At 36.9% G+C, this 144,179-nt stretch overlaps 1 protein-coding gene across 1 annotated transcript; it reads left to right on the top strand.

Moving 5' to 3' along the window:
• The first annotated feature begins 26,987 nt into the window (after window positions 1-26,987).
• On the top strand, window positions 26,988-141,136 carry LOC131073311 (mannosyl-oligosaccharide 1,2-alpha-mannosidase MNS1). The gene is made up of 14 exons (XM_058009720.2): window positions 26,988-27,456; window positions 78,816-78,863; window positions 79,162-79,329; window positions 87,375-87,487; window positions 87,630-87,692; window positions 87,938-88,109; window positions 110,207-110,296; window positions 119,514-119,635; window positions 120,718-120,783; window positions 121,233-121,341; window positions 121,443-121,541; window positions 139,251-139,331; window positions 139,547-139,717; window positions 140,566-141,136. Exons 1-14 carry the CDS (start codon window positions 27,289-27,291, stop codon window positions 140,806-140,808), a joined length of 1,713 nt encoding a protein of 570 aa, XP_057865703.2. The 5' UTR covers window positions 26,988-27,288; the 3' UTR covers window positions 140,809-141,136.
• The last annotated feature ends 3,043 nt before the right edge of the window (window positions 141,137-144,179 follow it).

Here is a 144,179-nt window from a genome sequence, read left to right as displayed (position 1 = left end):
TCACTTGTGCACATAGATCATGAAATTGATCGACCCAGAAATCCAATGCTTGTACCTTTTGATCATCCCTTTCCACTCCATGAATTGATTCTTGGGAACCAGAAGAACCTATGGAGTTACTCCCTTCAACAACAAGTTTTGTGATTTTATGAACAATTGCCATAAGTTGTCGATTTTCCTCTTCTAGCTTGTCTTTCTTTGCTAGAAGTTCATCACACCATTGTACCGATGAAGCTACATAAAATTGAGCATCATGTTTAATCACCTCATGCATTTGCTTACCCAATTTTATCCTTGTAACTTTGTAATCAACAACTAACATTTTTTCAAGTGGCTTATCTGCAATGGGTTCAACAATTTCAAACACCTTCATCTTGTTGTTGTCAACAGTTACTCTGGAGATAGTCTTGGCCTTTTTAGCAACCTTGTATCTAGACTGTTTAAGTTGTTGATAATCAAAGGCATCGGGTAAGATTTCTTGCTTCTTCTTTTTTGGAGTAAAAGAACTGAGCCATGGAGGTAAAGCCATCAACTCTCCTTCAGTAGCAGTTGTAAGTAAAGGAGAAGCCGTTTTTGTTTGAATAATTGTGGTCATCCTGGGAGGAATATTTGTTTGGATGGCGACCACGGTTTTCTTAGTTACCAATGGGCATGAAGATTGCCTCATAAATTCTTCAAAAACAAAGATGGAGGTATATATCTCTGATAGCTGGATATAATCAGGAGTATCCTCAGGAACTTCCTACACACTCTCTTGTTGATGATCAGGAGGTGGTCGTATGCCAAAATAGGAATGGCATTCTGAAGAGATTCATCCACAAGCAAGTCAGGAGGAGAAAGGGGCATCTCAATGGTAACTGGGAGAATAATCTCATAAGGTGAGTCTGATGCTAGAGACTTGGGAGCATCATCAGATTGTTGCCCTTCTTCTGGATTGTCCAGATCGATCACTTGAACATGAAATCATGACTTTTCCTTCCCACGAATTGTCGCCTCCTCAAGAGGAAGCACTACTATCCAACTAACTCGCAATTTAATCATTGTGCCCAAAGATGATGCACCTTCCTTGTTGTCAACCTGAATCTCAGACTTACGTCCAAGAGGCCCCGTAGAATCATCTTCTTTTCGAATCTTGATTTTTATGAGTCTAACAACATTACTTTTCAGCCAAGCGTTGGTGTTAGCCAAGATAGGATGAAATCTCTCAAGAATGGATACGCACTCCTTGTGTGACCATTGGATTAAAGGAAGGGGAGCTTCCTCAACCCTTCATGAAATATATCTAGGATCAAGTATGTTCCCATTGTCAATCATCCCTTGTGGAATATCCACCAAGTTCAAATCAACAACTTGGTCAACAGTGAGCCTGCAGTAATCCATCTTCAAAACCTCGACCTCTTTACGAAGATCTATTTAGATATCCTCAATGTGATGTACGTGCACGAAGGATTTCTTGATCTTCTCCTTCATACCCCAGTAATCAAAATCAACTCTAGACTTAAACCTTTTGAGCTTAATTTCCTACATTTCAATCTCCATGGCCTTGGCTTTAACGGATGTGACAAGAGAATATCGACCAATTTTTAATGGGTTTGTTGTAGAGATCCCCATTCCAACCTTGTGTCTGACGGACTGATGAGTGTGGACAGCCATGATCTATCTTCCCAACTCCATAAGAATGATCTTATCAGTTGGGTATCTAGGGAGCATATATGGTTGCCCACTATAGCATCTGATTTTCATATAGGTGAAGGTCGAGAATTGTAGAAACAAGCATCCATACTCACTCAACCTTTCCCATGCCTCATCTGATACCCTTTTGTTCTTCAGAGTTCTATCAAACTGACACGTGAAGTAACTAAAGAATGCATCTTGGACTCTTCTGAAATGCAATCTATTGGGTCTCAAATGTAACTAATCATAATATTCCCAAACTAGTATAAGCGAGCGATCACCCGTGGTAGAAAAACCTGGAAAATGCCTAAGTGATGCTGCCAAGTACACCAAATATGAGTTCATGTAGAAAGTCATGGTGGAAGAGACTGTTGAAAGTTGTTCACACAAGGCATCGCTGATGACTTTTCCCCATGATATATGATGGGACTGCCTTATGAACATGATGAACTGGTACATCCGGGGCCCAAAAACATTAGAATGTTCAAGGCCCATTATCTTGCTGAGGAGGGTGACGATGTCTCCTATTTCCCATTTGAAGTCACAGCGGTACAACTTAGCCCACCTTGAGAAGGGGGCTCGTGGCTCATGGATCCACCTATTGATATGTCATTTACAGTCTTTTTCCCTTTTCACATAATACTCAGCTGCACTCTCTTTGGAGATTTCCATGTAAATAGGTGCGGGGGGTATTCTGAAGACTTTCTCAATTGTGTCTGCATCAAGGCGGATTATTGCTTCACCATCATCATTTTTAATGATTCTCGTCTCCTTGTCAAAGTGATGGGCGCAAGCGAAAACAGATTTAGGTTCTAGGGCAGCCACTAGGAAAGAAGATGCGTGATGGATATGGTTGTCCAACAACCGCTGCATATTGCTATCTTGTGGATCCTCAAACCTCTTGACAAACTCTGACATATCCACATGCCCTAAATTTGTATCTCTTATGCAATCCAAAGGAGAGGAAACTTGGGAAGGCGCAACTTTGTTTTGGTAGTTGTCATATTTGTACTTCATCTTTTTTGGAATAGGTGGTGACGACAAATCTGACATTGATGGACAACCTAGAATACTGTGATGAAGACTTAAAAGTGTTAAGGCAACATCATATTCAGCTGCAACTAACATTTTTCCTTCTTCAAATGGGAAAAACTTAAACTCTTGCACTTCACTATTTTTGTGAGAGAAAGAGGGGAAATAAATGGGAATGGGGAAATCTTGACTTTGACCAATTTCGGATCTTGGGGAAATTTTTACAAGTATACAAGTTGGAAAAAGCATACATGCAATCGGATTTTTAAAACTCGAATGCAAGTACACTTGTATACTTGCAAATGGAGAAATGGATGGAAAATGAGAATTAGACTTGCAGAAAATGACGAAAATGGAAAGTACAGACATGGGCGACATGAATGGATAAAAATGGGAAGATCCGGGAATGTCATTTTCATATTTTCAACTTGGAATTTTAACCAAAAATAGTTCAATTCTTTAACCGTAAGGGAAAAACAAAGATTTCTAGCCAACTTGTAATTAGGATTTAAAATTCCGAATACAAGTAAAGAGGGAAAATGGGAAAGAATAATGCAGTCCAAAAATTGCTTATGAAGGGGGAAAATCTCTCCCACAAAACCGATTTTAAGGGCAAGAACAACATATTTACAAATTTACAACTAGGAAGGAAAATAAGAAACAAGAAAATACGAAAATGAAACAAGAAAAGAAAAGAAATCATACCTTGCTTAAATTTGAAATGCCTCTTTAAAAAGATGAAACAATCTTTGAATGAAGAAGACAATCCATTAAATAAACACAATCCGCAATGCCAAACCCTTGCCACGTTTTTACAAAAATGTCATAAACTAAAAAATGTGGCAGCAAATCCAAATAAAATGGCCCAAGGAGGGGTCGAATCTTCATCCACCTTCAACGCCTAGGCAAGAGAGGCAGAAACGACTTTGAAGAGGAAGGATTCGTGGCATTTTGTGAGAGAAAAACGTGATTTTTGGTAAAAACATGTTTGCATTTTTGACACCAAGAAACCAGCAATAAATCAAACTCCCAAAACCCTAGAATGGCGTCAAAGATGGTTGCAAATGCACAAGAATGGGGAAGAATCCCAAACGCCTCTCCTTCCTAAAAAATCCCCACAACAAGTTGCTTGAAATCTTCAACAAAAATGTTTCTCCTTGCTGGTCGGGTTTTTTGAAGGAAATAGCAAGTTCGAATTTGCATGTATATTGAAAATCAGATTTTTTGGAGGAAATAACAAGTTTAAAATGCACTTTATCTCATTCCTAGGCAAAATCGAGTGTTTTGGGCAACATGACAAGTTTAAAATGTCACTTTTCCCTCAATAAGGCAAAATCGGGTTTTAGAGAGAGATGTGCAAGTTTAAAATTACTTGTAAAGGGAAAATAAAATCCCTATTACAAGTTTTAATTAACTTGCACACATGTAATAGGGGTTTAAAATCCCTATTACATGTAAAAACCATTAAAGTGGGGGTTTTAGAAAAGAATTACAAGTTTACTTGTAACTTAACCAAAAAATCCCTATTTTAACTGAAAAAAGTCAAAAAGCATCAAGGAGGAAATAAAAAGCAAATTACAAGTTTTTATTTTTGAATGAAGTGCACTTGTAATTAGCCAAAAATTTCCCTACAAAGACCAAAACAATGGAAATCATTAAAACTTGCAATTCAAGGAAAATTCTCCAGTTGCAGTCAAGGAGAAAAAACCCAAAATTGAAGGAAAGATATAGCAAACGAATCCAGAATGCGACGAAATTCAAAACGTAGTTCAAGGACGGATTGGGGATTAAGCTAGTCCAAGGATTAGTCAAAATTCTGCCTCAGGAAGCATTCCATAGAGTAAAATTTTCATTTTCATAAAGTTTTTATGTAATGGTCCTTCATTTTTTAAAACAAAAATGAGGACAACACCTTGAAGAATACTTGAAAGATAACCATTACACTCTTAGAGAAGAAAAAAAGAGACAAATCCAAATTATCCTTGATAATGTGAAACTGTATGAATCTTAATACATTTCTGGAGACAATTTCATGGAAAAACACACATGCCTTGCATATGTGTAAACCTGCAAACTGAAACAAAACCTACAACAAAGACAAAACTAGAAACCCAGAAGAACACACTGTCATTTGCAAAAAATGAACAATGCCATCACTGAAACCTCCAATTTTAGATTTCTCCCTTGGAGAAAATCTCCAAAAAACTGGAACCCTTACAAATGAGAAGAACTAAGAATAAAAAGAAGAGGGAAAAAGATTAGATTTGCATCAGAAATCGCCAAGTGTCCTCTTTCCCCAAATGAATATTTTCCTTTATCTTTCCCATGGAAACTACTCTCAAAATATCTGAGATCTATTGAAACTGATAGAAAAATTGAATTCCTCATTCTAAAAGCTTTCCAACGACATATAATACTTGCATATTTAGGTAAAAAATACCCCTCAGGTAAATTAATCTCTCAGATGGATCCATCATTTAATTTTTTTAATTTCTCACTATAGTCTGGACTATACATTTAACTTTAATTTTTGCCTGATTTTCACCTTCCGCTCTTCCCCATGTGGCACCCTACGATACACTCGTGAGTCCTGTAGGACGACACCTCACTTGCCACCTGTGCACGGTCGGACCGCCATGTGTCACAATTTGATTCATCTATGGGTACACTTGGGTGCCACCTAGCTTGCCACTAGACCGCCACCTCACCAGTCGCCATGTCACAGGGGTTAATTATCGCACATCTTTTTGTTGCGATATAGCAACAATCATTGATCTGCCTCGAACCTGCTCGATCTTTAACACATGAGTTGCTCACCTGTTGGGCCCACCATTTAGTCACCAAGTCGCAAGGGTTAACCGTCAAGCATTTTTGCGCTGCGGTATAGCGACGACCGTCTGATCTTCCTCAACTTGCTCACTGGTTAATTTGCCCTCTTACTGCAACACCTAGGTGCCTCGGGATACGTGCATGCACATGGGTCCACCGGGTCACTGAGATTCCACTTGCCAAAAGCCTTCAAGCTTTAGACATTATAAATACATGCACTTTTGTATTTAAATACAAAAATCTCTCTCTGCACTGTCAATGTGGGATAAACGTATTTGCCTGGAACTTGCATTTTCCTAAAAAATTTAATGGCTTTACCCATGCCCCACAGAGGAATGCTGGATTTTGAACATGGCAAAAGCATTTGTTTAAAAGTTTTAATGGCCTTTGTTTGTTTCACGTTTGGGAGGAGACTGGCTTTAAGCCTGCCATGTGCATTTGTTTGAAAGATTCATTGCCTCCTCCATTATTACGCCATCTGCAGGGGAGGATTTAGTAATATACATGCCAATTTCATTCGTTGAAAAAGCTTCTTGTTTCCCACACCACGCACCAAGGGAAGAAATCGCTCTACACCTGCTAAGTGCATTCTGTTTGGAAGTCTATGAACCCTTTTCCTACCACACCAAAGACCACGCAGAGGGAGGATGCAGGCAGGGGTTGCATTGGGGCTGCATTTACTCCTACCAATTTTCATTTTCTTGAAAGGTTTCTAATGCCTTTTAATGCCTTCTCCACGCAGGCTCAATGCAAAATAGGGGGAAAGACTGGCAAAGGGTAATGGGTTTGGGTCTTACACCTAACCATTTGTAGAAAGTTCCATGCTTTACCCTGCCATGCACCACAACAAGGAGGCCATACCACACTGAGGGAAGATGCTATTACACCTGGCAATGAATTGGCATTTGCTGAAACTTTAATTGCTCTCCAAACACCACACACAGCAGGGAGAATTTGGAGTTAAACCTACCAATTGCATTTGCATAAAAAATTCTTAAAACTTTTTCAATGCCTCCATCTCACGTGCTAGGGGAATGCTGGCAAATGTTGTGGAGATTTTGCTTACACATGCCAATCTGCAATGTGTTTAAAATTTCTAATGCCTTTATGTTTGTCGCTAAAGGAAGATTTGGCATTAAACTTGCCAATTTGAATTTGCTGAAAGTTAAATACCCATTCATAACCATGCCAAATGGTGATCCTCTTGGTGCCCTAGCAAACTCTAGAGGATTCCACTGTAGGGATTTCCATGTTGAATACATGTATTTGCCCATTTGTCTTTCTGATACCCTGACAATGGGAACAAACTCATTTTGTGCAGGGCCAGAACAACATACTGAAGGTCGCCACTCATATTCAAAATCATCATTATCTTCTTTAACTTTCCACTGTCCCATTGGTGAAGAAATCTTTCTCTGATTTGTCCAGCCATACCAACCAAAACATAAAGGATCATGATGTAGACCAAGTTGGCACTGATATGCATTAACATGCATGAAGAACACTTTGCCTTTAAAATTAACACTGCAAGGGCATGAGCCAGACCAGGCCCCAAGGTGGGTCCGGCTAAAAAAAAATCATTTTCATTCAACTAACCCTTGAAATGCCTTAGGCACGTTGAACATGCCTCTGGAATTGATCGGCACAATTTTCTGATCATTAAAACTCAACTTGCAACTTTCAGGCGCTTGTGTCCCATTTTCGCATTTAAACCCAAACATGCGATTTTAAAACTGGTCAGAACACCTTTCTAGACTTGACAAACTGATAGGCATGTACTCTGATATACTAAATTTCATCCTGCAAAACCATTCCTCATGATGAATCTCGGACGATGAGATATTAATGGTCAAAGATGACCATTTGGCTCTGTCAGCACTATGAACCTGATAAAATCAATGTGCAGGGACCTCAATGTGCCTTTACTAAAAATATTAAATGGTCTCCATAGATCCCCAAATTTGGGGCATAGATACCTTGAAGTGCAAGGAAGACCATGGAATTCTCAGTTTGACTGGGAAGCTGATAGGGTGCAAATGGTGAGCTCATGAAAATAGCCACTGAAAAAGATGTAGCAATGAAAATGCAGAAAACTGAATAAAGTGGCTCAAGAAACCATCTTGGAAAACTGATCAAACGGATTGGCTATGACTTGAAACTAGAAACATAGCTTGTCCTTCATACAAGCAATACCCTGGAATAAACGTTTTGATATAACACTCAACTGGGTATTTTTTACACATGTACAAAGTGGTGCTCTGACTAGCTGCTGAAACAGGGACTTATGCAGATAATACAAACTGCAAATGGATTGGGCTTACCAAACTGAGCAAATGGATTCATGGGGACTTTAAATTTGACATTTACACTCACCTATATGCATAAAATTAAATGCACTTTGAATTTTAACATGACGATCAATTGGTCAAAAGCTATAGGCACTGAAAGATGACCATTTAGTAAAATCTGAATTTGTACCTATGATGGACTTTCAGCTCACCCCTTAAAATGAGTACCTGATAAACTTATCCAAACTGAAATCTGAAAGTTTCAAAACACTTCATAGGCCAAATGAAAGGTATAGGACACATTTCAAAGCTTTACCTCTTGATGATTAACTGGTTCCATTTTACATGCCCCAAAATAGGCCTCTCGGGTTGACTCATTAGGTGGTCCTTTGAAAGTGCAATAGAAAAATTTCGAAATGGGACTCTCAAATTCACTAAAAAATTATGAGTCCCAACAGATAGCATGACTTTCATCACTGATAGGAGAGGCTAAGATGAACCCACCTGATTTGATAAGAGTTTATGTTCGAAACTCCTGAATGATAGCATAACTTTCGTCACTGATAGGAGAGACTAAGATGAATCCACTTGATTTTATAAGAGTTTATAATCGAAACTCCTAAATGATAGTGTGACTTTCGTCACTGATAGGGGTTCAATGAGATTGATTATGATCTCACGTTGAGCTGATAGAATACTTGTTTAATTTAAGTCATGATGATTAATCCATTTGATAGATAAAACTGATATGGTGTAGATATCTTGATTATAGGGGTCATTTGGCATGTTGATGTCTCGGGAGAGATACCTGAAGATGTTTTCCAGGAGGGGAGATCTTACAAATGATGATAGAGCAATTATTGTTGCATGTGGCTTATCCAACATACTGTTCATGTCATGTTATTGGAAGAGAAGGGCTCTACTGACTGCATTAGCAGAGAGGTGGCATAGTGATCATAACACCTTTCATATGCTTACTAGAGAGATCACAATGACACCGGAGGATGTATACCGGATCTTATGGATTCCTATCATAGGTGAGCTAGTCACCTATGATGTTGAGGAGCAGGAAGGCACCGAGGCACTACGACAAGTTTTTGGTGACCCGCAAATCAATGGACACTCGATCGCGTGGCATGACATGGTTGATCAGTATACGCCGTTGCCTTTGGTGTTAGCAGGTTTAATTAGTGGTTTCATCTATCTAGATAGGAGGTCACATGGGTTTTCTGTCAGATGGGGCCATGTAATGTAGTAGATGCTGGGGCACATGATACAGTATGCATGGGGGATATGTGTGTTGGCCCACCTATACCATGATTTGCACCAGGTAGTATACGATGAGGCACCCAGTTTGTCAGCAAGGGTGACACTTCTTCAGATGTGGGCATAGAAGCATATAGCAGTGACCCGACCAGTGGTAGAGAGATCACCACCAGTCAGGTTTCTGTATTTGTTCATGTATCGGTAGACAGCTTCCCAGCCTATGCTTGGGAAGTTGGAGTATTGGAGAAAAGTCTTGGATGATATTGATTCAGTGATATGGAGACCCTATATGGATTCTGAGGCTTGGGCCAAGGATGCCACAAAGATCCCTATGTTATTCCAGAGCAGGTACCTGATAGGGCGGACCCCCTATGTCGCAGAGCAATTTATTTTGACTCGTGTGTACCGACAGTTTGGTCATACCCAGGGGATGCCTCAAGGTACCACCATATATGCCCGAGTGCACAAGGAGAGGATAGATTAGGGTCCGATCCTAGATTTTGATACAACGCGGATAAATTTCTACTCCCTTCCATGGATATGGTGGGATATGCATTTGGGGTTGGTGGATGCAGGGATGACCGCGCAATATGCTTAGTATTTTGTGAAGCATCCCTTCCCTCGATTGACAGGGCTGGGGGAGCTAGTACCACCATTAGAGGAGGTAGATGATGATGAGGATGAGGGATGGCTAGGAGGAAAGAGGGGTGGCAGATGAGGACAGCAGAGAGGCAGAGGTAGGGGAGGTGGTGGGATTGGTAGAGCTAGAGGTTGGATCGGCAAAGGAGGAGATGGTGGAGGAGAAGATGAAGGTGGTGATGGAGGAGGAGATGGAGTTGAAGGATTCAGGGGAGGAGGTGATGGGTGGGATGGGGGATCCTATGGAGGAGGAGGAGGATGTACAACCATTGATTAGGCAGAGGATAGATATGCCACCACCTGCTTCCCCAGTACAGGCTACTCCTGCATAGGTTGCACATGATCCGCAACCATCACATCCGCCTGTGGTACAGATTACAGTGCCTCCTCATCAGCAACATGCACAAATAGTTGCCCTATAGTCGATGGTACAGGGGTTACAAGGTCATCTTACGCAGGCACAGGCACAGATAGCCTAGCTATAGAGATAAGTTACTTCTCTTACCCTAGAGAGGGATATAACATAACAGGGTTTACAGGTTGTACAGTCTCAAATTTCGCAGCTTACCACTGAGAGAGATACAAAGATAGAGTGGTTGGGCCATGTTGAGTAGCTCATGCAGACCATCCAGTAGACAGTTGCTCAGGGATTGACGAGAGATACCATGAGAGATCTCATGTGGCAGTTAGAGCGAGCAGAGCACTATCAGAGTCTCTATCATTAGGTTGTGCCTCCAGAGAGGCAAGCACCATCCTATGTACCTAGTTCTTAGTGTGGGGGATCTTAGAGACATGAGGGTAGCCGATGAGTTTTGGGACCTAGGAGAGATCCCGGTGGTGATGATATAGGTGCAGGTCCTGCAGGTACAAATGGTGGTTTGGATGCTAAGCCAGTAGATTCGGGTGGCAGCCACTCCTAGATTGCCCCTCATTTTGATGTATTTTGATCACTTTGATGTATTCCATGATGAGATGTATATATTGATTTATTTTTGTTGAGTATTTTGATATGATGTGATGTACACATTGATGTATAGTGATGATTCAGATCTCATTTTCTGTACATTTTATTTGTGAGATGATATCCAAGGACTTTGGACATTTATTCTTTCTGTTGATTCATTCTGACATGATTCGGGGACCTTCCTTTGGATCCACATGGGTTACTTTATGCATGATAATATGCTTATACGTGTTATGGATGCATTTACTTTGATGATCTAGATGTTTATGTGCATGGTTTTTTTTTTTATTATGCAGATGATATCTATGTGATGTGTGCAATGATATGATTCTATGATGATGTGATCTATATATTTTGAAGGTGATATATGCCTATACGATGATTTTGATGATGTTCATATGCATGCAAATGATGCTCATGATTGATGTATGCTATATGTTTTATGATGTGGATATTTACACATGATAAATGAATGTCTTATTATGCTCCTGTGATGTATGCATGTGCATGCAGATGTGATATGATGATATGATTCTCTTTAACATGATTTTGAATGTCTTGGATGATGATAAATGCTTTGATATTATGCTAAATGTACTAATGGTAATAATATGTAACTATACTAAAGGAAATGATACTAAATGAAATGTTTTTAAAATAAATGATATTAAATGCAATGATTTAAATGAAATGATATTTAAATGATATGGTACTAAAATGATATGATACTAAGTGAAATGGTACTAAATGATATAATACTAAAATGATATGATACTAAATGATATGAAATGTAATTAAATGCCAATGATACTAATGACATGATGCTAAATGATATGATATGATATGATATGAAATGAAATGCCATTATATGATATGAAATCTACAACCAAAATGCCCTTTATTTTTTTTGATCGGTAATTGGTACTTTATATTGATTTTTAACACTTTTGACGGGAGCTTTGGACCAGTGGGATCACATTGGGGGATCCCATCTCCGTGGTTACATTTATGAGGTATTAGCACTTCTTGGATTTTTTGACTCATGCAGAGATAACCATATTTCTTACTCTTTATCTCTTCGAGCTCATACACCACCCTTATCACTCCTGATGCATCATTGCTTCACCTTATCGCTCCGAGAAATCTCCCTCCTCTCCTATCACTGCCCCTTATCTCTCCACGCGGTCTTCCATCTCTCCTTACATTGCCCCTTATCTCTCCATGACTTCCACATCTCTCCATATATCTCCTCTCACCTTATCACTCCACAATAACAATCCTTATCACTCTGCAACCTTATGCCTCCCCTCCTTATCACTCCACAGTCGTCTATCGACTGCACATGATCGCCACTCCTCCTTATCTCTCCACATGAAACGACTCGTACAACATTTGCAATGCACCTTCCTTTACAACGACTAGTATAGCACCAGGAAAGAGTACTCCATAGAAACACCAACACTGCGTCGCATAGACCAAGGCAATGGGACCTGGAGGGGATCAAACACAGAACCTCCCTATCAACACGGATCACAACAAACCATTGCGTTGTGGGGCTTGCCCCCAACCAAAATGTACTTTAAATGATATGATAATGCAACTAAATGCATTTTAAATGATATGATAATGCAACTAAATGATATGATAATAAAACTAAATGTACTTTAAATAAATAAAAAAATGCAACTAAATGCACTTTAAATGATATGATAATACAACTAAATGCACTTTAAATGATATGATAATGCAACTAAATGTACTTTAAATGATATGATATGATAGGAAATGTACCCTCTGAGACAATCATCCTTTTGATCAAATTTGTAGTGCTTCCTTTTTATCATCATTGAGCTTTTTAATGTTGAAATTTAATACAAGCAGCATGGTATATTTGGACCATGATGACATTAGTATAACTTTCATGGATTTTGATATTGCAAGATGGCACAAGCGTCAAAGTATAATTGAACCAAGACGACCTGAGTGTTGCTTGTGTAAAATAGACAAGAGTTAACCTTCGTCCTATACAAATTCAAAATATCCTCAGTGATATGTTTCCTGATCACGTCTTAAGACAAATTTACACATTAATAAGGTTTCACTCACAAATAGCAGACCAAGAGATTATCAAACTCCTTCATTGCGTCTCTATTCTTAAGACATCCTTGAGTCACTTAGGAGATATGATCACAAAAATTAAAAAAACTACCACAGGTAAACATGCATGCCACCCCATGTAATTGTTAGATAAAACATCTTGCAAATATATCTTTGTTTAGTTTTGTTGTAGAAAGTAGTTTGTGTGACCAGTTCTTGTGTTTGATGTTTACCATTGATAGTCACGATCTGCATTTGTGTTGAGTAGATCTATGTTTATGTGTTTGATTGTCTATTTCCCTAGCCCAAAAGGTGATTTGTTCCCAGTGAAGTCAGGATTCTTTGCCCCCAGCCTTAGGCACTACTTTCGATAATGGATATGTACACTGATTACCAAGCCATGGTGAGATATGATGCGGATAGCTTTTTGGATAATCAAGGACAGTGACTATGCCAAGTGTGTCCAAGATAGTGTTGCGTGTTTAAAAGTTTAGTGAATCTTTGTAGATGGCTTAGATTAGATGGATGCAAAAGATATGATATATGTCCCAATAGATAGAAGAGTTGATCTATCACAAGTAGCACCTGCTTCCAGGTTTTCACTACTTGTTTTTATTGCACTTTTTTATTTTTATGATTTTTTTTTTTTCGTATTTCTCCCTTATATGTGCATTGGATAATTCATGTATAGAACCTTTTGAGATGAATGTTGTTGATAGGTTTGTCAAACAGGTCCCCTTCTGATGTAGATAGCTAATATGGTCCCGATCCATATGCTGATATGATGACAAAAGGACCTAGTCAATTTGGTTCAAACTTGCCCTTCTTTTCCCGATCATGTTGATTGTGGGGATTTTCTTTTAGTACCAAGTCACCAAATTGAAATTCCCTTGGCTTTATTTTGTGGTTTTAGCTCCTACACATGCATTGTTGATATGGTTTCAGGGGATCAAAATAATGTTGTCGGTGCTCATCTAGTAGCTCTAACTCTTGCAGTCTATTTACTTGATATTCCTCATCCGGAATGAGTCCCTTCAATGATACTCTGAGTGATGGAATCTCGACCTCAATAGGTAGAATAGCCTCTGATCCATACACCAGTGAGTATGGTGTAGCTCTTGTAGGTGTGTGAACGCTAGTTTTGTAGGCCCATAATGTCAGGTTGAGTTGGGCATGCCAATCACGACGAGCATCGTTCACTGTTTTCTTTAGGATTTTTAGGATGTTTTTGTTTGTGGCTTATGCTTGCCCATTCCCTTGTGGATAATAAGGTGTGGAGAAATGATGTTGGATATGGAATCATTCGCATAGTTCTTTCACATCTTGATTCTTGAATGGTCTTCCATTATCAGTGATAATGGAACTAGGAATGTCATACTGACAAATGAGATAATATAGGATAAAAGAGGATTTTTTTTGTCGGTAACCGTAGGACGACCTCAATCCACTTTGTAAAATACTTAGTGGCAGTGATGATGAACTTATGTCTGTTTGATGAGGAAGGATGAATCTTGCCTACTAGGTCGAGTCCCCATTGACAGAATAGCCATGATGTAGTGAACAATTGCAACTCTTGTGCCAGTGCATGTATAAGATTTCCATGATTTGACATTTTAGACATTTTATGGAAAACTAGTATGATTCATTTTCCATGGTTGGCCAATAATACCCCATCCTTGGACATTTCTTGGATAGAGTAGGACCACTTGAATGTGTACCATAAATACCTTCGTGAAGTTCTTGCAAGGTGGTTTCAGATTCGTTATGATCAAGACACTATAGAAGAGTACCATCGAGACCTCGTTTATATAGTGTATCAGTGGTTAGGGTGTAATGGGCTGCTTGACGAATAAAGTTATGTTTTTGGTTTTGAGATAGATCTAGTAGAAGGATATCGTATTTTAGATAGGTATAGATCTTTCCATAGAGGGAAGAGTCGAAACCGACCAGGTGACATATGACTTAGGATTCAGAATTATCGTAGGTAGGGGAAAACAATTGCTCCACCAGGAATTCATAACGATTCTATTTCTCTGGTATTTGCAGGAGTGAAGCAATGGTAGCCATGCCATCCACAACTTTATTATCCAACCTTGGAATCTGTTCAAATTTGAGGTCCATAAAATATTTCTTGAAGTCACCCACCATTCTTTTGTATGGCATCATCTTGTCATCTTTTGTTTGATAGTCATCATTAACCTGATTAATGACTAATCGAGAGTCTCCATGGACTTGTAACTCCGCGATCTTCCATTCTACAACCAACTTGATTCCTATGACTAGGGCTTCATACTCAACAATGTTATTTGTGTAAGGAAACATCAATTTATAAGAGCTTAGAATAGTGTGTCCTTCTGAAGTGACAAATAAAATACCCGCACCTGATCCATGTTGTGTGTATGATCCATCAAAGTACAAAACCCATGGTTGTGTTGTGACTATCAAGATATCTGTGTCTAGAAATTCAACATGCATCGTATGATTGTCTTTCAATAGAGCTTTTGATAGCTAATACGCGATAGCTTGACCTTTGATTTCTCTTTTGTCTATGTAGTGAATGTCAAATTCACTCAAAATCATCACCCATTTAGCTAGTCTTCTTGATAAAGAAGCTTTGCTGAGTATATATTTTAATGGGTTTGTTTTCGCTATTATCTTGATTGTGTGAGCCAACATATAGTGTCAAAATTTTTGAGAAGCGAAGACCATAGATAAACAAGCCTTTTCAATAAAGGTATAATTGAGCTCATATCCATTTAATGTTCCGTTGATGTTGTAGATCGCTCTTTCTTTTCTTGTTGAATCCTCTTGTGCTAATAATGCTCCTAGTGATACCTTTGCAGCTAATATGTAGAGAATGAGAGGTTTGCTTACTATTGGTGGCACCAATATAGGTGGATTCATCTATTTCTTTAATTGGTAGAATGATTTTGCACATCTGTCCTCCCATCTGAAAGGAACATTCTTGTGGAGTAGATGAGTGAATGGAAGGCACTTGTTAGCTAGTTGAGCAATGAATCTTCTTGTAGATTGTAGTCGTCCCTGTAGAGATCTTAACTGAGTGATATTTCTAGGAGGTGGCATCTCCATTATTGCTTGTACCTTTGCGGGGTCCACCTTGATTCCCTTTTCTGATACTATGTATCCTAATAGTTTGTCGGATGTTACACCGAAAACGCACTTTTTAGGATTTAATCTAACATTGAATTGCTCTAGCCGCTAAAATTTTTTGTCTAGAATTTCCAGATGTCCTTCTCGTGTAAATGATTTGTTTAGTAGGTTATCTACATAGTCTTCCATGAATGTGTGCATCATATCATGAAAATTTTTGGTCATTTCTCGTTGATAGGACACTCTCACATTCTTCAAGTCGAAAGGCATGACATTCCAGCAGTAAGTACCCCATGGACATGTAAATGTTGTTTTATCTTGGTCTTCTGGTGCTATTTTGATTTGATTGTAGCCCAAGTAACCGTCCATAAGTGATAATATAACATGTCCTGCTGTTAGATCTACAATTGCGTCGATGTTGGGTAAAGGAAAGTCATCCTTAGGGAAAGCTTTGTTAAGATCCTTGAAGTCGGTGCATATCTTGATACTTTTGTCTAGTTTGAAAATAGGTACTGTGTTGGAGATCCACTCTGCATAGTCAATTGGTCGGATGAAACCAACATCCAGTAGTTTCTTGAGTTTTGCTTTGACTAGCAGTGCCACATGTGGATTCAGTTTTTGCAACTTTTATTTTACAGGCTTAGCCCCTAGAGCTATAGATGGTGCATGATCAAATTTGGATCTATTCTTGGCATATATGCATATGACCAAGCAAAGTTGATTTGCTTTTCTTCAAAAAACCTTGTGAAATTGGGTTTCTCTTGATCTATTAAGGATGTAGCTAGGTGTAATGTCTTTGTTGTCTCTGTTGTGTCGATGTTTATTGATTGTGTTGTCTTAATCAATATTGGTAATCTCTCTTGGTATTGCTCAGGAAGAGTGTCAATTCTTTCATTTTTTAACGCCTCGGAGAGGTTTTCACCATTGGATACGTGCTTTCTTTTTACATTTTTGTGATCTAATACTGCGATTAGATGGTTTTCACCATTAGATCCATTTTGTGTTTTATTTGTTTTGCAACTGAAGGACTTGGCACTCCCCTAGTTGAAGATATTATTATGAGTTTACTGGTGGAGCATGTTTCAGGGTTTACTGAACAAAGGTAATGGACAATAGTGTCATCATTTGGGAAGATAGGTATATTGAGTTGTTCAGGTTGTTCCCAGCCTATGAGTTCGAGATGTATGAGGGGTAAGAAATCGTTAGGTGGATTAAGGTCTAATGTTGTAAGGGTCATAATAGAGACATTGTCAAAGTTATCAATAAGATCAATGCCTATGATGGTACTCTCATCAGAATGTCCGTCTCGTATTAGATTTGCTCGTTCTCACTATCATCATAGACATGTTGTGGTCCAAATTCAAATAATTGAGACCCTAAGCCTTCTCCTTCATAGAGTATGGAAGTATATGTATGAACTACATTTATATCAATGTCTTCAGTTACATAAAAACAAGTGTCCCATTCCAATTCATTTGAATCTGTGTCAGCCCTATCCTGTAGTATACGAAATTTCTCCAAGAATTTTTGAGTTGCTTATGCTTTCCTGATGGCAAATTATGTTTTTCGTTGTGTAAATCCTTCATCTTGTCACTTTTGGATTGCTTTTTCTACTTCTTGTTGTTGTGCTATTTCATGTTTCCGTTGTTGTCGTCATGCGGTTTCTTGTTTTTGACTATGTTGCCATACAGTTTCTTGTTGTCGATTCTGTTGATTAGGTTGATATTGATGTTGTCCATATCCTAGTCCATATTTGTCCTTGGCAAGTTGTGAGTGTGGTTGAATTGGTTCTATGATACCCTCTTGTCGTTTGCCAATAGGACCTTTTCCTGTGTATCCCATCCTTTGCATGATTCTAAATTCATTGCCATATTGCTCTGTTGGGATTGTGACACTTAACATTGTTGCTCGTGTGTCCTCGTCATCCTTGTATAAGCAGTTCAAGACATCCTTGTCTTCTGTTTCATCTGCTAGTGTTCCTACTTGAATAAGCATACCATCAAAGAGTTTGATGGGTTATAAAGATTTTTTTTGGATGTTGATGGTTGTCCATGAGACCTTGGTGAAAATGGCGATTTGGATAGACATAAGGATGGTTCAAAAGAGTATTCTCCCATGCATTTGTCCTTTAACTTCAGATTTTTCTCAAAATCTATGGATAGAGATTTGAGTTGGTCCTCACTGTTTGATGATGTGGAAGCAAGAGCTTCCCTATTGTGTGGTACAAGAACATTCTAAGTTGCTTTGAGATTACTGCAATACTGAAAAGGATTAGTGTCTATAGTGATGGAAATCTATTGTCCATCATATGGGAATTTCAGGCACTGGTGGTATGTAGATGGTACTGCTTGCATTTCATGGATCTAAGGATGCCCCAAAAGTATGTTGAAAGATAAGTCTATGTTCGAAGACTTGACATAGAGTATCTCTTCGAATTGGTCCTACTTGAATAGGTAATACCACAAGCCCTTTTGATGATCTTTCTTCATCATCATATGTTTTTATTGTTATCTTTTTCTTAGGATCAATGGTTATTTATGAGAATCCCAATGCATGGATATGTTTTAGAGTACATATATTTAGACCGGCTCCTCCTTCTATTAGTACACGTTTCACTCAATGTTTATAAACCAGGACTTCAATATGGAGTGGAGTATTATGCAGATGACTTAAAGATACGTCATCATGTTCAAAAAATGATAAATTATGAGGCACATTTAAATTCCCCACCATGGCTTGGAATCGATCAATATCTAGGTTATTTGGAACCGTAGTATCAACAAGGGCTTTCTCTAGAATATTCTTGTGTGCTGGTGAGATCTTGAGAAGCTCTAATATTGATATGTGGGCTGATGTTTTCTTTAATTGATTTAATAGGCTATATTGCTCTTCCAGAGGAGTGGACACATTAGAAGTCTTTCCTTTTAAAACATACTTGGATTGGGCCCATGTAGTCACATTTACCTGGACTTGCTCTTGTTTGTCCTTGATTTTAGTGACATTGATCTGATTGTCATATGCAGAGATGTGATTGATGACATTGTTGTATACATGATTTATACGAGCCCCCTTGTTGTTTGAGGATGATGATGCACCTTTGTCATAAATAAAAAGTGGATTCTTGAATGCTTCATGGTCATCATTTGTTTTATGTCCATCTACTGTTATATCACCTTTGTCTAGTAAACCTTGGACCAAATTCTTCAACCTTAGGCAATCATTTGTGCGATGTCCTTTGTTTCTATGATACTCACAATAGTGTGTGTCATTCCACCATGAGGGTTTGACTTGTGGTTCAAAATCCCTTTTGTTTGGCAATGTAATGAGTTTGTTTGTCAACAATTTTTGAAATGTTGATTCAAGAGTTTGTCCCAAAGGTGTGAACTTCCTTTGATTTGGTGCTGGTTTTATGTTATTGTTGTTCCCTTGATCGTTGTTTCCTTGATGGGTGTTTCCTTGATGGGTGTTTCCTTGATTATTGTTTCCTTGATGGGTGTTTGTTGGAGTAGTACCACCTGATAAGTTTAACATGGGTTGTTTTGTTTTAACTTTGTTAGCATCAACTACACCATCATTGACGATATTTTTGTTCCTTGTCCAAAATTTGGATTTGTTTGAGTTGTTTTTGTTGTAGTAGTTGTTGCCATAGTTGTTGTTTGATGAACTAACACCTTCCTTAGAAAATTTCAAAACTCCCTTTTTGATTAAGGCCTCTTCTATCTAGATGTCATTGTCGATCAACTTTTGAAAACTAGGTAGACATTGTAGCTTAAACTGACAACTCATCTCATCATTTAGATTGTCTACAAAGATTTCCATTTTCTCCTTTTTCAGGTACGGTTCAGGGATATTTAGAGACCAATTGTCTACATCTTTGTAAGAGCATCGTGAGTGGTTCATTATTATTTTGTTTCATATTGCAAATGTCAAGCATGGTGACCTCATGTTGAATATTATAAGAGTATTGTGTAACAAATTTGTTCACCAACTCTTCAAATGATCTAATGGGAGGTGTAAGTTTTGAAAGGCATTCCATCATTTGTCCTCCTAGGATTCTTGGGAATAACCTCATCATGTATGTGTCATAGTGAGAAAACTCCAAACTCATTGTGCAAAATTCCCTTACATGATTGAGGGGATCACTTTTACCATTGTATTTGTCATACTTTGGTATTTCGGAGTTTGGTGCGAATGACACCATATTTAAACTTCTATCAAATGGATAGGGACAAATATCCTCTAAAGAGTATCTTGTTGTGGTCCCTTGTTGCATGTCTCGCATTTGTTGCTGAAGCAATTGTAGTTGTTGTATAAGTGTAGTAAGGGGATTCTTTTGATTGTTGGTACCATCATTGTTGGTGTTATCTTGATCATTAGTGTTGTCTTGGTCATTGGTGTTATCATAATCGTTTGTATTGTCATGGTTGGTGTTGTAGGTGCATGTTCTTGATTTTGTCCTTTTTATGCGCTCAGTTTGTTTTGGTTGATCCATGTCAAAATCCTCAGGGATTTTCACACCTCTTCTAGATAGCAGGAGGAAGTATTTTTGTTTGTCTGTTTTGATGAGTTTCTCTAGGAGTTTTTGTAGGCCAAGGTCTTGTTGGGCCTCTTTGATAATGTCATTCGTTATATCATCCTCATCTATATTTAGGTACTTTTTCCAGGTGTTAGTTTGTCTATATCCCATGCTTGATTTAGGTTTTGCGTCCCAATCATTGTTTTTATGGGATCGTGTACAAACGGGCACACTATTGATTTGATTAATAAGTGATTGGATCTTCAGATAGATAGGCTAATTTGATCTTTCCACCTTTGTTAAGACGTTGAGAGAATGATGACATTTGTTTCAAGGCACGTGATTGCAAATATTCTTCATCAAAATCAGTTCCTTTACCGCGTAGATAGATACTAAAGCGGTGCAAGAAAGTGCGATGTTTTAGGAAGAGTTCATGGTTTATGTAGGGAAACCTCCTTCTCTTTATGAGTTCCTTTTGACTAAGTTGTCTCTTTTCCAGCTTGGTCTTTTGATGGAGATTCTTCCTTTTTAAATTTTGAGGAGTGGTCATACAAGTGATCAAAGTTGATGTTGTTGATAGGTTTATTGGATAAAAAATACCTTGTTTAGATATTCAAGCCTACTAAGTCGAATAGAGGTTCGATATGCCCCCTATTGATGTGACTAGGTGGGTCAAATGATATAATAAAGTTCCCTGATTCTAAGGCTTTGTAATAAGGGTTCCGTTTAGTGTGGTGAAAGATAAACTCCCTCAAGAGGCTCCCCAACCTTTAAAACAAAGGCTTTTCATATCTCAAGGATACTGGGGGAAGGCTAACAATGCACACTGCTATTGGATGTGATTTTCATCTCTATCCACATTTGATTATAGTGGGTTGGTAAACTTGGCTTTAAGTCGTTCCCCTCTCACCGACCTTATGGGCTTCTCGGGAGGGCAGGCCTGCTAAAGGTTTTATCTTATTGCAATAATTGAAATAAAGCATTCAAATAGTGAGTTTGTCTTTTTGATCACCCAAATAAGGGGAGATCATATGCCTATCACTTTCGAGACACAATTTACAAGTTGTTCTTTTTAATCCTTCATTGCAACGATTATCTAACTGCTATTTGGAGATGTTGCTCCAGCAAACATGGTGTTTATTTTTAGTCCCACGTAAGAATTGTTTATGACTTTGAAAGCAAACCAAGTCAACAAAATAAAATTGCTTTGCTAATGACAATGTGGTTTGTTCTTTTTAACTTGGACAAAGAGATGTTGATTGTTCCTTTTATCCCTCTCAAAAATGAAAGATTGTCTTTATTCTTTTTAGAGAGCACCAAAAGAAAGTGTGAACCTAACTTGCAAAATGGAAGTTTGATTTGTTGTTCTTTTTACCTCTTTGCAAGAAATAAAATGTGATTCTTTTTAAGCACCAAAAAGAGAAGTGTAATTCTTTTTAAGCACCAAAATGACTATGAAGTTCCTTTTACCTTTGCAAGAAAAATAGGTGAATTCTTTTTACCCTTTTGCAAAATTGAAAGTTTGTCTTGTTCCTGTTTAAGAGCCCAAATGAAATATGAACCATCCTTGCAAAAAAAAAATTTGATTTGTTGTTCCTTTTATCCTTGCAAGAAAGCAAAAAAAATGTAGTTCCTTTTAAGCACCAAAAGAGAGTTTTGATTCCTTTTAAGCACCAAAATGACTATAAGGTTCTTTTTACCTTTTTCTAAAAAATAAAAAATGAGTTCTTTATACTAACTTTGAAAGAAAGAAAGAAAGAAATAACTAATTTAACTCCTTTTGAACTTGCAAAACACTGTCTGAACCTGCACTAAACCAGTTAGCCAAAAATCCAGAATAATGGTGGGCTTCACAAGCCTAATTTTCCAACCGGTTACAAATTTTTCCCATTCTCTGTGTTAAATGCACTAAACAGAGACTACATGCACTAAAAGGAAATATGTATGTGCTAAAATAAATATTGTATGCATTAGAAGAAATACTATATGCGTCAGAAGAAATACTGTATGCTCTAAAACATATTTTATATGCACCAGAACAGAGTTTATACGCGCCAACAAAAATTTTGTATGCGCTAAAACAAGGTATGCATGCTCTAGAAGAAATATTATATTTGCTAAAACTTTCTTGGTGTGAACCTGCAGAAAAAAATGTTAGAATGAGTGGGTTGCCCCACGGTGGGCGCCAAAAATGTATACTTGAAATGAGGGTTAGCCAATTAAATAGAATAGACAAACAAGTATACCAATGAAACATAACAAAACAAAGATCTAAATGACAAAACAAGTTAGTCATCCATCTCATAAGATTGTTCCATTGTTCTCTATCTCTAAGGATCCTTCAAATCAAGGTGACTCTTAGCTTGGATGAGCACTTGATCTCTAGGATGACTACCTAAAGAATGGGGGATACAAATGATAAAAGATCTAAATGCAAGTGCAACTAAGATCTTAACATGATAAATATATGAAACTAGCTATGATATGGTGCAAGATGATGAGATTGAAATGAAGATTAAGCTATCATGAAGATGATATTAAGATGATATACTACTAACATGATATTCTTATGATATGCTAAATATGATTATTCTAAGACAATAATGCTATGATAATGCTATTGCTATCTAAAATGTTTTAAGCTTATGAGAGAGGCAAATGCAAATTCTTGATAACTTGGATGCATAAAAAAACTAGGATGCAATAACTTGGGGATCTTGATTATGAAGAAATGAGAGCTATTTATAGAAGAAATGGTCAATTGGATGGCCAAGATTGAATTGGCTTAAGAAGGGATAGGATTAAATGACCTTAAATCCATGTGAGAATTTCAACCCAACCCCATGTTGACAAGTGTCACCATGAGGAGGCTTGAGAGGAGAGAGAAGAGGCATTCAATGCTTGAGAAGATATAGTGGTTACCCTAGGGGGTAAGGTTAGAGTTGAGTTATTAAATAATGCTTTTACCCAAAGGATAAACTCTTATGCCAGGGTTAAATAGATAACCATGGTCAAAGCAATGAATGCTTGAAGAGACTCATGGGTTAGATAAGGGTTAAGTTAGAGAGAAAGTCTCTAACCAAGGGTTGAGGTTGAGTTAACCATTAATGGTTATTTTAAGACTTTGGAGGTTAACTTGTTGGAGACACAAAGCCTTTAATAGTTTATGAAGCCTTTGAGGGTTTGAGAAGTGACTTGGTTTTGCTTAGGAATGTGACAATGTTTAGGATAGGATTTGATTTAATTAAGTGGAATTTAGGAGGTTCTAGAAGAATGATTAGAGTGCAAGTGGCTCTTGTAGGAGAATGCAAGTGGGAGAAATTAGGATTTTTAATTAAAATAAAATGATTTATTTCAATTAATGGGTGCAACTTGCATTTGCAGGGAAACACAAGTGGGGGGTAATTTATAAATAAATATTGATTTATTTATATCAAAAGATTAATTTAATTAAATGTAAATTCAATTAAACGTGGAAAGGGGATTTAATCAATTAACAGAAGAAAGATTAATTAATCAAATTTGAAATTTGATTAATAGTTGAATAGAAGAAAGGAGACATTAATTTATGGATAAATGATAATTAAACAAATAAAATTCATTTAATTAAGTGGACAAAAATAGGTGTCTACAAACCCCAGTCTTGCCATTTACTCTAGGAACCATTTGGTTTGTGCCCTCGACAAAGCACGAGACCATATTCTGGTCACTCATGTGCTAGGGTTGTGTTGCTCGTAGTGAAACACTTAGGGTTTCCTGCTCAGAAAGTATCTTTCACAAACAAGAGTTCGAGTTTCTTAGGGTTTCCTCGCTCCATTTTCTCCAAGGCAATCCCACATTTCAAACTTTTAGTAGCAACATGGTCCAATTAGTAAATGCTATGCTTTAACATCAAATGGTTCAATAATATCAAAGAGATTATGCTAAGTAATCTAGGCCACAAGTGGAGATGGATGTCCACATTGATCTTAGCATGAAAATTACAAAATTGATACTATTCTTCACATGCTTGTTTGCATACCATTACATTCCAAGAATACATTCTATTTTTTGCAAACAATGCCATGCTGATATTCTCACACAAATGGATAATAGAGGGATTATAATTATTGACCAACCCTAATAGGTTAGAGGGAGAAACTATGGAGCTTGACTTTATGATCGCATGATTGTTTAAATATATACTTAACCAAAACTAAATTAAAATGAAAAAATGTAAAAATTTATTCAATGTATAAGAAAATTTTAAATTTTAAAGAATTATTTAACCTATTTTTCTGTAATATGGTTTGAATTTAATGATGATGAATAAAAAAATCAATTAGTGACAAATAATTTCTCATAGTGCTAGCTAGTCTTTTTAAAAATGATGTAGTTTTTTTGAACACCCAACATAACTGGGGGGGGGGGGGGATCAGTTTGGAACTTAAATTTTTAATCCACTTACTTAGCAATAACACATTAACTATCAACACATAAACATCAAGCATCAACACATGAACTCCAAATTTACATGGAAAACCCAAACATGGAAAAACCACCACGAGAATTTAACTCACAATATGAATAACAATGTTTACAATATATTAAGCATATAGCCAAGGAGCACCGACACCTGAAGGACTTGCAAAACTAAGGTGCACAACCTTAGGCAAGATACAAAGAGGACCTGCACAATTGAAGAACACTTCTTCAAGACAAGATACAAACTTTTGCCGCAGGACTCACTGTCAATCAACAACGAATGAAATAGTTGAATTGAAATTGAGAAGGTTTCTCTTGATCATGAAATTGTCCTTAAATCATGACAAACATCTATGATATTCTCCACTGTCACAATACACTGTCTTGCAGAATATATCACCTTCAAATCTCTTCTCAAACTAACTTTTGCATCATTGCAAACTCAAATTTGCCTGCAAATCATTCACATACACTTCTCACACAATTTACTTCTCATCCACGCACAATTCACTTCTCATCCACACACAATTCATTCATCCACACATCTTAAATATGAGATACAAAATTGAAAACCTAATTGAGGGTTGACCAAAACAGAATAAGCAATATTCCCCCCCAAAAGCCACCTAGACCTAAAATATTTAGATCTGTCCACTCTAGAAGAAAGAGGGAACCAAAACATATCATAATACATTCTTCCACGATTGATCCAACAATCCACACATGCTAGCACATACTCCGAAGGGCGTTACAAAGCATAACATGTAGACATAATCAACCAGTCAGCCACATAACCACTTTCAATGCAAAATACTCCATGTGGATCTCCACACGCCAAGGTGAGACCCAAATTAACATCTCAACACATCTTTCAACACATATTCGGACCAAAAGAATATGATCCATTAAACCATAATACAATTAGCAACATATCTAAAGGGCACCAAAAGCATTCCAGACCATGCTCAATGCAAGATGACACAACCAACACCAAAAGCATATTCAGACCAACATCCATCTAGATAACCAAGGTTTGACAAAGCATATCCTGACCAACATCTATCTGGAAAGCTAGGTTTGACATCAATGACAACCATACAAGCTCATGATATCAACATACTCCCACAATCTCCAACATGTTTTGATTAGATGTATAAGAAAAAAAGCCACCATGAAAACATTATGAGCTCTACCAAGAGTCTCGATCACATATAATGCTCAACTATCCTCTCATTTATAGTGCTCCAATTCTCACTCTTTTGTCACAAATCCAATACTCTTTTTTTGGATGGAAACACATTTGTGTTCAAGGATAGAATTATCACTTGAACTCTTGTAATTTATGGTGCACCTGATAAAAAAGAGTCAAGGTTTCTATTAATAATTTCATCCAGCTAATTTGCCAACTAAGTTTAAATCTCATTAAATTTCTCTAATTTTTTCTAACAACAATATCAAAGGCATATCGATAAAGAAACATCTCAAACCCCAAGTTAATAATTCATAGCTAATCATAGCAAAGATCATTGTTGCAGTTTCTTCAATCTTCATGAATTTAAAGAGGTGGAAGCAATGACTACATTAGAAATAAGGTTGTGAGATGTTGTTACAAGAGGTGAAACTTCCACTTTGAATATCTATGTACAAGTGATAATAACTTTTTTTTTTAAGTAATTCAAATTCCTTGTCATTGTCCAAGACAAAAAAGTACACACACTGAAGCTCTATGAAGTGCATATAAAACTTTCTCAATGAATATACATTTTACACGTTTGAAAATTTAAGATACCACAATTATTACATTTGAGATAATATTAGACCTTTGTGAATTGACATTAATAATTATTCATACAATACAAAAACTTATCAACTTTATAATGATCTATGAACTAATCATAATTAATTTTTTTGTTGATCTATATAATAAAAAATTCAAAATTTTCAGCTAATAATATTTGAACTAAATAATAATCAATCTATTTTCATTAAAAATTAGAGACAAATAAAAAGTAAGATTGTTTGATTGGTTGGACATTAAGGATAAAATTAACCAGATAAAAGGCACAATTTAGCTTTTCCCCCATATCACTGCCTTTTCTATGCCTTTCCTTTTCTGGGCAAAACCCAAAAAAAACCCAGTAAAGTGTCTCTTTGTTGATAGACATGGTAAAAGAAGAAAAGGCAGACGACAGACAGGTCAACATATATTTAATGGGAGTAAGAGGAACACGGTACAGTCAATCTTAATATCAAAGAAAATCAGATAGTCACGGCTTACGCCTCGCTACAGTGAACACGCAATTGTTTGTCAAGGTAGACCAGACTTTGAATTTTCTAAATCATGGTGGTCAGATCTCTCTTTAAATCACAATTTTAACAGGAGGAATTGACCAGTCGCATTGCAAACAATGGGTCGTGCGAGAGCATCTTCTTCTTCCTCTTCTTCCTCATCATGGCAATATTTGACAGTGTCATATTACATTAAGAGGCCCCAACGCCTGGCCTCTCTGTGCATTCTTCTCTTCTGCGGAACCTTCCTTTTATGGGACCGTCTCACTCTTACACGGGAGTATGAGGTAGGCTTTTAGATACCCATTATTTCAGTTTTTTTCCCTCTTTGTTTCTGCAGTTCAGCAGACATTAATTGGTAATATTCCAAATTGTATGGTGTTTAAATTCAATATATGATTTTTGTTTAAATTTGGGGTCGCCAAAATACTCCAGTTCTGGGTCCTATTCCTATCGTGATCAATATACAGTTAATCTTGACAGGCTGCAAAACGTATCAGCATGTTTTTCTTTCTCAACAAAAAGAACCATTGGGGTTTTCAAGCTAGAATATACCTTACACTGATCTTAAAACTAACTGCAGCGGCATCGAATCCGAAAACATGAACATGCATAAACTAATTACAGTTAGAATAAAACAAAATTGCTGATTCAAAGAATTTAGGTTCACACACGAAACATGAGGGTAGAAGATTAAGGAAATAACGTTTCCCTGGATCGAAATATAGTCCATAAGGGGCTCCAATATTGGCGATTCTCTCAGTTAACGCGTTCCAAAGCACACCTTTGTAGATGTTTATGGCTACCATTAATCTTACTTCTTTCCCAATATATTTCTGGGGACATGTAACTAGCATTCGTAGTGTTAGCGCCCAGATTTGCAGGCCTCAAATTTCATAAAAATTCTATACCCTTGGCTGTTTTGTTGCCATTGGCCTTGTTTTTGCCTATCGCTAGGGTTTCCCTTGGTCAAGGTTTGCATAAGTGTGATGCTTCATGCCCCCACCATGTACTTGTCATGTGTTGGAAGTTGCAAAATACGCAAAAAATCCTAAGTGTGGGTGTGTTTATGCCATTTCCTTAGGTTTTTGAAAGCTGTTAGAGTTTCGGACTTTTGGGGTTGTTCATCTTGGCATGCCTTTCCACTCAATCCTGACAGCTGCATCCTGTGCCTTTTTAAATTTTCTAAGTATGGATGTTGGACTATTGGCGTTTCCCTTACCTTCATGCCATCCATCCGAGCCTTGAAACCTTGACCCAAAGCTTTAGAAGCTTTTGTGTGTCAGAGTTTTGGACCTATGCTTCTCCTAATACCATTTCTTTGGCATCCTCGAAATTTAATCCTTGAAGCTTCGTAATGGGCACTTTTTTTTGCTCCTAGCCGGATTGTCAGAGTTCCCCTTCCCCACATATCCTTCACATATGGTCCCCAATTCTGAACTCTCGTCTTGTTGTTTTTCACTATGTACTCTATTGGAGTCAGAGTTGGGGCCATCCTTTCAGACCCCACCAATTCCTTCATAAACTTTCTTGGAGTGGAACTTTCGCCCATGCCCTATCTTCGTGCTCTTCCTTGTGCATCTTTGAACTCTGCTTCTTGATAATTTCCCTTACTTTTTGTCAGAGATAGAGATGTGGGCTTGCCTTCTAAATGGTACCTTGTACATATTTTAATGCTCAACTGAAAAGAGATACAAAGCAAATTGTCCCTTCCACTTTTTGATCACTGGGCAAGGTGAGAGGAGACGATGCATAAAGATTATGCAATTAACTAGAATGCTTGCAACATGAAAAGGAAAAGCACTAGGTGACAAGCTGGGCAATCCCACTTATACAGTGGGAGTGCTAAGCAATAACTAAAAACGTCTCTTCCACTTATTCAGTGGTGAGCAAGTACAGAACAATTAGCAAACATCTCTTTCACTTATTCAGTGGCGAGTGAGTATAGATCCTCTGCTTATTCAGTGGGAAACAAAGCAACTCTTCCACTTATACAGTGGTGAGTGAATATTACAATATTACCACTTGTTTCAGTGGAGTGAGTACATAAATCAATGAGCATATGTCAGATCCATTGGCGGTATTATCATCCAGTGTTTAAAATAATATATCAAATGCAATATCATGTTGCAACAATTAATAAAACATGGATAACCATTGAAAACATGTATTCAACAGGTAGAAAATCTCAGATGGATGAAAATAGAGAATGTTGCAGGTCTGATATCAACTTTAATATGCTGCAGCAGTTTGGAAAGCAAGGAAAATTGCCCAGAAAACACCTCCACTTGTGCTTTAACACAACACCAACCAATCATAAGCAGAAATAACAGCTCAGAGCATACCTAAACTCTACCACAACATGCAGGAAGAAGAATATAACAGTCTGGAAACTGACATAAGACTTGTGCAGGTCTGTTATAACACTGAAACAGCAGGTCCATCACATTCTTCTCAAAACTCACTAAACAACAGTTTGTTCACCATGCAATAACTTGAAGGCTGCAAACAAGGATTAGGGGGACCCCACACAAGGATTCTTGACCATAATACCCAAGCACTTCAAGCACTTCACTCTAGGATGCTCATGCGCCAGCAAGCAGAGGTATGGCCTGTACCTGATGTTAATGTTGTAGCCGCAGGAGTTATCATTCACCTGAGATCTTCTTGCTGTTCTTCTCAGCTATCTTGTGTTTATCTATTTCGTACTTTATATTCGTTTTGAGGAAGCTGGAAGTGTTTCGATTTGTATATTATCTGTCACCGCTCTTATTGCGTGTGTATGGTTGCTGTCATCTTCTCTATTCTCTTCGCATTCTTTCCGGTAATGACAACGACTTTCTGACTTTTGTCGGCGTGGGAGTATGTATCGGATTCCTTGGTTTCTGTCACCGTCTTGCTTGCTAGCTGGAAATTCATTTTATTTCCCCTTCGCATTTCATCCGTTGGAAGGATCAGTTTTCTATCGCCCTTGTGGCTCGGTTGTCATCCGTGTATGAATTGGCATGAAATGTAACTGCCGATAGTTCTTTTGTGCGCAACTTTCCTTCTTCTTCCGTCGGGAGATATATCATGTGGTGCTTCTTCTATTCAGGTGGTTTTTTCAGTAATGTGGGTGCTCACGTCAAGTTTAGAGAAGATATATTTTATATATGCTTTCTTCCATATGAAAGAAAGATTGATAGCCGTATTGTAGCAGTGTGTGTTCTGAGTGTGTGAAGATTTCTAGTGAGAATATAGTTTAAGATATGTGCGTATGATCACTCCGGTGGATCATTTTTGTCTCTGAACTTCCGTCAGCTACTCTGAATGTTTTTCAAAAGCTATCAGTTTTCAGAATTATTATCAGCTTCTACCATTGATTGTTATGTGTTAACAATCTTGCTTGATTCGAGCTTTAGAAGCATTGTATTGAGAGTTGTGCTTTTCAATAAAGTTTAATTTTGGTGTGGTTGGGTTTTTCTCCCTCAGGTAGAGGGTTTTCCCAGGTTAAATTATTGTGCTTCTTGTTATTGTGTTTCAGATTACCGAGTTTTAATCTTTCCGGTTGTAATTTTAACATGGTATCAGAGTGGGTCTAAAGAAAAGATGCAGAACCAGATTGCTTTACTTTGAAATATTCCTTGCTTTAGCTTAGCTTGTTTATTTCAAGTTTTCTACAATGGTGAATGGACTCAAAGTTGAAGACAGGTTGGATGGTGCAGCTAAGTATACCTCATGGAAATTCAGAATCCTTATTGTGCTTGAAGAGAATGATCTTCTCAACTACGTGAAGTCGGTTGTAGATGAACCTTCTGATGATTCCGAGAAAGCACAATGGAGAAAGAATAATTTCATGGCAAGAAAGATACTTATTGATTCTGTTAAGGATCATCTAGTACCTGTTATATCCAAGTTGGGTTCAGCCAAAGAGATGTTAGAGTGCCTCCAAAGCTTATATGAATTCAACAGCACTAGTAGAGCTCTAGCCTTGAGATGTCAACTCCTTCATCTTGAAATGGCTAGAGGTGAATCTTTTGTTTCTTTATTTATGAAGATTACATAATTGAAGGATCAACTCAATGTTGTTGGAGATTCTATTAAGGATAAAGACCTGGTTATGCTGGCCATGAATTGCCTTCCTCACTCTTGGGAATCTTTCATTCAAGGTATTAGTGGAAGAAATTAACTACCCAAGTTTGATCGATTAAGAGCTGATTGCATTCAAGAGGAATGCAGATTGGAGGCAAGAGGAATTGGGCGAAAATCTCACCATGAAGAAGATCATGTTCTTGCTGCCCATACTTCTAAAAGAAAAGGAAGGAAAGGAAACTTCAAGAGGAACAAAGATAGGAATTTTGATTCAACACCTGAATCTAAGAAGAGAAAGGATCTCTCTAGGGTTCAATGTTTCAGATGTGACAAGTTTGGTCAGTTTGCTAGAGAATGTCCTTCGAGACCCAAGCATCAAGCTGATGCCACAAATGTTGAAAATGCTTCTCCTCATAGAGAATCAAGTGAAAATTTAGAGGGTTTCTTATTTATTTCTGCTCTTTTGAGTAATGTTCCCTCTGATAGTAATACTTGGCTGATTGACAGTGGAGCTTCACGCCATATCACAAGATATCGTGAGCATCTCTCTAATCTGATAGAAAAGGATTCTCATTTGCATGTTATCATTGGTGATGATGCTTATTATTCTATGAAAGGAGCTGGAACCACTCCCTTTCATTTAGATTCAGGAATTCCTCTTCATCTGAGTGATGTGCTATTTGTTCCTGGAATCAAGAGAAATCTGATTTCTATCTCAGCATTGGAAGATAAAGGATATCAAGTTGCATTTGTTGAAGGCAAAGTTCTTGCATGGAAGAAGAATACTAGCTTCAAGTCAGTTCGTGAAATTGGTCTTCGTCATGAGAGCCTATATAGACTTTCAACTTGCCCTATTCAAGCTTTAGCACATGATTCTATGTCTTCTAGTGAGCTGTGGCATAAAAGATTTGCTCATCTAAATTTCATAACTCTCTCCTCCATGGAGAAGATGGTCATTGGTCTTCCTAAGCTTAATAAAGATCATGATGGTGTGTACAAAGGATGTGCTCTAGGTAAAAACATTAAAAGTCCTTTTCACTCTAGTGAAAGTAGAGAAAAAGAAATTCTAGAGCTAATTCATTCTGATTTGTGTGGTCCTATGTTTGTTGCTTCTTTAAGTGGTTTTTGGTACTATGTTACTTTTATTGATGACTTCTCTTGTAAGACATGGATTTACTTTTTGAAATCTAAAGAATCTGATGAAGTGCTGTTTAGATTAAAAGAGTTCAAAGCTCAAGTAGAGAATTTGTCTGATAAGAGGATCAAAGTTTTAAGATCTGAAAATGGGGGTGTTAAAATTTGAACAAGAATATAGAAAAGCTGAGAACAAAAATTAAAGAATGAAACACAAATACACAAGCCCTTATCCTGGGAAAACCCTCCACCTGAGGGTGAAAAACCCAACCCACTCAAAATTAATTTTATTATATCTTAGAAAAAGAATACAACTGATGATAGTCTCAGATTACTATCAATCACAATAATATGAGTTTGATTCTCTACAAATCAATCATAAGAATGAACTCAGATGATACATCTCACATACAATCTAAAAACCTTCATATGATTGAAAATTCTGAATGCAGAAGGAACACATAATATCTTTGATCTGATAGACACCATCACACTATTTTGATGAATGAGAGAAGCCGATCACAAATCTATTAAAATTGCCGAAGAAGAGAGAACGTGACAAGGAAGAATGATAAATATAACATATCGGGATTTCCAGTGACGAGGCACATGAAGGGAGAGGGAAATGCACGGACAGTTACATCTGCACTGACAACCTCATATACACAGACTACTACATGAACCGACAACCACATCACCTTCATCGACAGCCGTAGCAACATGAAGAGTCACCGACAACCACCAAAGCAAGCAAGGCAAGAAAAGAATGAAAGCTAATGAACCGATACCGGAAGAAATAAATAAGGAACATTGCATTGATGATCTCTATCGCAACTATATCTTCAACACTCCCTCTTAGCAAGAGAGAGATCTTCATTATGTCAACATATGACAAGTACACATAACTGCAACTCAGAAGATGTCAACAAAAAAACCATCACATATTTTATTCAATAAAGTTGTTATCTTAGTATAACAATATTCATTATAGCTACTCCTAGAGGATGAATAAAACCAAAAAATAAAAATCATAAAGTCATACACATGACTTCCACCATAGCTACTCCCAGAGGGTGGATCAAGGGATTTTACCTCGAACTTCTCTCGCAGAGAAGAACTCATTAACCAAGGGATTTCACCTCGAACTTCTCTCGCAGAGAAGAACTCATTAAACACAGGCAATGTATCACTGAAGCTGAGACTCTCTCTCAGCAAGAGCATCATTCTCCATCATACCAAGCTTTTTTCGGAAGTAACAAAACTTCACTCTCAAAAGTGGCTTGGTGAGGATGTCTGCAGTTTGCTCCTCTGTAGAAATGTACTTGAGTTCAATTGCTTTTCGCTGAACCATGTCTCTCAATTAATGATATTTAATTTCCACATGTTTGCTTCTATCATGAAATACTGGATTAATTGAAAGTTTCTCACAACTTTGATTATCACAGTAGGTTCCAAAGGCTGTCCAAACAAGCTTGCAAGTAATTTCCGAAGCCACACAACTTCTCTTGCAGCCACACAAGCTGCAACATATTCTGCTTCAACCGTACTTTGTGAACCACAAGATTGTTTCCTGCTGCACCAGGAAATCATAGTTGAACCTAGGCTAAAACAACAACCTGAAGTGCTTTTTCTGTCAGGCACACAGCCTGCCCAATCTGAATCAGAAAACCCCTGCAAGTTCAGCTCTATAGACGAAGAAAATTTTAAGCCAAGACCAATTGTACCACGTACATATCTCAATATATGTTTGGCCGCCACAAGGTGAATATGCCTTGGTTCACACATGAACTGACTCAAGGTATTAACTACATAGCATATATTAGGCCTTGTGTTAACCAAGTACATTAAAGAGCCAATTAATTGTCTATACATAATAGGCTCAACTAAATCTGAAGTAGTTGCATCATCATGTAATTTCTTCAGATTTACTTCCCTAGGAGTCACCATAGACTTACATTCTAACATGTCAAATCTTTTCAAAAATATCAACTGCATATTTACCTTGACTCAATATGATTTCATTTGGTCTTTTGCCATACCTCAAGTCCAAGGAAATAATGTAACAAACCAAGATCTTTCATTTCAAATTCTGAAGCTAAATCCTTCTTACATTTGTCAATGAGATCATCATTATCAGTGAGGAATAAATCATCAACATATAATACTAAAATCAACACCTTATCATCACATACCTTAAAGTATAATTTTGGATCAGTGTCATTCTTTAGAAAACTCAAGCTCAAAAGATAGTGGTCTATCCTTTCCTACCAAGCACGAGGGGCTTGTTTAAGACCATATAAGGCCTTTATTAGCTTGCATACATGAGAGTTTCTATTGTGAATAATAAAGCCCTCTGGCTGCTCAATGTAAACCTCCTCTTCAATTTTACCATTCAAGAAGGCTGTTTTCACATCCATTTGATGAAGTTTCCAACCCTTAACAACTGCAACAGCTATGATAGTCTTGATAGAAGTGTAACGTGCTACAGGTGGAAAGGTTTCTTCGAAATCTATGCCTTCCTTTTGGGAAAAACATCTGGCTACAAATCTGGCCCTGTACTTTTCTATACTCCCATCGGCTGCATGTTTGATTTTGAACAGCCACATAGAAAAAACCACTGATTTGGTTTTAGGCCTTGGAACAATGTCCCATACATCATTTTTCATAATAGATTGATAGTCCTCTATCATGGCATCCTTCCACACTTGCTGATTTAAAGCCTTTTCAACACCTGAAGGCTCGGATGCTAAGATATGATTCATCAAAGATACATAGCCAGCAAACTTGTGAGGTCTTTTACTTTCTTTGAAGGTACCACGAGGGGTAGCATATTTTTCAGCATCTTCCATAGTGTGTCTAGCCCACAAAGGTCTTTTCTTATTAGCTGAACTAATACTTGGACCTGCTGATGTAACTATAGAGTTAACTGGATCAATTGGATCAGTTGAATCAATAGGATTTTCTAAATCTGTAAACTCCCTCTGAATGTCTGAAGATGGATTCGGATCACCCTAATCTATATCTTGAGGATGCTCAAAAACTTCTTCATCGGATTCTATGTTAGATTCTTTGGATTTATGCAAGCTACATCTTCATCAAAAGAAACATCCTTGCTGATCTCAATCTGTTTTTGTCCTGGAATGTAGATTCTATATGCTTTTGAAGATTCACTATAACCAACAAAGTTGCCTTTCTTCCTTGAAGGTTCTAATTTAGATCTTTTCTCTTTAGGAACATGAATATAAACAGGGCATCCAAAGATCCTGAAATAACTTACATCTAGTTTGACACCTGAAAAAGCTTCTTCTGGAGTCAAGTTGTTTAGAATCTGATGAGGACTACGATTCTGAATGTGAACTGCTGTCCTGCAAGCCTCGGCCCAAAGAAATGTTTGAAGACTTTGGTCATGAATCATAGCCTTTGCTGCTTCAACAATTGTCCTATTCTTTCTTTCAGCCACACCGTTTTGTTCAAGATTATAAGGGACACAAAACTCCCTCTTAATCCCAGCTTCAACACAAAAGTTATGAAAAACACCAGAAACATATTCTCCTCTATTATCAGATCTAAGAATTTTTATTTTCTTGCTAGATAAATTTTCAACTAGAGCTTTGAACTTTTTAAATCTGGACAACACTTCATCAGACTCTTTAGACTTAAGAAAGTAAATCCAACACTTACGTGAAAAATCATCAATAAAGGTGACATAATACCAAAAACCACTAAGAGAAGCAATTGACATAGGTCCATATAAATCAGAATGAATTAATTCTAGAACATTCTTTGCCCTACTTTCACTACTATGAAAGGTGCTCTTAATGTTCTTACCTAGAGCACACCCCTTGCAAACACCTTCATGGTTTTGATTTAGCTTCGGAAGACCAATGACAACCTTCTCCATTGAAGACAAAGTTTTGAAATTTAAATGACCAAATCTTTTATGCCACAACTCACTTGAACTTGAAGAATCATGAGCTAAGACTTAAATAGGATGAGCTGAAAGCTTGTAAAGACTATCATGATGAACACCAATAACATGAGCTGATTGAATACTAGAGTTCTTCTTCCATGCAAGTACTTATCCATCAGCAAAAGCAACATGATAACCTTTGTCTTCTAATGCAGAAATAGAAATCAGATTCCTCTTAATACCAGGAACAAATAGGACATCATTTAAATGAAGAGGAATATCGGAGTCCAATTGAAAAGAAGTATAACCAACACCCTTCATAGAATAGCAAGCATCATCACCAATGATAACTTGAAGATGAGAGTCTTTTTCTTTCAAGTTTGAAAGGTGCTCACAAAAACCAGTGATATGACGAGATGTTCCACTATCTATCAACCATGAATCACTGTTAGTAGGAACATTACTAGAAAGTGCAGAAATAAATAAGAATCCTTCAACATTTTCACTTGACTCTCTTTGAGGAGAAGGATTCTCAATATTTGCAGCAGCTGCTTGAGGCTTAGACTTTGATACACAATCTCTGGCAAAGTGACCAAATTTGTCACACCTAAAACATTGAATTCTAGAAAGGTCCTTCCACTTTTTCTTGGCATCAGGGGCTGACTCAACATTCTTGTCTCTAAATCTTTTGAAGTTACCTTTCTTTCCTTTCCCCTTCGATGCATGGGCAGCAAGCACATGATCATCTTCATGATGAGATTTGCGACCATAACCTCTTGCTTCTTGTCTGCATTCTTCCTGAATGCAATCTGCCCTCAACCTATCAAATTTAGGAAGATCATCTCTTCCACTAATGCCTTGAATGAAGGATTCCCAGGAGATGGGAAGTCCATTCATAGCTAACATAATGATAGGGAGCTTGGTAGGTAAGCACTCACAAGGCTAGTTGCTCAAAATGAACAATTTATTGGCTAAGTACTTGTAGAGTCTATTGTGTTTGAATATCCAATCTGTCCTATTGTTGTCATGTCAAATTCTCAATGGTTGGCTTGCCCAACAAACTCCCTTCTAGGTGATGTCTCTTGCCCATGCACAAAACTACTCAAAATACTTAACCCTTCCAACTATACTTACTCAACCCCTGCTCTTGGCATCCAACTTGCTGTTTCCAAATGTATATTAGCAAATCCAACATGAACATGTGGGGGCAGCAAAGTTTTGTTCAAGGTTTGTTAGTCAAACTTGGTTTTAGACTCATAGTCATTTGCTTGTTCAAATACGCCACCAAAGGATCAAACCACCAATTTAGGCTATGCACTGTCCAAGGCTCCATCTGCCACTTATCACACTGTTTAGGATTGTTCTCCTAAGGTTTCACAAGCCCCCAACTCCTCCTTACAATTGGGTTTGAGCATTCTTTCAAAAACTGCCATTTGTGTGTTATGCAACATTGTCTAGTTTGCTTCTTCAAGTTACTCAAATCCACTATTCTAAGTCCAAACCCCCAAATGTCTAAACTGGCGTTCTGAGGGCTTCACAAGGTTTCCAAGGTTGATTTGGACTGATTTCAAAAGGTTTTACAAGGTCACCGAACCTTACTCCAATCGGATTCTTAGTTTTTCCCAAAACAGGGCTACAAGGAAAGAGCCCTTTTTAGCCCTCTTGAAACACTATTTTGCTCATTACTCACTCCCAATTTGGAATCTTTGAAAAAGGTGAATAGTTTTGAGTACCCTTTTGGCCAAAATCATGAATTAATGCCAAGAGAGGTCTTGGGAAGGTCAATTTATGACTGTCCTATTTTGTAGCCTCAAAACAAGGGTTTTCAAGAGGGTTTGGGTGCTTCCACCATGGATTCACTCCATCAAACTTGTTTCATCCTCCCATACTGCTTGGAGACCTCTGCCATAGAAATTTAGAGCTTCCCCTGCCCTTTCCATACAAGCATTTTAGCAAACACTTGGCAAGCAACTGAAAATGGAGAGAAATGTCATTAAGACTGCCAATTTGCTGCCCTTTACCAGTCAGACTGCTGCTGCACTCTTTGGACCTGTTACACAAGAAATATTAACTTCTACAGAGCCTCAATGAGGTCTTCAAACATTTAGCAAACCTCCTATTACAATGCCTTCATAATTCAAGGCTTGGATTATGCTCTTAAGGCATTCCATGAGCATTTAGTCAAATACAACTCATAAAAACAATGAACTCACTGTTTGCTTACAAAATGATAAAGTTTGATTGGATCAAGCTCAACCAATGAGGAAATTTGATCTTACACACCATTGGCCATATGTCCAAACCTCTGCCCCATGTATTTGCTCACCCCAAATTAGACTTTGGGTGCAAATCTTGAGTTTTAACAATCACCAACCCTTTCCAAGGCAAAGGGAGGCCTTTTATAGTTTTTCCAGTTGGTTATCAAGCCTTAGTACGGACATGAGGATTTCATAACTTCAATTTGCAAGAAAAACCCAAAAATGACAACTTTTGACAACTTTTCAAGCCAAATGACAACTTTTCTTGCTCCAAGATGCATTTTTCACAACCTAACCTTATCAACTTGTCTAAACCACTTAGACATGCCTAAAAACACCTAACAAACATGTTCCAATGCTTTGGAAAGCATTAGAAAACTTTTTTTGGCAATTTTGCACATTTTTGCCAAAAATTGTCAACTCAAGGCCTAAATGGCACAACTTGATCTCTAGAGCCCAAAATGAGATCAAAACCACCAAACCTGACCCAAAACAACCTAAAACAACATAATTAACCTAACACAAGACTTTACAAACATTAAAGCATTAAATACTAAAAAATGGGAGTTTTGCTCAACTAGGTGCTCTTGCACCACATAACCAAGTCTTTATCAGCAAAAGTATCTCCAATTGCACTGAGCTGATCTTTTAACTCATAAATCTTCATGAAATAAGAAGTAACAGATTCTCCTCTAGACATTTTCACATGCAGCAGTTGACGCCTCAGGGCTAAAGCTTTGCTGGTATTGTTGAATTCATAAAGATCTTTTAGAGTCTGAAACATTTCTTTAGCTGAATCCAACTTAGAGATGATAGGCACCAGATGATCCTTAACAAAATCAATCAGAATTTTCTTAGCCACTGTCTTATTCTTTCTCCATTGAACTTTCTCTGTATCTAGAGAAGGTTCTTTTACATCTTTCATGACATAGTCAAGGAGATCATTCTCTTCTAGAGTGATCAAAATTCTAAATTTCCAAGAAGAGAAATTTGACGAACCATCTAGTCTATCTTCTACTTTCAATCCATTCACCATAATGAATGACTTAGGCAAACAACTGAAAGAAATAAAGAACTTAAAAATTCTAGTTTTGGATCGATCTTCTAGACCCGCACTGAATGACTTAGGCAAACAACTGAAAGAAATAAAGAACTTCTTAATTCTTGTTTTGGATCGATCTTCTAGACCCGCTTTGAATGACTTAGGCAAACAACTAAAAGAAATAAAGAACTTCTTAATTCTGGTTTTGGATCGATCTTCTAGACCCGCTTTGATACCATGTTAAAATTTGAAACAGAATATAGAAAAACTGAGAACAAAAATTAAAGAATGAAACACAAATACACAAACCCTTATCTTGGGAAAATCTTCCACCCGAGGGTGAAAAACCCAGCCCACTCAAAATTAACTTTATTATATATCAGAAAAAGAATACAACTGATGATAGTCTCAGATTACTATCAATCACAATAATATGAGTTTGATTCTCTACAAATCAATCATAAGAATGAACTCAGATGATACATTTCACATACAATCTAAAAACCTTCATATGACTGAAAACTCTGAATGCAGAAGGAACACATAATATCTTTGATCCGACATACACAATCACACTATTTTGATGAAGGAGAGAAGCCGATCATGAATCTATCAAAACTGCCGAAGAAGAGAGAATGTGACAAGGAAGAATGATAAATATAACATATCGGGATTTCCAGTGAAGAGGCACACGAAGGGAGAGGGAAAGGCATAGACAGTTACATCTGCACTGACATCCTCATATACACCAACAACTGCATGAACTGACAACCACATCACGTTCATCGACAACCACAACAACATGAAGAGTCACCAATAGGCACCAAAGCAAACAAGGCAAGAAAAGAACGAAAGCTAATGAACCGATACCAGAAGAAATAAATAAGGAACATTGCATTGATGATCTCTATCGCAGCTATATCTTCAACAGGGGGTGAATATACTTCTGGTTTGTTTCAAAATTTCTGTATTAAAGCTGGGATTAAGAGGGAGTTTTGTGTCCCTTATAATCCTCGACAAAATGGAATTGCTGAAAGAAAGAACAGGTCTATTGTTGAGGCAGTGAAAGCCATGATTCATGATCAAGGCTTTCAAATATTTCTTTGGGCAGAAGCTTGTAGGACATCTGCTTATGTTTAGAATCGTAGTCCATATCAAATTCTAGACAATATGACTCCCGAGGAAGCATACTCAGGTATTAAACTAGAAGTTAGTCATCTCAGAATTTTTGGGTGTTCATTTTACATTCATGTACGTAAGGATAAAAGGTCTAAGTTAGAATCTTCAGGTAAGAAGGGAATTTTTGTTGGTTACAGTGAATCTTCTAAAGCTTATAGAGTCTACATTCCGAGTCAAAAGCAGATTGAAATCAGCATAGATGTTTCATTTGAAGATGTAGCTTGCAAAAGATCTAAAGGGACTTCTATGGAAATTGATAGAGAAGATCATGCGATTTCTCAAGATATGGATATTGCTGCCCCTGATTCCCCTTCTGAGATTCAAAGGGAGACCTTGAATTAGAAGATCCTATTGATCCTGTTGATCTTATAGATACCTCTGCTGAACCAAGTAATGTTTTATGTGACAAGAAGAGACCTTTGTGGGCCAGGCATACTATGCAAGAGGCTGAAAAGTATTCAGCCCCTCGTGGTACTTTTAGAGGAAGTAAGAGACCTCATAAATTTGCAGGATATGTTGCTTTAATGAATCATTTTATTGAATCCGAGCCTTCAAGTTTTTAAGTGGCTTCAAAACAACAAGTATGGAGAGATGCAATGTTGGAAGAATATCAATCTATTGTCAAGAATGGCGTTTGGGATATTGTTCCTAGACCTCAAGGTAAATCTGTTGTTTGTTCTAAATGGTTGTTTAAAATTAAACATGCAGTTGATGGGAGTGTTGAAAAATATAAAGCTAGATTCGTAGCTAGAGGTTTTTCTCAAAAGGAAGGTATAGACTATGAGGAGACCTTTGCTCATGTAGCTTGGTACACTTCAATCAGAACTATCATTGCCATTGCAGCTGTTAAAGGGTGGAAATTACATAAGATAGATGTAAAGAGAACATTCTTGAATGGTGTAATTGAAGAAGAAGTTTTTATTGAGCAGCCTGATGGTTTTGTGATTCATGAGAAAGAATCACATGTATGCAGATTGAAAAAGGCCTTGTATGGCCTTAAGCAAGCTCCGCGTGCATGGTATGAAAGAATTGATCATTATTTTCTAAGCTTGGGTTTTCTAAAAAATGATGCAGATCCAAATATCTACTTCAAGGTAACTGATGATAAAGCCTTAATTCTAGTTCTTTTTGTTGATGATTTATTTCTTACTGGACAGGATGATCTCATTGCTAGATGTAAGAAATAGTTAGCTTCTGAATTCGAGATGAAAGATCTCGGTTTTATGCATTATTTTCTTGGCTTAGAAGTGTGGCAAAGATCAAATGAAATCATACTGAATCAAGGGAAATATGCCATTGACATTTTGAAAAGATTTGGTATGTTAGATTGCAAGTCTATGTTAACTCTTATGGAAGCAAATTTGAAAAAGTTACATGAGGTTGTAGCCAGTTCAGATTTAGTTGATCCCACTATGTTAGGCAATTGATTGGATCTTTGATGTATTTAGTCAATACAAGACCTGATATATGTTATGTTGTTAACACTCTTAGTCAGTTCATGTGTGAGCCTAGACAGATTCATCTTGTTGCAGTGAAGCATATATTGAGATATGTGCATGGTACAGTAGGATATGGTCTGAAATATACTCCTTGTGAAGGTCTGAACTTGCAAGGTTTTTTTAATTCAGATTGGGTAGGGTGTGTGCTTGATAGGAAGAGCACTTCCGGTTATTGTTTCAGCTTAGGTTCAGCTATGATATCTTGGTGCAGCTGGAAGCAATCATGTGTGGCCCAAAGTACTGTAGAAGCTGAATATGTTGCAGTGTGTGTAGGAACACGTGAAGTAGTGTGGTTTCAAAAGCTTCTTGCAGGACTGTTTGGACAGCCTTTGGAACCAACTGTAATTTTTTGTGACAACCAAAGTTGTGTAAAGCTTTCAGTTAATCCAGTTTTTCATGATAGATACAAGCATGTGGAGATCAAGTTTCATTATTTAAGAGATATGGTTCAAATGAAAGCGGTTGAGCTCAAGTACATTTGCACAGATGAGCAGACAACAGACATTCTCACCAAGCCACTTCCCAGAGTGAAGTTTTCTTATTTTCGAGATAAGCTTGGTATTGTGGAGAATGATGCTCTTGCTGAGAGAGAGTTTCAGCTTTAGTGATTCTCATTTCATGTTGTAATGCATTTTTCTCTGTGACGGAGAAATTGGAGGTGAAAGCCCTTTTAATGCATTTTTCTCTGTGACGGAGAAATTTGAGGTGAAAGCCCTTGATGCTCTTTCCACATATGGGAGTAGCCATAGTGGATGTCATGTTGAGAGACTCCATGACAACATCACGTTGAGTGACTCCATGATGAGAGCTTGTGTTTATTTCACTCATGAGAGTAGTCATGGTGAACATCATGTTGAGAGAATCCATCATGCTATCACGTTGAGAGAATCCGTGATTAAATTTTGCTATTGTTTTTCATGTTGAGAGACTCCATGACTTGAAAGTCTATAAATGATATATCCTTTGCTAAGAGGGAGTGTTAATGTTGTAGCTGCAGGAGTTATCATTCACCTGAGATCTTCTTGCTGTTCTTCTCAGCTATTTTGTGTTCGTCTATTTCGTGCTCTATATTCATTTTGAGGAAGCTGGAAGTGTTTCGATTTTGTATATTATTTGTCACTGTTCTTATTGCGTGTGTATGCTTGTTATCATCGTCTCTATTCTCTTCACATTCTTTCCGGTGATGGCAACAACTTTCTGACATTTGTCGGTGCAGGAGTATGTTTCAGATTCCTTGGTTTCCGCCACCGACTTGCTTTCTAGCTGGAAATTCATTTTATTTCCCCTTCGCATTTCATCTGTTGGAAGGATCAGTTTTCTATCGCCCTTGTGGCTTGGTTGTCATTCGTGTATGAATTGGCATGAAATGTAACTGCCGATAGTTCATTTGTGTGCGACTTTCCTCCTTCTTCCGCCGGGAGATATATCATGTGGTGCTTCTTCTATTCGGGTGGTTTTTTCAGTAATGTGGGTGCTCGCGTCAAGTTTAGAGAAGATATATTTTATATATGCTTTCTTCCGTATGAAAGAAAGACTGATAGCCGTATTGTAGCAGTGTGTGTTCTGAGTGTGGAAGATTTCTAGTGAGAATATAGTTTAAGATATGTGCGTATGATCACTCCGGTGGATCATTTTTGTCTCTGAACTTCCTTCAGCTACTCTGAATGTTTTTCAAAAGCTATCAGTTTTCAGAATTATTATCAGCTTCTACCATTGATTGTTATGTGTTAACAATCTTGCTTGATTCAAGCTTCAAAAGCATTGTATCGAGAGTTGTGCTTTTCAATTAATTTTAATTTTGGTGTTGCTGGGTTTTTCTCCCTCAGGTGGAGGGTTTTCCCAGGATAAATTACTGTGCTTCTTGTTCTTGTGTTTCAGATTTCTCAGTTTTAATCTTTCTGGTTCTAATTTTAACACCTGAGTTGTACAGTCAGTTCTTTGTGATTCAAATTCCCTTAAAGTGTATGGCCTGTAAGTCAGGAGAATGGCGTCTGAAAACATCAAATAAATTAAATCAAACACTGCATAAATGTACTCCAACAAGAGGCGAATAGGATTGAAGGTGTACAGTCTGCAAGGGAATGGTATGACCAACGATTAAACGTCCAAATCACCTTCAAGAAGCACTCTAAAAAACTCTGAAACTTGATAACAATCACACCAAAATCCAGCAACTCACTATACTGCAAAGATCTTCATATTTGCAACCCAAAAACTGAGGCTTCAATTTGTAGCACAATGGTGATTCTTGGATGAAATCGCACCAACTAGCTAGGGGGGGGTTTCTGTAATGTCCCCACTTTGGAATATAATTTAATGGTAAATAATAGTAATAAAATTAAAATTCAAAAGAATAAAAAATAAATTATAAAAGAATATAATTAAATATAATTAAAATTTAGTTAAGTTAAAGAATGGTCAAAAGACATGGAAGGAAAAGTTGTGACTCCCTCAACAATGAGATATAAAAGGGAGAAGAGAACCTGATTTGAGAGGGGGATAATTTGGAAATCAGAAGTGCTTATCTGATTTAAATAAGAAGTGCATATCTGATCTAAATAATTAGTGCAGATCTGATTATGAAAGGTTATGTCCCTTTCAAAGGGCAGAAATAATGAAGAGTTGCACTCTTTCAAAAGGTGCTAATGGTGAAAGGGTGTGTCTCTTGCCAAAGGGCATGCATGATGAAGAGGTGTGACGTCTCCCTCACATTGAGAGATATAAAGGAAAAGAATCAAAAGCATCCAGGGACATCACCTTGGATCGGATCAGATCAGATCAGAACTATAATTAAGTTACAGGCAGCAACATCCTTGTTCTTGGTAGAAGGACATGGAGGGGAAAGATATGGCATTGTGTTTAGAATAATATCAATCAGCAAGAATAATAATAATACAAGCAAGCGAATTAATTAAGAGAATAATCGGTGGCTAATAGATGTGAAAGGGTGCAAGGAAAGTGGCGGTTATGAACAGCCAAGAGTCATGTCTTCTGCAACATGACTTTCATTGCCATTGAGTAGTATATAAGACAATCATTCCAACTACAAGAAAGGGCAGCGATAAGTTTGGCTCTCAAACATTCAGTGAAATTGATTTATAGTTGCAAACAACATACGACCAGGTATGTGGCATCACTTATACCAGCAACCTATCATCAACACCAATCATATCAGTCAAGTCTGCAGAAGAAGGGATTGGGGTACGTAGCAGCCTTATATGATAAGTTATATGGTACATATCTATAAGTAAATATTCGATACAATCGATTCCAAACTGGATATGTTTGTAAATACAGTAGCATTATTTATTTAGATTTATTCCATATGAGATGTATGCACTTGAAGAAGTGGTTCAATCTGTTTGCTGCATCTCGTGGGAAGAGGTTTGAGGTGTAATCCAGTGGTGACGAGGGGTTCACAAGTGGTCATAAGGACCCTTGGAGTCAAGGAACCAAATTGCACTCCCCATGCCGAACTCAAAAGATGTTGTGTGTATGGGTAGTGGGCTTGAAGGGCAAGCAACATGGGCTGCCAAGTCTAGCAAGAAGGTTAGAAGCAACCATTCCTTGGGCTTGGTAGACAACGGACCTGTGCAACCCCTCTCATGTCTCATATACCAATTTCTATCTATTTTTGAATTAGAATGAATTAAATCTAATTATAATTGAACATGTATGTAGGTGCTTGCCTTTTCTTTTAGGTGCAGGTTGTCCTTCCAAGACTACACTCATCCAAGATAAGATTAATTATTATTAAACAGACTTATATCTAGTAGGGGACATTACATTTTCGTCACTGAAACTGGTAATCTCAAGAGGGTTTTTGTCCTCAAAATATTTTGGAAGAACTTAAGTTCTCTCCACAACAAAAAAAATAAATATTTTCTAGTCTAACCTTACAAATGAGCTCTCATCCTCCTTTTATAACTTTTCAGGAGGAATATTCACAATTTTAAAATAATAGTTGCATAATTCTCCAAAATGACCTTTTTTGAAAAGTAAATAATATTTCAATGTGCAAAAAGGCCCTTAAGGCTAGGCATATAACTTTGGAATATGCTTATATCACCTTTTTAAAGAATTATTACACCTATCTGTCATTTTAATATTTTGACATCAGACAATTTATGCGAATAATTAAATTGATTTACCCCCGAGTTGTGGAAACACTGGAAAGTACCAGATTAACATAGAAATAAGATTGTGACCATACCAAAATGATATTGAAGACTTAGGACAATGATCAGAAGCAAATCGGAGATTTAGTAAAAGTGGCCTGCTTCTTTAAGAAGTCTTGAAAGCTCCCAAAAGGTCACAAATTAATGCTGAATGCATCAAAAGGATCCATATCACCAACTGAGTTCATTGCCATGAATAACAACTTTGCTAGACTGAACCTTTGCTCTTCAAAAACTTTGGAGTTAACCTTGCACACCCATTAGCCTATGGGAAAGATCAAAATATATGCCAATTTTCCACAATCAGATTATCCTTGAGAAGGGGACATTACATTTTATCTGATTGGGACTGTTTGTTTGGACTTGCCTCCATTTGCATGACCTTATTGTCACTCCTGATCCTTGATACATTGACTACTCGGCAAAGTCCTAAATTATGAGGTATTCCTGACCTCCAATTCTCAATGGTTTGAAACTCCTGCATTTTTTCTATACAATCCCACCTACCCACTTGCATGTTCCAGAAGGTCATTTATGACTGATTTGATGCAGTGATTGCCTAAAAAAGGCTTTTTCTTGCCCATAAAACACAATTCATTATTTGGGCATGGATTTGCAGGCAGTTTATGGCAATATAGAAAAAACCACAGAGGATACTATTAATGACTTGATAGTGCCCTGCGAACATTCTGTCTGATTTTATCACTTGGAAAGAACTGTTTATCAAAATGAGTGCAAATTTTCATGCATTTTTAGTGATGGATAAAAGATTGGCAACCCATGAAACCATTAATTTGGTGGTTGACATTTCAACACCTGATTGTCCTCATGTAACCTCCAAGTTGCCATTCTAGAAAATTTCGTGAGCTCTTTCTTAGCATGCACATCAAACCCAAAAGCGCCATTAATGTAAAAGATATATGTAGATCATAGAAGAACATTCCTCCTTCTAGGGGCTTCTTGGAATGTTTGGAACATGATTTTCAGGAACGATTCATGGAAGAATGATACCCAAGAGGGACAGGTGTTTGTTGTTGATTATTAATTGAAGGATTTTTTGCACAATTTGTGATGTTTTGGGCGTACTTGAGATACAACTTGCATAGGGATTCATATAGGGGTTCATTTTTGATTATGGGGGTTGGTCATTTGTGATACTTAACCGCCAAAGTTTAAGAGCGACCTAGGGTTTTTTTGATGTGTTTTTCATGCACATGCGAACACAGAATAAAATACTTTAAGTATCTTATCCTCTCTTGAACAAAGTTTCCCCGAATGCTAAAGATTTCGCCTAAGGATCAATCGAAGCAACTCCAAGGTTCTGGTATGTAGGGTCTCTATGTGTGGATAAGCTCTTGTGGTATGATGTGATTATGCTAGAATCACAAGGGGACTTACATTCGAATGCATGAATGCTTGATTAGCTGGAACTTTCCTAACCACTTACTGGGAAATAAAGAAATATCAAAAGCATAAGGTTTAGAGAATCTATTCTAGGACCTAGAATGTAAGAATATAGATGAATGACTAGGCGGAGTCCTACTGGGCTAGGTCTCACCATCAAACTGAACAATTCGACACCAGCTCAGTGCAATCTTCTAAGGGAATTTTGAAGATGTTCAAATCATCACCATCAAACACTAATCACCATTCAAGTTAATGCATAAACAATGGACACATAACAATTTGAAGTTAAGCTCATTCAATGCCAGTTGACCACGCAGGGCGCACTTACAATTAGTAGGAGGCTAGTGGTATGGACCAGGCGGATTCCACACGAGTGCATTCAACAATTTTCTCCATTCAATCTAATTATCTACCATCTAATATGAAGATTCAACAAGAAACCATGCACATTGCAAAGGGACAACATATTTCACCATATCTTCAATGAAAATGGAATCTTTTACAATTAAGGCAACAATTTCTTGCCTTCTCCTCCTACTCTACTCTAACTTCTATTCTATTGACTATTCGCTGTTCTAAGCATTATTAACTAACTATTAACCTTTACAAATGAAGAGCTAGAGCTTTATATAGAGAGCTCTTTACATTTCAATGGCTCTGATTGATTTACAATCAATGGCTAGGATTTCAAGATGAAAACCCTAATTAGGGTTTGTTACAACAAACTCCTCTAGCCAATGATAAAATTACATTCAATGCATGAGAACCAATAGGAAACAGGGGTAGGTACATCAGAGTTTGTGCCTTCGTGCATAAGCGTGATTCACTAAATCTGGACATGCTGATGTGGACCTTTCTCACTGGAGGAGTAGTGACTGGGATGCCACCTTGTTTGGTACTTGCTCTGTGATGACCTTGGTCAATCCTCCATCGTCATTGATGTACTTGATGAACGATGTACCCTTCCTTGACTCTCTTGTGTTTGCCTATGAGATCCTCTTGAAGAGGTCTTCCTTTGACCTTGATGTCGAAATATCCTTCTTGAGATCCTCGTTCTGATCTCCCTCCAACCTGGTCCTTCTGATTTCTTTCTTTTCCTTGATGAACTTCAGCTTGTGGAGATTGTTGTCTTGTAATTGACAAATTTGGAATTCACTCCTTTAACTGTTGGTGGATCTCGTTCTTTAAGTTCACTTTTTTGAATCAAGTCTAAGCTGGAGACATGTTGATCCTTTCTTGAGAATTCGCCTCTTGACTGCTGAAGTTCGCTCTTCAAATCTGATCTTGTTGGATTTAGCTCCTTCTAAATTCGCTCCACATCAGCTGATGAAAATCCGCTTCTTGATTTGCTTTTTAAATTCGATCTAAAGAAGAAAGATTGGATGAATGATGAAATGACTAATGTGTGATCTTCCTTTATAGGCGCCTACATAGGGGTTTGCACCTTCTTGATGACAACCGACTTGTCCTAATGAATAAAATTAATTGCATCCCTTCCAAAGCTGGTCGACTTTCTCATTAGGAATTCAAAATTGTTCTTGGCGCCAAAAAGGTGAAATCAGTTTTATCAATGCATCAAATGTTTTGTAGGCCGACTTGCTTGCTTAGTCTTTCCTCCATTCTTTCAGCTTATATCATGAAGCACTATACCCTCTTCATAACTTCGCTCTTGTACCTTCAAGAGGTACATGTCCTTGATAGCATTTCGCCTTGGTACCTTAGAGAGGGACACAAGCGATTTTTAAAAAATGTTGAAGTTTTGTTATCATTTGATTATTCAATGGAGGCATGCTTAGTTGTTGTGATCTTTAGGACGTTTGGCCACTTGAAATTACCTTGAAGAAATCCTTTAACATGCCTTTATTAGCAAATCATTCACCATTAATGCATTTCGCTTTGGTACCTTAGAGAGGGACACAAGCGAATTTTGTTCCCAGCTGAATTCACACTCAATTCTTCCTTTATCTTGCCTTAGACTTGATTTCTTAATTCCTTTCTCACCATGATCAAGTCAATTCGCCTCCATCTTAGCTTAAAACAAGATCTTCTTAGTGCATTAAGTGAGATAGGGGGTCCTTCTAAGAAGTTCACTCCTGTACCTTTGGAAGGGTCAGGAGCGAAATTCCTCCTTTTTTGATTCAATTCATCCCCCATTCAACTTTTGAATCCCTTTTTTACCATGATCAAGTCAATTTTCTCCCTAACTTTGCTCAGGATGATATCCATTCAATGCCTTAGGTGAGATGGGAGGTCCTCCAAGAGATTCACTCCTGTACCCTTGGAAAGGTTAGGAGCGAATTTCTTCTTTTGACTGAATTCGCCTTAGACTTTAGCTTTTAGATCCTTCTTCCACCACAATCAAGGCAATTTGCCCTCAACTTCGCTTAGGATAAGATTCGTCCAATTGCTTGAGTGAGCAATTAGGAGTTTTCAAGGATTTCGCTCCTGTACCCTCGGAAGGGTTAGGAGCGAATTAGAGGTATTAGGCTTGGATATCTATTAAATGTTCTCTTCTCACCTCCATTCACGTTGCCTTAGCCTGAGAACATGCTAGCAAATCACCTTACGGGGTCCCCTTGTTCAAAATGTTGGATCAAAGGCAAATCTTAACAATTTCGCTTAAGGCAAATCTTAACAATTTCGCTTATGTACCTTAGAGAGGTACGGGATCCACTAGGAAATTCACTCCTGTACCTTTGGAAGAGACAGGAGCAAATTGGGCAAACTTGCACAAATTCCTCACTTTGTGTCATTCAACTTGGTTTGAATTCATTTCCAAGGGCATGTATAAGTCAATTCCTTCTCTTTGTCCATTCTTTGTCCAATCCAGTCTTCTTGATCTTAGCAAGGTACATGAGCTTGAATAACTTCGCTCCTGTCCCTTTGGAAGGTACAGGAGCGAATTAGGAAATTCACTCAAGTGTTCAAATGAAGTTGAAATCCAAACTTGAAATTTAATACATCCTTTGCCCACTCCTTTCATTTCATCCATTCAAGTGCCTACATCGTTCCCAACTATGAGCAATGGAAGCAGATTTTACTCCAATCAGGGAGCACTTCCTTTCAACCTGCTTCTCAAAGTAAGTGTAATCAGATCTCTTGAATGGTGGAGGAAGTTATTTCTGAATAATTATCTTCCAGATTGATGTTGTCGTGACTTGTCCTTCAGGCTTCCTTAGGTGCTCATCTTTCTCTTTTCTTCTATCTTCATATCAAACATCAAATCAGAACCTTGGAAAGTGATCTGAAATTCCTTTGAAATCTGCCCCTTTGCCTTTGTATCAAACTCCAATTCTGTTTAAGGTGTTGAATATCCTGCATTCAGCTCTGTAAGTGCATAGTAATGGTCTGATCCATCTTCTTCATGTGATTGAATTTTGATATTGTCCCTTTTCAAATGTGGATATTGATGTGCGAGTCCTTGAATTCAATTTGCCTGAGTGTGGTCTGAAACCATCTCTTTATCAGCTTCCGATCCTCCTATCAAAACCTGAAAGACATATAATGAATCAAGAAACATGCAAACAAAACAATTTTTCACACCCTTAATGCATCATTAATTCAAATCTGGGAAATAACAATCAGAAATTTGGGAAATAACAATCAGTTCTGATCTGAATTTTGATCCTCAAATTTGTAGGTCTGCCTCTCTGTCTGCTGCAACTTGCCTTAAACTCAAATTTGTTCCAATTCTCCTTGTCAACGTATGTTTGATCAATGAAATGATCAATCATTTTATCCAGAGCAGATTGTATAAATTGCTTTGATCAATGCCTTAGAATGAGGATGAGTGTCTTCTTATATAGCCGGTGGATCTTAAAGGGTCTGTTTTCTTCTATCTTCACTAAGGTGACACATCTTCATTAAGGGCCAGCTCCTTATTTTGTGTTACCACACCTTGCAAAGACTGATGAGGTGGATACCTTTTTTTTTTTTAGGATTCTCTTAAAAAAATTTCTTTATGTGGGGCCCAGCAGGAGAGTCCTTGAAAGAATTTATTTAATTCTCCATTTTAGAGTGTGTGGGGCCCAAGATGTGATGGGGCAGGGATTGATGAAGAAATGTGAGGTGTTGTGGGGGAAGGGAAGAGTGGTAAGGGAAATGCCACGTGAGGAAGGGAAGGAGAAGATGCTGGGGAAAGGGAGACATAAGGGGTACTTGAAAGTGAATACGGGGTTATAAGAAGTGCTGCGGTGGGAGGTAGGAGTTAGGATATGGGGAGTAAAGTGGAACGGGAGGTATAAGGGGTAGTGAAAAGGGTAAGGGGTGTGAGATGTAAGGGGGTTGGGATAGGGATAGGATAGGGCTAGGCTAGGATGATGGGTAGATGGTAGGGTGGAAAGGGTAGGTTAATAGGTGTGTGGTAGAGGTAAGCTTAGGGAAATAAAGGAAGTAAGACTTATGGGATGTGGGTTAGAATAGGTGATTTTAGGGGAATAAAGGGGTAAAGGGGTAGGTAGTGTGGATGGTAGGTTAAAGGGAGTGTGAGATAGAAGGTATGAGGGGAAGGGAGATGTTAGGATAGAATAGGGGTAGGGGTAAGGTGGAAAGGAAGTTAGTGAAGGGAGGTGAGGGTCTAAGATGGAAGGGTAGGTTTAAGTTAAGTGAAGGGAGGTTTAGGATGGGATGGAGGTTAAGGGGTGTAGTGGTAGGAGTAAATGCGGGTGAAGGGTAGTAGATGAGTATGTTAGGTGAAGGTGATAAAAGATAAAGAGAGATAGAAGGTAAGGGATATGGAAGTAGAAAGGGTAGGGTGAAATGGTGATGGTAGAAAAGGGGAAGTGGAAAGCCGTCAAGATGGAGGGTTATGGAATGAAGAGAGATGAAAAGGATGGAAGGGTGGAGTGGTGATGGTGAAGGTGAGGAATGAAAATGAGAGTGATCGGGCCTAGGCACCCACGGGCAGTGTTGGGAGAAGTGGAAGTGATAAAATCTTGGCTGGGCAAAGGAAGTGTTGAACCTCGGTTCATCTTAAAGAGACAAACTTGATCAACCTTTGACCTCTTGACCCACTATACCTTTTCAATGCAAAGGTTCATAGCGAAAGACCCAACACTAACCTAGAACTGAGCTAAGAGGACTAATCCTAGAAAGCGAAAAGTAGGGGTCCCCATTTGCAATGGGGCGATGCGTGAAAACGTCACAACAGGTTTCAAACCTCACTAATTTGGCTTATCTTGGGATCAGCATACCATGAAACCAGAAAGAGGTTAAATTTGAAAACGTTATCTATGACAGAATGTGTCCATGATAGTTTGTATTAATCTAGAGGAAGTTTCTTGTTGCAGCTAGGAATTTTTTCTTTGCCACTTTTGCTAGCTGAGTGTAATGTTGGATTTGATGAATATGACACTATTCTAAAGTATTGTAAGTCTTGCTAACCATGGGTTTATGCAATATTGTGATAGATTGTTAAGCATGCTTTGTTATTGATATCACACATCTGATGTATGTAACTGCACAGATCATTTATCTTTATGGTTTCAATTTGGTTTCAAGTTGCTTGATTAAGATTTATTGAAGAGGTTGTACTGTAGAAAAATTGTTAATAAGCTATTTTGTGAATTTGTGCTAAGGAGGCTGTACAATAGGCATTCTGGAAGAGCCTATATAGTGAAAGTAATCTATACTTCATTGTATGGTGGGAAGGTTAACAATGCTTCACCTTATTTATTTTTCCTCATGTGGGGTTCGTTACAAGTGTCTTGCAAGTTTGAATTTCATGAAATTCCTTATAAAGTTATCTCCCACAATAAGAATTTTTTTCTCATTTCTTTTGGAAATGGTATAGTTGGTAAATAAAATGCATTGTTATTATCTATTTTTTAAAATTTTCTTTTTAATTTTTTCCCTTAATATATATATATTTTCTTTCATGTGTTCCATATTTTATTTCCGTCTTTGACTTAAATTACTTTTTTTTCCAACCCATGGTATGTTGCATTTCCTTTTTTTCATTGTTTGCCTTTGAAATTGCTCCAATTGTCTTTGTATTTTGATGTCATGGTAGAACATACAATATGAAGTCTTCATAGGCTCCAAATCAATTATTTTTTAAATATTATTATTGTGAGTCATACCTTAATTTTATGATCTTCGATTGAGTTTTGTGTCATTGTTAGAACATCATGTCAATCGTGTTTATATCTTTTGGCCTTTAAGCTTAAGCTGTTAATTGCAAACTACGTACTTTGTTTGACACACCAATGTTGGTCAACTTTTTAGAATCATTTGCCTAGGTTTCTTCAATATTAAATGATTGCTTCTTGTCATTTTATACTCCTTGTTTCTCTTTATTAGTCTTTGTTTTAATAAAATTGCAATTTAATGGAAATTCTTCATAGTCCTCCATTTGCTAGTGGACTAGGTCACAAAGGAAGTTTGTTTCATCTTTGAACACGGTTGCAATTCTAAGATTCCTTTAGGTTTTGTCTCCATGGGACTGTAATCATGCTTCTCTATCCACTCTTCTCCACAATCATAATTTGATGTTGATGAATATGAGGAAGTTGTTTCCTCACTCACTACTTGATTCTTTAGATCAACTATATATTTATGGCCTTTGTTTTAAGTAGAAATTATCTTCTTCCAACTATGGTTGGCTTTGTCTACTACTAGCCAACCCTAACTCAATAATGCATCATAAGCTTTCTTCTGCAATGAGATGACAATGAAGTTAAATAGAATTGTTTGAGTTATAAGGATTACCTATTGCTCCATGAAGATTCCAAGCACCTCAATTCCTTGTTGATATGCTCCTACCAACGAGAAATTTAGTGGGCATATAGTTAGCTTATCCAAATTTCACCAAGTGTCTTTTGGAGGTACATTTAGGTCAGATTCGTCATAAATAATTGTGTTAGTGTGATTACTTTGAAGGATCTTCATTTGCACCACTATTGGTTTCTTTGCCATGTTAAATGTTAGTAACATGGGACCGATTACTTGGTCGCTTAACAATGGAGGTGCAGTTATCGAGTCTTCATCGTTTTTAGGTTCTAAATGGGTGTCAACATGCATTGTCTCAACTCTCATCCCTTTGAGTTGTAGCATATGTAAGTATGGGAATACTGTGTAATAAATTCATTACTTTAATTGCTATGGTGGTTTGAAGTGCTTGCCTTGCAATAATTTTATTGGATTGCAGTGGATTTACTACTTTACTTGTGTTTGCATTTAAGTGACAATGTTCATTATCCATAGCATGTTCTATCTTGAATCTTGCTTCATGAAGTCTCTCTTTCTCATTATGTGGGTTTCGGCACATAATCTTCTTTGCTTAGGCTCAAGTAACGACCAATACTCCATTATGTCTCTTTACATCAAGCATATTAATTATTGCCTTTTGCTTCAAACATTCGGTATCATCATGGTTTAGGTTTGCACATTTACAAAGTAGTGCTGTTTTGTTCTGGTCTGTGTTAGCTCCTTGCAAGGTGCCCCCATTCACTACATTATAGGCATTCCATAATGGGATGACCTTCGAAATTATATTGTATCCAACTCCACCCTCATCCTCTTTGATTCTGATAGCCACTTGATATGCATTCTTGTTATTTTGTGGTTTTTGGTTGAGCGGATTGCTCTCCATGTGTGAAGAGTAGTTATATACTCTTTACAAATTATAGGGACAATCTTCAATTGAGTGACCCTCAACTTAGCATATATTATTGGGTAGTTTTTAAATACAATGCATTTCAGTGTGACCTTCTAATGTACAATCAATACACCAGTGTTATTTACCATCTTTTATATCCTTCAGTTTTTTCATGATTCCTGTAGGTGTCTCTCTGAAAATCTTGTAGTGATCTAGATTCATTGTCACTTGAATCGGGTTCCTCTCCACTTTTGTTTGAATGACTAGATGTCTTACATTTACTTTTTGTGCCCATGAATTGATTGTATGCTGTCTCATATGATGAGAAAAAAATATCTTCATTTTCTTTTAAACCATTGTTTCTTGAGTCCATCTGGTAGTTCCCTTTCAAATTGGTTGAGTAACTCCTCAAGCCTATTGTTATAGGCTCAAATGTTCTTGTGCTTATCCTACCAAGAACTAGTGATTTTTTCGAGTATTTTATTATCATCCCTTATGTAAAGACCCTACTAAATTGGACCGTAGAATTTGTCACCACTTCCTCAAATAGGAGTAATTAGAGTGTTGTGTTATAATTGTGTTCAGGGACAGTTTCAGTTTGCAGTGGCATATGTAAGAGAGTCCATGTGTTTCAAACATTGACACATTATGCAAAAAAAATTATATTATTGCCAATTTCAAATACTCGATCAAAAAACTGAAGTATATTATACATACTTTCTCAATTTCCTTAGAATTACGTTCAGCCATATAGTCTTATTCCCTACAGAAAAGAACTCAATAGTACACTTGATATTTCAACGTTTCTTGAGGACGGACAAGGCCTCTCTGCATTGACCATGTACACACCTGAGATCCATATATACTCAACACACAACCATTGCTTGGAGTAACCCGCACGTATTCAGCACTGTTGGTTTGGAAACATCGGTCTGTCACCCCTATTTAGTTCATCATCGACAACACGGGTAGAGTGTTCCACGATATTGGAGCAGGAGACAAACATGTTCACAGGACCTCAGTTAAAATTTTACGTGGATGTGGCCCTGCAAAAACTTCATACGATCCTTTGCCTGATTATCTCTGATGGTTTGCTGATGGTTTGCACCCTTTGTTTTAATTCTAGAATCATCATTGATAATTATCTGGTAGCTTCAACATGCGAAGATTCACTTCTACTTGATTGCTCGATCCCGTCATTCTTCTAGCCGATCATCATTTCCCATAAGCAGCGATTCTTCAATCATTCACATAGAAACACGTGCATTCTTTATAATCGATTCATCAGAATAAACAATAAATCATCATTGGCAATTATAATTACAGAGCACTGGGTTTCTGTCCAGACTCCACGCACATTGAGGGGTATTGTCCTCAACTACTGAATCACGTTCCTTTCCCGTCCATCCTCCACCACCTTTTTAAACTTGCCATCTTCTAACGGCTCAATCAAATTATTAAGTTGTGACTTAATCGATTTGTCTTATTAAATATTGTAATAAGTCTCTTATTTATTAATTAATTTAATAAATAATTAAAAGCTTTTGCTAGGAAATAAAGTCATATAATAATGAATTAAATAATTAATTTGCTGAAACTTTAGTCCAAATACGGGGACATCACACCTTAACAAGCCAAACTCTTGTTCAAATGTTTTCATTAGTCTTTCCCACATTATTTTCTCAGTATTAGGAAGGTCTATATACAAGTTTATGACCACTCTTTGTCGTGTGACTAGAAAACACCTTGACCAATATCTTTGGTTCATTTGTCTGTTTATTGTCCATATAGCAATATAGGATCTGCAATGCCACAGGGGATCTTTAGATCCATCACCACTAAATTTTAGTAGTTTTTACCCCTTGACGCTAGGACTTGTTGGAGGGGTTGCCATTGTTTGATGTGAGTGTAGTGCTTGAAACCATTTCAAGAAGTTTTGTTTAGGATCTTCCTTAGGTCCTTAGGCACCTTGGGACGCATCCCTTGTGCCTTCTAGAGATACCAATAGTCCAATCTTGGAAAACAACTCAGAAATACTGAGAGGGGGGAGGGGGGTGTGAACCAGTATTTCATAAACTTTTAGAAGACCAAAAGGACCAAATTACAACAAAACTTATTGAAATGAAAGACAGAATATTCAGAGAGACAACACAAGGATTATCTCGTGGAAAACCCTCTCGGGTAAAAAACCACGGCAAAATTAACTTCCATTAATGAAGAATGGTCTCCAACCCAAGATTACAAGAAAAGCTTCAACTCAAAAAATGAGCACCTACTCAAAACATCAGAGGCTCCAACCTCCCCTTTTGAGCACCAACTCAACACACCCAAATAGCTAGATTGAGAGCAAAATTACAAATGAGACCTCAGTCTTTTACTGCATAAGATGAGTATAGAACTTCAAAACAGCATGCACGAGACCATCAAAATACAAGAAATACTAATACGATATGATCTGTATAAAACTGCAACATCCTTTGGCTTTTATTGAACCAATCTGCCATTTCCAGCCACTGAGCCAAACGAAGTCATGATATATCTGCAGCATGCTCTTAAACACTGCAAATACATATTCTTCAATAGATTCAATCTCTAATCCAAAGGTCTCGGGCTTTATATTCTGAAAATGATATATATGTCAGCAACTCAATAGAAGAATGTTCCAACATACAAAGAAACAAATACTCACTGACCCCATATTCAAAATCCACTCTGCTGTTCATCTATATTCTTACAATCACACTCTCAAAATAAAAATCGGACATCATAAACTAAATCACAAACCATTACATCCATACAGAGCAGCTCAGACTTTTCAGAAACCCATAACCACAACTGTAAGTCTGCTCGTCTTTTCAAAACAACGCATTATACGATGTATCATTTTCCCATTTTTCACCAACTTTGCATAGAGTACGATATTACTTCAAAAATTTTATGAGCTTTGCAAAAACAAAAAACATATCTTCTTGGCAAGGCACACATAAGTTAATGCAGTGTTTTTAACGTACAGCAAGGAATAATTCAGACGACTTAATCTGGAACAACAAACCTGAAGAAAATGCCAGCACACCAACTGTTAGAAACACACTTGTTAATCATTCTGTTGCTACATAGAAAACAGCCAACTACTCAGCAGCCATTACAACTTACCAGCAAAACTAATCACTTCACGCAGGTCTGGAAGAAAAAAAACGATACCTTTCCAGCAGCATACATGTGTGTCTGGAACATAACATTTTTTTTTTGCTTCATAAATTGTTTTCATAACATCTTGCCTTCGTACAAAAAAAATCAACATCTGAAGACTACTTCACACAGACCCAACCAAACTCTTCGGCTTTCCCAAAAAAACGCATACAGACTGCAGGTGCGATCATTCATAAAAAAACGTTTAAACAGAAGCCATAATCACCATCGCCAAAAGCAAGGTTACAGCGCTCAAAAACTGAGCTTTGAATGCTAGAAAGAAAAAGGACATAAGAAAAGCGCCTTTGTCAGAACCTTCAGACTCATGTCAATACACACCCAGAGATATATGCTGAATGCAAAACAAACTCACTACAGTATTTCCAGCCAAACATTCAACACTTGGCATTTATACAACTGTAAACACAGTGAACCATACTGACCACATGAATGCACAGAAACTCAATCAAAACAAAACGTGACAACAAGCTGTAGCCTCCATAACCTTGAATATTTGACTTTGACATCAATGACAACATACATAATAATCTCCCCCTTTGTCATTGATGGCAACCCAAACTGAACCTTATCTGGAAACAAGAAACTAACTCCCCCTGTCTTACCACTCCCCCTTTGACATCAATGATTGAATCATTGAAACAAATCTGTATACCTATTGGACCGGGGCATTTAAATAAATCATGAAATACTCCCCCTGAAACCAAGCTGCAAATTAATGAGGAAAGGACATCACTCCCAGCTTCTGTCTTAAGAATTCAAATGTCTCTTTGGATATTGGCTTGGTAGACACATATTCCAGCTTAACAACTTGATTAGTAACCCGCTCTTGTAAAAAATGATACTTAATTGGAATATGTTTAGTGCAATAGTGCAAAATTGGATTTTTTGAAATGTTGATAGCTCTTATAGTATCACAAAAAATAGAAATAGGATCTACATACTCAACCTTGAAATCTTGCAAAGTGTGTTTCATCCAAATAACTTGTGTATGGTAAGATACAACTGTTATGTACTCTGCTTCAGCAATGGACAAAGAAATAGAAGCCTATGTTTTACTTAGCCAGGAAACAAGACAACCACCAAGAAAGAAAGAACCACCACTCGTGCTCTTTTTGTCATCTAGTGAACCTCTCCAATCTGCATCAGTGTAGTCTGTTAGTGTAAAATCTGAACATTTAGGATACCATAAACCAAAATTAGATGTACCTTTAAGATACTTAAAGATCCTCTTTACTGCTTCCACATGAGCGTCTTTAGGTGTAGGCTGAAACCTTGCCACGTATCCTACTACTTGCATAATGTCAGGTCTAGTAGATGTAACATAAAGCAAACTGCCTACCTATTGTGACCATTTCACACATCGTCCCATTAAAATGGGGACCCCCTCTTTTGCTCGGTTTTGCCTGTTTCTCTCTCTGCTTTTAGGGTTTTTGAGTCGTCTGGATTAGGGTTAAGCCTTAGGGTTTCCGTTTTGATGATTTTAAGCCAGAGTCCAGTCCAATTTTGAAAGATTGTTGAGCTTCCTCTCGTAGGATGCAATTTTGAAATGGGGTTAATTGTCAAGGGGTCAAGTGAATTTGTCTAGGTTCAGTCAGTTTTTTGAATGCAAGTCCAAAATTTTGCCTAAGTGTTGATGATGGAATTGTGATTTTTTGTGATTTTGACCAAATTTTGGAAATTTTAATAATCGATTCCGGGCATTGGAAAAGTCTTATTTTTTGCCTTGTCAAGTGGTTAAAGCCTTAAAATCATGATATTTTGGCCTAAGGAAGCAAGTTCGCTCCTGTCCCTCAGCCAGGGACCAGGGCGAAAATGATATTTTATGCATCCTGGTTATTAATTTGTTTCATTTGTCTTGTGCAGGGTCGCCAGGAGATGCAGTTGAACGTAAATTGGAAGCTTTGAAGATTTTGAGATTCGAAAATGGCAAATTTTTGGAGTTTGAGGACAAATCGCTCCTGTCCCTCAGTCAAGGACCAAGGCGAAATGTCTTGCCTAGGCCATTTTGACCTCATTTTGATCAAACTAAAGTGTTAAGGGCATAATGAAAGGTGAAATCAACATGACGGAGCGTCCAGACTTAGTCGTTTGCGAAGAAAAGATGAACATTTGCCCTCAAGGACAAGTTCGCTCCTGTCCCTCACTGAAGGACCGGAGCTTAAAATCCAAAATTGCCTTGCCCTTGCAAGATTTGAACGATTTCGCGATTTGAGAAGAACAAAGGAAATACAGTTTATCAGTTGAATATAACTTGAAACTGCCATCATAAGGGAAATTGACCATAGAAGCAAAATCGCTCCTGTCCCTCTCCCAGGGACCAGGGCGAATTTTAGTGATAGCTCCCGTCCCTCTCTCAAGGACCAGAGCGATTTTTCTTATAAGGTAAGTTTTGGGCAAAGATCAAGTAAGTTTTAAGTTTGAGGCAAGCAAAGGAGGCGTAACGAACCCATTGAAGATAATTTGAAGATTACAAAAACGCCAAGTGAAGTCCATGTTGTCCTAGGCGCTCCTGTCCCTCTCCAAGGGACCAGAGCGATTTCTTCCTTAGACAAATTTCTCGCCAAGATGAAACGAATTTCATGTCAAGGGTGAATGAAAGGGAGCATGACGAGTCCGTTGAAGATAGTTTTAAGCATTGGCAAAAAGTGATTGAGCCTACAAGTGCAAGTTCGCTCCTATCCCTCAGCCAAGGACCAGGGCGAAATCAAGGTTATCTAACATTTCCCTCCAAGTTTAAGTCACTCCAAGTCAAGGTACAAGGAGGCAATGATGTTTTGGAACGCCTCGACGAAGAATGAAGTTGCAAAGACCGCCAAATGTGATGAAATCACCTAAGTTCGCTCCTGTCCCTCTCCTAGGGACCAGAGCGAAATCTCTAAGTATGCTTAAATTTTGAAGGCCACGTTCGTTTCAAGTGTTCAAGAAGGAATAAAGGACGCCATTTTACGCCTTGAAGACAAATTGATATCAATATGATGGAGGATTTGCACTATAGACCAAAGTTCGCCCCTGTCCTTCAGTCAAGGACCAAGGCGATATTCACTAAATTGGCCATTTCTTTCAAAAACCACGTCAAGGCAAGGTCGCACAAGGTCACACAGGGTCGAAAATGTCTTTGAGAAGATGATATGCAAGGAACCAAACGTCAAAAAGTGATCAACTTGAGCAAAGAGGCAAATTCGCTCCTGTCCTTCAGCCAAGGACCAGGGCGATATTCATAAAATCAATCATTTTCTTTCCTAGATCACATCAAAGCAAAGTTATACAAGGTTGAAAATGTCATTTGAAAGGTGATAAACAAGAAGTGAATGTTAAAAGATCACAAATTTGAGCTAGAAACTAAAGTTCGCTCCTGTCCTTTAGTCAAGGACCAGGGCGAAAACCACTTGAAGGACAAATTTGCTTTACAAATAAGAAGTTTGGCATGTGTGCAACAAACAAGGAGATCATTGCCTACCTCACGAATCAATTTGGCAACTTAGAAGATAAAGGCCAAGGGGTAAATGCAAAGTTCGCTCCTGTCCCTCAGCCAGGGACCAGGGCGAAAATGATCTAAAGGGCATTCATTTACAACATTGAATCAATCAAGTTCAGGATTCCCAATGAAGATGCCAGTTTCGACGTAGAGTAGGTGATTTTGAACGTCAAAAAACGAGAAATTCAAGAGCAAAATGCTAAATCGCTCCTGTCCCTCTCCCAGGGACCAGGGCGATGTGATTTGTACCTCTTTACATCTCCCAAATTTTGGCGCTAACATAATTTTCAAATTATATTAAATGCTAAAAATCGATAAAATTTGAAATATTCAATTAAGTTAGCATTTAAAAATTGCGCATGAAGCATTTAAATAATTAATTTTGCCTTTTAAAAAATCGAAATAATTATTTACGAAGGCACTTAAATTAATTAATTATTATTTTAAATAAATAAATTGGGGCACTTGGGTTTTATTTTCCATATTTTAACAAAGTCGGCCTTGATTTTTATTTAAAATTTGTTTTTTAATTGCTTTATTTTCCAAAAGTCGGCCTAGGGGAGATTAAGAGGGTAAGCGCTTATATAAGGAGGTGAATTATTGCATTTTCAAATCATCATTTAAACATTCCTTTGCGTGCGATTTGGAGAACACAAGGAGGAAGTGCGAATTTCATCAAGGAAGTGCGAATTTCATTAAGGAGGTGCAAAATTTCATCAAAGGTAGTGCGAACTTGGTTTGTGGTGGAGCGAATTTGCCATCAAGACGTTGAAGACTCCAAAAGTTGGCGAAGTTGACAAGGAAGGCGCCTTTGCTAGAGGAGGATCGCATTGATACTTCAAATTTCGATTTTTGCCTAGGCGATTTCCTAATTTTGCATTTTTAGAGTTAGCTCTCAAGTGAGGTATGGCGAAGTCTTCCCTTGTCTTGAATTTTGAATATTGATCTTAAATTTTGAATTTCCTGTAGCTCAATCGAATTTAGGAAATGATAACTCAAAGACTTATCATGAAGTTTCCTAAATTCAATCTCTAATCTCTAATCTATGTTTATACATTGCAAAAGCTATTACTTATTATGAAATGTTGTGTAGGTGTTACGATGGCGACCCCGAAGGCGGGAGCATCCACCAGTCGTCCAGCTCTTATGAAGGAAGATCAAAAGAACGAAGAACTGGAGACCAAGATCGTGTCTAAGTGGAGCAACATTGGAGATACCAACTTGGGCAACTTCAGTACGAAGAAGTTTCGAGAGGTCCCTTACATTGGCAAGCCATCACCTGTCGCCAGGAGGATAATTGAAAGTGGCATCATTAAGGCGGCCGACTTCCCTCCAGCAGTCCAGTGCCATGAGTTGATGATCGAGTGTGCTCGTCATTATGATCCGCAGTCGAGAACGATCGTGTCCAAGGAGGGAAACACTTTGGCTTACCTTTCAGAGGAGGCTATAAGTGAGGCTTTTCATCTTCCAGAGCACAGAGATATGGTCTACAAAAGCATAGAAGGAGCTAGGTCCATGTACGAAGATGATCCAGACACTTGCCTAAGCATCATCAATAAGAACTGGTTACTCAAGAGTCGTCCTCGCCTGAGCAAGATCCCGAATACACCACATAGGATTGACTTCCAGGAGGAGTATAGAGATTTGATAACAATGCTCAACCGAGTCACAGGATCCCCTCAAGCCTTCTTTTATGAGAAATGGATGTTCTACTTCATCCAAGTGATAGTTCAGGGAAAAGGAACAATTCATTGGGCTAGAATGATTAGCCATTGCTTGGACGTACAGTTAAGGAGATTGAAGGCTACCAAGTCTTTCCACATGAGTTCATACATCATATATGCCTTGGTCAGGAGCTTTGAGTACGCAGGACTACCTCACAGAGGAGTGATTGGAAGAGGACCGGCGAGGTCAGAGTCTGTGATTCCTATGTTCACTTGCATCATCCGCCAGGAAGTAACTACAAGTTAGTTAATGATACCTTCACGATGAACATCACCAGGACGTTGCAAGGCGGAATTCACAATAGGCTATCACAGGATGCACAAGAGCTAATAAAGAGGTACGGTGCTTGGTTCATCCAATTTTCGAAATTTACTTATATTAGAGTTCATGGATGTCCTTCACCTCCATACATGTTGCCGAGATATCCGACAGACAGAATAGTGTTACTTGAGGTAACAAGACAGTTGGCAACTTATGTGAAAGCATTCAGACACAGACATGGAAATGGAGTTCCTGTGCCTATCATACTAGGAAATTCAGTTGAGGTATGTCCTAATGCTCCAGCCATGGATGATGCAGAGAAGGAGTTAGCTTTATATTCATTTTCATTCTTTGCTTTGAGAGAAAGTTTTGATCCTTATGGGCATATAGAGGAGACAGTCGGAAGAAAATATAAGCATGAGTTTCAGATAGAGGACTTTATGATGAATCTCTCAGATGATCTTGAAGTGAAAAGAAAGATGCATTCCAGACTACCTTTGGACTTCATCAGGAAATGCAAAATTTACAGAGTGGCCGACCAAGCTCAAGACAGTGGCAGACATCTCCAATCATCTTATGATCGAGAAAGCAAATCAGTGAGGCTAGATTGGAATGAACCCGAGATTGTGGATCTAGATGCTTTGATGGCTCCAATTTTGTCTTGTACTCGCAGATGGGTTGATGTGCAGCATCAGAAGTTGAGAGAACAAGGCATATCTATGACTTTTACCTTGGAGGAAAGACCAGCAGAAGGCGGAGCAAGTGTAAGTGAAGGTAATCTTAATACCAAGAATGCAAGCGAAGGCAACCTCCGAAGTGTAAGTGAAGGCAATCCCCATCCTAGAGGCTCAAAGAGAAAAGAGAGACCTGAGAAAAGAGAATCCTCCAAGAAGAAGCAAGAAGCCAACCGAGATCGTTCATCCGGCACATCTTCTCGACAAGAGAAGAGGACACTTGAAATGGAGGAGTCTATGGAATCAATGGTACAGAACGATAAACAGGAAGAAGGACAGGCAACTCAACGCTCATCAAACCAATCTCTCCAAGTCAATGAGCTACATGAAGACAAGAATGATAACGAAGTGACATCTCCTCTCAGAGAAGAAGAAACATTGCTTAAGGAGATACAAGTCAGAGAAACAAGATCCGCCATTCCAGATTGGTTAAAGGAGAGACTGACAAGGGTGATTGTAATTGAGGACGAAGATAATGTGATTGATTTAGAGAGCCTTGTCGGAAATTCTCAGGAAATGACAGAAAGGAGGAAGGCCACTAAAATGTCCAAGATGATCAGAGATGAGACAGGATCCAGGAAATTACAGATAGCTACACCAGCAGTGGACAAGTATGAGGGTGAAATCCTTGCAGAGGAATATGATGTAGAGACATTTGAGCTCGGTCCACTCACAACCGAACAGACACTGGATGAGGCCACCGATTCATTTGAAGCATTGAAAGACAAGCTTAGGGAAGAAATGGAGAAAAATAGAAAGCTTGAGAGAGAGGTCGGTGCATGGAGAACATATTTCAGCCATCTCAATCAGCCTTTGGGACGTCAGGATCCAGCAAGATCGCCCGTACAAGCACTTCCCCTTCAATCAATTGGTGAGGCAGAGAGAGTCAGGAGTTTGGTCCAGCTTATGAGCTCTTGGATTGACAAGTCTCATACAGTTGCTATGGAATTTGCAACAAGGATGATGCAGACTATTCACCGAGCTATCCAGGTTCTTGAGATTATCCACAATTTGATGATAACGGTAGCCGCCTTTGCTCATACTAAAGATGTTATCATTCCTGTCCTGCAAGTAATCAGACAAACATCAAGAAAAGTCCTAACACAAGAAAAGATAGTGGATGGTGGACCTCATAGTTTACTTCAGTGGTCGACTTTACTCCAGATGAAGGAAGTTCTCTTTGAGGACATTAGTACTAGATGCAATCATGTTGAGGAGGTTATCCACCCGATCCAGGATAGAGTGTTTGAGGTACTACGTACCATTCTTGGCAGGAGGATCGAAGTTGAGACAGATGTAGATTTGCAGGAATTAGAAGAAAGAGTCAAGGTCATCTTTTGCAAAGATGAAAATGTTATTACAGATGAGCAACGGGACCAGATGTTTGCTACCATGCTCCTGATTGAAAAGACCAAAGAACTTGAACCTGAATGGGACGCTGCTCTTCTCAAGGCTTTCGATTAGGTCATCCACTTGGAAGAACGAATGAGGAATCTTCCCGAGATTCCAATTGCTGAGATCGAAGGAATCGTATCCAGATTCATTGCATATGCTAAGAAGGAGCATTGGAAAGGGAATAAGATTCTAGAAGAAAGGTTGTTATAGATGACATGGCATCTTAATTGTCATTGGTCTATGTCTCCTAGATTTTTGTGCCAAAATTTAATATTTGGCTATGCATTTAATATTGTTCAGTAAAAAGGGGACTATTTGTAATAAACCCTAATTAGGGTTTAGGTGTCATAATCTTGTGATCTTCTTTTTTGATCTGGACCGTTCATTGTAATTGAGGATGCTATATATACCTTCATTTCTTTTCATTTTAGATAGAGAGAGAAAAACTAGAAATTAGTGATTAGAGATTAGCAATTTGATAGAAGCAAGTATTTTGTAGCAAGATTGAGCTTTGAAGAAGGAATTTCAAACAATTGTTGTTCATGATGGCTTTGAGATCAATAAAATATTGAAGTTATGGTGTTTTATTGCAATTCTTGTGGTTATCTTCATGGTTGTTCATTTTCTTGGATCATTCTCAATCAAAATAGTGTTTTTTTTAATTTGAAGGACAAAGTGTTGGACTTGATCGTCTGTGAGGTTCACTTTCCAAACCACTAGCTTCTTGCTGATTGTAGGAACGCCTTGCGTGGTCAACTGGATCAATTTGAATCACTTAAACTTTCAATCATTGTCGTATCTTGGACATGTGCCTTTGTGGTAGTGTTTATGACCCTTGATGAATTGAAAAAATCATTTGTTACCTTAGAAGATCGCATCAATTTCAATTGAGTTGTTACTTTATGGCAATATTGAAGTTGGTAGAATCTCGCCAAGTCTCGTCCACATTGAGTCATTCTTAGGATTAGATTAGACTTTATCTCTTGCAAGCCCTACTCTTTTGATCTTTTTGAGAACTTGTTAGTATTAGGAAATCCTGTTCCTGCAGTTCGGATTTGGCGTAAGACCCCTTGATGAAACAGCAATCACAACGACCACTGGTGCTTATCCACACGTAGAGACCCTACTTAAAAGAACATTGAAGTCACCCTAACTGATCCTTCTTGCGATATCTTCAGCAGTTAGAGATTTTATTCAAGAGAGGATAAGGTACCCTTGGGTATTTTATTCTGTGTTAGGCAGTGTACAAAATACACGTCAACACTACCATAGACCTGTAATAACTCTGATTTATAGTCGGAGATTCATCCTCTTTACTAAGTTTACACCTGTCACCATAGGTGTACTAACATGATGACAGTGTTCCATTCTAAACCTTTTCAGCATCTCCCTTATATACTTGGTTTGGGAAATAAAGATACCTTTTTCAGTTTGATATATTTGCAATCCCAAAAAGAAAGACAAATCTCTTAGCATAGACATTTCAAACTCATTCTTCATATAAGCTGCAAATTCCTTGCACATACCTATACAGTCACTGCCAAAGATTAGATCATCAACGCAAACCACTACAATCAACATATGTTTAACTTCCTGTTTCACGTAAAGGTTGCTGTCCGCTACTCCTTTTCGAAAGCCCTGCTGCTGCAAGTACTTATCCAACCTGTCATACCATGCACGTGGAGCCTATTTAAGGCCATACCGTGCCTTTTTCAGCTTGCATACATAGTCATGTTTGTTAGATAAAACAAATCCATCAGGCTGTTCAATATATACAGCCTCACTTAAATTACCATTCAGAAAAGTAGATTTTACACTTATCTGAAACACTTTAAAACCTTTGAAAGAAGCAAAAGCAAGGAATATTCTAATTGCTTCAAGACGTGCAATGGGAGCAGAATTTTCATCATTACTGTACCTTCCACCTAAGCATACCCTTTGCAAACTAACCATGCTTTGTTTCTCACTACTTGACCTTTATCGAACTTGTTCCTAAAGACCCTTTTTGTGCCTATCACATTTTTATCCTTGGGTCTAGGGACAAGTTCCCATGCCTCACTTTTCTATATTTGGTCAAGTTCCTCCTTCATGGCTGCTATCCAATGCTTGTCTTCAATTGCTTCTTCAAAACACTTAAGTTCAATCATAGACAGCAAAGAGACAACAAAGAGACATCTTCATCTTCAAAATAATTGACATTTCTTCTAGTAGCTCTAGTTCTATTTTCAGGTAAGATTTGATCAATAGGGTGATTTCTTTGCACAAATTTAGGAGTCTTAAAGATAGTCTTACCATGATCACTATCTAATTCATTCTCAAAATTTGTACCTATTGTTCCAAATTGCAAACTAGAAGGAGAGGTATTTGTTCCTCCTGATTGAGCATTCTTAGGACTGTTTTGCACATTATCACTTGCTGTTCTAGTTTGTGTGTGTGAAGATGAAGGTTGAATGGCACCTCTTGTTTCCTCATTTTGAACACTGCTTTCACCATTTCCATTCTTACCACAAGTGTTAGTAAGCTCATGAACTTTAACATTGACACTTTCTACAATCTTATGCAATCTTTTATCGAAACACCTATAAGCTTTACTTTTAGATGAGTAGCCCAGAAAGATACCTTCATCTGATCTAGGATCAAATTTACCTAGATTATCATCATCTCTTTTTATAAAATAGGGGCTACCAAAATTTTTAAAATACCTTATAGTTGCTGGTTTATCTTTCCATAGCTCATAGGGAGTTTTGTTATACTTTGCTCTCAACAAACTTCTATTCTGAATATAAACAGCTGTATGAACAACCTCTCTCCAAAAAGTGTTACCAACTTTTGCCTCATTCATCATGCTTCGGGCCATTTCTTGAATCGTTCTATTTTTCCTCTCCACCACACCATTCTGGTGAGGTTTTCTAGGTGCTGAAACCTATTTCTTAATTCCATTTTTCTCACAGAAACTAACAAACTCGTTAGAGGTAAATTCACCACCATTATTAGAACGTAAACACTTGTCTTTCAAATGCTTTTCATTCTCAACTAAAATCTTAAAAGCTTTAAATTTTTCTAAAGCTTCAGATTTCTTTTTCAAAAATGTCACCCAAGTCATGCGAGAAAAATACATAAAATATTTTTCACCTTGTAAACTTGTTGTCCTAGTAGGTCCACATAAGTCAGTATGAATTAACTCAAGTGGTTTAGTACTGGATAAGTCTTTAGATTCAAAACTTGTTCTAGATCTGTATAAAACTGCAACATCCTTTTATCGAACCAATCTGCCATTTCCAGCCACTGATCCAAACGAAGTCATGATATATCTGCAACAGGCTCTTAAATACTGCAAATACATATTCTTCAATAGATATATCTGACAGTCTTTGCAAACAATGTCTACTAGTTTTTCAAGCTTTGACATGTCTCTAACAACTTCTTTCTTGCTGATTTGAATCGAATTATCAAAATTCATATGCCCAAGTCTCCTGTGCCACAACCAAGTTTCATCAAACTGACTTAAACAACACTTTTCAACATTAGAATCATCAAGAATGTAAAGATTATTTACTACTCTAGTTGCATTAGCAATAAGCTTTCCACTTTTACTTACAACACAACAGTCTGAATTAAAAACAAGATCATATCCTTGATCACATATATGACTAACACTCAACAGGTTGTGTTTTAAACCTTTAACATATAGAACATTTTCAACTTTAGTTTCTCCATCATTTAAGACAAGAGTCCTATACCTGCAACTCTTGCTGAAGAGTTACCTCCATTCATTCTTCTAAGGGTCTGAAATTTGCTCGTCACCAGTCATATGCCTAGAACAACCACTATTAACACACCAGATGTCTTTCTCATTTTGTGCTAGAAAAGTAGTTTGTACAACTAAAGACATTTCTGAACTTGGCTTCTCCTTTTTCTTCCAAACTTTGATATTTTCCTTTTGCATTCATCTTTTTAGATGAATCTATCAAAACTCTTATACAAAAGTTTGCAGAATGACCAAGGTTATTGCACTTATAACAAACAATATTATAATTTCTTAGAGGAGCAAAAGGATTTTGATTTACAAAACTGAAATTTCTTCTAGGAAATATTTTGCAATTTACAACTTTGTGACCAAAATAGTTGCAAGAAAAACAGTAACCATAAAAATAGGCATTGTTAGATCTAGTTTTATGAATTTGTTCAGCATTAGACTTCAATTGTTTACCTTCAGAAGATTTTGAACATTGACCTTCTTCATGGCCAACTCCACTCTTGTCAAGATACTGTTTTTGAGAACTCAACAAACCATCCAGAGTTAGATTACCTTTTTGAAAAGTGTTTTCATTACTAAACTATTGTGAGGATTTTTCAAACTTTCTCAATGAGACAACTTCATTTTCAAGTTTTTCACATTCAAGCTCCTTGTCCTTAAGATGTTTTCTAAGACTTTCTTCAAGCTTCTTGGCTTCTTCAATCTGCACTTTAAGATCTTCAATTTGTCTTTCAGTAACCTCTAATGCAACCACTTTTTTAGAAACCTTGTTACCTTCCTCTTGTAGCAGCATTTTTAGACTCTGTTTCTTCTTTCATAGCTTCTTAATTTCATTGAGGGCAGAAATAAGTTGTTCCAAATCAACTTCGACTTCTTCATCATTTTCAGACAAAGTTTCTTCTACAACCATGAATGAAATTTCATCATTTAGAGACTCTCCTTCACTAGCTTTTCAAATGAGCTGCTATCCTCTTTCGAATAGAGACTTCTTTTAGAGTAACGAAACTTTTTGCCTTTCTTCAAGAATTTTTTCTTGCTGTTCCTGTGTTCATTTTCATAACTGCTGTCCTCTTCCTTTTTGTAAGGACATTTGAAGCAAAGTGTCGTTTCTTTCCATAGTTAAAACATGTTAAAGACAACTTGCCCTTAAATTCACCAAAACTCTTCTTAGATTTTCTTACAAAAAGAGCTTCTTCACCATCATTTTCTTCCTTTGAACTACCACTAGATGCATGACTTTTCTCTTTACCCTTCTTCAATACTTTTAAGGCAGTTTCCCTTTTTGAAGATGCTTTAGCATTCCTTCTCATTTCATAAACTGTCAAGTTCCTATGCAACTTATCAATTGTAAACTTATCAAGTTCAACCATCTCTTCAATCGTTGAAACTTTAACATCAAATCTTAAGGGCAGTGATCTTAAGATTTTTGAACAACAATTTTATCATCCAACTTCTCTCTCAAACCTTTCAAGGAATTAACCACTTATCTACTCTTAAGAAATATGTTGCTATGCTCTCCTCCTCTCGCATTTTGAGACTTTCAAACGACATTCTATGTGTTTGAAGTGTTGCATTTTTAACCTTCGCGTCTCCTTCATATGCATTCTGAAGTTTTTCCCACATACCCTAAGCCGAGTCACAATGCATGACTTTAACAAACTCTGAAGGTGTGTAGCCATGAACAAGACTCATCCGGACATCAAAACCTAGAGGCATGATATAAGTTTTCATATGAACACTTCAAAATGAATAGTTTGACCCATCAAATAGGGGAGCTTGGTTGGTTGCTAGACCTTCTAGGGCATTCATTTTAAACTATTAGAATCAAATCTTTAGGCTTTCAAGCTTTGACAGAAGATGACTGGCTTTGATACCAATTGAAAAACAACTTAGAAATACTGAGAGGGGGGTGGTGAATCAGTATTTCATAAACTTTTAGAAGACCAAAAGGACCAAATTACAACATAACTTACTGAAATGAAAGGCAGAATATTCAGAGAGACAACACAAGGATTATCTCGTGGAAAACCCTCTCAGGTAAAAAACCACAGCAAAATTAACTTCCATTAATGAAGAATGGTTTCCAACCCAAGATTACAAGAAAAGCTTCAACTCAAAATATGAGCACCTACTCAAAACATTAGAGGCTCCAACCTCCCCTTTTAAAGCACCAACTCAATACACCCAAATAGCTAGATTGAGAGCAAAATTACAAATGAGACCTCAGTCTTTTACTGCATAAGATGAGTATAGAACTTCAAAACAGCATGCACAAGACCATCAAAATACAAGAAATATTAATACAATATGATCTGTATAAAACTGCAACATCCTTTTATTGAATCAATCTGCCATTTCTAGCCACTGAGCCAAACGAAGTCATGATATATCTGCAGCATGCTCTCAAACACTGCAAATACGTATTCTTCAATAGATTCAATCTCTAATCCAAAGGTCTTGGTATTTATATTCTGAAAATGATATATATCACTTTATAGACAATGCTGAAGAGTATATGTCAGCAACTCCATAGAAGAACGTTCCAACATACAAAGAAACAAATACTCACTGACCCTATATTCAAAATCGACTACACTGTGCATCTGTATTCTTACAATCACACACTCAAAATAAAAATCGCACATCATAAACTGAATCGCAAACCATTACATCCATACAGAGCAGCTTGGACTTTTCAGAAATGCATAACCACAACTGTAAGTCTGCTCCTCCTTTTAAAACAACGCATTATATGATGTATCATTTTCCCATTTTTCACTGACTTGGCATAGAGTGCAATATTACTTCAAAAGTTTTACGAGCTTTGCAAAAACAAAAAACTTATCTTCTCGACAAGGCACACATAAGTTAACCAACTTTTTTAATGCACAACAAGGAATAATTTAAACTACTTAATCTGTAACAACAAACCTGAAGAAAATGCCAGCACACCTGTTAAGTTTTGGATCAGAGGTTTAAAACAAAAAATGAAAATTCTGAAGTATAAGAATTATATCCCTGATATAATTCAATAGATATATCTGATATGCTGAGAATATGATTAGACTGGAGACCTACATACTTCCTTCTAGTCGCCGTCTTTCACAAATGTATACAATCTGACCATTTAGGATTGCAGGTTGTATATATATAGCATATATATCATCAACGATTTACACAGCAGATATGGTGGATTGATTTCCTTGTATGATCACACAGCAAATACGATTTGTATCTTCAGAAAATTTACTATATTCGAGTCACAAGGTAGGTATCATCTAATCACAACTTACGTTTCATTCAATCTCCTAATGCTTAGATAAAGGGACCTATATATACCCTAGAATGAGAGTTGAAATGACACGACTAGATAATAAGGAATATGACCACTCCAAAGGGTACGTTGTTTCAACAGCCTCAAAAGATAATTAATACTAATCCGTTAGTCAAAGGATAACTAACAATTTATTACATAGAAATGAATTAGAACTAGTTAGAGAAATAAACAATTAGATCACTGATATAAGACAGTGATACATGCACTAATAATTAATAATTAATAATTAAGATAGCAGACAGGAGAAAGATGCTGCTATAACATCAACACTCCCTCTTAGCTAGGGAGATATCTTTCCAAATATCCATGTCATGGAGTCTCTCAACATGACACTCACAATGGTGACACCCATTTGTGAAAGAAAGTTCATCACGGAGTCACTCAACTTGATGTCCACCATGGCTACTCCCATGTGTTGAAAAGAATATGTGCACAGGTGCCCATCACAGAGTCACTCAACGTGATGTTGTCATGGAGTCACTCAACATGACGTCCACCATGGCTACTCCCATGTGTGGAAAGGAATATGTGCACAAGTGCCCATCACGGAATCACTCAATGTGATGTCATCATGGAGTCACTCAACATGATGTCCACCATGGCTACTCCCATGTGTGGAAAAACACAAGAACAAAGGATTCATCACGAAGTCTCTCAACATGATGTTGTCATGGAGTCTCTCAACATGACATCCACCATGGCTCTTCCAGAGGGTGGATAGAACCACATCTCCATCTCAGAGATGGACAAGGGCTTTCACCTCAAATTCCTCCATCTTGGAGAAAAATGCATTAACAAGGGCTTTCACCTCAAATTTCTCCGTTGCAGAGAAAAATGCATTAACAAGAGCTTTCACCTCAAATTTCTCCGTCTCAAAGAAAAATGCATTAACAAGGGCTTTCACCTAAAATTTCTTTGCTCAGACAAAAATGCTTTAACAAGGGCTTTCACCTCAAATTTCTTCGTCTCAGAGAAAAATGCATTAACAACAGATAACACAAATTGATGATGCTAAGCCTCTCTCTCCGCAAGGGCTTCAAGTACTACTATCAACCTCCTGACCTTTTCGTTTAAGCTTGCCTCTGTTGGTTTGTCATACTCCCTCTAAATGTCAATTCCTCCTCTTCGAAGAAACTGATTGACGTTAGAATAAGAAACCTTCTGAATCAACTTTAGAGCTTGGCTCCTTCTGAGATGTCCCCATGGCAATTTCCGTAGTAGAAGCAACTTGTGTAGGTCTTAATTTGCAATCTCGAGCAAAGTGACCATACTTGTCACACCTAAAACACTGAATGTGAGAGAAATCCTTCTTCGGATTTGGGGCAGAATCTGATTCTCTGTCTCTATTCCTTTTTCTTCTTTTGCCTCTTTCTCTAGAAGTATGTGTAGCAAGAACTTGATTTTCTACATCATGATGGTTTTGCCCAATTCCTCTTGCTGCCAACTTGGACTCTTCTTGAATACAATCAGCTCGAAGGCTATCAAACTTGGGCGACTGAGATCTCCCACTAATGCTTTGGATGAAGGGCTCCCAAGATTGGGGAAGACCATTTAGTGCCAACATAACAAGATCTCTGTCTGCAATTATGTCCCCAATAGCGCTCAACTGATCTCTCAAATCAGCAATCTTCATAAAGAATGAGATGACTGAATCTTCTTTATCCATTTTTACATGGTGAAGTTGTTGTCTCAAAGCAAGGGCTTTGCTGGTGTTGTTGATCTCATACATGCCTTTTAGACTATCAAACATTTCTTTAGCCAACTTCGACTTGGAGATGATCGGTACTAGGTGATTCATCACAGAGTCTATCAAGATCTTCCTAGCTTTCGTGCCATTCTTCTTCCATTGTGTTTTCTCAGTCTCATCGGAAGGCTCGGGCACTTCTTTCTCCACGGACTCGAGAATATTGTTTTCTTCTAATGCAATTAGAACTCTAAACTTCCAAGAAGCGAAGTTAGAGGCACCATCAAGTCTATCTTCTACGTTGAGTCCGTTCACCATTCTTGATGCTAACATAGATGTCCTAAGGAGAAAATAAGAGTATTTTGGTGTTTAACTAATTCTGATCACGATCTTTTCTTAAGCCTGCTCTAATACCATGTTAAGTTTTGGATCAGAGATTTAAAACAAAAAATAAAAATTCAGAAGTATAAGAATTATATCCCTGATATAATATAATAGATATATCTGATATGCTGAGAATATGATTCGACAGGAGACCTACACACTTCCTTCTAGTCGCTGTCTTTCACAAATGTATACAATCTGAATATTTAGGATTGCAGGTTGTATACACATAGCATATATATCATCAACGATTTACACAGCAGATATGGCGGATTGATTTCCACGTATGATCACACAGCAAATACGATTTGTATCTTCAGCAAATTTACTATATTCGAGTCACAAGGTATGTATCATCTAATCACAGCATACATTTCATTCAATCTCCTAATGCTTCGATAAAGGGACCTATATATACCCGATCAATGAGAGTTGAAATGACACAACTAGATAATAAGGAATATGACCACTCCAAAGGGTACATTGATTCAACAGCCTCAAAAGATAATTAATACTAATCCGTTAGTCAAAGGATAACTAACAATTTATTACGTAGAAATGAAGTAGAACTAGTTAGAGAAATAAACAATTAGATCGATGATATAAGACACCGATACATGTACTAATAATTAATAATTAATAATTAAGATAGCAGACAGGAGAAAGATATCTCCTGCTGCTATAAAATTAACAACACCAACTGTTAGAAACACACTTATTAATCATTCTGTCGCTACACAGAAAAGGGCCAACTCCTCAGCAGCTGTCACACCTTACCAGCAAAACTAATCACTTCACGCAGGTCTGGAAGAAAAAAAATGATACCTTTCCAGTAGCATACATGTGTGTCCAGAACATATATATGTTTTTTTGCTTAATAAATCGTTTTCATAACATCTTGCCTTTTTTTTTTTTAAATCGACATCTGAAGATGTCTTTACACATACCCAACCAAAATCTTCGACTTTCCAAAAAAAAACGCATACAGACTGCAGGCACAATCATTCATAAAAAAAACGTTTAAATAGAAGCCATAATCACCATCACCAAAAGCAAGATTACAGCGCACAAAAACTGAGCATCGAATGTTAGAAAGAAAAAGGATGTAAGAAAAATGCCTTTGTCAGAACCTTCAGACACCTGTCAATACACACCCAGAGATATATGCTGAATGCAAAACAAACTCACTACAGTATTTGCAGCCAAACATTCAACACTTGGAATTTATACAACTGTAAACACAGTGTACCATACTTTCCACATGAAAGCTCAGAAACTCAATCAAAACAAAAATGTGACAACCAGCTGTAGCCTCCATGACCTTGAATATTTAACTTTGACATCAATGACAACATACATAATACATCTTTGATGAGCAATTTTTCAATGCTTTGATGATTGCTTTTTTATGCTTCTTGGTCTTTCTCTGCCCAAAAGTCCTTCGACTTTGTCTCATTCTTAGGGGTTTCATTTATTTCCTCCAACCAAACTTGGTTTGTAATATTGATGCATGCTTCTTTAGTTAAGGGAAGCTTTTCAATAGTCTCCATCCATTCTTCCAGTCCTTCGACTTTGTCTCATTCTTAGGGGTTTCATTTATTTCCTCCAACCAAATTTGGTTTGTAATATTGATGCATGCTTCTATAGGTAAGGGAAGGTTTTCAATAGTCTCCATCCATTCTTCCTCTGTATTGTTGTTCATAGTGAGTTGAATATTTTGATGTCTTTGCTCTTGACTATGGATCCAATTCTTGCTTCTACTTTTAGTTAGGCTTTGATTTTGAACTTGCACTAATGGAGTCTCTTTGGCTACTTCCCATAGTTGTCTTCTCTGTTCTCTTTGCTTCACGAACCTTAGAGATCCTCTAATCTCTTGGTCCTGACTAAGGGCATTAATGTCTTAAATTGGATACAACGTATTTAAGGCAATGGCACTAATGTTTACTTCTTTATTTGATAAAACTAGTATATGCATAAATGAATATAAAAAACAATGCAATTCAAATAGAGTAACAAAAGTATATCTTTATTAATGTGAAATTCTTTCACAGAAGTAGACTAGGGATGATCAACCATTGATTGTACTAGTTTTTTCTGATTACAAGTAGCCTATTTAAAGTCTGAATGGTTGCCAAGTAGAACACAACCATTGACACCACTAACAACTACCCGCAGGAGAATAAATAAATAAAAAACATTCAGACACAAACAAATCAATAAAGCATTACAAAGCCATTTTACACTAACTACATTTATCCCTTCTTTTGTTGATACTAAGATTTTAGATTGGGATGAATCACATGATAATATTGTCTGAGGTTGGGATGGAGTGGTAATTTGTAACACCTGCCTATGAAACTATAATTTCTATCCAGTCCTCTCTATAATCTCTTCCTCAATCTGCCTGAATTGTCTTCATGGAGCCTGTTGTAATGAATAACAAGACTGAGAGGAATTATTGTGTTGTTAATAATGTCAGGTCTTGATAATGTATATCAATGGATTAGTTTGATCTATAGGGCCGTCTTCCAGTTAACACAAATCACATATCCAGTTCACAACTCTCTTCTTCTCCATCTTAAGTTGGAATGCTTGATGAAGAGTGTAAAACCTCCAAGTTAGTTCAGGCTTCTGATAAGCAGAATGCAGAATACTCAGACCTGGTACTGGAGAAGTCAAACTAGCCTATTGTTGTTACTTTTGCTTAGGCGTGACCCCATATTCTTGAACTAACTCACTCAATCTATTTTAGTTTCAATGCATCTATTGCCTTAAGAATTTGCATGCATTCAGATCATAGTTCCTCGCCAGGACTCGCCAGTGACCCTAACCGAGTCTCAGGGACGCGGGACTCTCCAGGACTCGCTCTAGGCAAGACTCATTAGAAATTGGTTTTTTTGCCGAGTCCTGCCTAGTTTTTGCCGAGTCCCAAGTCAGGTCAGCCTTGCCGAGTCTGCGCCGAGTCCGAGTCTCGTTTTTATGATTCAGATAAACAGTCCATGATGCAGTTTGGGCAACTCAATCAGTCTAACTTGATTCAAAATTTCAAACACTCCGTTATCAAACTAGCTACAACAAATGATATTACGAATAGCCCAGAATATTAAAAATCATTCTAGCTTTGTGAATAATGTCCAAAAATGAACATACAGATTGTAGTATTGTACAATCATTGTTTGGCATGCTTTTAGAACCGAGTAGATTAATGTAGAAGCACAATTACCATGATATGGTAGTTTTGGATTATAATTTGAGAGTTTATCTCTTTTTCCAAGGAAGGGTTTTTGTCTGGTACGAAATTTCTATCAAAGTTCTAATATCATGAATGATTTTGTAATATTCATGCATTATTTCTAATAATGAGATTCTTAATTGAATTTGAAATTCATTTATTCTATATGATTTACAGGCTGAAATCATTAGGATGGCTGAAGAAAAGCAAAAACTTCAAAGTCAGGCAAGTTAGGGTATCATGCTCAATGAAGTTTCTCATCCGCATTACTGAATTCAGTGAAAACTGAAGATCACAAATTTATCTCTTTATTTGATCATTTATATTCTTGTGATAAATTAAGTACTTTAGGTTTCTATTCTTTTTAATTTGAAATGAATGTCTTCTAAAGCGTTGATTTATTTACTTTCATTATACATTGACAAATTCAGGACATCAATTGGTCTTATTCATGTGCTGAATTTTTACATTCCTTGTAAATTTTAAATAAATTCTTAACTTGTTAGCAATCAGGTTCTTGCAGTTAGAAGAGCTTAATAGTCTCTTAGGAGATGTGGGAGGAAAAATCCATTCACAACAAAATTATTTTGATGATCCCATCAACATTGAAAGGAGAAATGCAGTAAAAGAAGCTATGCTACATGCTTGGACCTCCTATGAAAAGTATGCATGGGGCTTTGACGAACTTCAGGTTTGCTTCAAGTACTTATTCTGGAGAGAATACTTTTTTGTGGGTAGTAAGCTATGCTGTTATTGGTTGTATTTGTAGCTTTTCTAAGCAGATTGTGACTTATTATATTACTATTACTAGCACATCATGCATGATGATCTCTATATTTATTAGCAGTTTGAGTTGTGTTTGTCCATGAATATTAGTTTTGTTATTGTAGTTAATTTATTTGATTATAGCTATGTAGGGCTTAAATATTATTGAACGTATTTCTGTTCTTATGCTTCAGAATGTCTTGTAGACTTTGCTTTGCTGATGTGAATATGAATGAGAGCATTCTACTAGTACTAACCTTCAAATTGGACAGCCTTTATTCACAACTATCTTATGGCTTGTAGTATTATGCATTATATCGGTCTTCAATGATAACTTTCTGTTTTTTGGATGGAATGAGAACGGTACTAAACTGAGTTTCTTTTTTCTCTGTTGGTGGTTTTGGGATGTAACCTACTGTTATTGTTTGTCAAGGATCACTTCTAAAGTTTAAGGTGAAAGTAAATGACTTGTTTCCTTTGCTTGAAACCTTGGTGAGTCTTTGCCATAAATTTAAGGATAAAGTGTGGTGGTAAATGTCATGGAAATGTTATGATAAGCTCATTATTCAAGTTGTTCCATCTTTACCTTTTTTTTTTACTTGGAATGTGAAGGCTGCTTAACCTGTGTATAAAAAGAACACTCAGCTTTTGCAGCACATATTATTCTTTTGAATTTCTTGTAACCCTTGATATGGTCATTTAGTCTCATATTTGTGTTGCAGGCCTGCATAGCTGGTTAGATTCTTGATATAAACGCATCACCATTTTGCAGAATTCTCTGCAATCTCACATCCCATAAAACTATTAAAATTCATATCCTGGCAGTTTATGCCAATCAGGATTTTCATGGCTTTTAGAATTGCTTCTCCTTTCTGTGAATGGTGTTGAATATCTTGTTGAGTATTGTCTCTGTTCCTCATCCCCTTGAAATAGTCATCAAGTGGTAGTTTAGTTAAGATTTTTGCATCTTAGTAACAATCACTTCATTCATCTTAAATCTTTCGTATGACGGTTTGTTAAGGATCTTTTGCTCCTTGCTTTTTCCCTTACAGATTAGTTCTATCATGGATGGTCCAGTCTTTTTATTTTTGTATATTTCACCAGCTACATGAGCTATATGCCTTGAAGGCCCTCAAACACATTGCTAGGATAGTCCCATATGCTTGCTAGAGTCAACTGTTAACTATTTCCAGCATCCATAGTTCTCCAGTGTTTAATTTAGTAATTTCCAAGTTACTGGGTTTGCTGGGCTTGTAGTACTGCTCCAATCTTATTTTTCTTCTTCTTCACCAAGTTGTAAGATGATTTAAACTCAGTGTTGAGGAAATGTTAGTGCTCAAGGTGTGATATGCACATTACATCCTAATAATTGAATTTATTACACATAATTTAGTAGATATTGACATGTGATACAGAGATGATACGTCATGTTACAATGAATGGTGACCTTGATCATCTTCTCTTATCAAGATAGGTAAATCGACATTTGTGATAGAGGGGGCCATGTGATGCCCTTAATCACCCTCTTATAACCATGTATTGTTAGGTTTTGGAGTATTGGACTCCATGCATAACCTTTGACTAATCATTAGTAGTTTCTAGATGTTCTAATTTGTATGAACCAGCCTGATTAGGGGTTGAACCAAACCTAATTTGAGCTATAAATAGGAGATAGACTTCAATTCTCTTGGATAAAAAGATCAACCAGATTGGTCATTTACTGGAATGATACTGACCATAACTTGGGCAAGGCCGGTTTACATTGGTAGGAGCCTACTTAGTGGTCAGTTATTAATAGATTAACTAAAAAAAACAAACTATATTTAACTGTATATAAGAAGTTCCAAGTGTCAAATAGGATAAAGTTTTTGCTTCTACTGTTAATGTATTCTTTTGATTGTAACTTGATAGCTATGTATTTTATTGCTCTATCTGATAAAATAAATACATTAATTAATAATAGAGATGACAATGCATACTAGATACAGAAGCAAATTATATGTGTATTTGCATATGAAATTATTACAGAAGAAGACCAGAGATTGTCAGCCAAGGGTCTGAGTCGATCCTACTATATCATACTGCTTTCTTTGGTGACACGCAATCTATTTAAAAGACTTGATGATTGCCAAGAGGAATACAAGCGTTAACCAACCAATGCTTATAAGTACTAAAGTGACAAACAATACATAGTCAGATAACCAATATTATCGAAACATAATAACAGACATTGTATACTAACTACATCATCATCCCCCCCCCCAAAAAAAAAAAATAAAAAAAAAATAGAGAAAATGTCATCCTCTAGATGACAACTAAACATTAAATAACATTAGGGAAGACTTTCAAAACTGATGATGATATTGTAGATAGGGATCTGTAAACAAACTTGGAAGTGTACTTTGCAAACTCAGACTTGTAGTGTACTTGGCAAATCAAATAAGTGCAGTGGGGTTCTAGGGGAAATGCCCCAACTGGGTCAAGGGGCAGCACCTCCAATGGGATTGAAGGGCAGTGCCCTGCTGCCCTCATGGGGTCCAGGGATGCCAAGCTCGAAATAAGACCTTTAAAACCATATAGACCTTCATGGTGCACATCTTTTTATTGATTTTTTTAGGGGCAAAAAATACTGATAGAACCCAAAAACAAAGATTTTGAAGTGTTTAACCAACATATCCAACACAGTAAAGTCTGATGTTTCTTGAAGAATCCACTTCGCCATACTATTGCAAAATCACATTCCTCCCTTATCCATACAATGTTTGTAGGTGAATTCAATATCCATATAGTTGTAGAATTACCTTGTATGATAGAAATATGTTACTTTATTGGTTGTATGATGTAGAGGGAAGAAGGAGCTAGTTGTATGATGCAAGATATCGTAGACAGGAGGATCATATGATTTGAATATTATTCCGTTCTTGCTGTAAGGTTTGATGTGCTTCCTTTGCCCATAAATGTTGTACAATGTGATTTACTCCCTTGGCCTAGAGATGTCGTATGATAGAAATAAGTTGGCGTACCTTGTAATCACCAACCAAGAAGTTGGGTCATACAAGATGGTTTCCCTTTGCTAGATGTTATAGGGTATGGAGGCCTTGTCGTACACTCTGACCATATGAAGCTTTTGCCATCCGTACAAAATGCTTGTAGATGATAGGCCGGATGATATGAAGAATTGCTGCTTTTAATTGTTGTGCAATGCACTCAAGGAAGTTTGTGAAGAGTTGTACAATACACATAGAGGGTGAATGCTGTATGATGTTGTCCAAGGATAGCCATGCAATACAAGTTGATGGAAACCATATGATCTGCACAAGATGGGGACGTTGTACTTTATATTTTGTTCCCTTTGTTGAGTGAAGTTGCACTTTTTGGTACTGTGTGGTGTGATACCATTTGCAGTACAATGTGAAACTTCAGTCGTACTATGTAGCTTGGCCATATGACATAATATAACCATTTAATATAGTTGGGTTGTGTAATCAAACTTTTTATGTAATTGGGCCTTATGTTATTTTCTCCTTCAATTGTCAAATAATATTTCTTGCCTCTTCCTTTCCACCTTTGCCTTATTTTCTATTTTTTTATCTTTTTCTATACATTTTTTGTGAAGTTGATCTAACCTGACTAATATTTATACGCTCCATGTTAAATATTTATCTCTTAGTACTTTGAGATGTACCATTCATATTTCACGTTCTTTTGCAAAGTTGAACACCTCTATTGCAAACCATGGATTGCATTTTGCACACAAATTGTCTAGCTTTTTAAAATCATTTTCCATCGGTAGCTCTTCGCAAACAGTTGTAGCTTTGAGAAAATTACAAGTTGACGAAAATAATTCATAATCTTCCATTCGCCAATGAAATAGGCCAAAGAGAGAATTTGTTTCATCCTTCGGACATGACTTTATCTCCAAAATTCCTTCATCATTTGGTTCCCTCGGAGCCTGATTTTCCCTCCATTTTTCTCCGGAATTCGAATTTGATGAATTGGAGGAAGCCACTTCTTCACTTACGACTTGGTTCTTTAAATCAATTACATACTTCTAACCCTTGTTTTCAATTGAGATTGTATTCTTTTTCCAATCGTGATCGGCTTTCCAATAATGCATTGTATACTTTTTTCCTAAATGAAATGACCACAAAGTTCAACAAAAATGCTTGGGTTCATTAATTACCTTCTTTCTCATTAAAACTCCAAGTACCTTAATACCTTGTTGATCTACACCCACTAGTTGAAAAGTTGGGAGCCAAATGGTCATCTTGCCAAAACTTCTCCAAGTGTCTTTCAGAAGTATGTTCATGCCAAGGCCACTATCAACAATTGTATTGGTGAAATTCCTTCCAAGGATCTCCATATTCACCACTGCTGGTTTCTTTGTCACGTTGAGTGTTATAACATTGAATCAATGACTCAGTCGCTCGATAGTGGAGATTTGGTTATTGGATCTTCATTCTCATCAAATTCCAATTGGGTCATAGCATGCACCATCTCATTCTCCCTCGATACAATAGCATTTTGAAGTTAAGGAATACTTTGTAATAAATCCACTACTTTAATTTGTAAGGTAGTTTCAAGTACTTGCCTTGTAATTTTTTTCTTGGATTGTAATTGATTTGTTACCATATTTGAGTTTGTGTTTGAGTGGCGACATTCATTATCCATAGAATTCTCCATTTTGACCCTTCCTTCACGAAGCCTTTCTTTTTTGGTACTTGGGTTCAGGTACATAGCCTTCTTTGCTTGGGCATGAGTAATGGCTAGTACTTCATTTTCCTTTCAGCATCAATCAGGTTGATGCTAAGCTTTTGTTTCGAACATCTAGTGTCTTCATGGTCTCCAAGTCCACACCATTTGTACAATGATTGCGCTTTGTCTTGCTTGTTCTTGCAATCTCTCGCGAAGTGTCCCCATTTGCTACATTGTCAGCATTGTATAACAGGGTGTTCTTTGGGGTCATATCGTATTTGGTTTTGACATCCTCTTTGATTTCAATAACTGCCTAGAGATGCATTTGTGGCTTCAATGCAGTGGACTGCTCTCCCTGTGTAAAGAGTACTTGTGTATGCCTAGTTTTCAAATTGTATGGGCAAAATGAAGTACACTGCAATGACATTGAGTAGTGGCCTATTTTGCAGTATCGTGCATAAAAAATGGAAACACCTATTTCAGGTCATGCATCCTTGATTGCTCATCGGTGATGCCTCTATTGAAGCTTTCTCCTTGACCAATAAGGTGGTACACACCTTTTCGTTAGCAAGACCAATGTAATCAGTAGGTGCATTTCGAATTTCTGTCACCATATCCCGCCAATATGATGATCTAACAGGGTTGAAAGGACACCCATTGCCATAAATGCAATGAGCCCTCACCTCATTCGTAAAGGTATCAGCCTCTTTTATGGGAAATAAAGGATTATTCTCTTCTTGGAAAGATGGCGGAATGAAAGGATCTGGGCTATCCAGTTGTGTTAAACCAGTAGGAGTTTGCTGTTATCCTTTTGTGGAAAGGGAATGTGTTCTTTGCTTTGATATATTACTTACTATGTTGGCATTCTCTTGTTCTTTAATATATCCTATTATTTGTTGCTTTGGAAATCCATTTTATCTTGATTTGGACAAATTCTTATTATCAAGTTAGCTATAGCACATAGGTGGGCTTTCACTTGACTATAAGGGCTCTTATATTTATTCTCACATTGGTTACAATGCCAACTATAACCCATACTAAGAAGTTGTTCAATCACGGTTGAATATCGCTCAAGAGATGATGCTGCCTCAAGTTTAAATGAGCTCTCTAAATGTTGGGCCATTGAACTAGAAGTTTTAGCCATTTTGTTTGAACGTAACAAACACATATTACAAATTTACAATCTTATAACTTAAGAAAGTCAAGATTATAACCCATTTATAATGTAAAAAAGGTTTAAACTCATCTTTGATAGATATTTCTTCCCCATGTAGCTCTTTCTCTCTTGTTGTTGTATGTCTTTTTCTCCAGCAGCCTTCACCTTCAAAGAAAAATGTAGCAAGCTTCAAAAAAAGAACAATGGCAGTTCAGAAGCAAAAGTACTGTTTTTCTCACTTATGTTTGTGAAAAGAGGTAAAAGAAGTTAAGTGCCCTCAATTTAGGGGGAAATTAGATATATAGGATTTTTATTTAAAAAAAAAATGTTTTAATTTATTTTTTTTGCACTTTTTTGGCCAGGTGGCCTGTGGGTTTTCTTGGGTTTGCATAGGCTTAATCTGACTGGTGTGCCTGGGGTGGACCCTTGGCAAACCTAGAGCTGCCCCGGCCCTAAACTGGACCCATATGGGTATGGGGATATTTTTGTTTAATCCAACAACAGTTTTATCTCATGGAGTCAGATTCCTTGATCCCAGAGTTAAATGGATATCCTTATTAGGTTTAGGTGATGACTTTTGACTTTTGAGTGCCAATTGATAAGGTTATGTGTGACACGTATGTCATGCCCCATGTGAGATTAGGGCTTTATCCCACATGTCACAGCCTTAAATAGCCATTTAACCCACACCTTAGCAAATAGGGCCGACCTGAAGCGAAGGGGAAAAGGATAACAAAATAAAATTGCTATTTGCTAAGGAAATAAGCTGACCTATTGGTGTTATATTAAATTAAATCTATTTTAGGGCAGACCCTATCTTGGCACCCATGTAAGGATTTAAAAAATAAAAAAATAAATTTGCATTTAATAGGCCGACCCTAGTGTCTCTTGGTGGTGCTGGCCAACCTGCCCAGGTGGATTGCCACATTTAGAAAGTACAAAATTAAATTAAATTAAACTTAATCTGTTGCAAGGCCAACCCTCCTAAGAGAAGTTACCTCCTTTGGGCGAAGGGGTGTTCGGGGCTATATAAACAGATTAAGTGGAGGAATCAAACAGCATATATCCCCATGGAGGACAGAATCAGAGCAGGTCACAAATCCCAATGTACAAATTCATATAGCCTGCAGGGAAGATCAAATCAGAAAAGGCATCAATACAGAATAGGAGTTTTCATAAAAAACAATCAAGATCAGATCTGAACCTTGTTACTCTAGTCTCTTGTGTATGCAGAAATAGTTTTTCTATATCAGTTGTATGTAGATGTGAATATATATATTTATATTGGTTGTATGCAGATATGAATGTCTGAATTTAACATAAATATCTATGCATCTAATAATGTGAATTTCTGTCTGCAATAATCAATAATGTGGAAGGAAGGAAGGGAGTGCAAGGAGGGGGAATGGTGAAAGATTCCTCATTAGGCATGGTGCCTTGTAAAGATGGTTGAGGACCATTGGTTAAGGACCACAAGGCCATCTCATGATGATGGTTAAGAACCATCATTTAAGAACCACACGAGGCCAAGGAGGATAAGGTCCTGTCCATGGGCCTAGGGTTGAAGGTCAAGGGCACCCTATTGCAGCTCCCCTACTATCTCCACATTGAACAATTGTCGAAGCGAATCAATCATAAGAGGTGAGTGGTTGATATGATGGAGGGGAACGGTGTAAAGCCCTCACTAAGTACACCACCTCATGACGATGGTTAAGGACCATCAGTTAAGGACCACATGAGGCCACAAAGGATAAGGTCCTACTATTGGGCCTAGGGTAGAGGATACTTGGGGCACCTCATCATGTCTCCCAACACAACCCTCATTACGGTTAAGCTTCCATGTAATCATTGAGATTTGTTATGTAGATTGATACCTCATCTTATTCTTGAGTGAAGATTATATCTCTAACTATGTTTTGCCCTTGTTTCATTCTGGATTTGTGAATTTAGGGCAAAGTATAAGATGATCCCAAAAGGGGACATTACAACATACGACTTATATAATTATGTTACTTGTTATATTTAGTTTCTCTTATCAGAATATCAAAATTTACAGTTGAAAATGTCTTTTTCTTTGCAATCTGTTTGACTTAATCGGGACTATTTTTATATTGTAACAGCCTCAGTCAAGGAGAGGAGTAAATAACTTTGGGGGGCTTGGAGCAAGCATAATAGATTCTCTTGACACACTGTACATAATGGGACTAGATGAACAGTTCCAAAAAGCTAAAAGGTAGTGTTTAACCTTATTTGAAAGCTTCTTGTTGATTTAGTTTAATTTCATTGTTCCAAGGATTCAGAGGACATCGATGATTACTCCATTCAGTTTATTTTGAATCAAACATCTTAAATTGGTTTTGGATACTTCTTTGCAGTTGGATCACTTCACTGGATTTCAACAAAGGTGTCGATGCTAGTGTTTTTGAGACTACAATTAGGTTTGTCCATAATGCTGTGTCATACAATGTGCATTTAATTTGTTAATCTATCTTGAGTTTGTTGAAATGGATACCAAATTAGTCCATACTCAATAGTTGGAAATGAAAAATGTTCCTGCATGTAATGATTTATCTTGATTAGCAACAGACTTGCTGTTTTTGCAATTTGCATTCATTGTTTAGGCAATCTTATTGCTTTATGATTAGTGGTCTAATATTGTATCTTTCATATTCTTAAAATGCAGGGTGTTAGGGGGGCTTCTTAGTGCATATGATTTATCTGGCGATAACATATTTCTCGACAAGGCAAAACAAATTGCAGATAGACTGCTACCTGCTTGGGATACACCAACAGGGATACCTTATTCTTCTATCAATTTGGGTGATGGGCGTGCAAATAATCCAGGATGGACTGGGGTATGCTAGTTCATATATATAGTTACTTGATTTCTTTACCGCTGATGTTTGAGAGTACAATTCAGTGTTAAAAATGTTATTCCTTATGAAATCTCTCACAACACATGATTATTTTTCTGTACTTTATTATTTAGTTGTATGTTGTAGAAAGTTCAAGCTAACACAAATATTGAAAGTCAAACAGATCCTAGCAACACATATCTCCTCATGAGATTGCGGAGACTTTTGCAGGATCTGGCATCTTCGGTACAACTTGAGTTTGGTTGATGTTGGGGGTAGGGGGAAGTGGATAGGGTAAGGGTTGTGCACCTCAAAACAAAATAAGGTAAATGGCGATAAAAAAAAAATAATTTAACCATATTTACCTGGTAACCTTTCCTTCAAGTGAACAAAACACAAGAGGGAACACATTCAATGTTTCAGTGGGTTATATTTTTTGAATGTTATCCCTACCAGGTCTGCTAGAATTTATAATTTTTATTATTGAATTTAAAAGCAGGGCATTTTGTCATGTCTAACAATAATTCACACCTTCCCAAAAATCATTGACTTGCATCATTTTATCTGATGGCTGAATGATTCGTTTTTTTAAGGATTTACCTACTGGAAGTCACAGTGTGCACAAAGAGGAGGATTTCCTACCTATGGTTTTTAGTGGAATGATGTGCAATTAGAAATAAACCATGTCCTTGTCCTGCAAAATCAATTTAATAGGATAAGAAACTCAATCAAAGTATTATGCAGCTAAGTAAATCCTCAGATTAGCAATTGTTAATAAATTGCAAGTTGTAGCTGACTTGATTTATCATTGACTAATTGGTGGCTTATGTAATGCTATTCAATTTTCATTTACAGCTATAAGTGATTGGATTGATAGTTGAATTCATGAGCTTAGAAACCAAGTTCATGTCTGTGAAATCTGATGTTCTTTGAACCTCAACCAGGGAATACGATAAAAGAATGCTTGATGAAAGTATTCAACAAAGGAAAGTGTTTGCAGTCTCAATGTAGTTCAGCTAGTGAAACTGCATGAATCAGCTGTACCTTTCATTAGTATGATCTTAGACCTTTATGAGCAGTTATTAAGTTTTGGCTAGAATGTCTGTGTATCTCATGATCTGAATTCCTAGAGATTGAGATTTGTGCTCTACTACATTGGCTCTTGACTTAGAGGTGCTTCCTCAAAAGCAATGTGATGCTTTTTACTACACATTTCTTTATGAAAATGGGAATAATGCAATGATCTCGGTTTCCAGTGGGTCGACCTCCTCCTTTGCCAGTGCATTTTTTATTAGTAAATAAATAAAATTTCAAATAAATTGAAATTATAATAAATGTAATTATTAAGAATTTGTTTCCTGGGCCGACTTGCTTATATAGAGAAATATTATTAAATATTTGAGTTGGCACCTTTAGGCCGACCTTGTGTTAGTTTTGTGGCAGTTTGGGAAGAGCATTATAAATATGTGAATGTTGGGTGAAGAGAGGCATGAAAGAATTAGTTTGAAGAAAGCATTAAATGAATGCAACTTGGGTTGGAAACCTCAGTAACCCACTGAACTTTTGGACGCCAACCCAGGGGATTGGATTTTAGAGCAATCTTTCTTTAACAGGTGTTTTTGGTAGTGCCTAGCGTCAAACACTCAGACGCAAACCTGTGTAATTGGAGCCATTCGCGGGTGATAAGAAGACAAAACATGGGTTAGGATTGAGTGGGATATTAATTTCCTTTTGTCAACAACATAGCAAAGTAAAGTTCAAAGCATGAAGAGAGGGCTCAATGCTATCCTGTACAACCTTAATCAATCATTCTTGGGAGGTGGCCAAGTTCTGCATATTGATTTACAAACAACATTCACTGGGGATTTGTAAGTACTCATTAATCAATTTATGTGATTTGCCAATTGCTTGGCATCGGTGTAAGCCCGGGAGCAGTCCTCCTTTGTATTAATTATTGTTGAAGGTTAAACAATCTTGAAATATTTCTGTATATGAGAGTGTGTGATAAAACTGCTGCAAAGCAATGTCATTTGTATGTAAGATTGTAACGTAAACTCGGCAATGTTGTATACTGGAATGTGACTGATAAGATTGTATTTGAAGTTGGTGTATGAATCTAATTAATATTCCTGAAGATTTGCAAATTTTATTGTGACTAATTAATTTTCTTAGTATTTCCATTCGAAGTCATAAAATGGTATTCCAGTGGTATTAGAGCCTGGCTCCGTGCTAGCCTTAGGGTAATTGATGAGTGAGAGAGAATAACATTATCAGCAGCGTGAAAAAAAGAAGGGAACCGCCATGGGTGACAAGGAGGATGATAATACTGAAGCATTTGTTAGGGGAAATGAATGAAATAGCATGACAATCCATGAGATAGGTGGTCCAACTCCTAAGGGAGTTAGTCCAACTAGGGAGTACTGATAGGCCTGCACAAAATAGGGCTGAAGGGAGCAGTTCTGATGGAGAAAGGATTTCAGCTAGTGGTAGAAAGCTTCATATAATACTAGATCTTTCAGGGCTAAATTTTTGGAAAAGTAAGGAATAGCTAGATGAGAAGAAGAGTAAGCTGATCAGGTAAATGAAATGGATAGGCTTCATGACAAATGCAATGCCTTATGCATTCCCACTTGCAATGATGTGGCCTTCACAAAATTCTCTGAGATGAAAACAAGAGGTGGGCATAGGATGAGAAGGTACGAAGAAAGAAAAGATATTCAACGCCGATTGGGGAAGATGACTATTTCCACTTTTGATAGGATTGGTAATTCATTAGCAAGGGCTTGGTTGTAGAAATAGACACATACTTTTCATTAAACCCAATGTTTGCAGAGGAGGCTATAAAATTTGGTACTATACACCTTGAGGGGATATCCCTGAATGGTGGTATCATCATATGATAACCCAAGGGCACAATTCCATAACTATCATGGAGCACTTAAACCAAAGATTGATTGAGAGGTTTGAAAGGAAGGACCCAGAGAGTCAGAGACTCATTTCAGAGAGTTAACACAACTAAAGCAAGAGGGAAAGGTGGAAGACTTTGTAGTAGAGTTTCAGAGGCTAGTAATAATGATTTTTGATGTGTTAGAGAAAAGGCTTATAGTCTTCTTTATAGAAGGCCTAGTTGAACCTCTTAAAGGGTTAGTAAGGGCATTTAATCCAAGCACATTACAAGAAGCCATTAGTGACTAAAGATAGATGGAGTTCCAAGCAAGCATCTTCTATGATATCAAAGGAATCTTTTTAGAAGAGCACGTTGCCGCCTATAAGCCAAATTAAGTGGAGATGTCTGTTGGCATTTTTGATGATTATGTTGTGATTGTGATTGATGGACACACACTTGCTATGAGATCACTTTTTGAATGTATGAATTATGTTCAACCGGTATTTGTTCCAAACCGGTATTATGTTGTAGTCTTTAGACTATCAATGTTATGCAGAAAGTGTTTTACCGATCTCAAGCGGTATGAAGACTCAAAGTGGCATGAAGAGATCAAGCGGTTTGAAGATCTCAAGCGGAGCGGAACAAAGGAGCTAGAAACGACAGTTAACATTTTCTCTCAAGCGGAGCGGAACAAAGGAGCTAGAAGCGGCAGTTAACATTTTCCTAGTCTTCAATTTTTGTCCACCAGTAATCTGCTTTATAATTGAACTGGTATTACTTTGAGTTACCAACTAGTATCCAGTAAAGTTGTACAAACCGGTAATACTCTGTGATGAGTTACCAACCGGTATATTTTTGTGATGAGTTACCATCCACCGACACTTTGACGGTGATTTTGTGCTGTGTTATCAAATGTGTCTAGATACAATGAACCTAGGAACTTGCAATGTAATCCTATTGGACCGACATGAAATCAGATTCCTTTTAAGGACATCATGTCTAGGGTTTTGAATGTGAGATGAGAGTGTATGAGTGTAGTTGTTAGGTTTTGTGGTGGTTGTCGAAGTTCTTGTATTTGTGATCTTAACTGAGAAGATCAAGTCTGTGTGCTGCAACAAAGTGTGGATTTACTGAAGACTGAAGTAATGCTGAAATGCATTAGCTATGAGCTACAATGGATCTAATCAAGCAGACTGTGCCATTTGCTAGATCATTCACTTGTTGATTACTCACATCTTTGACAAGTCAGAAACCCTTAACCGGGTAGGCCCAGAAAAGCCTTTGTAAATCCTCTAACAAGGTGGTTCACATCTATGGATCTGAAATCCTCTCACAAGGTAGTCTTTAATCGGACTTATCTCCTAATAGAGATTGAGATTCCTAACAGGATCTGTTCTGGTAAAGAACATTGTATGACCTTAACCGGTCTAACCTTAACCGGTCTGGTTACTATTCTGCAGATAGTTACTTGTGAGTTTCATCTCACCGTGGTTTTTCCCATTTGGGTTTCCACGTCAAAATCTCGTGTTATGGTGATTGTGCTTTTATGGGTGAATGCCTTATTTGCTATTTGGTTTGCATGTGTGTTAACCGGTTTGTTTGTTAAACTGTTTTACCGGTTTACTGCTAGACTGTTAAAGTGTTTAAGTACAGTATTTTTTGGTATACTAATTCACCCCCCCCTCTTAGTATTCATCAATGTCTAAAAATGAGTTGTGAAGAAAAAAGTTATGCTTCACATGTAGAGAATCGTGGCAACCAGATCATAGGTGTTTGGGCAAAGGACAAATTCATTATATCAAGGTCATTTTCGATGAAGACATAGATAGGGAGACATGGGGAGGAGTGGATTCGAGTCTAAAGTTGCTTGAGGACAAGCAACATTCAGTATGGTCAGATTGTAATGACCCTGGCTAGAATCGATCGGCCTCCTCCTTTGCTAGTGCATTTTTTATTAGTAAATAAATAAAGTTTTGAATAAATCAAAATTATAATGTGTAATTATTAATCATTTGTTTCCTAGGCCGACTTGCTTATATAGAGAAGTATTATTAAATAGTTGAGTCGACACCTTTAGGCCGACCTTGCGTTATATTTGTGGCGGTTTAGGAAGAGCATTGTAAATTAGTTTGAAGAAAGCATTAAACGAATGCAACTAGTTGCTAGGACGAAAACCTCAATAACCCATTGAACTCCCAAACACCAACCCAAGTGATTGGATCAGTCAAAGCAAAATTTCTTTGTTAGGTTTTTTTGCCAGTGCCTAGCACCAAACACTCAAATGCAAACTCAAGTAATTGGAGCCATTCATAGATGATAAGAAGACACTACACAAGTCAGGATAGAGCTGGAGATTACTTTTCTTTTGTTGACAACATAGCAAAGTAAAGTTCAAAGCATCATGATAGGATTCAGCGGTATCCTACGCAACCTCAATCAATCATTCTTGGAAGGTGGCTATCTTCTACGTATTGATTTACAAACAACATTCACTGGGGATTTGTAAGTACTCATTAATCAATTTATGTGATTCAACAATTGTTTGGGCATTGCTCTAAGCCTGGGAACGGTCCTCTATAATTTGTATTAAATATTGTTGAAGGTTGAGCAATCTGGAAATACTTCTATATATGAGTGTGTGAATAAATTGCTGCAAAGCAATGCCATTTGTATTTAAGATTGTAACCTAAATTGGGCAATGTTTTATACAAGAATGGGATTAATAAGATTGTATTTGAAGTTGGTGTATGAGTTTGATTAATATTCTTGAAGATTTGCAAATTTTATCGTGATTGATTAATTTTTTTAGTATTATTTCCATTCAAAGTCTCGAGGACATTTCAAATAATATATGTTTTCCACTTTTGTGAATCAGGGTAATATGTTTACAGTTTTGATAATACCTTTTTTCTATTTCATCCTAGGATTTCTTGAGTAGGGGGAAATTGTGAAATGAAATTTGGAGGGTGCTTTAGATGTGATCCAAGAAGCCTATTGCATGTGCCACCTACTCTTCAGACTTGTAGGTAGGGCAATAAGGTCATTGTTGGATGCGTTGTGGAAGCACAACCTACAAGATTTTAGAGATGACTTTCTACCCTAGGTATTGCCATTGATCTCAATGAGATCACGTTGGAATGATAATCTTGTTAGCATTTTGATTCACACCTTCCAATGTGACAAAAAAGGGAATGTTTACAGTAAACTATTCAAATTATAAGGGGAAGCTCCCTTTTCAACCTAGACCCTAAGGATTAGTGTGCAATATAAACAACCTAAAATTAAAACTAATCCTGTTGTTTCTTAGTCTAGGGTGCATGGCAATTTGGCACTTTTGCATTAGACAAAATTTTGTACAAAAAATCTATATATTGTAGAAGAAGATTTAACACAACTAAATGACACACAATTCAATTTCACATGGAGATTAATATGATAAGTGAAAAATGATTGCATTGGCAGAACATAAACATAAGAACTATGAAATAAGCATAGAAGGATTGCAAACAAAATTACAATACATCTTTTCACAAGGATTGCAATGCAAAGTTTACAAGGATTATTAGCTAATATTTAACACACGACAATTGAACATAGAAACACAAAACTCAGTGAAGTAAAAAGTAGGTATGAACACTACTCCTAGTAATCTAAGTGCAAATGACACATTTATAAATTTTACAAAGCTATTGAATTAAAACAACTTAAAAAAAATTAACAACATTTATTTTCCGAAGGTTGGATTAAATACATTGTAAGTGCATGATTAATCTAGATTTCGTCAATTTGTGTTACATATTAAAAAGCTAAAGATAGATCGATAAAGTTAATTATTAGGGTTTAAAAGGGGAATGTTTAAAAAGCTAAAGATAGATCGATAAAGTTAATTTGTTTGGGCCATTATAGAAGCTAAGCAACCACTACACCAAAAGCCTAAACTATTAGTGAATGGTGCCCATCAGTAGGTGAACTCTTTTGTAGATATGTGGCTACCCAATCATGGGTGGGTCCCTACCTTCGGTACATGCCTAGTGGGAATCTCCACCATCGAAATTTTTAGATTGGGACATCACAACCCATCATGTTTCATAGGGCTCAACCTTGATACCAAGCTAAGTGACCACTACATCAAAAGATTAGATTGTTAGTGAATGGCACCCATTGATGTTAAGGGTGAGGTTTTTGTCCCACTATAGCACCACCATAGGTGAACCCCAGACACATGGGTGCTTGATCTTGGGTGCCCTAGGTACATACCCAATAGGAATTTGCCACGGGGGCTTCACTTAGTGAACCTGGCTTATAGCATGTGCGTTCATGGCATACCAAAGAATCTCCCTATTTTCAAAAAATATTGCCCTAAACTCCTTTTTTGTGATCCCCTCCCAATACATAGGCTAAATTAAAAGCCCACCTATTTTTGCCAAATATTGCATTTTTTCATAGATCGAATTAAAAACCACCTTATTTTCACCGATAGGCAATATATTGTACCCTCATTTTTGGGATATTAAACCCCCCAATATGAATGCACGTGATATAATATTGCCTAGCTAGTGAAGCCCTCGTGGAATTTGCACTAGCACATCATTTAGTCCAAGATGTCACACAAGTATTGGTTAAGTCATATTTGCAAAATTAATTTTCATGGGAGCTATAGTTGTGTTGCACACCATTTATTGGGTGAGAGTGGACATGGGGTTAGAGTTTGTCAAGATGTAAAATTGGAACAATTGGTTGAAATGTTAAAGTTGGCTGAGGAGATTGAGGAAGAAAATGCTAATATTATTGAGAAACATCTATCTAGAACATTGCCTTTTTATAACTATTCCAACATATCAATTTGAGATAGTTATGATAGAGGGAAGAGGAAGGTCACTTCTACAAGTGAGAAAAACATAGTGGTACGGTTAATGAATTTGCAAAAGCATGAGCAAGTCAATGATTTAGTGTCCAATATTTTTATGCCCTTTCCATCCCATTTGATTTGGAAAGATCTCCTTATTTCAAAGGTATGTTGAGAGATGCAATGGTAGTTGGACCCTTGTATGTCCCCCCTTGAAAACACAAATTGTGTACATCCCTCTTCAATAAACAATATTTAAAGGTGAATATATTGATGGAGGAGACAAACATGGAAGAGGATTGATTGTTATTATCATGGATGAGTGGATTGATATTCGACATTGACCACTCATTTATATTTTTTGTTACATCTCTTGCTAATTTGAACTTTCTTAGAGCTAGTAAATGCTCTAGGAAATGTAAGGACATCAGTGAACAATTTTCCCTTTTGAAGAGGGCCATAGAGGAGCTTGGGTCTTCTAATGTCGTGTAAGTTGTCGGTTGATTTGATGGTTGAGAGCGTTTACAAACATATTTTTTGGATTTGATGCTATGCACATGTTTTGAAATACATTGTCAAAAACAGATTGGGTGAAGATAGCGGCAACCGAAGCTAGAGACATACAAATGTTTGTATGTGACCATCACACTTTACTTGCATTATTCCAATCTTATTCACAGAAAGAATTATTCAACCATTTGAGACTAGATATATTGGCTATTTTATTTTGTTAGAGAGGATTTTGGAGGTACAAGATGCTCTAGATTCCATTGTAGTTTGTGGGGAGTGGAAAAAAGTGGGCTCAATCAAAGTTAGAAAAGGGAAGAAGGTGAGAGAAATGGTGCTTAATGGCACTTGATGGCCCAATATCAAGTACGACAAAAATATTAAAATTTAATAGGTTTCTACTTTTTTATTTTTTAAATGTAAATTAGTAATAGTGTTTATGTTTTATAATTTTAAATGTTGTTTGTAGATATATTTGCTCTATCATATCATTAGTTGCGGGGGTAATCAGGGATGCGGTAATAGAGTCTCCTAGCTTTGGAGAGATTTATGATACTTTTGATAGCATGCTTGGAACCCTTTTAATGAGGCAAACAATTCGTGACAAGGATCTTTGATTACAATTCTATGAGGAGCACATTAGGCTTGTTGCCACAAAGTCGTGGGGTACAATGAAAACCCTCTTCATATGGCCGCCTATGCTTTTAATCCCAAGTGATATGCGCCTATACCTGACTGGATTCTTCTTTTTGAAGATGATGAATTAATAGAGGAGTTTATGAAGGCCCTTCATAAGATGTATAGTAGTGAGGAGGCAACCATACTTGGAGAGTAGTGGCTTCGGTTTTCCTTCTTTAGGGTCCTACATTCAACAAACTAGAGGCAAGGACGAGTAGGGCACTTATAGCTAAAAAAACCCATTGGATGGTGGAAATTTCATGGGAAGGACACATGAAAGTTTAAACTTGCTATTCGTCTACTTTCATAGATTTCTAGTTCATCTAGTAAAGAGAGGAATTGGTCTACCTATGGCTACATCCACTCAAGCAAGAGGAATGTGCTTACCTTTAAATGATTAGAAAAGTTAGTTAAAGGTAAGCACTAATAGTCTTAGATGTGCACTTGTCTATTGGAATTCACACCTTTAGATGAACCCTTTTGTATGCAATTCTAAATTTTGAATTTTGAAAACATTCTCCTTCATTGAGTGCATGCTTGGGGGAACATTCTACACTTTGATACTATTAAAGTAATTATGTAATGTTTCTATAATGGTCATTTGGTTAGTTACTCTAGGATATTTCCTTTTCGTAGGTTGTTCTTATTTAGAATGTTTCTTTTTGGTCTTTCGTTTCTATTTTAGAAACTTTGCTTGTAAATACTTATTTAAGGAGCCTTCGTCTACTTTGTTAATTACAACATCAAATAATAAATTATCATTTCATGGAATAGCTTGAGTTCTTTTTTGGTGAATTTGTTTTCAAAAAAATTGTGGGTTTTTGGATTTTTTTCCACAAAAAATCATGGAAGGGTTTTGCTTGATTTTTTCCACAAAAATCAGGGAGCTTTTATTTCTGTTTACTACTCGTAATGGCCACGAGTAAAGTTTTTGAACAGATTGGGGGGTTTCGTATGTTTTTCTCCTCAAAAATCGTGGATGGGTTTTTTATTTTCTCCACAAAAAATCATGGAGGGTTTTGCACGATTTTCTCTTCAAAAATTGTGGTTTCTCTATTTGTTTTTTGCAAGACTTTTTCACACAAAAATCATTGGTTCTTTCTTTGCCGGAGGGTTCTCTGATTTTTTCCACAAAAAATCATGAACGGTGTTGTTGTTTTTTGGGTTTTCTAATTTTTTTCCAAAAGAATCATGATGGGTTTTTTGCACGAGTTTGAAAAGCTGATCTTGGTGTCTCTAGATAAAGGGAGGGATGGCTTTGTTACCCAACATCATTTTGGAAGGATTGTGATAGAAGGATTATGGTAAATTTGGTCATATCCAGAAGTTATGTATAACCAAGGAGGGTCTCAATAGTAGGCTCATGTTGCAGAGTGTTTTGAGGAGAAGGGGCCAGCCTTCTATGCATCTGTGGCCAAATGACCGGCAGATTGTTTCAATTCTTCTATAGGGTAGTTAGTAGAATGACCATAAAGGGAGGGTATTAAAGTGATTATGTAAGGGAGGCTAGTTAGTTACTTTGGATATTTTCTTTTTGTAGTTTGTTCTTATTTAGAATGTTTATTTTCATTCTTTCGTTTTTGTTTTAGAAACTTTGCTTCTAATTGCTTATTTAAGGAGCTTTCGTCTCCATTGTTAGTTACAATATTGAATAATCAATTATCATTTCAGATATCACCCTTAGCAAATGCACACTTGAACATTAGACTTAAAAAGTTTGAAAACAATTCTATCAATCAATTGTGGCCTTGAGAATACACCCTGTACTTTGAAATTTTTGTGTTTAGACACACACCTTCATATGACAAAATTGACACACCTTATGATAGTATGCACTCAAATACACAGATTTCTCCACTTGCTCATACGAGTCCCTTTTAGAGGCACACACCTTTTTACTAGATTTCAAGTTCAAATTTTTTCCATAAGGGTGCACACTTCTCCATATTTTAGTCAATTTTTTATTTTGATATTCTACTTATTGTTGTCCTAATTTTTGCTCAAAATGTGTCGTTTTTGTCTCTAAAGCATGTTTTACGAGGTGCAAAACTCATATTTGCTAATGTCCAATCATTAGGGGGTGTGTTTGCCATTGTTGTCCAAGTTTTGGTTCGTTTTGGCCTTCATTTTCCTAGCTTGAGCAATTTCGGGTTTCAGGTCGGTCACTGCAAGTAGGAACTTTTTGCTGTCATTACAAGTAAAGTCACTGCAAGTAGGAACTTTTGGATGACATTAAAAGTAAATGCACTTACTTGTAATCGGGCCTTTGAGACCTGTTGATGTGTTTTTTATGCACATAACAATACAAAATAAATTACCAAGATAATTTACCCTCTCTTGAACAAAATCACCTCAGATGCTAAGAATGAGATCAACTAAAATGATTCCAAGGTTTCTACATGTCAGGTCTTGACGAGTGGGTAAGTTTAGTGGTTGATGTGAATTGCTGTGTTCACTTGGGGACTTACGCAAATGTTTGGATTATCATGAATGATGCGGAATAGGTGTGCTGACAACTTAAGATTTATCAATATGGCTCTGGATTTACTTCTTACTAAAAAAAGGACAAAAGGAATAGGGTCCAGGAAGTCTATTCTAAGCCTAAGAATGTAGGAAATGATGAATGGATCTAGTGGAATCAAACCAAGAAAGGTCTCACAATCAGGTATTGACACAAGCTTAGTGCAATCGTCTAAGGCATACTTAAAGATTTTCAAGCTATCATCATCAAACGTTGACACCATCCGAGTTGATGCTTGTCAAGGGACGAGTAATAGTTGAAGTTATGCTTACTCAAATTCCAGTTGACCACAAAAGGCGCACTTACCAGTGGCAAGAGGCTAGTGTTATGGATTAAGGATTCCACAAAAATGAATTCAACAAATCTTCCACTCAATCTAACATACATGAAAATAAATTCTAATCTAAATTCTAATCTAACTTGGAGGAATTGAGAACCATGAATGCAAATACAACATTTGAAGAGCAAAATCACCAACAATTGAACAATGATTAGGATTCAAATAGTTGTAGCATATACCAACAATTCTACAAAAACTCTCTCTTACAAATGAGAGACAAGGAGGCATATATAGAGTTCTTACAAAATGGATGGCTCAGATTGATCTAAGACCAACGGTCGAGATCATGCCAACAAAACACTAGAATTGCCCTAATTAGGGCTACATAAAAAATGGTGCCACCAACATATGGCCCAATGAAAAGATACTTAGTCATCAAATAGGGAATCTTTTAGAAGATTCCTCCCTACATCTCTCTCTCTCCTAGCATGCTCCAAGAATCTAGCCAATAGTAAATCTAACTCCTCCATGGAAATGCTAGGCAAGGTATCTTGCTATAAATCAATCACGTCCAATGAATCCGAGCAAGCATTCAAAGTGTTCTCCCATTTTGGCATGAGCTTCTGCGAACTATGAACATAAACCAACAAAGAGACCAAGTCATCTATCTTACTCTTCTTCAAAGAGTCCAATTGGCTAAAATACATAAATTTCATCTTGTCTCTTAATTCGGCTAAGTGTAAACCACTAGCATCACTAACATCAACACCCAATAATTCCTCAATCGAGGCAAGGATCTTCATCTGAATGTCTTGAATTAATCCTTCCATCTCCATACAACTCGACTGGGCATTCTCATAAGTTGATTTCTTCACGGCTGGTGAACAATACCAGCCATGGAAATCGTATCTGTCTCCACTGTGCACAATGTTCTTGCTGACCAAGGTGGAATCAGGAATCTTCTTCAAAGGCTGGAGGCGTGGAATAGTCATCTCTTGGATAGGCCGGAATTCTTCCCAAACTCCCTCCAAATACTGGATTTTGAATACAAGCCCCGTTGTCCTATCATATGCATGAACAAACTGAGTAAAGAAATCATTTGCCTGCTTTCTTGTGCGCTCAATCCACTTTTCCACCTCCGAGTGCGTACCTCTCGCTACCTCACAGTGTGAATGTATTCCATGGTCAATTGCAATAGGGGAAATAAGGGTGGGATCTCCACGCCTTGTCCCTGCAATATACTCTCTAAGTCTGATATTCTCTTCTCTGTACCTTTCTTTCTCCACAATCGCTCTGCCTAACTTCGCATCGTTTGCCTAGAGGTTTTCACGAATCTCCTGGAATTCTTGTTTTCTGGATGTACGATCAAGGGCAATTGAAGTGATCTGGAAATCCATAGGAGTAACAATGTCCGTTGTCATGCTTGCAATAGGAACAACAATCTGCGCAATCCGCATTCTTGTCTCATCTCTAGCTATGTGCGAGAAATTCTCTGCTCTCTTGGGCTCCTTCCCCTTAGCACTCCTAGCTAGGTAGTCATCAATATCATCAATAGGCTGTACCTCTATCATTTGTTTTCTTTTCTCCATACTTCTCATCAGCCATTTAGGAATAGCGGCCATCTCCATACCATCATCGAGACATATTTCTTGATCAAGTCCTTTCAATGCCGAAATAACATCATCATTGTCATTAGGATTATCCCTGGTCCAATCATATACCTCATTTCCCAAACTAACTTCCAAAAGGACGGTAGGGGAGTCCGTCTGATTATTATTCTCATCAGGAGGTGCAGATGTCGCTGTGGCATGGAACTCCTGAATATTCTCTAGTAGTATCACTATGTTCGAACACTGTTGAGTCTCCTTGTTCTGTTCTGTTACTTCAATCACTTTGATTGATGAGACACTGGGAGGGGGTGAAGGAATGATAAGTGGAGGAATGATAGTCTTCTGTTTCTTCTTCACCTCCTCAATCTTCTTCCCTCTAGCCTTGACTTCTCTTGATGTGTTCTTCCTTCTCTTGGGAGCTTGACTCTCTTCGTCTGCATGAATCCTGACATCACTGATAGTCCTCTGATCATCTTCGGAAATAGACTCTTCCGGTTTGATCCTTTCGTAAGTGAAGGGAACACCCATGTCAACTAACTTATTCATTTGTATATCCACCCATAGGCGGGAGAAATTCAAGACCTCTCTCATCAATATATTCAGGTCAATCTTTTTTGACTCTGACCAATTAGGCAATAGGTTTGCCGCCTTCATTTCACTCATACTGTGGATGTGTATTATCTCTATCATCTAATACTTGATCAGGAATGAGGAAAAGTCCACACTTCCTCATGAAATCCACTGACATTCTGGACCACATTCTTTTTTTCACTGCTTGCTCGTCCATCAGGTTAGCCCAATAATCTTCTATGTCAATTTTGTGAGTGAACTTCTCTCCCCTGATCCTTCCGACCTTCTTGTCTGGATCAAATCTTTCTCTCTTGTATGTAGCAAAACGATAGAATGCAAGCTCCTCACTCGCAGTGCTGGTGGCTATGGCGGATTGGCAAACCTTTGACGTCTTCCCAACTGAAATAGGGAATGTCATTCCTATCCTAGGCTTCTCTCTCTGGATAACATCGAACTCTAGAAGCTGTCTCACCACTTCCAACAATATCATTCTGTCGGTTGGATACCTAGGAAGTCTGTAGGGTTCAGATTGAAACCCATGAATCCTGAGGTATGTGAAAGTGGGAAACTGTATATACCACGATCCATACTTTTCTATTAACTCTGTTGCCTCCTTGGACAATCTTCTGTGGATTCCGCCTTGCAGCATCCGTGTGATGTACATAGTGAATGCATCATTCACTCTCTTATAGTCTTCAATTCTATGCATGCTCAGCTGGGGGTAGCATTCATAACTCTTGAATTGTCCTTGCCCATTCCCGACTTCACCTTTGCATAGTAATCCTCTGTATGAAACAAACCGTGCCAGTAGGTACACCAGGTAAGAAGTCATGGCGAATGACTTGGACCGCTCTACATTCCTCAGCTGAAAATCCAGATTGTCACTTATAATCTTGGACCAATTCACTAGCGTTCCTCTAAGACAATCCTGGATGAAGTAGAACATCCATCCATCAAATATTGCTCCCTGCGGCATCCCCATCACTCTGTTGAGTAGGAATATCAAATCACTATATTCCTCCTTAAAATCTATGCACATGAGTGTCTTGGGAGCCTTGGAATGATGAGACCTAGGCTCAATCATCCACTCTTTGTTAATTAAATTCTTGCATACACCCATCTTCTTCGTGTATCTTTCTGCATAATCCTCCTTGGTCACATCCTTCATGTCTCTTCTGTGTGGAATTCCAAACACCTCTACAATAGCATCCTCAGCAAGGTAGGTGATGACAACGCCCTTAGGAGTCTTAATCATTCCTGTGAGCTGATCGTAACATCGTGCACATTCCAGGATAAGCTCACTGCACTGTATGGACTGTGAAAATCCAGCGGCATGGAAAATGCCACTCTTCATAATGTTCGCATATGCTGGGGAAGGAACCTGATCTCTGACTCCGAACATCCGACGCTGCATTTGGTCGAAGTCCAGGAAATGCATGTTTGTATTAGTGATCTCCTTCCATCTGGATGAAATTTTAAGTTCTGGATAAAATCCAGTCTCCAACATCTTCAATAGTTCTTTCCTTTCCTTGTATTCCGACTTTGACATTGCACCTGTACGAAGCTCGAAGTTAGACCTAGGAAAATAATATTCGTAATAAAATTCCTGACTTTCTAAAGATTTTAGCTTATTAGAGCATGGAGTCAGGAAAATAATCCGTACACTTGGTAAATTTTAGCAATTAAGTTCAAAGTGTGACAACACTAAAGCATGGAAGCCTTCCATAAAATTCATTGAATACCTCCTTATGCTTAGAAAATATGCAAGCTAAAATGCAAAGGAGTATACCGAATAAATGATGACTAAGGAAAGGTGTGAAAGGTTGTGTTTTCACACAATGAATGTTAGAAGACACCTTCTGCAGTCAACAATGGAGGTCAACAATTCTGAAGACAACCTGAAAATCAAATTTTTAAAACATGTTGCAATTTTAAAAAATGTGCATAAACTCGATAAAAATCAGTCATAATGATCAAAACAATCATATTCAGGAATGTAAGTATGGCTGGTAAAAAAATAATTTCTGAGGACAAGTCTGAAAATTGAATACTTCAGACTTACCAGCACCTTGCAAACTAGTCAAAAATCCCTGAAAATGATGAAAAATGGTTAAGGAATCATCTCCAAGCAAAATCGCCAAAATGGTTTGGTGGCTGGAAATGAAAATTTCTGAAGACAACAGCCTAACAATGGAGTTTTCAGACCTGCAACAGCGATAAAATGGTATAAAAAATGCATAGAAAACTCCATAAAACACCTCCAAATGCAAAATGCCTAAGTTGGAATTGGCTGGGCAATAAAAACTTAAGTCTGAAAATTAATGGCAGCCATTAATGGAGGTCAAAATCTGAAGCAAACCTCAGATCTGAAGTGAATCAGCAGGCTGGAAATGATGGCAGCCACCAAGTATGAATAAAAATCACCCAAAATATGGCACCAAATCACCTCCCAAGCAAAATTGAAATTTTCCAACTATGGCGCCAAACTGAAAATCTGAAAATGTTGTCAATGGCAGCCTTGATCTGCGGCAATGGAGGTCTGGACAACAAGCAAATGATGGAGGAAGAATCGCCTAAGTCTCCAAACATAAAATCGTCAATTTTCACCAAAAAATGGCAAATTTGGAAAAAATCTCCAAACTTAGCAAAAATCAAAATTCTGAAATTGGTCTTTAATGGCAGCCAAGAGGAATAGATCAGCAAGCTGGAAAAAATGGAGGAGAATAAATCCTCAATCCCACACTTTACCAAAAACGCCTTGCTAAAATTCACCCAACTTGGAGAAAAATCGCTTTCATGGAGACACCTGGCAGATTTAATAGTAAAATAATGCTAAGTCTCCTCTCTTATACTTGCTTTCACCTCTCACTTTCACCACACAAGCAATGTGGGATAAAACACTTATATATAAATACTTGCTTGGTGAAAACCTAACTTGCTTCTAGAAGGTTCAAATATTAAATGATTATTGCAAGTTATTAAAGTTTGCTTTTAAATTTTAAATAATCATTAATAATTATTTAAAAGCAATTAAAAATGGGGCTTATTTATTAAAATATTGCAAATTAAATCCAAAATAAGCCTCCAGGGGAAAATCGACTTGGGTTGGGATTGAAAAATCCCCTTTAAAAATCATTAAAATGTCAAAATTTACCCCAAAAGGGAAATTCGACCTTAGCTTGGATAAAATCCATGCATAAATTCATCAAAATTGCACACAAAAACCTCCCAGGGGAAAATCGATATGAGCTTGGACAAAAAACCAGACAAAAATCCACTCTATTTGCAAAAAATCATCCCTAGGGGAAATTCGATGGTAGTGTGGATTTTTCGACAAAAATCCAGACAAAAATCCACTCTATTTGCAAAAAATCACTCCCAGGGGAAATTTGGTGGCAGTCTGGATTGAAAAATCCACACTCCAAACTCCCTAGTGGAATTTCGACCTCAGTTTGGATGAAAATCCAAACTCAAAACTCTTCAAAATATTCCCAGTGGAAAATTGATCTTTGTCTGGATGGAAATCCGGACAAAAATCCTTACAAAATGCTCTCAGGGGAAAATTGATCCCTGTCTGGATGGAAATCTGGACAAAAATCCTCACTTACTTGTCACAAAAATCCTGGTGGAAAATCGACCTAGGCATGGAATTATCCTCAACGTTGTCCTCACTTTAGTCTGCACTCCAGGTGGAAAATCGATGGCAGTCTAGATAAATCCAGACACTTAGCCAAATTTTAGTACATCCAGGGGAAAATCAACCCAGGCATGGATAAATAGTGGGGGAAAATAGTAGCCAGGATGGATTTAAGGGGAAACCCATGTGTAGTGTGGATTTTGAGTGGGGGAATGGGTTGGGTAGTCTGGAATGTGAGGGGAAAAGCACCTCTAGCATGAAATTTGACCCTTTAACCCTTGGAATAAGGATTTCCCTTAGGATTTTATCATTTTAACCACTCAAAATCACTTAGAAACATTAAATTTAACTGGAATGAGGCTAATTTTCCAAAAATATGAGGGAAACGGTAGGAAAATATTGGAATAAAGTTCAAAACCAACTTAAATAATACCTTAGGAGCGAGAAAACAACTCTAAAAGGTCTGTGAATACCTTGGCACTTTAAAATCACTGATGCGTGTGTTTAAAAACACGTTAACGCTCAAAAGGTCAACACTTAGACACAATTTAGGATCATTAAAATATCAACGTTTTACAACTTGATCCTATAATTTCAAAAACCCTAGACGACACTAGGCATGATCAAAACTCCGAGACTCGAGCACGGGAAACGCAAAATTGCCCACTAAACAGCCAAAACCCTAACCTAACAATGCAGAAAGCCGACAAAGAGGGGGCCCCCGTTACTCAATGGGGCTATGTGTGAAAAGGTCACAACAAGACCCGATTACAAGGTAGTTCATTGTTTTAATAGACTTGTTTACTTGCAGAGGCTGGTCTCTAGAGCATAATTACAAGTTGCATTATAACACTTGCAATCGGGTCTTTAAGACCCGACTGCAACTAAAGTCTTTTTGGTGGTGCTTTTTTGTCAATGTCAAGTCGAGTTTTAAGTCTCAAATTGCAAGTATGTGGGTGTTTTGTTTTACTTTTGCAAGTTGTCATTACTTGCAATCGAGGTTCCAAGACCCAATTGCAAGCCCTTCCTTTTATATTGCAAGTTTGTTCTTCCCTTTGCAATCTTGGTTACTTGCAATTGAGTCTTCAAGACCTGATTGCAAATGCCTATTGTTATGGTTCCTCCTTATTATGCCCTCATGTTTCATTTCGGGTTTCGAGAGGCTGATTGTAAGTTCATTATCCATGACTTTCTTTACTTGTAGTCAGGTCCCTAGAACCCAATTGCAAGTGGTTCTCAACATTCAAACATCACTTGTATACAAGCTCCCAAATCCCGATTTTTGTCTCTTGCTATTGTTACGTGTTGTGCCTGCTACAAAACCTGATTGCAAATAGAGTGTTTCTCATATTAAGCATCATAAGAGGCCTTTCGGATTCCTCAAGAGTGGTTGCATATTTTCCCCTTTGAAGTTCCAAATACAACTTGGAATCGGATCCTCATGATCTGATTATAAGCGTTTGGTGTATCTCTACTTTGCTTAACGGCAAGTAGAGGTTTATCATTGCATTTCAAGCTTGCAAGAAATACACACTCCAGTTGGGTCATGAAGACCCAACTACAAGTAAGGTTTTGGATTCCCCTTCACAAGTTGTTGCCTATCCCACTTGTGCATCTCAAGTTCATTCCATTTGTGGTTATATCTCTCCATACTCTTTTCCAAGAAGTTATATTGCATATTAGTTACTTAAAATCGGATCTACAAGACCCGACTAGAAGCCTGCATTACTGCTTGCTTTCAAACTATACATTCACACTTGCAATCGGGTCTCCAAGACCCGATTACAAGTGGAAGTGTAAAAGTTTTTCCCTACATCACACTTGTAATGCAATCCTTAAAACCCAAAATTCACTTGTGAGCCCATTTTTGCATCAATTTATCCCTTGTTAGTGTTGTTTGCAATTTCATCTTGAATAAGGTGTTATGGGTTCTTCATCAGTGAACAAAAGAAGAAGAGATACAATAGTAATTCATGGGACAACCCAAGGGTCAATAATCCTCATGAAGTCATCCAGTGACAAAGTGAATCAAGCATGGAGAAAGAATACAACGAAGAGAAGGATTTCCCTCCTAAAGAAATGGTACTACCCCAAGCATGTGATAAGGCTGAAGTTCACTGGCCAAGGACACAGAGACTATCAAGGGTGCAAGTTCTTGTTCCGGTCAAGATGCCATTCCCAAACCCGAGTACTTTAATCATATAATGTCCTATAATAGCATGAAGATCAAACAGAGGACGATGTAGATAGAGTCGTGTCTCTAGACACTTCGTTTCAATTATGCATTTGTAATTTCATTTTGACAAATTACATGTAAAGTCAGAAATTGTAATTGTAGGAGATCATATCACTTGCAAAGTTGTAACTTGTAATTACTTGTAATCACATTGCAAGTCGAAATGCAATAGGACTTGCAATGTTGAAGAAGTCATAGTTAGTTAGTTAGTTGTGGAAAAAGTCTTAGTTAGTTAGACTTCTCCCACTTTTTGCCCTCAGCCCCTCTCCTATATATAGACGAGGGTGCTCTATGTAATTTTTATTTTTTGGCAATGCAACAAAATTCTGCCAGTTTGTATGTGCACTCTAAGACTTTGAACTTAGATGTAAATCAAATTGCTTTCAATAAAAGAGGCAAGTTGTGTTGAGACTTTGTGCCAATTCAAGTTGTTATGTGAACATTTTATGGAATTGATTGTGATTTTTGTTCTATTGTTGTTAAAGAGGGATTTAAATTCAATCTTGCAGACTTTGAGCTACTAATTGTATTTAGAGTTATAGGTTTGGTTTTCAGACTTGGTCTTGCAGAATTTGAGTTGCTTATCATGTTTGGAGCTAGTGTAGAAAGTTAAAGTAAGGAGATAACTTGTAGACTTTGTGTTGCTTTTATTTTTAAGAGTTGTGCATGTAAGGTGAAGTGCATTATATAGATAGACTTTGAGCTGTTGTGTGTTGTACATTGTTATCATTTTGAGAAGGTTGATAGGACAGTAGGAGTGCTAAAGACTTTGTGCTTTCATTTCTATTTTCCCATCCCGGGGAAGTGACGAAAGTCTTTGTGCTTTCATGGAAACTTTGCTTCCCTTTATGTTCTAAAAATCTTGCAAAAAGTTTCATTTCTGTATTTTTTTTTATTGAAAAAAAAAATACTGCTGTTTTCATTTCTGTATTTACTGTTGTTGCTGTAACTTCTTTTCTAAATATCATCTGTTCTGAAGAAAGAGAATAAGATGTCATACCACCCAAATTAGATTAGTGTTAGTAAGTAGTAAAGGGGGAGCTTTCCCTAAATTAGGAGAGTTTTATACTCACACACTGTGGCTGAAACCACAATTTTGCACATCTTCCGAGGTGTACAAAATTTTCAACTAACACTTATCAAAGGAGTGAATTTTACTATAAACTCCCTTTGTTTTCTCATGCAAGTGCAACCCTCTATTTAGAGTTTGGAACTTTCATCTGCAGATCTCTGTGGTACATACTTCTCAATAGCAATTGACTTTTCAAGTTACACTTTGAGCACTCTTGTATTGTAGTTTCCTAAAACTGATTTTTTGAATTTTGACAAAATTACGATGAAATACATGAAACCTCACACTTTTCAATCACCCAATTTCCAATGTGGGCAAGGTGAGAGCTTTATGGTAGTTGAAAGTTGAGGAAAACTAACTGGCTTGCAACAAGCGACACAGTTCTACAATGTATGTAGTATGGAAAATTTAAATATTTTGACTTACAAATTCAAACTACTCTAGTGGTGAACCACATATATGATTACAATATAAATGATAAAGCAATTCATACTCATCAATATTCAAATCTAGGAATTATGATAAACAGTTGACCAACAACTTTAAGATATACTTTTTCTCAAACAAGTGGATAGTAAACTGAATTTGCATGAATAAATACCTAGAATACGAGGCAAGGCCAATGAAGATGAGTGACCAGCTGTAGAAGCAAAGCCAAATTATATGGCTAATGCAAACCGTGCCAGCAACCTTTCTAACTGTTTGTGTAGCTGCTTGCATGTTTGATTTTTGCCTCACTAATATATTGCATCCTTTGGTGCATGGCAAAAAATAGTAAAATAGAATTAGATGCCTGTTTATCATGCACAAAACAAGAGAAAGAAATCTTGAAATAATTAGAACTACTTGAGAGCCTTATTTATTTTCCCTATATTTCTTGTAGCAACAGAATATCTCCGAAGAAATATAATAGATTTGGCCAATTGAAAGATTCGCTTACTCCTAGGTCAGTTATATATTTTCCTTGATTTTAATACAAGTGAACTGTTGGTATAGGAAGAAATGTGCACATATGTGTGGCAGCCCGTGACCTGCATGCATACATAATTGTTACCTGTTTTCTCAATGCCAACTTCATGCTGTCTTGATATGCTTTTAACTCTTTTGATTTGTCTGATCTGCCTGTAATTAAGCTTATCAATTTGCTTGAACGGTTTGCAAATGTAGTTTTTTATATACTTGTTGAGGTTGTCAATATTTATCGTATGGATGGTTTGATTTGAGCTGAATTGAGAATGTACTTTTGCAATCAGGGTTCAAGTGTATTGGCAGATATTGGAACAACACAAGTGGAATTTATTGCACTTTCTCAGAGAACTGGGAATCCCAAGTACCAAGAGAAGGTAAATATTGCTCTACATTTTTGTTTCTTGAAGCTTTCATTTTGCATGGAAAATGAATATTTACCATACAATAGACATCCATTTTATTACTGTCATTGTATTAATAGTATTTTAGATTGAAAACACATATGGTCTGAGAATGTTTATTAAATTTTCAAGTTATTGTTAGAAAAAACAATCATGTAAGGTAATTTGGAATGAAAGATTTCAGATGAAATTGATGTTTCATGACAAATAACTTAAGTGCTGTTTTGTACCAATTACACCTAAAATTTATAATTTTATGGATTTTACAAAAGAATAAAATTTCTAGAATTTGAATGCGTGTATATTCCTAAATAAAAGTTCCATGGACTAGGGGTGGACCATATAGATAAAATTTTGGTATAAAACAGAAGAATTAGCATTTGTTGCTTTTATGGAGCTTATACTTCTTCTCCTAAAAAATCCGCGTCTCCCATACAATCAAAACAAGTGTTGGAAATGTTGTTATTGATGTCAAAGTTATAAAGACAAGATTGTCATTGAAAGCCATTGTGAAAGGAATTCGCTGTCTGAATTTGATGTCGAAGAATACTACATTGTTTATCATTAATGTCAAGGAAATGATTGTCAAAGTATCAAAGATGATTGACTTCATTGCATAGGTAATACACATTGATGTTAATATGCAGCGGTAAGTTTATAAGACAAAACAGTTCTGTTGATACTTCGAGAAAGCTCCTTGTATTATCTTTATAAATGAAGTGGATGACTACATTAGTAGCACAAAAAAATCTATATTAATCCAAGTTGAGTAAAGAAGTGGATGACTACATTAGTACCACAAAGAAATTTATATTAATCCAAGTTGAGATTATATTAATGTGAAAGACATGTTTGAGAGAAGTGACTCTATTAATAAAGGATATTCTTACCAATATAGAGAAGAGAGTATCTTAAGAAATAGTTGAATTGTCAAAAGAGTTTATCAATTATAGGCAATTTAGATAGATATGGTCTACAATGTTGAGGAGCAACTAGTGCGACAGAATTGGACGTGGATCCTCTTCAGTTTGGTGCTCTTATACTCTGCAATTTGTGGGTGAAGGAAGAATTGTGAGAATACTATAGACATAGACAAACTCATTAGCATGAGGCATAGAGGACGTGGACAAGAGAAATTACGTGGAATGGTAGTGTGATTAAGACAAAGCAAGGACATCATAGAGGTGGTTTGCCATTCATCGTGAAAGTTCAAGTGCAACGATTAATATATTACAAAGTGATTACAGCAATTATATTAAGGCAATGGTTGCATTAGTGAAGGCAGTGATTTCATTAGAGAACACAATAATTATTTGAATGACTACGATTACATTTTCAAATGCAAGCTATATGTATTTAATGAAGGAAGCAGCGACTCATATTCCAAGAACAAGTGCAATTTACATTAACCATTGTTAAGGTGCAAATGCAAGAAAGGAGCAATTCAAATGAAAGAAACAATGATTAATGTGATCTCATCAAAAAGATATCGGTTAGTTAATCAAATAAAGCAGACAAGTCAGCGCCTAATCAGAAGATACAACAATTCCATAAGCCATCATAAATCAGCGATTTAGGAGCAAGATTGTTAAAATAAATAATGCAATGGTTAATACATTAAAAGTTAATATCACTCAATCTAATTCATTAGCATATGTTTCAGTTTATAAGTATTACTTCATATATGTTCTCTAATTTTGTGTTGCAAGAAAACGGTATACAAATGTTACTCCCACAAACTTAATTACGTAGTTTAGATTTGGACAAATTTAGGCTAATTTAAAGTATTAACTAATTAGGGGACATTACAGAAGAATAGGATCATCCATCATCCTTTAAAAGGTGGAAATTTGAATGAGGGGTTGGTGCCTCTAGTGGGTTGATACCTACGAATTTGTAAAAGAAGTTTTCTATATATAAAGAAGCTATTTAACCATGGTTTTCTCCCGTAAGGGTCTTCTTGACGTGTTTTTTATGACTACGTCGAACACAGAATAAAGCTGCCTAACGGTCACTTCACTCTCTCTTGATCAAAGTGCGATTGCATGCTAAGATTGCAAGAAGTGCAAACAATCGATTCCAAGGTTCCTTTATGTTGGTTGTAATTAGGGCTGGCCCAATACCTTTCGGTGCAACCAAAAAAAAAAAAAAAGGTTCCACACTTCACTCAAACCCACTCGCCTCCTTGATAGGGCCGACCCTATCTCACTTCACCTAAAAAGAAACTAAAATAAATAAAAGATCTAAATGCAAAGAAGGCCGACATAAATAAAAAGGAATATGACTCATATAAAGATGGCGTATACTTCTCAATATCCACATTCAGTTTTATGCACATGAAAAACATATTTGTGAAGGCGAAATTAATAGAAGGGAAAACTAACAGCGAACTCCAATAGAAGGTAGCAGATCTTGAAATAGGAGGCAGCGAACTTCACCAGATGGCAGCAGATCTGTAATAGAAGACAGCGAACCTATTTAGCAGCAGATCTCCAATTGAAGTGAGCGAACCCTTGAAGGACTTCATTGAAGGGCTGTTATCTACTCAAGGTGCTGTTACACTTGTTACACTCAGAAATTCCAATGAGAAGGACTGCAAATCATAACCTCATCAGCAACCTAATTGTGAAGTCTTCTATCTCTTATTTGTGACTGCAACCTCTATGCTCCAGATAAGTGTGTAATATTCAGTTTATAATCATAATCAGATTTGAGGATCCTTTGGCTGGGTTTTTCCTCCTAGGAGGTTTTCCCAGGGTAACTGTGTTTTGTCCTTGTGCATTTCATTTCATTTCATGCTTAAGTCTGGAAAACCATAAGTTAATTAACCTAGTTTAATCTAATTCTGATTTTTCTGAGTTCATACAATCTGAAAGTACTAAATTTAACACTTTATGCTACGGACGTGACTCAGTTGGCTGATGTGATCGCTGGTAATCCAAGGGGCCTTATGTTTGCATCATTCTTTCACTTCTTTGTTGTGGCTGGAACTCCATCATCGGATATAGCAAATCTATGATGCTGCTGCTTTGAACGGACTAAAATGAACTGAAAGTAAAAGGGAAAGGGTTTAGAAGGATCTAAATCTACTCCTAAGGGTAGTGATAACAATGAATAGTGCTTTGGTGGACAAATTCCAAATAAACCAAGCTCTACTTCGCCAAGATAAACTACAACTCCGCAAGAACCGGTGCAATCTTCTGGGGATGCTAGAGGATTTTCAAATCGAGAAAGTACATTTGAATACTCAAAAACGACAAAATCCAAACGACCATCTACAATCGAACATAGCACAAATTTAGGGGGTTTAGGGTAACTTTACACTGCAACTTACAATCAGCAAGATGCAAAAAGTATGAACCATGGAAATTCATCAAACACCATTACATTCTCCATTGAAATCAAAGCACTATACTACTTCTACTCTAAGGAAGGTGAAACCATTCAAGTTTTGAAAAATAACTTTAGTGGACACCATCAAAGAACAATGTTTCACTGCTATTATTTCAAAAACTTATCACAACAATTTCATACAAGTCTCCCTCCTCTCAAATGAGGGGGTCACCCCTTTATATAGGCCTCAAGCCATGATTACATGCAAAACCCTAATTAGGGTTTGACCTAAAGATTCTCCACTCAAGATGCAACAAGGTGGGAATCTCCAATTAATAACCCATCATGCCCATATACAATTAATTTCATCCCATTACAATTAATTACATTCCAGAAGTGTCCACTATGCAACGAATGTACCTTCATGCAAAAATCGCCCATGATGCCATAAATGCACCATCATCTTCTGAATGCGATGACTGCATGCAGACGGAATCTGTCATAATGCCATAAATGCGACAGCTGCATGCAGAAGGAATCTGTCATAATGCCATAAATGTGACGGATGCATGCAGAGAGATGCTTCATTAATTCAACATCCGTTGACTCGGCTGCCACTTGGCGAGAAAACCTTGGAGAGAGAAAACTTCAGGAGAGAAGAATTTGATCCATGAAGAATTTTTCTTGAAGTTTCTCGAACTCTCCTTGCTCTGGAGGAGATTTTCAACAATTCTCCACCATCTCCTGTTTTTTAGGAATTTCAACAATTTTAGGGTTTTGGTCTAGGAGAGAGAGAATTCTCTCACGTATCCATATCTTCAAAAATTTCTAAATTTGGAGGTCATTTGAGCCCTGAAAATGGATTTTTCAAATTTTTCCCTGGGGGGAAATTTCTTGTTCAGTTCATCCCTAATTCCTTCCTTGCCTTAGAAATTTTATCTTCAATTTATCCTTGGGTGTGATTTCTTGTTGTGGAGGAATTCTCCTTCGGAAAGAAATTTGTTCCTTACCCTAAGGAAGGAAATTCTTCATGCCTTAGCCAATTTTCATGATTTCCAAGAACTATGTCGTGAAGGAAGAAATTTCAAACACTTAGTCAATTTTTCACCTTCTTGGAATTTCTTCTTCTTGGGTGCAATTCCTCCCTGAGGAAGGAATTTTGACTTGGTGGAGGATTCAATGAAATTTGTGAATCCTCCAGGCCTCCTTCATGGTGGCGCCTGTCCTTCATCTTGGGTGGAATTTTGACTTGGTGGAGGATTCAGTGAATTTGTGAATCCTCCATGCCTCCTTGGTTTTGGCGCCTGTCCTTCATCTTGGGTGGAATTTTGACTTGGAGGAGGATTCAGTGAAATTTATGAATCCTCAATGAGCATATTGGTTTGGCACCCTCTTCAGTACCTGGGTGCTATTCCTTCCTGAAGGAGGAATTCATCATTTTGTGCGCTGTCCATGAGAGGACCATTTTGGCGCCTTCCTCCCTATTAGGGCGCAAGTTTGCCTATGGGAAGAAATCCTCAACCTTTTCAATTCTCCTTGCACATTTCATTTTGGCGCCCTTCTCAAGGCTAGGGCATATTTTTCATTGGGGGAAGGATTCTCGGAACTTGTCCATTTCTCCATGCACTTTCCACTCTGGCGCCCTCCACAAGGCTGGGGCGGAATTTTCACTTGGTCAAGGATTCTTATACCTTTTCCACCTCTCCTTGGAAAGTCAATTTTGGCACCCTTCTCAAGGGTGGGGCGGATTTTTCACTAGGGGAAGGATTCTTGGAACTTGTCCATTCCTCCATGCACTTTCCACTCTGGCGCCCTTGCTTGGCCTTGGGCGGAAATTTCCCCTAAGGAAGGAATGCATTGTTTTGTTTGTTGTCCATGAGCACATGACTTTAGTGCCCTCCCTCAGGTCTAGGCGCTATTTCTCTCTGTGGAAGGAATTCATTCCTTGTCCATCCTTCCTTGATCCCTCCAATTTGGCACCTTTCACCTCTTCTGGGCGCTAAAATGCCTTGGTCATGGATTCTCACATTTTCCATGCTATCCCTAGATATTTGGATTTAGCGCCCAACTGCATATCTAGGCGGAATTTTCACTCTAGCGTGGATTCACGGAATTTCCATCCTATCCTTGGACACTTGGATTTAGCGCCCAACTGCATACCTGGGTGGAATTTTCACTCAGGCATGGATTCTTGGAATTCATCATTCAATCTTCGAGACTTAGAATATTTCGACCTCCTTGTGATCTTGAAGTGTCTTCCTGAACTTGGGTGAATTTCTGAGCTTTCTATTTTAGGCATGGGCTTCCAACACTTAATCATTTCTGGCTTTCTCTGTCTGCTTTCTGACTTTCCGGAATGAGAGATATCTGCAAATGTCTGACCTTTGTCGCCTTGTCCGAATGATCCTGTCAGCATTGACTTTCCAAAAATAGAAACCTTCAAAGTGTCAGCGTTAGACCCTTAGACAGGGTGCAAGAATGACTTACTATAAATGGAAACTTACTAAAAATAGTAGGTTTGATTTTTGGCAAAATGACGACATTCCGGGACTCAAAAAAACCCTAAAAAATAGGAACTTTCTAAAAATAGAAAGTTGCTCTATTTTGGCTCAAATTTTACTGGGAGGTTCCTTTAAGGGTCTTGATTCCAGTCGTATGTTCATTTTTTCCAAACCCCTAACAGATACCCCTAAAATCTAGGACTAAAGGCAAAAACCCGAAAATTGATGAAACAAGCCCTAGACTTAACCATATTTGCTTATACAAAAAGTAGACTTGATCAAAATGAACCCCAAACACTCGCAGAACTTGAGGGAACTGACGAGACTGCTGCGAAAGGACCCAAAAAACAAAGCCAAAAGACCAGAAGGGCCTAAAAAGTAGGGGGTCCCCGTTTGCAATGGGATGATGTGTGAAAATGTCACAACAGGTCTCCGTGTATATATCTTGTGTTCAACTTGTGATGCATAATAGTTAGATTCATGTTAATGTTAATATGCAATTAATATGTTAATGAGATCAAGTTAAATGCTTATAATATAAAATTGAAAAAGTTAAAGTTTGTCATTATATTGATTCACTCCCCCCCTCCTCAGTATAACTATGTTCTCAACAACAAGTGCTTAGAAGGCTGAAAGAAACAGATGCATACATGTCCCCATTACACATACATGAATAATTTGATTTAGAGTAAGTGATACAAGAAGGATTCATCTTTATTGGTCATTGGAGATACCATTTCTAGGGATTTACTTGGATTGGTGACCTATATCCTCCCATGGAAACCCAACCTTTTGGTCAATGCTTACACATGCATTCTTAATTTGATTGAAAGAAAGTTCAAAATTTAAGAGTTTTATGGGAAAAAAAACTAGTTTTATGGTTTCTAGGGGGTTTTCAAAAAAAAAAATGTTATTTTTGAGCATAAGACTGCCAAAATTAAGTTGAAGTGGTTTTTCATATTCCTTATGGGGACAAGCCAAACTTTTGGTTTTGATTGCTAAATACCTGTATTTTTCACTTTATGATGCAAGAACGAATGAGTATAAACGAATTTAGGCCTATATAAAAATTATCTTGGGTTCATATTGTTGTTAGCAGCAAAAATCTTTTGGGGAAAAAACGGCAAACGAAAAGTAAAATATTTTTTTTGAAAAAAATGGAATTTAAACAGGAAAAAATTGGATTTAAGAAAACATAAAAATATGGAAAAACGGACCAAAAATTCTTGTTTTTGAAATTTAAAGGCATTTACACAACATAGAGATATAGAGAGCAAATAAAATTGAGATTTTTAGTCCATAAATTTTAGTATATAGATTTATGTTGTTTATATTCATATCACTGATAACATTGCATTGCACAAAACATACTTCAAAGTGCATATAACTAGAAGTCAACAGTTTACAAATTTTGTATTAAAGTCACCTCCTTCGCACTATCCATGGCCTCATACAAATGGCCCATGGGGGATTTCTTCCCATCAACTAGTCGCAAAAATTTAACACGAATGTCTGAGTCAACACACTCAAGAGTTAGATCCCAATTCCTTATCACACACCCTCATAGTAATCAAGTTTCTTATATGAAAGAGATCGTAATAACTAGTGGGGGTTTGGGAGTTGAGACCCCAATGGGGTTGATGGACAATTCCCCTTGTAGGGATTTGGGGGCAATGCCCTCAATGGGGTTGGGAGGAAATGTCCCTCATGGGGGTTTGGGGGCAACGCCCCCAATAGTTTGAGGGGTAGTGCCCCTCGTGGGGGTTTGGGGGAAACATCTCTAGTAGGGTTGAGGGGTAGTACCCCCTTGTGGGGTCTAAGGGTAGCACCCTTGGCGCATTTCCTATTGTAGTACAGGGTAAAGCTGTGGAGTAGAGCCTTGGCCACAAGGCCAATTAAGGCCTTTGAAATGACACAAAACTCTGAAGCAAAATTTTAAATCCATCAGGTTTGTTCATTGCAAAAGGCATTTAAACATTGTTGCAGACCATTTGGCTACTGAAGGTGTTCAATAAGATTTGATTATTGCTAAATATAGCCATAGAGGAAGTTCTTGGCCTATCTTAGGATTAAAGCTAGCTCTAAAGTTCCCTTCAATATTATATTTAAATTTTTGCTGTAATGTGATACATTTTGTTAAGGCATTATTGGCTAAGCACGAGGGAGATAGTTGGGAAATCTTATAAGGTTTAGTTTGGATGGTGACATATAGTCATGTTTTGAGGGTGACATATAGTCATGTTTCAAGGATGATTGGAGTGCTATTTAGTGCAATTAAGTTCCTTTGTAAGGTGGTGACAAAGGCATGGTTTCATATATGCCATGGTTTGGGAATAGAAACAATATCAAGGTGGTCTTTGTCAGTCATTGAGGAGCAGCCACATGAAGTACAAGGAGTTTAGTTTGCATGTGAGAGAATTTTGGTTAGGTGCTTGTAATGCATCTACACTTGCCAAGACCTTGCAACACTAGGTTCTGTCAAGGGGATCCTAGGAGATCAAGTTTTCTTGGTAGGGCATCACTCCAAGGTAGCAATACATGCATATTTCATAGCAAATCTTGTTTATTTCCTCCCAGACATGTCTATTGATTGTGAGTTCTTCAATTGTTCCTTCTAGACTAGTTTTCTAGGATGTCTATTCCTCTTGTAGGACTAGAGGAAGGCCAAGAGAAAACTCCCTCAGGTCTGGAGGATGAAGGCTTGGCCTTTACACTCCTTGTGTATTAAGGGTCAGAGTTTGTGTGGTCAGAGTTGAGGAATGAGGTTAGAATGCTGTAATGATTTCTGTGGAGACATTGGTAGAATCTTGTACCCAAAATTTGGGGAATCATTTTGCTGTACTGGAAATGCGTCCGACAATAGAAACTGCATGAAATATAGCTAAAGAATTATCATAATGTCAAAAACCAATGATAAAATTACATAAACAATACACCATTATCATGTACATTCAATTTCTATTGATTTTAATTTTTTTGTTAAAGCAATAAATTTGTATAGACAATAATTTCAATGTTTAAATTGAGAGTGGTCATCATTTGATTGAAGGAAACAATATTATTTTAAAAATTTATTTCTGCTGAATAAAGATTAAAAGAATGAATCTTTTTCAAACTTTGTTTGTAATGGCTACATTCATTTTCATTGTAGTAAATGGTTTTCATCAATGAACAAAATAAATGTGAGAATCTAGAGATATCAAAACATCACTGCTAATGTTTAGCAATATATAATGTGTTGGATAAATAGTTATAAAAATTGTTAGTTACAAGCAGGAAGGAGAAAATGAGAACTATTTAAGTTGATCTTGTCAAACTATCAACCTGGATAACAAGTCTTTTTTATGGTGGTGCAGGTTGAAAATGTGATTCATCAGATACACAAAATTTTTCCTGCTGATGGTCTGGTTCCTATTTATGTAAATCCTTATACTGGAAGAGCTTCCTCCAAGATTACTTTTGGGGCAATGGGTGATAGGTACTTCTTACTAATAGTTTGAATGTTGAATTACATAATATCTGAGCATATTTTATTAATTCTTGATTCATCAATTTCAAAACATGGTTGTACATTAGTAAATATATGTGCTTGCAATTATTCTCTAAAAATGTCACGTTCAAATGGAATGCTTTCAATCATATACCTGCAATTGTTTATGGCTTCAATCAACTATGCCATATCCAATTTCTTTTTCTCCAACCAGAGGTCACTAATCATGGAGACCTCATGGGGCCAATCCAATGTAAAAGAGTGGTATTTTTTGTACCACAAAGAATTGATACAATAAATCCTGACTACACGAAATGGTTGATTCAATCAATTGTGGATACCACACAGGGTTGATCCAAATTAGTCATGGATATTCCAAAGGGCTGCTATAGTAAATCACAGATACCTGTAATAACTGAAATAAACAAACTCACAAATAATAATAACTTTAACAATTGAGAAAATACAAGAACGACTTCCATAGCTTAAGGGAAAGACATAACAAGTTAAGAAAATTATCCTAGAATATAAAAAAATCCTGTACCGTGATACTAAAATAATGGCTTTATTAACCGTTGTTTCAAAGTAGATTGTACAATTAATCTCCATCCATCATCCTGTTAAGAACACAATCTTGTTCTCGCTTCAATATTTTAAACTATTTTTGAATGTGAGAGGTGAACTACTTGTACATGCAAATATTTTTTTCTTTTTTTGGTTATCTGTGGTAGATGGACCCATTTTCTGAAGTCAATCCTGGATTTTCAGTTATTTTTAATAGGAATATGACTGCATCCAAAGAGATTTTGAATATTTAAATTAATATAACGTGAAGAATATTTTGATAATAAAATTTGAAGATCCCTAGGTGATAATGAGGTGTAAAATATAGATATTAGCACAAGTTTGGCAGTATGAGTACATGATATAACTTCTCCTCAATTATGCTTTGTTTCTTTTTAGTTTATCTTTTGAAGAATTTTTCGTTTCTTTGAACTATTTGAAGCATTTATGTTGCTTTGTGTTATAAATCTGAGAATTTACTAATATTTTGCGTTGCTGCTTGGAAGCTTTTACGAATATCTGCTAAAGGTATGGATCCAGGGGAACAAAACTGAGGCTGTACAGCAGTACAGGTAGCTACAAAAATTCATTTAATTCCTGTAAATTTCCAAATAGAATTCTGAACATTAATTTTGGTTCTATCTAAAAGAAAAAATCTATGTAAGATACATATATAGATTTTGTCTAGTCTCTAAATAGAGAGATTGGCACAAACAACAAACGACTTGTCTATTTGTGGTGTGACAAGTGTGATTGTATATGTTCCACAAGATAGACACAATCTCAATACATATTCATAGACAGGATCGCATAGTTCCTCTTGGAAACAGACTTTTTGCAAACACACATTGACTGTAAAGGGAGAGGAATTGAAGGAAGGATTCCTCCTCTCCCACCCCAAAAATGTATGAATTTCTGGTCTGTGGCATGGTTCTCTAGGTTTTGGGAACCAATGATCATCAGCCATGGAGATTATTACAGAATGTGTCTGTTGAAGATGTATTTTTTGAATTCAATGCAGAGACATGTGGGAACAGTCCATGGAAGGATTAGCAAGCCTGATCAAGAAATCTACCCCATCCTCTTTTACTTACATTGCAGAACGCTCTGGTGGATCTTTAATGCATAAGGTAGGTTGACAATAAAATAAGCATGTTATGATGTCCTTGTAATTGTTGATAGAATATTATTTTAATCTTTTTTTTTTGCAATCAATTTTGTTAAACTGCAGATGGATGAGCTAGCTTGCTTTGCTCCTGGTATGCTTGCTTTAGGGGCTCAAGGATATGCTTCTGATAAATCAGTCAAGTATATGCAACTTGCAGAAGAGGTAGACACTTTGCAAAAACAAAAACTGACCTTTATCTTGAAATGCATTATTACATGTAGAATGCTGAAATGTATAATTTACCTTTTATCATTCCATAATCAGCTATGCACTAATAATTTTTAAAGGCACTCATAGACTACATTGCAGAATGTTTTTCTCCATATTCTCATTACTTAAGATTGCATATATAGGCAAAAGTCTTGCAATGTCACTTAGTGTTCCTAGTTGTGTACCTGCTTTAAATTTATCTTTATCTAGCCTTTACAGCTGTTCTAGCTTTCAATCTACTTTTTAATTAATTCTTCTCAACTCTTCATAGCCGTTCCAGCTGTCCACCTACATTTTCATTTATTTTTCTGCCCTCTTCATCCATCAACTACTGTTTATGTAGCTGCCTAGAGAGCTATCTTACTTTTACCATTTGCAAGTGGACTATAGTTAACTTTCTACATACATGGAGTGTTCTCATTATTTTCTCTCTACTGAGAGGAGATTGTCCCCAATTTTGCCAGCTAAACTTGAACTACCTTGTACCTGCAAAGATGAGCCATGTGAAATAGAAGTGGACAGGATGTGAAGAGCATGTAAACCTCAAACCATGACGAGGGAGTTCCCAAATGGGTATAATCTAAACATTTAAGGGGAGGAGTTTGATCACCTAGAATTTATCAATCTGGGCAACTGAAATGCTTTGTTGATGTCAATGAGATGCTTTTATGAGGATCCAAGCTCCATAATTTGATGAGTTACATGAAAAACCTTTGTATTAAGGATATGTTCTTGTATCAAGCAAAGTTGCATGGACACAGATATGGATACAAATACAGATACAGTATTGGATATGGATATAGCCATTTTTTAAGACCCCCAATATGGATACGGTTGGATACGACATTCATATAAAACACACAGAGGAGATTTTCATTACTTCAAAAGCAATATAGACACATAATTGCTACATAAATAATTATAAGTTGATTTAACAATTTACGATATGCAAAAATAGTAGCTGAAGAAAAACATTTCATTTATCTTTCTCATTTGGTGTAGGTTTTGTTTATAGTTTATACTTTATACCAATATTTTTATTTTTTTTAAATGCATGAATGAAGTTTTTTAAATTAAATTTAGTAAGAGTTATGTCAAATTTTTTAAAAATCAAATCACATAGTATCCAGCATGATTGGCTTTTTTGGGCACGCATCGGTACAGTTCGGATACATATCTGAACATTATCGGATATGTATCCGAGCTTTATCGGATACATATCTGTTTTGGATACTGGGATACGCGCGCCCAGGGAGGGACAAAGGAGTTTCCGGCTACTCTGGTATCAAGGTTATCATTGGATTTGGTGTTTGGAACTTGATCATAATAAGAGTTGCTGAAAACAAAGCCAGTAGAACATGCCTTGCTTAAGAGCAGAATGTATGGGAGATAATGAAACAAGGGGAGACGATGTCAATGCTGAAGCTGTAAAGAGTATGTGAGCAAGCTCTTTTAGAATTGGGACCTGGTATCAACTGAGGAATGGGACGAGCAATGTGGAATTTATTGGTAGTTTATGTTGAGGCCGACTTTGCAAGGTCGTTTTGATTTTCTTTGAGCCGAACTGAGTTTTCTTTTGCAGCAGGTTGGTATTAATATGAAGGACCTGTGCTTGAAAGAGTATCCTTGTTTTTGGTTAACGATTTGCATTAGCAAATTGGGCACTTCTGAGACAGAAAACTCAGAGGTCCTAGGTAGGTAGGACAGTCTTCCTCTACCACACTTAATATTTTTTCATTTGCTTTGGTCAAACTATTCCATCTAAGCAGCGTAGCTGTGCAGGTGGAGGCAAATTGGTGGGCTGCACATATTCTGAAAGAATGCACCTCAGATATCAGGAGATTCACATAGGGACGAGTCTTCCCAAAGTGGCGATATGAATGCCTCCTTTGTTGTGTGTCTAGACTCTAGAGACACCAGCAAAGTGGGAATCAATTTCCAGGAAGCAAGAAGAGCATGCTTAATCTGCATGCATCAGCTGGAGGGATCAATTTAATTGGTGAAGGGAGTCGAAGATCTGTTCATTAACATTAGTGTTTGAGTCATATTTCTGAGCGGTTTCCCAAGTCTTTGAACATGGTTATCATAGACATTAATCTGAGAATCGTTCCTGCATATCATTTTTGTGAATTGCCATAGACATTACTCTGTGAAGTTACCTGTGAATTCTGTATCTAAGTGTTTGAATAACAGAAAAAAACTGTTATATCTTGATTGGATTGAATTAGTACAATTGTCATTTGTCAGACTGTTATATCTTGATTGGATTGAATTAGTACAATCGTCATTTGTCATGCTGCTGTTAAGTTCTTTGCAAATCTGAATACAAAGTTCTGGAAAGTTTTTCTTGTGAGATATTTTAGAAAGTTTTTTTCTTGTGTGGGGGATATTACGATATCTTCAGGAAAAGTAGTTGTTCAACTTGGAAAGGAGCTCAGTTGGAAGCTACAAAAGATGCTCTTAAAAATATTAAAGCAAATTCATTCAATAAACAGGGCCAAAAGAACTTGCCTTTTACAAAGGAAGCACCAAGTTGACCAAACAAAAAAACGTTGAGGGAACTGCATAACTCCATAAATAAATCTTTTTTCATATCTTAATGATAATGACTGCTCAGTTTCATACTCCTTTAGTGTCATGCAGTCTCATAAAGAAAAGGTAGATTTTTCAAACACACTCTTACAAATGTTACAAATTACTCTTCCCTTAAAAGGTTGATAATTCAAGGTATTATGGGCTCCCTTCCTAACATGAGAAAATGATTAACGTTACAAATCACATCTAGCATGTCCTTTGCAAGGGTGTCTGAACCATAAATTTTTGTAACTCTTGCATTAGCAACTGCTCCTGTATTCTGAAGTTTGTGAAGCGTCCCCCTTCTCCAAAAAGAACTTCAATTTATTAGCATCTGACTTTTAGTTGTAACATTTTAATTGTTTTATTTTGCTTGTGGTAGATGATGGGAAGAGCTACCACCCTCAAAACAGTATAAGATAGAAACAACAGAAACCAATTGACAAACATAAGCCAAATTCCACACCTTAGCTAGCATCGTGCAAATTGTGGAAACACTGATAGGCCACATAGAATTAGCTTGAGCATACATTACTGTTTTGATTTATTTCTTTTGATCTAGTATAACATTTGAATTGAAATTTGTCGTGCCACATAGGCACAACACAAGTTGGACAGTTTTAACGTTTTCTTATATTAATATACACAAAACACATATACATATAAGATGCAAATCCATTTCTAAAAGCATAAGGTATAGATCTATTTATAAAGCTTGGGTGTGTTCCATAGAGCTTAGAGCACATACACATTATTCCATGCAATATGTTTGATAGGAAATTTGAGCCACTTGGGTGATATATGTATATGCGTACATGTATATCATATATCTATGTGTATGTTATAAGGTTGTAATGGTGAAATTCACATTCCAACGTCAAATCCAATTCGGTCTCCTTCAATGAAATGTTTGAATACTCCCACATCAACAAATAGCACTGCCATGCTAAGTTTGGCTCATGATCTAATGTTGACCCAAGCTCTTTGGAATCTTGGATTATTTAATTAATCTAGATTATATATGTGTGTGTACCGTAATATATACATGCATACATATTTGTGCACCATTCATAAAATATTGCAATTATTCAAATGTAGGAACTCACTACTTCTAATTTTATTGGCAAACATGCAACCTAACTAGAGTCTAAGTGAGAGTGTGTGTTGATTCCATCGTGACAGGTTGCCTCCACCGGTTAGAACCTTATCTACAATTATACACTCTCTCCAACCTGAGGAGTGTCAATAGTTCCTAACACATTATGGTAATAGAAAATATAATTAGTCATCACCATCATTCTTAATTATGCTTCAAAATACACTTAGCATGATCAAATTGTCTTGCCGAATTGGTTGCTATCAAACAATTAATATGGTAATTTGATATTTAAATTAGGCAAATTAAATGGGATGCAATAACAACCATTATATTGCGAAAATTGTTGTGTGATGTTGGATGACTAATTGGCTGTGTGATGTTGGATGACTAATTGGCTGGATCAGTCTCATGAAATTATAGCAGATGAATGAGCCAAAAATAATGATTCTTGATTGCGTTTTTGGTGTGGAAGTGGTATTGATCATAGGCATGGACAAACTAGCAATCTGGAAGTGCCAGTAGAGTTGTCGTCATAGATACACTAAGTTGGGAGCAAGTGCATGCGAGTTTGTGTGGGTATTGGGTTTGTATGGATCACAAGGGAACCTAAGGACTTTGAATAAAACCATGCAACTGTTGGGGTTGTCGACTCATGACATCATTGAGAGTAGACTATAAGCATGGGTGATGGAAATCAGTTGGTTTAGATGTGAGAATATGAATTGGGTTTTGTGGAGTAAAGCGACCAAGAGTTTTGCAGGGCTGCCTAGTGCTTGAATATGAAAATGTCTACATAGGAGTCAACAGAAAATCGATGTCACATCTCTTGGTGAATCTTGGATTGGATCGAGGATATGAACCTAGTGACAATGTTACTACAGCAGGGTGCCCAAGAAAAAGTGGACTCAGAACTAGGAGAGTCACTTCATTAGTTGGACTTGGTGACAGACAAATCTTAAGTTAAGGACTAAAAGAATTGAGAAGCTTATTGAGTTAGAAAGGTTTTGGATGGACGTGGTACAAAGTGGATAAGATCTACAACAGTCTAGGAACTAACTTGAAAGGTTTGGCGAGGTGCAGCAGACAGAAGCAGTCCCTCCTTCCCAAGAATGTGTTCAATTACTTTCAGATTTTTAGAGGTCCAAAGACTCCAAACTTTAGCAGAACATCCCCTAGTGTGTTCTAGATGAGCATTTTTATATTCGAGACCCCACCAGATAACTTGAAAGACAAAAACATGTTATTTTTTGTTTGAAATCACCTTATTTCATTTAGTCAACTCTCTTGCATACATCCAGGCCTTATATTTAGAACTGAAAATAGGGGAGCCAAATGATTTAAAGTTTAAACAAAACATTCCACAAGTGCAATCTAGACCATTGAAGGCTTATTTTGTAGAATACTTGCCAAATTGTGTCTAAAAGGTTGTATCCAAGGCTCATCTAGTTAATGACAGTATTCTCTTAACAAGCAGCATGACACCTTGCCTAAACAATTTTTAAGATCCAATCCCCTCAAGTTTTCTAGGCTTGGTATAGAGATTCCAAGCAACAACATGCCTTTTCTTTGTTACCTTTTCCATTTGACCAGAAAAACTTTTAGTCAACATAATTCATTTTATTGAAGTGAGAAGATACTAGCCAAGAAGAGAAATACATAGTGTATGAGGAACACCCTTTGACAAACTTTGAACCAACCTAATAGAGAGAGTACATGTCCTTAGCCACTTACTAATCTTTGTCATTACCCACCTCCACATTTCTTTGAAGGATGGGTTAAGGGCAAAAGGAATCCCAATGTACCTAATTATTTTATTAGGACTGACTCAATTCTTTGTCAACCAGTCAATTAGGGGGTTTTCTTTTCAGCTAAGTATATTAGATTTTATGATCAAATTTCAAGCCAAAAGTGATACAATAAACATCCAATGTTTTGCTGAGATTAGCTAAGCTTTCTTCATCCAACTTAGAGAATAATGTTGTATCACTAGCAAATTGTAGTTGTAACAGTGAATCCTCACTAGGCAAAGTAAGTCCTTTCATATGGGGACCAATGGAACAATCTCTCAACAAATGATGAACAACTTTCACTGCAAGCACAAACCTATGCAAATGGAATGATGAACATAATTTAACATTAACGCATAATTGTGGCAAAGGCATCCTTGAATAGAATATTGACAAATTTACAAAAGGCTTCTCCAAAGCTCAAAGATTTCAATACGAAACAAATAAAAGATTATTTAATTTAGTTAGAAGCCTTCTCAAAGTCAGAGAGACCCATACATACCTTTTGCTTTTACATAGTGGCCCAATGCATTCCCTTCTACCTCGTCAAAAGATTATCCAAGATATATCTCCCTTCTACAAAGCCAATCTGTATTGGATGACAACTTTTTACCTTCTTGGCCAAAATCTTGTAAGAAACATTTACTAGAGTTGTGTGTATATTTCCCCATTTGGGAAAAATCTACTTCTTTTGGGTAACAATTTGATCACCGTTTTATTAATGTCATTGCCTAGGGAGCTAGATGAAATTGCCTTTTTATACACATCAAGCAAATAGTAACCTATTAAATTTTTGTTTTCCTTACAAAATTCTACAAGAACCCATCAATGCTAGTAGCCTTTTCATTGCTCGTGGAGCTCATTAAATCCTATATCTTATCAACATAAATACTATTGTCAAGAACAACAATCTACTTTCAATCAAAGCTTACATGGGAGTACTTTAGCAATGTCTCTAGCTTTGAAGGTGTCTTGTCTAGAATCCTTGAAAGAAAAGAGATCATCATAAAAAGATTGAAAAGTTTTCCTCATCTCATAATCTTCTTGCACTAGCAACCCACAATGCCAATAGCTGAAAATTTTCTATACTATCCTTAGCCTTAAAGAATTTGGAAAAATATTTAGTACCTTTACCCCCCAATTGGAGCCAATTCATTATTGATATAATTTAGCACCTCTAGCTTTGTAGAATTGATCACATCTAAAGTTTTGTTTTATTCCCCATAGCATGCTTTGGAGGCTTTCATCAAAAGGAGCTGCTTGAAGTTTGCATTCAACTCCTATTAGGTCTTCTTGCAAACCAAAAAATTTCACAAACTTGTCAGATGCATACTATCCCTAGAAATCTTAGACTCTGAAGCGAATTTACCAAAACTTAGGGTCCTAATATTGAGCAATGTATTATTGCAGCGTCGTTTAAAATGAGAAACATTCAACTTATGCAGGCCTTTAAAAGCCGGAGGAGGGTTGGTGGGAAGACAAGGGATGAATGTCCATCTCGATAGAATGATGGTTTGATGGAGCGGAGGGGATCACTTGGACAACATTATTATCCAGTATAGGGTTTATATTAAAGAAAGATTGTCCTTAAGGAACTTGTGAAGTCTTGAAAACACCCTTTTTGAAACTTTGACCAAGTATACCATATACCTTTACTATCCTATTTGCAACCGGATAAAGGAACAACTAGGTTTATTCTCCTTTAAGGCTTTGCCCAATAAAATATTCCATTGGGTCCTTTACAATCAAACTTACAACCACCTTTCTTATCTTCAGTAGTTTCTACCATATTGAAATTGCCACCAACAACCCAAGGGACATCCTTAAGAAGTGAAGATTATTAGCCATCTAGCTCCATTGGTTTGTCCTTTCTCTATAGTCATTTGGCGCATACATTGAACATATATCAAATACCTTCATGCATAGCCATCTCAATCCAAGCACTCTATAATGTGGTAAAACTCCATAACTCATTACATTTGAACCAAGCTGAAGGTTCAAAGAGTATAGAAACAACCCCTTTCCCTTTCTCATGTTTTGATGAAAATGTACAATCCTTAGACTAGAGAACTCCACAAGCACATTCAAGATTAAACCCAACAGATTGCTTACTTCTTATAAAAGTAAGCAATCTAGCATTGGTTTGGATTTTTGCAGTAACTTAACAATATATTTTATATTCAGAGCTTTCAATCCTTATTGTTAAAATTGATCAGATTTTGGAAGTAGAAGAATTTTAGTTTTATTCTTTATTTCTGTTACTCAACTCGGTTGGATATATTTGCCAACTTGTCAATAAGGTTACTGCTGATAAGAGATGAATACTATTAATTCAAATGAATCAAACTTGATCTGGTATATATATGAGTATCAATGTCTTTGACTTGCACTTTCGATTTTTGTACTTATCAATGAATCGATACTCATCTCAATATATATAATATTTGGAGGAGGCATGTCTTCAAAGAGTCATGCCTCCGCGTGAATCAGATTCACGTGGAGTCATGCCTCTTTGAAGAGGCATGCTCCTCTCAATTAATCGGCTGTGTTTAGACAGCGATCTAATTACATATGTTAATTTCTAACTCGATTTACATAATCGGTCAGCATCTTAGCATAATTCGATTCATAATCAATATAAGATCGATTCATAATATCAGATCGATACATAATCGATTCTCATGATAATGATTAATTCTCTTCATCGATTCATATATGATCGATTTACTTAATATAATGCTAGTATACATCACCGATTCTCTTAATCGGTTTATATGATCAAAGTAGATTAATACATGATTAGTTTATATAATCGATTCTCATAATCGATTTTCATAATCAGCATGATTAATAATTACATATAATAAAATTCCAAATTATGTATATATGTGCATACATACATATATATATATTATAATGAAGAACACTTTATATATATATATATATATATATATACACATAATGATATCTTCCTAATTAGTAATCATGCTGACTATGATCAGTAATAGAGATCAATCATGTATATGATTTCATCGATAGGATTACTCTGATCGAAGCTACAAATCATTAACACTCCCTCTTAGCTAGGGAGGATGATCACAAGTTATACATAGAAGAACCACACAAGGAGTGGTGTAGATATCATCTCATGATATCAGGAGCAATGGTCTACAAATATCAACACTTGTGACATTCACCAATGGCTCACAATATCCAATATGGTATGTGCACTAGCATCAACCATATGATGCCTACCATAGGGATTTAAATTTCATGGCATATCCACGGATATTAAAACACTAACATCCACCATGACATATCTCAGTAATACGACTAATAGATATGAATCTCCATGATACCCATTACTTAGTTGATATTGTTTTAAGAGATATGAACTATCATGACATGTTCACATATATCAACCATATGATATCTATCATGATAGATAGTAAAGTTATTGTAAAGTCGTCACTTTGCAATAACTACCAAAAGAATACAAGTGGTTATCACTCAAAAGCCGTCGCTTCTCAATGATGCACACAGGGGCCCATAAAGTCATGAAATGACAAAAGGAGTTTATATTAAACATCTTTAGAATATATTAGTACAATAATAATGCTGAGACTCAATCTCAGAATTTACATTTCAATCATACCAAGCTTACCTCTGAAGTGTTCTACCTTTGTTTTGGCGAGAGACTTGGTGATAATGTCTGTTGTTTGATCTTCAGTACTAATATACCTCAACTGGATTACCTTTCTCTCCACCATGTCTCTAACATAGTGATAAGGTATTTCAATATGTTCGGATCTGTCATGAAATGCTCGATTTACTGAAAGCTTTACACAACTCTGGTTGTCATAGTGGATGATGGTAGGATCTAAGGATTGTCCAAACAATCCTACAAGGAATTTTCTCAACCATACTGCTTCTCGTGCTCCCATAGATGCCGCAATGTACTCTGCTTTTGTGGAGCTCTGAGCAACTGAAGATTGCTTCCTGCTAAACCAGGATATCATAGTTGATCCTAAATTGAAGCAACACCCTGATGGACTTTTACGATCCACCACACTTCCAGTCCAATCTGAGTCCGTATATCTATATAAGTTTAGATCTACATCTTTATATTTTAAGCCATATCCAATTGTTCCACGAAGATATCTCAAGATGTGTTTTGCTGCAACTATATGTAACTGCTTCGGTTCACACATGAACTGACTGAGTGCATTCACAGCATAACAAATATCTGGTCTAGTATTGATCAAATACATCAATGATCCAATCATCTGCCGATAGAGGGTGGAATTTGCTGATTCGGAACGTGCAGCTGCCTCTTTCAACTTGTGTAAGTTTGTTTCCATGGGAGTGGACATAGGCTTACAATCCATCATTCCAAACCTTTTCAGAATGTCAATAGTGTATTTCCCTTGATTTAGGATAATCCCATCAGTCTGCTGCCATACTTCTAAACCGAGAAAATAGTGTAGAAGCCCTAAGTCCTTCATGTCAAATTCGGATGCAAGGTCTTGTTTACACTTGATGATGAGATGCTCTTCGCATGTGATTAACAAGTCATCAACATAAAGTATAAGAATTAACATATCTCCATTTATTACCTTGAAGTAAAGGTTCGGATCTGCATCATTCTTCGAGAAGCCAAGTCCAAATAGATAGTGATCTATCCTTTCATACCAGGCCCGAGGAGCCTATTTGAGCCCATACAAAGCTCTCTTCAATTTGCAAACATGAGAATGTTGTCCATGCACTACAAATCTTTCAGGTTGTTCTAGATAGACTTCCTCCTCTATTACGCTGTTTAGAAATTTAGTCTTCACATCAGTGTATCGGGCAACAGGAGCAAATGTCTCTTCATAATCAATTCCCTCTTTCTGAGAGAAACCTCTAGCGACAAACCTTGCTTTGTATTTTTCAATACTCCCATCTGCAGCATGTTTGATTTTGAAAAGCCACATAGAAGACACCATTGATTTGTCCTTAGGCCTAGGCACAATGTCCCAAACATCATTCTTGAGAATAGACTTATACTCTTCTGTCATGGCTTATTTCCAAGCTTGATGTTGGAAGGCTTCCTCAACATTAGAAGGTTCTGAATTTATGATTTCACTCATTAGTGCAACATAGTTGGAGAATCTATTAGGTCTTTTACTTTCCCTGAAAGTTACTTTTGGAGCTGTATAATTTTCAGCCTCCTCAATCATCTTCTTGGCCCATAGTGGTCTTTTCTTAGTCACATTAGTGTCTCTAGGTTCATCGGTATAGTCCATAGGTTCAATGTGATTGTTGCCTTCAATTGATTCGTGAGTCTCCCTCTGAATCTCAGAGGAGTGATCTTTTTCACTATATTGAGGAGATTCATCATCTGTTTCATTAACATCCTTCGATCTTTTGAATGCAATATCCTCTTCCAATATTACATCCCTGCTTAGTTCAATTTGTCTTTGACCAAGAATATGGACCCTATAGGCTTTAGAAGTTTCACTATACCCAACTAAGATTCCCTTTTTTCTAGAGGGTTCTAATTTAGATATTTTCTCTTTAGGGACGTGAATGTAAACTAGACAGCCAAAAATTCTTAAGTGACCTATGTCAGGTTTGATTCGTGTGAATGCTTCTTCAGGAGTTTTGTTATCAAGAAAAGAATGTGGACATCTATTTTGGATATACACAACAACACTAGAGGCTTCGGCCCAGAATGAGGGTATGAAGGTTCTGGTCATGCATCATGGCTTTGGCTGCTTCTACTATAGTTTTGTTTTTCCTTTTTGCTACCCCATTTTGTTGAGGGTTGTAAGGAACAGTGAACTCCCTCTTAATCCCAGCATTATTACAAAAAAATTTAAAGTTTTCAGAGATGTATTCTCCCCCATTATCTGATCTAAGGGTCTTTATACTTTTACTTGATATATTTTCTACTAGAGCCTTGAATTCCTTAAACCTTTTAAGGACTTCATCAGACTCTTTACACTTTAGAAAATATATCCATGTCTTCCTAGAATAATCATCTACAAAAATCCTCCTAAAGAGGATACTGACATAGGCCCACATAAATTAGAATGAACATTTTCTAATACATTTTTGGATTTACTTTCACTGCTATGAAATGTGCCCTTGGTATTCTTTCCTAAGGCACACGCTTTGCAGATTCCTTCATGTTCTTGAGTCAACTTAGGTATCCCTGTCACCATTTTCTCTATAGAGGGTAAAGCACAAAAATGAAGATGCCATAATCTTCTATGCCATAATTCACAAGTGTTAGAAGATTCATGAATAAGTGCTTGTGAAGGAGAGGTGCAAAGTTTTTACAGGCACCCATGTCGAACTCCGATGGTGTGTGCCTTCTTGATATTTGAGTTCTTAGGCCAGGCTAAGACTTTTCCATCCATGAAGGTGATTTTGTATCCCTTGTCTTCAAGAGCTGATATGGAAACCAGGTTGCGTTTGATGCCCGACACAAATAGTACACTTGTTAATTGAAGGGAGATGCCTGATTTAGTTGAATGGTACAGGTTCTGATCCCTTTCACTGGGTAGTTTGAATCATCTCCAATTGTGACTTCCTCATCAGAATTTTCTACCATAGTGTCTAGGTGCTCTCTGAATCTTGCTATATGCCAGGATGCCCTACTGTCTATTACCTAGGTGTTAAGGCTGATAGATACTTGATTGGAGAGAGCTGAGTAGAATACAAGTCTTTCGGAATCTGAGTTGGCTTTACTGACTTCTGCAATTGAGGCTTGAGGCTTGGGCCTGTCTGGGCACTTTACAGTAATATGACCATATTTATCACATCTAAAGCATTGAACTTTAGATAGGTCCCTTCTCCTTTTGAATGAACGCTTCCCGGTTGAGTCCTTGCCTTTCTTCTTCTTGAAGTTATTTTTCTTTCCTCTTTTGTGCGACTGAGAGCTTAGGACTTGCATGTCTTCATTTATAGAGTTTATTCCAATCCCTCTAGTGATCGATCTTGATTCTTCTTGTATGTAGTCGGTTTTTAATCAATCAAATTTGGGAAGTTTGGATCGTGCACTAATCCCTTGAATAAATGATTCCCAAGAGGTAGCAAGCCCGTTGAGTCCCAGCATGGTTAACTCCTTGCTATTGAATGTGTGACCAATTGTAGATAGTTGGTTCCTTAGCTCCATTATCCTCATGAAATATGAAGTGATACTTTCTCCTTGGTTCATCTTGACATGGTGGAGCTGCTGTTTCAGAGCAAGAGCCCTGCTAGTATTATTTATCTCAAACATGTTTTCTAGAGTTGAGAACATTAGATAGGCTGTATTTAACTTTGAGATAATAGGGACGATATGATCTTTTACTCCATCCACCAATAATTTCATGGCTTTGTTGTTATTCCTTGTCCATTGAAGTTTCTCATCTTCTTCATCGGGTTCGGGTATAGCCTTCTCCACAAATGTGTTCAATTCGTGTTCCTTTAGTGCGAGCATCATCCTAAACTTCCATGATACAAAATTTGCAGCTCCTTCAAGACGATCCTCGGGTCTAACTCCATTCACTATTTTGTCGAATATAGAATTCTAGAAAATTTTAATGGAAGTTAGTTGTTTCTTCTTGTAAATCTGATCGGATCTTTCCTCACGCTAGCTCTGATACCATGTTAAAATTGATCAGATTTTGGAAGTAGAAGAATTTTAGTTTTATTCTTTATTTCTGTTACTCAACTCGGTTGGATATATTTGCCAACTTGTCAATAAGGTTACTGCTGATAAGAGATGAATACTAATAATTCAAATTAATCAAACTTGATCTGGTATATATATGAGTATCAATGTCTTTGACTTGCACTTTCGATTTTTGTACTTATCAATGAATCGATACTCATCTCAATATATATAATATTTGGAGGAGGCATGTCTTCAAAAGAGTCATGCCTCAGATTCACGTGGAGTCATGCCTCTTTGAAGAGGCATGCTCCTCTCAATTAATCGGCTGTGTTTAGACAGCGATCTAGTTACATATGTTAAGTTCTAACTCGATTTACATAATCGATCAGCATCTTAGCATAATTCGATTCATAATCAATATAAGATAGATTCATAATATCAGATCGATACATAATCGATTCTCATGATAATGATTAATTCTCTTCATCGATTCATATATGATCGATTTACTTAATATAATGCTAGTATACATCTCCGATCCTCTTAATCGGTTTATATGATCAAAGTAGATTAATACATGATTAGTTTATATAATGGATTCTCATAATGGATTTTCATAATCAGCATGAATAATAATTACATATAATACAATTCCAAATTATGTATATATGTGCATACATATATATATATATATATATATATATATATATACATAATGATATCTTCCTAATTATTAATCATGCTGACTATGATCAGTAATAGAGATCAATCATGCATATGATTTCATCTATAGGATTACTCTGACCGAAGCTACAATTCATTAACACTTGTACATTCCAACTGTTTTCCTTCAAAACAAGAAAAGAAAAAAGAAATGTTACTGAATAGAGGAGTTCCTTCCTTCCACCTTTACACAATCTTTTGAACATTAGGGGAGAGCAGGATTTTATAACTCCCCCAACGAAACAACTTTTATCATCACTTCCTGAGCCAATGCCTGTACTACCACCCCCTGAAATGCCAGAACCCAACACCAACTGGTTTTTTGCCTTTTGGAAGATTCCTTCACCAGGCCTTTGGAACCAATATCCAGCCCTTTACCAACAACCCCTTCTTCCAGAATTCTGTAGGAAGGCCTAGGGTTTTTTTCATGTAGAACTAAACCATCAGATAATTCAAATTAACCAAGGCTGCTTTTATTATTATCATTCAATTTTTTAGACTCAACAATCTGGGAAGGAAGGACAAATTCATTGGAAGATTTCACATTCAACCCAATATGAATAATCACGTATTCAACTTGATTCTTAATGCCTTTTTGCATGAGCAATATCACACCCAGAATTATGTGCCGCTAAAGTCATATTATTAATATCTATATCCATAATACCAATAAGTCAGAATCCCCCAAAAAAACATTTTATCCTTATTTTTTATTCTCTTTTTAAGAGGGGGTAGTTCATACTTAAAATGACCATCAGTTTCGCAAGAAAAAAATCATTTAAGCTACGTAAACTTTTAACTTTGTATGTATGACTAAAACCATGGATTGGAATAGCAATAAATTTAGGAAAGCATATAGCCGGCTTCCAAGAAATCAAGAGTCTTGCATTCATACAAGGTAAAGTAGATCTATTATTGCCCATTTTAATAACTTCCTGTTGGAATCATTTGCCATTGCGCCAAAAGCTCGAACTATCATTGGTTAATGAAGTACCACCAGCAACACCACAAAATCCTCTAATAAATACATTGTGAGGGCATATTACATAGCAGACTCAAGGCAAGGGAAATGAAAAAGAAAACAGACACTTTATAAAAGGAAAAAGCTCTGGGAACTGAGCCCACACTACCAATTTGTAAATTAAAAAAAAAACTTAAACAAAACAAAAAACACATTATCAACGAGACACCAAGGACACAAAATCATTAGCACAAATCACACCAAGAATTACCAAGAACACAAAGGAAAGCTAGGCTTAGGAGGAGGAAGGAGAACAATAGAGGATGATTATTTGTTCTGCACACCAAAGCTCCACCCTCTTGCTCCTTATCATTAAGACTTATATTTTGGATCACTTTGAATTGGCAACTATGAATGTAAATTATGGTCCTTGCATTTTAGCAGATGCTAGAAAATAATATTTACAATGTTCTCAAGCAAATTCCTAATGTATCTGGTCTTGATGCCTTGCTTCCATGTGCTAAAATAAATGTATGAAAGCATAATTACCGAATTGTGTGCATAGGAGCAAGTGTAGGTGCTGAAAACTTTCAAAACACTAAGATATTGAGGCATTCTCAAGCTTTTTCAAAAAAAACAAAAACCTTTGGATATATAAAACATAAACAACTTAAAATAATCTGCTAATTATAATGAATAATCCATATAATTAACCATTTTCAATACAGCAAATGAATTCCCCAAGTAAAAGGTTTTGTGAGGCAAAGCATTATCAACCACCTTAAGATTTGATAGAGGTTTTCATAATTATAATATTTTCTAGCTTCTGTTTTTCCTTAAACCCTTTTGATTTTCTTTAGATACGTGTTTTGTATGTTTTCCATTATTTACCATTCCTCAAAATATTGAAATTTCCATACTTTAGGGAGCACTTGCTTGATTTTTGACATAAATTTGTGTATGTACTGAAGTATGCTACATGTATAAACATCACAAAGCAAAAGGTTTAATGTGGTTCAATTGGATTTCAAAATGACAGAATAAAAGTTAGAGAAGCAGGCATTCTTGAGTCTCAGCAGTATTATTTTGTATGCAAGCAGTCTATTGGCAAGGTTGACACACTAGAGAATCGATGCTTTGAAATTTAGTGTTATTGCACCTCATTTTCATTGTGTTGGGTCTATTGCAGATTATAATATGTGTTTCCCAGCATCTTCACATTCCAGCTTCGTACAGCACACTTCCAGTCATGTACGGCTTGCAATGAACTCCCAAAATATGTAAATTAAGACCAGCAGATCATTCACAGCGAACAGCCATTAATCTATCCTCCAATCGAATCCTTCCTGGCATTGAATATTAGCTTCTGCAACTACCACAAACTTCTGATTTATCTTGGAGCTCAAACCCAAATCCTCCTGATTGTGTCTTTCAACAACAAAGAGAATTTTAACATGGAGGGATTTCGTCCTTCAGGCCCAATTAACAGATTTCCAAGAAATCCAACAGCATGATATTAACTTCATCCAAGCATGCTAAAAGAGGACTCTTCAATCTCTTTTATAACCCTTTCTAAGAGCTCATTCACTTATCTTGTCAATGTGGGATAAACAAAATCACCCTTTTTGCCCTTTCCTATAATTTCAGGATTTTTGCTTCTTCACCCCTATTTTCTCGCGATTGATTTTTCTTTAATATTCCCCATACCATGTAACATGATTTTCCTTCAACTTAAGTCCCCAAACACTCTTTTAATGTCTACAAGGTATTATAGAATAAAGGGGAACTCTTCTATTTAAATATTTTCTGCAACTATAGTCTATGACTCTATGCATTAATAAAGTTAAATAATTAAATTTAACTTTTATAAAACTTTATTAATGCATAATAAATTGTATCAATGGTAAAGAAATCTTCTTGTTGATTTTAAAAAATTACCATCAACATATCACTGCCACTGAATGTCTAGCCATGTCCAGAATGACTTACTATAAATAGTAAGTGTGCCCAAAAATGCCTCAAAACCCCTCAGAATGGCCTGCAACTGAAATTGTCTAGGCCAAATGACCTCTAAGTCCCTTTAATGTCCTGGTTAGCCTATGGGACCATGGAGAAATAGGCTAACGACAACATCATGCTATGAACGCTAGAAAGGGGACATTACAGTAATTGAATGAACATCCTTCGAATTAGTGGTAAACTTCTTCCGTGATTTTAGTCTTTCAGTTGTTTTCTATCATTGTATTGTCTTGAGCATTGCATTAGTCATCTTTCAGAATTGATGCAACATATCACATTATTTATCATATATTCCTGTTTGGAGTTGTTTAGGTAACATGTTTGAATGTTTTGTTTTTCGAATCTTATTTAAAATGCATCTCACAAGGGCAGTATTATTTTGGTTCTGAATCAGCTACTTAGCATGTCACACACTGGGTTTGGAAAGGCCTGGTTGGAAATCAATATTGATACCATGGAACCTGCATGCAAAATCTATTGAAGGCAATTCTGTAAAACATTATGAGAAATTTAAATTCAACAAAAATGCATCCAGTTACTTTATAAGATTGTTCATAAGATCTCAAATGCATGCAGCTGAGCAATAGAGGAAAAATTGCATAGCAGTTCTTCAAAATGATAAATGACTACACTGTCAGTAGATTTTTTGCATAAACTTTGTAAGATTTTCTTAATTCCACTTGTGTTGTTGACAATTTTTATTAAGGGTTATTTAAGACCGATTAGAGAGAAGCTACCCCATAAATGTTTATACTTGTTTTATTGGTCTGATTTGATCTTATTTTTTCTTTCTTTGTAAAAGGCATTTTTCTTGTTTTCTTCTTGTCATTTAAGCAGTCTCATTTCTTTGCAGCTTGCTTGGACTTGCTATAATTTCTACCAATCTACTCCAACAAAGTTAGCTGGAGAAAACTATAATTTCCGAGAGGGGCAGGTGAGGATGTAACAAAGAGGATTCTCTGTATTTCTTGTGCAAGAATTGAACCAATGCATAGAACATACTCAACTGTACATTAGGCAAGTAGATTTATGTTGGAGTAATTTGTACATTTTTCTGGGAGTCTGTCTAAAAAATTGAAGATTTTATGAGTCATTTCGTAGATGTCTTTGAAGTAATTGCAGCTAAAAAACTCCTGGATTTTATTGCAGGATATGAGGGTTGGTACATCATGGAATATTCAGAGACCAGAAACTGTTGAGTCACTCATGTACCTTTGGAGGATAACTGGAAATAAAACTTATCGAGATTGGGGGTGGGATATATTCAAAGCATTTGAAGAAAAGTGTCGTCTGGATTCTGGATATGTAGGACTTAGAGATGTATGCACTTGTTCACTTTCTATTCACAATGTTGAACATTTTAGAAGATTAAATCTATAAAAATGACTTTTGCAATCTTTACATGAAATATTTTCCTTGCTTGAGTGCAGTCAGTCTTAGTTTGACTTAAGCATGTTCTAATGACATTTATCAGATGCTATTATGAATAGTTTTTCCTGAGCCCAGGTTTAGTATAACATTATGACACAGACAGCACAGTGAACATTTTAGCTATGCAAACAATTGTAATGGTATATTATTGATGTAAGCAATGCCAACAAATAGCTATGTGATCACCAGAGAGAGGTAGGAAACCCTTTGTCATGATGATAGATATATATGATTATATATTATATAATGAACGTGGTGAATGCCTTATGAATATTTGAAATATTCTATATTTTAAAATATTCCCTTTTTCTATTTAATTGCCTTCCACTAAGAAAAGTCTTCACATCCCCTGCCATCGGGGTCTGTTCCAGAAGCACTGTTGACCATAGTTCATGAGTAGTTGATAAATCTAAAGTCCTTTTAAATGGGATTGCCTTGGAACAATTAAATCTCCAAAGCATCTTGATGAATAGAATCTCATCCAAGACTATAAAATGGCACAGCTTTCTGGCCTGCTGGTGGTTTCCCTTATACAACTTAAGGTACACTCTGTCAGGTTTGCAACTGAGAGAAAATGGTGGTGTCTTGATATGCTTCAATGGGAATTATGATTTGGATCATGAAATTGGAAACTTGCATTGAAGGAGATATCTGTCCATGCATTGTTTTTGTATGAACAAATTTGAGATTTGCTAGAAATTCTCTATTGCTTAACATTTTCTATGCTTATCATGCAGGTGAATTCTGGTGTCAAGGATGATATGATGCAAAGCTTTTTCTTGTCAGAAACATTGAAGTACTTGTATCTTCTTTTTTCACCACCCACTGTTATACCCCTCGACCAATGGGTGTTTAACACAGAAGCTCATCCAGTCAAAATTATCCCTCGATATATAGGTCTACAGGAAAGGAAAGATTCAAAGCAGATATCTGATGGCAATCAGATGACGACAAAGGTATTTGGGAGAAAGGAAGGTTGACCATAGAGGCCATTTTGCATGTTGCAGTCCAGAAGGATAAGGCCCTGAGTTGTTTAACAGTAATACGAATATCTGTAAAATTATTCCAAAGCCAAATTGATTTGCAACGTAAATATTTGGCTTTGGTAAGCTAGATGGCTCAAATGATGGCTGTATTTTTAAAGGTCAAAAAGTTAAATTTTCACCATGTTCTTATAGAACTTCAATGCTAGTAGGAGCCACATAGCTTGTAAGTTGATATGTGAGCGCTTCATAGTCTATCAATCTGTAGCAGGGTTGTATAATACTAATAATAATTTAATATCCAACCAAGTTTTTTGGGTCGCCTCATGTCATTGGTCCAGTGATTGTTTCCTTTACCCTATGTTTTTGTGATTTTGATCCAAGGTTTTGATAATAGGATTCCAATTTTTCTATGCTTCTTCCAGATGGTAACTGAGCGAGCTTTCCAACAGCATTGGAATGCGCTCATGGAATCAATATTAACTCTCAATTAAATCCTCAAATTTATTTTGCAATGCTTCAGGCAGAGATGGGCAGCCTGCCACGAGTCTGACGTCTTAAGTTTGAACTTGGGTTACTCTTAAAAGAGTGCACTCCTTTTGTTACCAAACCACATTAAGTGGGATGTGAACTCAGGATAACGTCTGAGTATAAAATTTCAAAATGTGAATGCAAGGGTTAAGGCCAAAGTTTCTCGAATATATAAGGATCCATATATATGCTTGTTACTTTTATTGTTGAAACCATTTTTATTAATCTATAGACCTTTGAAGTTTGGCATGATGGGTCAAAAACCTATAATTACTTCACACCCCCTTTTCTTACTAAGCTCTCATTTGGATGTGATTTGTAATAATATCAACAAGAAGCGATCTCCTTTCACACCCATTATTTTAAAGTTGAAACAAAGATAAATACATATTGAATTACAGTTTCTAATAGTGGAAATTGTGTATGAAAAATTTCACGCTCTTATTGTATGTCGGTAATTGATTTTAATTCCGTAAAATGATGGGCAGGTTCAAGAAACAGTCATATATGTTGTATCTTCTAAAGCTTGTCCAAGTATTTGAAGGGGATAAATTATCATCAGAATTCAAAATGAAAATACTTGTGAAATTATTCATTCATCGGTTAATATAGGCATAAATATTAAAACAGAAGATCAAGATTGTCTCGATACCCCATACTTGAAGGTTGATGTTTAAGAAGCTAATCTTCTCTACATATATGTAGATAAAAACTGTGTTAGTAAAAACATTTCAATAAGAAAGCAACGGAGTCCCGCTCCAAAACAAAAGATAAAAAATTTAGTTTGTTGGATGAAAATTCATCTCTATCCTTTTAACTTGCAGCCACGTTCAGATTGTTTTGTAAGAAATCTTTTTATATGACCTTTAGAAATATTATACAGGGTACTGAGGATGTATCTTGTTGGGGAATTGATGTGTTGAAATGGAACCCACATTGCCCATGTAGTCTCTTAAACTATCTAGTGCTGATAGAATGGAAAAAAGTGGGCAACGAAATTATGAAATGACTTCGTTACTAAGTCAAGAAACCAACTGAAGGGCTTTCAAAGCCATATGGAATTATATGATGCATATGAGACATGAGTTATGCTAATCTTGGGACATTAGAGTGCTCAGGCTTTCGAGCTCATATGGCTCGTGACTCTTTAGGAGCTTTAGTTGAAAGCTTTGTTTAAGGCAGACCACGCTAGTAGCCTTAAGGTAATATTATTCAAATTGAAGAACAGTTAGAGAGATGCTTGGGATCCTTGAAGTTCATTAATAGTTGCATTCTGATCATATTTAAGAACATAAGCATAACTAACTCTTGCATTGAAAATAGGTGCAATGGTTACGTCAATAGTAAATAATATATTAGAGGGTACAAATCTTTTAGTAAATGTTTATGTGTTGAATTAATTTAAAACTTAACATACCTTGTCAAGCGGCACATTAAAAATCTTTTTTTGTACATTTAATTAGGCATCCCTAAGACCCCATGCCTCCAAGTTAGATTAAGCAAGCATTGAAATAGTCGTGGCATCCTAAATTTAACAATATAATCAACACTAGAGCAAAAAAAAATTTGCTAACTTCCTTATCAGTGTATTACCATTTGAGAAAGAAGCTCTATATCAAATTTTCATTAATAGTCAACAAAACAGTATTTAAAAAATATAAAGGCTAAAAGATATAGTTAACCCTAGAAAATAGTAAAGAAGCTTTGATGGCACACAAAGTATGAAAGTCAGATTGAGAATTTCCAGTAGGATCATGGTAGAAAAACTAAAACTTTTGCAAATTTAACTTAGTGATCACTTACTCAAAATCTAATTAGTTTCAAGTATAAATCTTTGATATTTTTATTTCAAACAAATTTAGTATGATTAGAAAATAAATAATGAATCTATAAGACAATAATAGACATGCTACTAAAATTATTTGAGTAAGTTTTATGTGTATCAATATTTTAAATTACATGGATAAATCTTTACAAATTAAACACCTCAATATCTATATGTGTACTTTATATAGATTGTATATAAGATATAAATGCTAATAGCGATTGAAGATGGAATCTATTGAAGGGCACACAATATATTGAGAGGAGGTGGGAAGGGGTGGGGGGAAGGTGGGGACGGGGTGGGTATCAAACATTAATTCCCATAAATAACTTCTCCAATCAACAAATAGGAATCGTCAATTTTGCTTAACCTAACTTCCTCAATAATGTAGCACTATAAAGCAAATAAATCAACACACATTGACACAATGAACACCAGATATATGTGGAATAACCACGGTGAGAATGGTTGCTTGGATCTATTGCACAAATCTAGCCTCACAAAATAATGAATCACTTGCATAGATTTAATAGGCACTAACCTATTGGAGACACCTATCCTCTTAATGAATTGTGAGCACCAACCCACTAGAGATACCGATCTTATCTACCTAGGTCTAAGCAACAACTTAGTAACTAAGACCTCAATCTCAACATATGAATGATATGATTCTAGGACCTTCAACATACAACTTTGATACACACTCCTTTGTAGCTTATGATGTTTTGATAATGGTGTGCATGAATTAGGAAACTACACTCTATTTTATTCACCAACTCTTATGATATGAACTTGTATCCTCAAAAGCACATTCAACATTTAGAACACACGCCCTAAAATGAATCTAGGACACTTATAAATGTGTTACAATTACAAGTCGGCCTAATACTTAATTGATCATCTTATGACTCAATCACACAACTCTTCTTCACCAAACATGTAGTAGGTTGGGTCCAATTATGCATGAACCAATACAAGGGAATACACCTCATGCTTCACAAGGTAGCTCAAG

The sequence above is a fragment of the Cryptomeria japonica genome, chromosome 5, assembly GCF_030272615.1.
Source record: "Cryptomeria japonica chromosome 5, Sugi_1.0, whole genome shotgun sequence".
Classification (NCBI taxonomy): domain Eukaryota; kingdom Viridiplantae; phylum Streptophyta; class Pinopsida; order Cupressales; family Cupressaceae; genus Cryptomeria; species Cryptomeria japonica.
The sequence above is the reverse complement of the archived record's forward strand: the minus strand, read 5'-3'. Positions and strand labels throughout refer to the sequence as shown.

Coding starts and splice junctions, on each gene's coding strand:
- LOC131073311 (XM_058009720.2), top strand. CDS start 27,289: ATGGGTCGTGCGAGAGCATCTTCTTCTTCCTCTTCTTCCTCATCATGG. Junction 78,864..79,161: donor AGCAAAAACTTCAAAGTCAG/GCAAGTTAGGGT, acceptor AGGTTCTTGCAG/TTAGAAGAGCTTAATAGTCT. Junction 121,542..139,250: donor ATATGCAACTTGCAGAAGAG/GTAGACACTTTG, acceptor ATTTCTTTGCAG/CTTGCTTGGACTTGCTATAA.